Source organism: Gymnogyps californianus, chromosome Z, assembly GCF_018139145.2.
Source record: "Gymnogyps californianus isolate 813 chromosome Z, ASM1813914v2, whole genome shotgun sequence".
Lineage (NCBI taxonomy): Eukaryota > Metazoa > Chordata > Aves > Accipitriformes > Cathartidae > Gymnogyps > Gymnogyps californianus.
In genome coordinates, this window is record NC_059500.1 from 84,620,899 (window position 1) to 84,765,077 (window position 144,179).

The window sequence follows — 144,179 nt, forward strand, 5'->3', positions numbered from 1 at the left end:
TAAAAGTGATTTACACTATTGTTGCTTCTGCAGGAAGCATCACTCTTCTGCTTTTGTTCAGTTTAGCAGAGGTGTGGTTTCCAGACTGTACAGAGCTCTGACGTTTTACTGGGCGAGTTCTGATTTAAAGGATGTATTGGTAAAAAAGTGTCACTACAAGATGCTAAATGAACACTACTATGCCCTAACACAGACCACAGTTACAGACATGCTATGGGCTTCCTAACAGCACAGCTCAACTCGCTTACTGAAATCAGAAGTCAGATGTTTTAAATACACCAATGTAATTAAAATGTCAAAACCTTAGGAAAGACAAGGCTGTCTTCATTCTGCCATACAAAAGGAAACGCATTGCTTAAGCAGTTTACACATTCCAGGAAATTTTATTTACCTAAACTTTCAAACATAATTGGGCTGCAATTCTGCGTGCCAGCACTGAGATATTCTGCTCTGCAGGGATCAGCTTCAAACAGGAAAAGGCCCTGCACCTTATAGACATTAGCTGCCTGTAAGGCATTTCAAGAAAACCAGGTAATTTTATCCCTTTCATGCTCCAGGTGCCAATAGAGAAGTCATCAAAACAGGATGCCTTCAGCGCATGAAGGATTCATATGCCTTTGCTGGATCAGGCCCTCAGTCCCAGCACCGCAGGGGCGTTCAGGCAGAATTCCCAGGCACCAACCATTTGCTCCACATGCCCTGCCTTCCTTGCCCTCTAACTCCTATTTCAGCTTCAGCAAACACCTGGCTCCCTGGTATTTCCCTCACCTACTCTACCTTTTCCTTCATCATATTATGCAGATGTGTTTCTATTTCACTTCTTTCCAATTCCTTGCCTCCAGTTAACCACACTAAAAAACAAAGCTAAAAATAGGACAAGGTGGAACCATTGTTTGATGCAGCTGCTCTGGTCACCATCCTCATGAGAGAAGATACCTTCCCCCACCCTGGTAAGTCTGCTCCATTTGCACATAAACCCCCAAGGACCGGGACTGTTGTGTGAGCAGGAGATCAGTGATACTGAATAAGGGACACATGTTTGTTCATTCTGGTTTCTGGGTGTTTTTCATAGAAATCTTCATGCCTTTAAACACTTTATTTTGGAGGCAATATTATTCTCTCCAAGGACAACATTTTAGGTTCTTCCATCTTCTGTCTCTAACCTTTTGGGTATTGGCTTTGAGGTTTGGGGAGTACGGTTTGGTTAGGGGGAGGGAGGAAAGGGAGGTTTGCTGGTTTGTTTTTTTAAGTAGAGGACAGAGGTTCTTAGGAGAACAAATGCAAAGTTTCTTTTTCAGCGTTTCTGGGTCACTAGCTCTGAAATAACATTTAAAAGGTTTCTGAAGGAAGCAGATGTCCCGTGCTTGGTCTCCACTCCATACATTTATGCAGGATTCAGAAAACAGGTTTAGTCAGCCCCAGTTCTCTGCAGGAAGCAAGAGAGCTCCCAGCTGGGAGCAGCAGCAAATAATGACCCAACTTCAGGAGCCCCGGGAGCCAGTAACCTCATTAGCATTTTTAAATGGCATTAAAAACAAAAGTCTGACTAACCAGAGCAAAGACAGTAGGAGTTTAACCTGGGAAAGGACATACTGGGAAAACACATGGCCAACCTGGAAACTTCTTGCAATACTCTCACAGTATACTGGATCACAGGCAGCAAAGGAGAGATTTTCACGTCTATATACATATTAATTTTGTTGTTAGTCACAACTACTGGAAATAGAGTGACATCTCCTTCCACGAAGAGCTGCCAATCTAAAGAAACAACATGGCCCCCTCATCCTGTGAGCTTTCATTCTGCTGACAAGGGAATCTCAGCTAAAATACAGCTTGTAAGAAATACTAAAAACCGTTATAATTAAAAACAATAAAAAAAGCAAGATGTGCCTTCTTAAAATATAATTACCATTGCAAGACATCAGCCTATTTGATGCCAGCACTAAAAAAAAAAAACCCAACCATAGAAATGGATTTTCCTATCACCATGTTTGTGTGATTTATTCTTACAGACTACTGAGCCTACTCAACCCCACTCATTCAGAAAGGACAAACTCTTGTTCATTTTCAGACAGCTGCCTGTAACAATAAAGCTTCATTTTAAAATTATATTGTTCCCAGATGACATGGGTGAGGCTGTTCATTCACTACTTTATATTAGTCCCATTGCCAAAGTGTAACATGTCAAATGCACAGTACAAGTCAGTAAATCAGTAGATTGATTAATTTACACAGGAGGGAATTTCACAGGTGGTTATCAATACTGTCTAACATGAGCTCTTCACCAACTGCAAATACACAGCAACTATAAACTATGCCCCAAAAGTCCAGATCAAGGTAAAACGAGTAGACAAAGTATTTCTTTGCCATGTGTTTCAAGTCTTATCACCACAACCTGCGAGTTACTCATTAACAGGGCTCAGCACTCCCAAAGTGCCACCTGTGAGCACACAGTATTCCTAAACGCGTAGCTCAGTCTGGAAGCACATCCAACTGTTTCAAGCTATTCTGAAGCAACACAGTACTCTGTATTGCTGCAAGGTTACTTCAAATGCTTAAGGAAATGGTTAGCACTCAATTCAATTGTTAGCAATGGTTAGCATGTTCAATTTTTAAAACCGCACCTACTGTTAGGTAAAAAAGGAGGTCTCTAAATGACTTATCAAGTGTAAGAACTGCACAGAGGCAGGCTTGACTTCACAGAAAGCGGTCACCAAACAAAAGCAAGCGGGAGTGGTACACTGAGAAAAGCAGATAAACTTTCTAAGCTTTATCTTCAGAACCTGTTGCAAGTCTGACCCTTCAGGGGCTACTGCTGCTAAAAACACTACTGCCTTGGATGCCACAGCAGGGTGCGGTTTCGGCTTCTGGCTTTGACTATACTTGCAGGGTCCACAGCTGGAATTAAGCTAGAGAGTAGCATCTGTAGAAAAAAGGATCAAACATCACCTGAATGAAGGTACCAGTGACACGTTATATGCTGAACGAATGAAATAAATTTGGTTCTAGCCTTCCAAGAGCGTCACTTTTCACCTTCCAGACCCTTTTACCAGTCTTCTACCTCTAGCCCTTTTCTACCCAAGGCTGAAGCAGGTGCCACAAAGAACTACAAAATAGCTAGGAATCAAATAACGTAATCCTCCAAACATGGAGGAGGATCCCCTGACACACCAGCACCACACCAGCAAAGGTCACGGAAACTGAAGGGAGAAGGCGGCTTGCAGCACCACACATTGTAAAGCTGCTGAGCTGAAGAGAATGGAGAGCTCTCCTCCTTGGCTTCTCTTACTCCAGCAGTTTTTCTATTAAAAATGTTTAGTGTTCCTGTTGGAGTGGCAGGATGAGAAGTATTATCTGTAGCTAACACATCGGTGAGGAATTCAGCAGGCAGCTTAGTGGTCTCATTAATTCCTTCTACTCACAAAGATAGTCTGCTGCTTCAAGAACAAAAAGCATAATGCAGAGAAACACCTTATCGGAACAAAGGTGACCCCCAGACAGGTCATTTCAGACAGACCAACCATCACGTTACTGTTTCTCCTGGCTTCTGCCAAAGCAGTGGTGATTCACTGTCTTTTTCTGTCTGTCCCATGAGAGGCAAGACACAGAAGACGGCCATCACCCTTGAACTGCTACGTGAATGCGGAAGTTTAACTTCTAGTGCTGCCACTCACATTTATTAACGCCATGGTTTTAATGTCACAGAGCAAGAAACTGTAGTATAAAAGCAACTGTAAGCAAATGACCTATAACCTTCAGCAAGCAGCAGAAGAGAAACAGACTTCTAGTTCATCATAGCTGCTAACTGAGCAACAATACAAGCTGAAGTCAAATTCAACTAACAACGAATTTGAAAGCAGTTTAGCTAAACTGGTGCAAATTCCACCAGGAATGCACTTAACCTGGGTGAAAAATGACTCGTGTATCAATTTGGTTGGAGGCTTTAAGAGAGAGATTGAACATGGCTGAACCACAGCAAATTAACATTATGCACATGACCGCAGTTGTCTGCATTTGCACACCTAGCCCACTGCAATTGCACGGTAAAACGTGTTAGCTGAAGCCCTTAGTACAAGGACATTCACAGAAGCGTCTGCACCCGTTTCCCATCACACTAGTGCTACCAGGTAGCTTGGCACAGGGTAATCCATACAAGTCACAGCTCCTTGCTGTGAGGGAGCAAGGTTCAGAGAGATTCTGTGATCCGGAGAGAGGGGAGGGAGGTTGTATTCACCTTCCAAGTTGTCTTATCATCAAGGAAGAACGGGCAAAGACAGTATCTACTTCCACCCAAGTCAAACCGTTAGGCCTTATCTCTTGCTCATGTCCTCGGGCGGGGCTCACTGCTATCACTTAACCAAGCCCTGCAATGTTCATCTACGAAACCTTGTCTTTTCTTCCAACCGACCTCCTCTTCAGTCCTGAAATCAGGCCCATTTGGTGTATATTCTTTTATCCATTATTCATAGTTACAGATTCAGACAAAGTTTCAAAAGCTCTGGATACATCCAAGCAATTGCAGAGGGACATTTCAGAGGAACGAACGACACCTGCGGCTTTGGAGAACGGTCAGACTCCCGACACCCTCCCGTGCAGTCACCTATTCTTTAGGCTCAGGCTGGCATAACAAAGATAAATACACAAGGCTCTGGCCTCAGAGCTGTTCTACATCAGACAGTCCCTGCACAGCGTCCCAGCCGAGCTGGCCCTGAACAGAGAAGGGCACTTGCAGGAAGCAGCAGGAGCAGGGAATGCTGCACTGTCCTCTGAGCCCTAACTGCTGGCTGCTGCGAGTGTGCCGCAGCCATGAGATGCTGGCTGTGCGTTTTACAGCAGGACATCCCACCCCGCTGTGAAACTCAATAGCACCAGTGGGCAGAACATGAACGACCAGGAAACCCTCGATCGACGGGCGTTTTTTTACTCTGTGTGTGCACGCACACGCACAGCCTACAAGGATCATCGTTCTCCCACTCCACCTCTTCATAAGAGAGTTACATGAGATTATACTGCCGCTGCCAATGGTCGCAAATCTCCACCTCATTTATGCTAGAGAGAACGCCACTCTGAACACCCTTCTCCCCTGCCTGCCTTATTTGTTCACATGAAATACATTCCCCTTTCTTATCACCTAAGGCTCAACCACCTGTCTTCAACGTAGATTTCTTGAAGCTCAAGCAGGGCTTACAGGGCAAGGTATGACACCTTGCAGTCGTACACGCCAACAGACACTCCTGTCACCTAGCTTTAGCCATCTGAAAATAAGACACTTTGTCTATCAGTCATCTAGATTTCTTCCCATAATCAAAGGAGAGACATAAGTGTATCTTTAGAGGGTGAGCCCGCCCTTTGATAATGACCTTAGGATGAACTGAATCACTTTCTCTCCAAGCCCTACTCTCTCTCGATGAAAGAGGGAACAGAGACCACCAGCTTAGGCCAGATGCCCAACTTCCTGATGGCCGACATGCCAAAAGCATCTAAGGGTGGACTTACCCAGGGCAGCTTTTAAGGTAGTTACCTTGGGCACAGACAGAGGTGGCAGCTGGACCACAGCACATACTGGATCCAGCCTGAGAAAGTGGGTAAATGTTTGGTTGTTGGCTTTTGGTGCTACACTGTGTTACTGGAGGTTGAATGGGTACTGACAGTACCCTCCAAAATCAAAGCCATTCTGCAATGCAGACCACCGCACAAAAATGTATTTGCATGTGTGGGAACCCCATGCTTTTGCATATGCTGAGTTTTTAACGAATAAGAACTTCTGCGATATCTTTGTCATGATTTCCTAGCAGGACTGAGAACACTGTTCACACTCACAATAAAAATCAAGAAGCAAAAGCTGCTTTACAAGCATATACTTTCAACACATGAAGCAAAAGCAACTTTTAACAAGCACAGTAAAGAAGTACCAGTGCGAGGAGACATGCTGTCCAGCAATTTCACCATGCCTTCTCCCTGCACCGCCGTCCACTTCTTGATTGGTGATCCGCCTCCAATCCTGCTGTACTGCTCCCGGATTTTTGGTGTGCGGCGTTTGGCAATGAATGGTGCTAATTTACTAAAGCATTCAAAAGGTACACATATTAATATCATAACCCAAATCACCACCCCTTTCCCCAAATCTCTCCGCTGCAGTGGGTCTTCCATGGCAATCTCCCCAAATTATAGCAAACCAGCATTGCATGGCTTGTTTAATGTTATATTCCATCACCCTTCCCAAACTTATTAGGTGACAGGAAACCACAATTTGCAATTGGAAGAGAACAATTGTGGCACGCCTATTTCCAGAGAATTATAACACCGTTTCTTACACTGACCGGTCCCAAGATGAAAGTGTCTTAAGAAACGCTGATATACACAGAAGTTAAATGTTCGAGCCTACAGCTAAGACAGCAACACCCAACTGACTGTAACACAGGAGTTCACAGTGTCTCTCACTTTTGAGCTGGAAGCGTCATTAGATCTCTGTCCAGGAAGAGACGAAGTAAGAAATCATGCACATCATCCAGTCGTTCTGGACCTCCCATGTTTAGCATCAAGATTCCTGTTTTAGGTTTCCTATGGAAGCAAGAGATATTTCAAATCCTAGTGACCTACTGCTTTTTTTTTATTATTATTACAAAACAATCAGCTTATCCTTCTGCATTTGTCTTTTGCAAAAGCAGCATCCTATTTAGAAGCTCATCCTGCTTATGTAAAAATACGAAATACGAGCATGAAAGAGAACAAGTATTTACATGATCTTTACTTTTTTTAAAAAAGTAATCACTTTGCAACACAGAGTTTAACTGGAAATATACTGAGAACATTATCTCGCAGCTGAAGGCTGTAAGGGAGGTTACAAAACAGGGTCTAAGGACTATCTCAGCTGAACACCAGCTGTAGATTCCAACCAAACCAAGCAGCAGCTTCCACAGAAAACAGATGAGCTACCCACACAGGTCTTTGTCTTCATTACGTTGGAGACACATCTCATTTCCCAAAGCAGTGAAAGCAGCAAAGAGCCATTCTACACATAAAATAAGCGCAGGGCTGCTTTTGTTTGGGTTGTTGGTTGGGTTTTTTTCCACAATGGGTTTTCTATCCAGGTGCAGGCCCGGCACACTGTTCTAAGGATAACATCCCTCCCAGCACAGCAGAGCGGAGCAGATGGTGGTATCAGCTTTTACAGAAACGGCTGCTGATCACAGCTCCCACCCAAGAGGTAGATTTCCCCACAGAATCGTTTCCCCTGCCCGAGGGAGCCCAGTGATCAGGACCTCTCGCCTCCTGAGTGGACAGAGCCGAGGCTGCACAGGGAGCTCTGCACTCCTCTTGTTAAAGCCAAAGTCTTACAAAGGCGCACTGAGAGGAGCCTCGGCCTGCCCCGATGGGTCGGGACCTCAGTTTCCATTCCCTTCCTCCTGGAGTGTCTGTCAGGAGGTTGCTGAATAAAACCCAGGAAGCAGGAACCAGAACCTCAAATAATAATATCCTACTGTTTGTTCTTCTGTTGCCTCTGCACTGCCTCAGGCCTTACCGTGGGCCACTGCCTCGCTGCATTCTGCGGAGAACAAGGCAAGCATCCTTGCCCCACAGAATCGTGAAAACAAGAGGCTCGGTGAATGCAGCCAGCCAGATACAAGCAATCCCACATGCACAAAAAAACTAGATCAAGCCCTATGACTGCCAAGTTTTACTACATAACCAGCTTTGCTATGCAAGTAAAGCAGCATAGCATATCAGAGAGAGACAGAGGGCAACGAGAGCAGGTCACACCCACTCAGACCTCATTGCAAACTTACCGCACTTCTGGCTGAATTTGAGGTTTTGTGCTTTCTGTCACTGCGGCTGCAGTTGCCTGACCTCTCCATCGTACCGGGACCCTCAGCTGACTGCTGCTTTTTACAACTGGAAGAAAGATAACAGCACACTGATAACCCTGCACCAGGCTGAAGGGCCTCTTCACCAGATAGGCACTAATCCCTCAACAGCTACATAAACACACTTGGCAGTATTGCGCTGCTTGGCATTTTCTCCCTTAAGCTCCAGGTCCTGGAATCAAAGAAAGTCATGAAATTGCAAGCTTCTGCCTTTCTTTAAACACTCTGTATACTAACAGCTTTTCAGATACCAGGCAGTAACCTAAAACCAAACAAAAGCCTCACTAATCTTTAAGCTCCAATCATAAGTCCAAAATAACTGGTGACAACACAAGAGAAACTACGCAGGGCTGACACACTAAGGAAGTAAGTATGTCAAGCTACGTAACTCCTCATGGTGCAGACATACCTGGGCTAACTCTAGACAAGCAAAGTATTTCTACACCACCTCTACAATGTCAGTTAGACGTTTGTTAATTTAGGGTCCCCAGCAAACTTCAGCAACGTAGGTCAGTACCTGCGAGCCATAAGCACACAGCTCCTTAGCTTGACCCTGTGCCGGGTATACTGAGCAGCAATTTCAGAATCCATTTACCCAGGGACGTGGGCAGCCTTCTTTCTCAGTACCCAGCTAGACGACTTCTATTATTCCCGGATTTCAGCATCAGCCAAAAACCAGGATACTTTACTTCCCACATGCTGGTTACAGTCTGCTTTTTCAAAAGCACACTTTGTTTTCCTCAGGAGTTCATAGTCATTACATGATATTTTTTAGTGCAACAATAGCATGAATTGCCCAAGATGAAAAAAATTGTTAAATTCTGCATCCCCAGCTCTCCAGCAATCGTTTGGTGTGACACTTCCCTCATCAGACTGCAGGAGTTCAGTAGCAATTGAGCCCCAATAGCACAGACCTCCTCAGCAGCCGATCCACCCGCTGAGAAGAGCATCTTACGGTTCACAGGTCCCTAATAACATCCTGAACAGATGCTGAATGCCCTCAAAACCTGCTGAAATCAATGACAGTGAAAAGCATCTTGCAAATCCAGCTTCTTACTTGGGATTAAGAGGGTGTAGCTGTGGATGCCTGTGTCTGCAGTGATATAACAGGCTGCAAACTAAAGAACTTCAATTCAAGCATCACTGATGCCTGAAAGACTCTTTTCAAATATTTATATTCTTCTTCCAGTTCTTAGGTTATTACTTTTTGAAGCACTGACACTGTACGTTAATTATATAGAACAATAAAGAAAGACATTTCAATGGCTGTATTGCTCCTTCTGCGCTGTAAATAAATACTGGAAGGCATTTGTTTTACTTAAGGTGAGGTCTGGGCATGTTTCTATCCGCGCCATAAAGCACATGATGCAGAACGCACAGGATGTGCGACGACAATGATCCCAGCTTGATGGAACATTGGTAAAAGTGTTCTTTTATAAGTTTTAGAAACAGCATTATCGTATGAGCCTCTGGAGCCAAGGCCCGACAAAACTGGTCCCCGGTGCATGCCCGCACTTCCACTGGCCTCAGGGTAAGCACACCGGTGCCCCTCGGGAGGTATGTGAAGTTACTCCATTGTCACAGCAGTGACCGGGTAAAGCGTTATATTCACAACTAAGGAAAAGAGCTCCTGCTGAAGCAGCACACAAAACTGACGGCATGTTGTAAAAACTGCAGTGCACACGTATACATAGGTAGCATATAGAACACACGTTTGCAGCACTAGGACAGCCGTGAACTTGACTTGCAACTGTATTTATTATTCACACCGCCTCACCACACCTGGCCTTATGTTGAAAATGCAACCTGTGAACTGTTAAACAAGGATGACTTTTACACAAACGCTTTCTAAAAAAGAAAGTAAATCTTTAAATAAAATTCAGCTCCTGAGAGGGGAAAAAAAAAAACAAAAACAAAACCAAAAACAAACCACCCCAAACAATGAAAAACCGAGCCGGACAGCAGCAAACGACAGAGTTCTCTCAGACGAAAAAACCCCAAGCCTCACAGCCCTCAGTTCATTTCGAGGAAAAAAATCATCATTAGCCTGTCCGGCACTACCCACCCGCTCCGGTAATTAAACCGGACTTAAAAAAAAAAGCAAGGTCTCTGCAGCGCAGTTACCACAGCACGGCGACGCGACCCCGGGGGGCAGAGCCCAACCCCTCAGCACCGCCGGAGCCCCACCGCGCCCGGTCTCCGCTCCCCCGACCCCCCTCCCGCTAACCCGCAGGCTTCCAGCCCGCCTCACAGCGCGGGAATCGGAGGCCCCGGCTCTTACCGGCAGCGTTACGCAAAGGTACAAGGGCGGGCGTTGTGTAACGCGGTCCACGCTGCCCTCACAGCCCACCGCGGCGGCCCTCAGCTTCCCGCCTCCCTCCCTCCCTCCCTCCCCGTTCCCGCCGATTAGACGGACGGCGCCCACACACTCACGGTGACTCGCCACCCGTCCGGCGGCGGCCATCTTGGCGGCGGCCGCCTGCATTCCCTCAGACGGTCCCGTACCGCCGCCCCCCAGCCTCCACCGCCCCGTCGCCGCCGCCGCCGCCGCCTCCCGGCACCGCCCCCGCTGCCGTACGGCAGCGGGGGCGGTGCCGGGAGACGACGGCGGCAAAGGACGGACCCGGGAGTCTCTCCGGTTCCTCCCCTCCAGCTATCCTCCACAGTCCCTATGCGACCGTTAGTTACCACAGGACCGAGGGCTCGGACAGGAGAGGTCGGGCACCCCGCGATCGAAACAAACAGGGGACCCCAACATGGAATTTTTTTTGAAGCCAAACTAATAACGGCATCCCTTGCCTCATGCTGGGGTTACGTTTTGAAGGTTTTCTTTGCAAACGCGCATGCTAAATAAAAGCTGCGCTTGGGCGTCTCTTAGGTTTGCGCAGTTAGGCTCTAAGGAAGCCGCAGATCCTTTAAAAAACATGATTTAAGATCTGTTTTTAAATCCTGGGGGGGCTTTCTCAGCAGAGAAGCTCATCCACCGCCTCAGATCTCGGTCAGCCTTCATGGTTTAACCCAGGGTCCCCACCTACAACAATCCTCGTCTCTCCTTCCCTGCTTCGTGAAGAGCCTGGCGCGATCCCAGCCTGCCTCTTCCAGCGGACATTAATTGATGGCCTCTTTCTACCATCCCACCCCTTATTTCGCCTCTAGTAATTCTCCGCTCCTCCAAGGCCTGTCCCCGTTCCCTGTCCCCCGGCTTAGTCCCCTCTCTCTGAACACTCCTGAAGCTTCAGGGCTGGAAAGGGAATGACATGGCCCTTGTCGGTAGCACGGGACATGGACGTACAGTTTGAACACAGCAATCCCACTCTGTAAGCCTGCATCAACACCCAGGTGCTGTGCACAGGGTGCGACAGCCCAAAGTTCATCTCTGTGTGCGACTGGGGGGTGTTCTCACCCGAGGTTTTACTGGAAGACACGTGTGAGGGTGGCCGGCGTGTCTGGCTGAAGCCGGGGCAGGACGCCCCGCGGGGCCACGCCAGCTAAGGAACCGGTCCTGAGCGCTTGAACAGGTCCTGAGCGCTCGGTGCGGCAGTGGGTGCCGGCAGTGGGTGCCAGCAGTACCCGGCACACCTTTACGATGACCACAGGAAAATTGTTACCCAGAACGTGGCACTCGCTTTAAAAAAAGCTGATAAAATTACAGTGACAAAACCAGCACAGGGGAAGCGCAGTCCCTCGCACTCGGAGGCTGCGGCGACTCCCGCACGGTGAGCAGGGCCCAGGGGCTGAGCCGGGAGCCGGCGCTCTGCCTGTGCTCCCAAGTGAAATGCATGTGTCGGTCTCAGCCCAGCGCACCAGGAAAAAAAAAACCCGCCTAAATCATTATTTACTGCGATGGGCATGTTTTTGCTCTGCAGACTGAAAATCTTCCCTAAGTGACAGAAAGAATAGGCTTTTCAAGGCTCACATGGGAAAGCTTTGCAATAGGGCTGCACCTCGCACCCAGGGACACGCACCGTGTTTACGGCGTGCATCATTTATGAGGAGATTTCCTTCGCATGCTGGGAGGAACAGCGTTTCTCGGCTGGAGGCAGATATCCGCAGACCTGGATTTATGACCAGCAGCACCTCTGCATACCGTTACGGCGCGAGTTGTGATTCTCCGTCCCAGTCACAGCCTGGCGCGGTTTGTGGATGCTAGGAATCAAAGGCGGCTGTTTGGTGGGCAGGAGGGGTCGGACAGGGAGGTACTGCTGGCCCTGCTGCTGACTTGCTCCATGCGCCCTGGGGCTCTCGCTGCTGGCCCTAACACCATAGTCCTTGCTGCTCTTTTCCACGTCATAAATTTAGACAGCAGCGCTGCAGGACTTGTGCCCAAGGAGCAGGACAGCCGGGAAGAGCTCCAGCTCAGGTGGAACAAGGACTAAGGGCAGCGCACAGAACGGGCTGCGGTGGTACAGCCCTGCACCAGGGCAGGGCCCGACTTCTGCATCGGGGCTCCTGGCTCGTCAGACGCACTGGTGCAGGAGTGCGGAGCTTGCCTGGTAACCTCCATTCCCAGTAGAAACACAAAGAAACAAATACCAGAACAGTTACCCTGCGCACAAACGTTTGATTTGCATCCCACATCTTCTCAGCAGCAGTTTCAGTCGCTCCGTGGGCAGCTTATGGAAGCTGGGAAGGGCAAAGGCAGACCAGCTCTCGCCGCCCAAGGCCTGGCAGCACCACGCTTCTCCTTGCCCCTCCAGCAAGCAGTGGCTGTTTCGGCCCCGGCTGCCCGGTGGGGAAGTGAGCGAAGAGGAGAAACCCCACGTTTGTGAAGGATGCTGGGCTCTCTGGGATAGTCAGTGCCACACCACTGGCAAGGAACTTCAAAAGGTCCTTACAAAGGGTGGCCAGATGAGTTTCAACATAAATATGAAATAATACATGTAAGGAGATGTAATCTAAACAAAGCTACACGATAGTGATCTCAAAGCTGCCAGTTACGAGGCTGAAAGGGCCTTTGAGCCAGTGCTGGCAGTCCGGTTTACCAAATACCAGTCCAATTACCAATCCGACTGTGTGGAGATACCCTGAGGGAAGATGAAAGGGAGGATGAGGAGAAATCCAAGTTCTGATTGCACATTTTCTCCTCTTTTGCAGATTTGTTTAGCCTTTCTAATAAAAATAAAACCAAGTGTTCCTGTATTCCAAGCAGCCGCAGTGCCTTCCTGAGCGCTGTTATTAACGATCACAATTTGCGAGGGATGTAAGCTGCACAGGAACTTATGGAGCCCGGAGGAAAGTGCTGTTCCCTCTAGTCCCTGGAGTCCTAACAGCCGGTGAGACCAACGAGCTGCTTCGCTTCCCCCAGTATCTGACCAGTATTGCCCACACATACAAAGTACTTGTATTAGTAAGGAGGACTTAAACATCGAACTCGGATGGGAAGGACCTGGGAACACTGCTAGCCCAAAGAACACGTGAAGCAGCAAACGTAATTAAATCAGCCCTGAATAAGAACTTACAATCAAAAAAGCTTTACTGCCGGAGAGCTTGGAAACTAGCTTTCTGGATAGCTGGCAGAAACACTCAGGATCATCATCAGTTTTAAATTACTGGAGACATAATTGAACTCAGCAAATTTTGTAAGAACACAAAAAAAGAAGAAAGACACCATGCAAAACCACAACTGATGGGACACAGAAATAAAACCAAGATACATTTATCATTTTTCAATCTCTAAAAGTAATTTTTTTTCTTAACGATCAAAAACGTGAATCGAGCCTCGACGATAAATCAGGAACTACACCAATCCTATTTAACATAGCCAAGGTTTGTTTTGTAGCAGCATTTCAACATTAACCACATTCCTGTCAGCGAGGTTTCAGTGGCTGCCTAAGGAATTACTCCTTATTACTCCACCGGTAGATTTGCACAGGCTTTCACTTAATTCAAGGATCTTTCCTGCGCAGGTGGTTTGCCCAGCACCACCTCCGCTCCACGAGCAGATTATGGAACTGCACAGCGGTCTCCGTTAATTTCGACTCGACAGAATCTTTCATCCCAGTCACCTTTTAAGCTCCTTATCTGATCTGCCTCTTCCACGAGCACCTCTTAAGTCCTCAGACCTTCCTCTAGTAGCTCCCCTGATACGGAGGCTTTTAACCTTTACAAAGCAGCTCAGCCCTGCCAGTTTTAAGGACAGAAAACTGATTGCCAATAAGTGATGTTTTTTCTAGTAGTATCTTTTCCTAACCCTGCTCCTCCCTTCCCATCAGTTCAGGCACTTGAAGGAAATTTTTTTCTAAAAAGTCTTTATATGCTCAAAAATTCCTAAATATTCTGAATTACAGAAGCCTCTTGAGCTCCCCTCCGCCCAAAAAAACCCTACCACCCCCCCAAAACACTAACAACAAAAAAAATCCCACAAAAACAAAACCCCAAGGGCTGTGATTACTATTTGCTAGCGTGTTCAACTTTTGGACTGGGGTGACTTTTCCTGTAGCTCACTAAGTCATCAAGTATGCAAGTTTAGAAGTAAGAAATTGCTAGCATTTTGTTGCAGTCAAGCTTGTTAATTTTTCTCCTCTTCCTCTAGTTTATGTACTTAACACATATGCAACAATCCCCCGAACCACAGGAAATTCACAGTTCACTATCCTTTTGCAGGTATTTAAAAGAATCTTTTAAGTTGTACGTTCAAAGAACAACCCATCAAAAACGGAGTAAGGCAAGTGTGAGAGCAAGCTGGGGCACGTTACTGTACAAGATTTTCTTCCATTGCAGCTACAAAAGGACTGGGAAAATAGGTGAAAAGGGTGAATTCAAAGAGGTGGATAAGAAAGAAAACCATCCTAGCAATGCTCATTTCTTAGAGCATCTTTCATTCATCCTCACGCAGCCTCTACTCCCCTCCCCTGCTTCAAAGGGCAGCCCTCAGGTCACACAGCAGTGCCACAGCACTCCCCAGCAAACCCCAAGACATTAAATCCAGATGTTTAAGAGCTCTGGAAATAACCTCACTTCTTCCACCTGTATCAGGTGGCGAGGCAGATGTTAACTCCGTGTACAAACCTGGCCTCACTTTGGGCAGCCACAGCCCCAAGCCGCCAGAAGCCAGGGCCCGCTCCCCCTGGAGCTGCTGCCTCGGCAACCGATTACTCAGCACCACATTTATTCCCCTTTATTCTCTCTAGGATGTTTCAAACTGGGTAGCTGAGGTGGTCTATCCAAATTATAAAAATTCATGCCTTTAAGTTAATTAATGGGGATTTAGTTTAAAAAGAAAAAAGCTAGTTCCATTTTTTGGAATACGTGTTTACTGCACTTGGAAATTCACTTTCCCTGTGCTTTTGCCCACATAGGTACTGCCTATGCCAGGACAGACTGTATTAAGCAAGTAAGCTGTAAAGGCTAAGTGAAAGGAAAGGAACAAACCTTACAGGTCAAGAACTACTGTCATGCACACCAACTTATGTTGCCATAATTTATTGGTTGCTGATTTAGACCAATTTATATATGTAACATGCAAGATGAAGAAACCCAGTCATTTATTACAAAAATGTGGATATCGCACAGCGCAACAATTCTATGAATGGCAAATCCAGATCACATTTCAGTGCAGGTAGCAAATGATGCACCTACCAATTTTTTTTCTCTCTAGTAAAAGGAATTGCTTTATTTATGACTAAAAAGCATACAGATGACTCAACACATTAAAATATTTAATTAATCCTATTTGATAACTGGATTACAGCCACAGAATCTGCTCAGATGCAGTAGCACAAGAGAACACGGAGCCAGCTAGGAAACACAGAACTGCTCTACTATGAAAACATACTTAGCATGACATGGGAAAGCACTGCTTGAACTACAACTCATCTAGAGAGGATAGCAATTCAGTCAGCATACAATGCTGAAATCCAATTGTATTTCAAAGTTACCAGTTTCTTTGGGTCTTCAATGAGTCATTTCTGGTTTGAAACAGGCAGCAGAATCTTAATTTGGAAGGCACCACAAACATCCCGGTGTCTGCGAGCTGATGGACAGTGCTCTGACAACACATCCCCTCCTTCTGTAATTCAGCACAGGCTGGGTGTGCATGGACCCGCTACAGCACTTCATCCACAGGCAGCAGGAAGTAGCAGCAAAGCCTCCCTCACCATCAGCCTCATCATTTCTAACCAATAATCGGGGGGGGGGACCAAAAAACAACAAAACCACCCACGCCTCTCAGTGGAATTTTGTGCTTAATACTATGTACCTTGTGACTGAATAAACTCAAACAGAACTTCCATTTAAAATAGTAGCAGCTACAAAAGTGCAGCACTTAATATAATTATTCCCATTTTTATACTTTGTTGAGCTCTTTTGATGATGTCTCTTCATACCATTCTCAGAGGTCAGTATTGGGGAATTTAAAGAGCTTGAACTCCTGATTTCTCCAGCAAGAAACCACAAGAGAAAACAGATTAAAATTAAAGCAAATTTAAAAAAAAAAAAATCAAATGCCAAGCATATTTTCTTTTAAGTCACAGAGATTAAAACCAGATGATCATCTTAAATGACTTTTAAATGACAGCTTATCAGGATCTTTGTTTTATGTTGATTTGAGAGCATAAATGCACCTAACAATTTTTTCTAAGGCTTCTTCCAGTTAATTAGTGGCATTTTACTTTAAAAAAGGGTTTTGTTTATTTTCCTTTTCACGCCCTAAATTAGTATTTGTATCAGACAGGCTGTAGTATAGCAGAGTGTATCGTTCTTTTCCAAGCATCAGTTGCTCGATTTTCTAGGAGTTTGTCACAAGGATGGCTAAGGTTTGCAGCGCTGGACAAAGCGTGGATAGAGACAGACATCTCTGATATGGTGCCTATTCAGAATCCAGGTTAGGAACCGTTCTAATCCCAAACCATATCCACCATGAGGGCACGTACCATATTTTCTCTGTGAAATTAAAATCAGAGAGTAGATATTAAACATTTTCTTGTTATTTATAATTGCAGTAATACCACCAGGAAAAAAAAAAACAAACAAAAAAACCACAAAACAAACCCTTCCAAGATTATTTTCTGAACGATGGGGAAAATGGACTATACTCTTTTCAGGCAAGATATTTGTGGTTAGTTGTCCCGAGTCTCCTGGGGCAGTGTAAGGACTAGAAGAGGAAGAAGGAAGGTGAAAAAGAAGTCTTAACGATTCTTTTTCAACCACCTCCTTTTCTCCTCCCCTTTTGCTAGCTAGAGCTTAGCCATTCAAGTCTGTGAAGACTAACCTCTCTTTATCTAACAACAAACATTGCAGAAGACATTACAAGAGGAATACACCCACACAGACCAGTCTAACGAAGGTGATCTGGTAAGGGCAGCATGCAACTGCAGCAAACAGCAGCAATTTTAATAGAATGGAAACTGTCACCCATTGCACTTTGCCAATGGTTAAATGATTATCTACTTTGGCCCACCAAAAATATGTTTCCAATTTAGACTGCATCATCTTAAGACCAGTTTAAAAAAAAAAAATCTAATCTGTTTTACAAACCTGATCAGTGTACCAGTAGTACGGTGTGGGATCAATGTTCTCTCTCTCATAGCCTCTGAGTAGCTCCTCACCATCCCAGATACGCATAGAGCCTCCAACAATTTCACCAACATTAGGCATCAACACATCAACCTACAACACACAACCCAAGATCAAACTATTACAATTAAGCTGCTTGCAGGAGGGGGAGGAAAAATAGCCCAAACTTAAAACTGTATTTCCATAACACATTTTACCACGTAATTTTAATTCTCCATCACAGGAAGGTAGGCAATTCCTTCCAGACCTAATTTATAGATGGAATAAACTGACTAGGTTCTCTAACTTAATCTCTAATACTCTTGGCCACACTGAACTGTTAAAAAAAAAAACCAAACCAAAAAAACCCAAAAAACCCACCCCAAACCAAACAAACAAAAAAACCAAAAAAACAAAGAAACCCACCACAAAACCACAAACCCAGCAGCATTCCTAACCACCACCACTCTTCCCAGCAGCCAGACAGCTAGCATTTAGACAACAGTCTCCAAGAAGTGACAGAAGTACTGTCATTAGACTAGCACTTACCTGAGGTCAGTGAAGAGCATGCTCACTGTGATCTACTGACATTTTATTAGCACTTCAGAGTTGCTTCGTTTATTTCTATAGCATCAAAAAGCCATGCCAAGAGACACCCAAAACAAAACCTGGTAAGAATTCTCCAAGATTTTCCTGTAGTACTTATTCATTTTATGCTCACTCACACTGACATTCCCCACTCTATTCAGAAGCCTGCAACCCTACGTAAAATACCAACTTACAGATTCAGTAAGTCGGGAATCGTCGTGACAGCGCTGCATATAGAAAGACTTTATCTCTGCAGGAAATCGGCACAACAAGATCGGCTCATTAATGGTGTCTGTCATCAATCTCTCAGGAGCTTCAGGAATATCCTAAGGTTAAAGAAGGCTTTATTAATATTTAAAACCAAAACCACTCCAATACCTTGAGTCCCACATGTATCAGGCATGGAACAAACACAGCTTCAGACCACACGTATCCGCACATTCATCCTAATGTACCTAAATTTTTAAAACAAACTTATCTTAGAAGAAACTATATTTATATATAAAAACATATATGCCAGGGGGAAAAACAACTGTTCAGTTACAATCCAAGTCTTCCCAATATTTCACACAGAAAACTGAGGAAAACCTAACCTGAAACGTAGACTTTCCAAACAACCAGTAAACACTGAAGAGCCTAATCTCCTTCCTTCCCAATACTGTTTTCCACAAACCTTAAGACTAAGAAGTTTAAGTGTTTCCTTGTTAGGTACATGGGCTATTTTTTAAAAACCTCAACTGATCAGTTACATAGGCAAGGTTATTTGGTTTTTATCGAAGTTTTCTGACTGAAATTTGATAAACTGTGAAACACCTAGCAGAAGCTTCATTTTGATCAACTCAGCAGTTTTACTGTTTAAAAACTGGTGAGAAGTGAAGGATGACACCACAGTTACACTGACAGACAGCTGTTAAACGAACACACTTTGTTTAGTCAAAAAACTCTGTCTATCCCTAAAAGGTTTAGTTTGATCTTTTCTTCAACCAATGGTATCACACTTTTCTTAAATTCTGAGTTAAAGTCAGAAGATTAGATTTTTCTTTAATAGGAAAAAACAGCCACACCCCTTACTTGTTTTGATCCAACCGAACACTGCATTACAGCACTGACTGCTGGGGCAGAAGGACCAAGTACAGCATGTGCAGCAAGGAAAGTGCAAGGAGCATAGGCCTTGTGCAAGGGCAGCGCACAAAGCAAGTGTCAGCCCGCAACGGGGGAGAGGAGGCAAGAATCCTTATTTCCCTCTGGAACCTTAAGTTTAGCGCAGTTTGAAGGCCTTTCTCTCCCTTCGTCTCCATCATCTTTGATACAGATGGGAAAAACAGTAGCAGCAAAAAACCCAACACATCTGATTTTGAACTGCCAAGGTTCCCTCAGAATATGCTGGGTAGACTTCAAAGTTAAACAACTACATGATCTACTCCTAAAAATCTCACTTCTCTTAAATCCTTTGATGACTGGCTACACCATCAAGTCCTCTTGAGCTCCTTCAAATAATTTTGTCTTACACGTTGGAGGAGAGCGAGACAGGGAACAGATGGACAGACGACAACACAGAATTTGATTCCAGTGTTCAAAGACATTACATGAAAACCCAACCCACGCTTGCATTCCCCAGCACAGTCCAGACAAAAACCCAGGCCTCACTGAAGTTTATAGCAAAACTCCCTTTAACTTCAACGGGACTAGGATTTCACTCCTTATCGATATCATTCCAAACAAAACACAACAGATGCACGCAGCAACAGTAAGCCCAACACCATCATGGTCCAAACACACCGTTCTTCAAGGCACTTACACACCCTGAGTGCAGGGCAGTGGGATTTTGTTTATTTTTAATTCCTAAAGAGGCTCAGAAAGACTTACTTCCCCAAACTCATAATAAGTGCCATCTTCCTTCTTCACATCATGTTCCTTTAACCACTCAATGGCTTCAGTATAGTTCATTCGTCGGAAAGGACGTTTAGGGGGCTTGAAGCCCTGTAAATAAGAGTAGACATAAAGACAGTTGGAAGAGTACCATTTTTAAAGAATACTACTTTTCTAGTTCATCAGCAAGTCCACTTCCAGACTTGAAGCATACACACTACTCTTTCCAGCTCATACATCAACACATTATTACTTAATAAACAAATCAAGCTCAGTACTGCAAAGCTAAATCCAACACAACCATCTTCCAAGCCCAGTAAAGCTCACAGAACGGATTCTGAAAAAGATGGCAGGAGAGAGAAGAGAGGAAGTATTTTCAAAGCTGTTTCCTTTTCTGTACGAATTCACAGCACATGTAGGTGTTTCAAACTGAGCCATTAGCAGAGGTTCCATGGGCAAGGAAGAACAAAAGAACATTTTTGCTTCCCTGCGCACAGAACGGCTTCAGAACCCACCTTTGTGAGGTGGGCTGTGCTTCTGCTATTTCCTACCTCCTGACCCCTGTCTCAGCCCAAATTTAAAACTGAACCTCCCAGTGTTTATCAGGAAAACAGGTCAAAATAACAGGGATGACTGAGTTTGTATACGCTCTGAGAGAAAAGCTAGTGATGGAGATAAAGTTAGCAGTCTCTTAAAGCCATCTTCTTTGCAAAGGCAATAGAAGACAAAGGGTGTCTAATAAATGAAAATAGCTTCAGAGCTCCACGTTCCAGGGTGGAAAGTAAAACACCAGTTGTTTCATTGCTCCCTTGTGCTCAATCCGCAAGTACCAGCCGATCAATATTACGAGCTCTGGGATAGAGGTTTTTATTCCACTGGTACAGTACACATTGCAATAAATCCCAGCGTATTGCTGGCTCCTGGAACTTGCTAGCAGGGAACTTCTTCCCCCACAGTCCCCTGCTTCTGGCAGAGTCATTACCAGCCTTGCAGCATTTTCATTCTTTTGATGTTATTTAATATTCTTATTATTATTAACAGCAGTAAACAAGCAGAGCTCACTGCCATGCCCTGCTTTCCCCAAATGAACATGCTGATCAGGAAAGGCTAAAGATCATATTTTCTTGGCTATTCATGACTGTTCCACATTGCTGCCTACCGGGTTTAGCTCATACAGTAAGCTTGATGCAGGTGACTTCAAGACTCTGTCTACCACATCACAAACCAAGCTCTCCAGACGGTCCAACAAATCCTCAAAACTTATAAAAGGACATTCAGCTTCAATGTGAGTGTATCTGAAACACAAAGTCACACCATTACCAAACCACACACAAGCAGCAGATCTTTAGCTATGAAAAAAATTCTCATGAAAAAACCAACCCACAACCCAAAACCACACAATTCTGTCCCCTTTTTCATTTCTCCCACTTCTACACTGTAAAGGAAATAAAGCCATTTAAAAAAAAAAAAAAAAAGGAAGACAACAATATGAACTGTATTTTCTACAAAGACAAAGCTTCCTAAAAATGTATCAGCTCTGTTTCACCCAGATCTTCCTTCACTAAATGTCAACGTATTATGACCAGCTGGACATTCACCAAGACAAGGTATTACCCCCAAACAGACTTTTGCTCAGTCCTTCCGCATTGCCATTATGCTGTCTGCTCACTGTACATTATGTCATCCAACTGCCTGGTACTCCCCTGCTTTATAAATTCACTTATACATAAACAGCAAAGAAGTATACTCTCTCCATACTCTGCCAAGTGTCTGCGAGTCCTGGATTGCTCAGCTCTGTATGACTGAGCAATACAGAAGACATCTCCTAGCGCTGGAATGCAGGTCTCCAGATAGAGCTGGGACGATTGTGTTAAGTATGCCTCTTCACCAAAATAATCCAGTTTGAATAGGGTTGAGCCTCCTTCCACCTGCGTCTGGACTAAAGTTGGTGGTGTGACCTGTTAAAGAACAGGACTGTCATTACTTGAGTGAAGAATTAAGGACAAAGATGACAACATATAAGAGCAGTGATGTAAGGCACACTCTTCCAGAACACCATCTACAAAGCTTTTGTATGCACGCACACAAGTACTTCAGTCTGATATCCTTCAGCACGTTAAAGAGGTATGCAGGCTGTTTGTGAATCACGCTGTAACACGCCTCAGGAGTGCCTACACACCTTTGAGATCTATGTCTATGACAGCGATCAAATAATAGTTTCCTAAGAAACAGCTTTTCTTTTGCCCCTTTCAGGTCAATTAGAAAGCCTACACAGTTTTTCCAGGAAAAAGATAGCCTTGAAGTCAGGACATTAAAGTAGTCACTTGCTGACAAGGGAAACCATACTTACTTCATAATATCCATTGGCAAAAAAATGATCCCTGAAGGCCTGTACTACCATGGAGCGCACCTTGAAGATTTTGGACATATTCTCGCCTCGAATCATCATATGCCTGTTGTTAAGTTGCACATCAACCTCCGAATCCTCATTGAGTAGATTGTCAGCCCCTCCTGCTGGGGCCAGACCAATAAGCTCCCAGTAATCACAGTTCAGCTCGTGGCCTCCTGGAGCCTGTCAATTTGAAGAGAAAAATTTCAGAAGTCCACTTTTTGCCCCTTGGATGTCACCACCTGGCATTGTGGCAGAGATGTTAATCCAGTTTAAACAAAAGATGCTAAAATCCTAATTGCAGTATTTTCAAAGTGATTGCTTTGTAACTCAGTCATACTACACTTGGAAGTGCCATTTGTAACCCACCATGAGTCTCTCAGACTTAACGTGAGTGGGATTGAGTACTACAGTCAGATACTTAGAAGCTTCCAGATGCATTCAGTTTAAGTATAATATATCACAGACAGCTCGGTTTATTCAGCTGGAAGAACAGAAAGCTAAGCAGCAGGAAACTACTTACTACCTTCAGCTATTTAATGGGTGGTTACAAAGAAGATGGAGCCAGACTCTCTTTGGATGTGTCCAGCGAAAGGACAAATGTCTCAAGTTGCAGCAAGGGAGATTTCAACTGGCTATAAAGAAAAAAATTCTTCACAGGGTGGTGAAATGCTAGAGCATAAACCAAGCCAGACTGCAGTCTCCATCCTTGGAGATGTTCAGAAACACATCTGGACAAGACCCTTGGCAGCCTGACCTCACATTAGATCTTCAAGAAGAGGGTGGACCAGATGACCTTCAGAGGTTCCTCCCAACCAAAACCATTCTGTGGTAACTTACACTGCGTACTAGTTTTGGCTGGGATAGAGATAATTTTCTTCATAGTAGTTTGTATGGTGCTACAACACAACGCACTGGCACAAAGAACCTTCCTGTATGCCTTAAGAACACTACACACACACACACACACAGAGTGAAGAGTCCTCCCATCTATTAGAAGAAAATGCAGACCCAAGACTGCAGAACGACATTCAAGGTATTTTGTTCTTTGTACTATTTGAGCCACACTCTCCTACTGGTTGGCAAACTTCAAAAAAGTTGAAAAAACTTGCTTAGACCATGACAGAGGAAGAACTAGCTCACCATGGGTACTTTTGAGTTTGTCTGTCAGAGACACCTGAGCAATCTTTCTGCACTAGGCAGCATCTCACCACAATGTGAAAGTAGCGAGTTTCATGCTGGCTAATCTCCCGTCCTATTTGCTGCCATACGGCAAGCAGAGGTCCCCGCGCCAGGGCTCAGCCCTGACCGGCTGCCCAGGCTACAGAACAGGCCTCTTCATTTCTGGTCTCACCGGCTCCCCCGTGTGGGTCACAGTAGGCTTCTGGCCCCTAAAGTGGTATTTTTTTCATTCACAGTATTTTCAGGGCATAAATGCAGATTTTCAAAGTCTCATCAACAGATTTTTACAGATCTGGTGGTTTTGTTCACTACAAGAACTGTATTGTTGTGATGAGACCTGAAAACATGAAGTGTGTTCAATGTCCGAAACGTTATGAGCAGTAACATGCTATGAGTTACTTATGATTACCAAACTGCATAAAATTCTTCAAAAAAAGTGGTTCCTGTTTGGCTGCATTTGTTTTTAGAAGTCCCAGCAGCGTAAGCTATGAAGGAAAGGAAATCTTGCTAACTTCCGATCTGCAAACACAATAGGGAGTGGACTCACACGTAACTGAGCTTGGCTCTCTAACCTTAGGTCAATCTCTTGGGGATAGGACCCGAGTGGCAGGAACAACTAGAACAATTAAGCCTATCCAAATTTCATTTGCAAAACGTGCCAGTAATGGCCAACAGTACATGGCTTACAAGAACATCGAATTATCTACAAAGCACCCCAAAAGGTTAACACTTTGACCTTATTTTACATACTACAGGCAGCCACAGCGAGGGACTACTTTGCTCAAATATTGTCTAATACATCTTGGAAACATTGTTTGAAGCAATAACACTCCAAAATGTGGGGGTTTTTTTTTCCCCAGACATGTTTCTTCTCCCTGTTATCTTACTAGAGTTAGTACACTTACTCAAGAGACCAGACAGGAGAATACAGATTGGCAATCCACACAAAAGAACAACTCTCACTGCAAGAGTTGATGACAATTTTGAATACATATCTAAAGGAAGAGGTCAGCTTACAGACTAGCAAGATTAAACATAAATCTATCATCTAAATCTCAACATTACTGCTTTGCTTTCTCCTTCAGAAAAAAAGGACATTACTATAAGCAGCTATTAAGAGCTCATGTTTTAAAAAGGACTACTTAAGATTTAAATAGAAAAAACGTGGCCTGAGTTTGCTTGCTGTTTCTGCATCACAAGTTAAGTTTTACAACACAGACACAACGTACTTTTGTCTTTCAGTGACCTCTTAATAACTAAAACAGAAGTCTTATAATAATTTTCAATAAATATCCTGATATAGGCCTGCCCGTCCTGATGAGTGCGTTGAGTTGCTGTCACAGCAAATAGTTCCTAAAAGCTTCTCTCCTGCCTTTAGTTTGAATCCTTTTTATGGGCCATCCTTCTTGCATAGCTGCTTAACATGGCTTTAGCCCTACTCCAAATTCAAACCATTTTCCAAACAGTGTGTAAATCTAGACTGGAATGAGAGAGGCACAAGGCATAAGCAGCATCATATTTTGAGACGTAAAAATCACACCTGCCCAGTCATTAATCTGAGACCACCATTATAAACAAAGTTTTACAAAACAAGTTATAGTAAACTGCCTAGTTCATACACCTGCCAAGTGCTGGAGGACAAATACAACATGGTGAAGAGCCTATAAACCCATCTCAGTAAAGGAAGAGAGCTAATCCCAAATTCGTAGCCTCACAAAATAAAAACCGAATAAACCTCTTGTTAGGGAAAATAAAGCTGTGTCGTTTATTTAACATAATTTTCCACTGTTATATTCTAGGAAATGTCTATGGGACATATCAGTGGAAAATTGTTTCAGGCAAAAGCAGAACAGACACATAGTTCACCTGTCACACACTGAACTGCGAGTGACAGCAGCAGCTTTGGGAGGTTTGTTCTTTTCTCTAAACCAGATTCCCACCGAAATCATCTAACAATTATTTCCACCTCTGCTTCTCCTTCCATCAGGAAAACGATAAACTGTTAAAGAGGAGAACCCAAACACACTAACTCCCGTACCTGCTTGCCTTCAAGAACAAGGTTCAGCGTACCGTACACTGCAACGCTGCTCTCCGTAGAGAGAATCAGCCCGTTGTAACACTGACACTACAGGGAGAAAAAGAGACAAAGGCATAATTAAGGTAATTTTTTATTTTTAGTTTTCCTACGACATCTATTGGAGTCACAGACAAGATTAACTCATAGTCACTTCTAAATAGTTCTCACATTGACAAAAAACCTCTAGTGGTAGGAGATACAGTTTAACAATAATACAACTTAATCAGTAGGTTTAGGAGAACTTCCAATCATCTATATAAAAGAAAAACAGATGAGGTATGAACACTTCAGTTAATGACAAAACAGAATTAAATCACCACAACTTACCAGTTCATCTGAAAGGACACACTGAAGAAAACCTGTGCCATCTCTCAAAACAATGAACATCAAATTTTTTCCTAGTTAAAAAGAGAAGAAAAAAAACCCAGAGAGCCTCAGCTTTATTCACCAATCCATTTGAACTGATGTGCAGACTATTACAGAAGGACTGTGATCATATTCTTCCATTTTAAAAACCAAAGATGTTCCAGGTAAGCACTGAAGCATTAGCACACTTATAGAAGCCTTTCAGAGAGCTGTATTTTGTGTAACAAGTTAAAGTAAGTTTGAACAGACATCAAGAGCAAAGCCTGCTCCAACCTCAACAGGGTTGGGATTGCACCGCCATGCCATAACCTCAGAAGTCCCTCTGGTCCTCAGGGACTACAAGTCTGTTTGCAGAAATGCTGAATGCACAGGCCCAAGTGACACCTAACACGGATAAAGCGATGTCACCCTGGTCACCCACCTCTCCACAAAAGCATATAATTACAAAAATAATTTGCTAGAAACTGCTCACGATATCCAGATCCACAACCGCTTTGTCAAGTTCTTCAGTGATAATTTGAACAAATACCTGTAGCAAGTATTACTTGCGAAACTTATTTTAAAAGAAGTTATGCTACTTTACATAACTTTAAAATTCCAATTTTGCTGATTTCACTATGAGCAGATGCTAGTTAGCTCCTCAGTTTGCAGGATTTGTTTAAAACACAAAACAAGTCTTCTGAAGAAATTCTGCAGGACTGGCCTCCAAACTGAAAAACCCGTAAGATTTCAACTAAGAAATGTCTATATGCTCATACATCACGCAGAATTTTCAGTGTTGTAGTGACCACTGGGATAAACCAAAGAGGACATCTAACTGATGGTTTAAAAATTTAAGAATAGGTGCTGTCTGATTCATTGTAAGTGTCCAAATTTTGAAGGCTACTGTGTTTGTTCCATCTCTCTGCACAGGTTCAATAACTTCTAGACGCTTGTGGTTTACCTTGCCTCCGTAATCTGTGAATCCAGCCAAAAACCTTCACTCTCTGGCCTCTGTAAGCCTCCAGAGCATCAATCTTTACCTGTAAAGCAGGGAATAAAAGCAATCAGAGAAATGATTCACCATTTAGATGGTGTTTTCCACATAATTACTTAGAATACAAGTGTATATGACACCTCCCTCCCCAAAATGGCTCCTCCCAGCAGCACTTGAAGCCAAGTTCCATCCAGGGGATAAGCACAGCTGTTTAGTAAGGAAAGAGTATCTTAGCCAGGACAGGTAGTACGTTGGGATAGCATTTCCAGACTTCATATTGAGTCCTTTCTAGTCAGCAGGCTTACTTTGCCATGCAGAAACTAAGGACTGTAAGAGCTTTTAAAGCAGCTCGCTTTGCATTTGACCAAAAGGAGAAGTGAAAACACGTAACAGCTCACATCTTAAGACTAGATTACTCGGGTACTACTGGAAATCCAAGGTGCATTAAATCACCAAAAGACTTGGAAAGGATGCCTCAGACACATTTCTGGCACTCTGAATTACTTTCTAAAGACATTCAATGGATGAGTTGGGTTAGCAGTCAAAGAAGCCCCTTTCTCAAAGGGCAGCCACATGAGTGCAGGGCTCCAGTCAAAACCAGCTTCTACACACGTACGTAGAAACCTTCTACACAGGGTCTATCCAAAAACCCATCACAGAGCAGCACACGTAGTATCTGCTTACTAAGCTAAGGACTGCACCAAATCACCAAATCCAGCAGGACTCTACAAACAGCCAAATAAGAACTCCATGCCATGTCTCAGTAACTTAAATTACATCCTCTAACCAGCACTGTTTCTTCACTCTCCACCACTACAATAATCAAAGCAAAACTAATGAACTTTTTCAAATAGAAACATGGTCTCTACCAGTAGACAGACACAGAGAAGTCTGATGCGTGAACTAAGAAGGTTCAGATACCCACCAAGTGCATGAGAAAGACCAAAGTCTATATACTAGAGGACACAGATAATCAGAAAAACAAAGTTACATTTATGGACAGTAACAAGACAGTGGCCTTCAACGGCTGCCAGAGGCAGAAAGCAGAGACAGACTCCATTGTTGTGCAGACAGGACGCTGTAACACAGGCCATGTATCAAGCACACTGGATCTTACTCACACATTTTGGCTCTGGAAGACTAGGATCATTCTTAATAACAACCTTCTTAGCTTCCTCCAAGTTCTTCTCTCTTCTCAAGAGATCATCTGCCTGGTTTAAAAAAAAAAAAAAAAGTATTAAATAGCTGTAACCAGGCTTTGTAAGATTCTTACAATTCTTTACAATTACTGGAGACTATAATGTACACTTACAGACACAGATGTCATACAAAGCCTTGATGTTATCCTGCTGGGGCCTAAACCTGCCCTAGTTCAAGACCAGGATGAGAAACAATGCACAGATGCATTTCTCATTTTTTCCAGAAAGTCTAAAGGCAATAGATTGCAATTATTCAAAACTCACCCAGTTTCAGCCATTTGCTTGTCCTAATCTAAACAAAGGCGAGTTGTAACGTATGTGTAAAACAATGACACAGATGAAGAACAAACTGAAGCTTTTTTGGAGGGGCGGGAATGATAACGCTCTTTAATGTTTTTGGAAACAGAAGGCGGTATGCTTCCTCCAACTTGGCATCACCTGCAACCTACCTCCTTCTTCTCCTTGGCTTCATTCTTCATTTGCTCCCTGTGCCACAGTTTTTTGACATTTTTCATCTGTGACTTTGAAATAATGGTCCATCTCTAAATCAATCCAAGGAGAGAGCAGAAGATAAAAGATTACATTTGTGTCCCTTCACACAAAGGAGCATTAAAATAATTTCTACTAGGAAGCTCTAATGCTACAGCACCTCATTTTCTTTTTGCGAATCCACATAAATAGCAGGAAATGGCTCCTTTCCTGCTGTCATCAAAGCCTAAAAAGGGGGAGAAAATAACAGAATCAACAGCACTGCAAGTGAACTAAAGTCATCCTTAAAGAGACTGAGCAGACATCTACCTCTGACCCTTCTGGTCAGAGCTGCAAAAATAGGTATAAAATTTACATTCAGAAATACAAGGCCAATCACTCGACCTGGAGCGGAGTTCACGCTCTTCAAAACAAACAGCAGGTATTTTCCACAGTTACCTTTAGAACAGTCTTGAATGGTTTCTTTTGTGTCCCATTGCCAGTGGAATCATTGCCCTCTCGTTCAGAAACATACAGCTCTTCTGTAATACATGACAAATACAGACAATTAGTAAAAAAAAAAAAAAATTATCAGCTATGGAAACGGACAGGAAGAAGCTAGACACACACAAGGATATAAAACCTTCACGGTTATCAGCAGTGACAAACCTCCAAAAACAACCGGTTGGTCAGACAGGATAAGAATTATTTAATATTTTCCAATCTAAAAATCAATCCACGCAGTAAATGTGTCATGCCAAAGCCTTAAGGACTCCCAAGACACCGAACTCTTGAAAAGTCACTGGCTGTGCCTCAGGAACCAAAAAGGAAGCAGCCTTTTACAGAAATGACTTTTTTTAGGGAAGCAGGAAGACAGTAAGCTGCGAAAGTTCAGAGCGTTCACGTCAACGTTCAGCTCGCTCACAGCCAAGCAACGAATCGCGAGCTCAAACCGCAGAAAGCATTTCCTCCTTCTGCCCGCGCCTGGACCGAGGCCAGCGCCCGAGCACACCGTCCCTGTGCGCCGGAGCCCTCCAAGCGCTGCCGCCATTACCTGCCCAGCTACTCCCAGCCCACTGACTCACCGCTAAACCGCGCACCTTGTCGCTCCCGTGGACGTGTCCGGCTCCAGCTGCCCGGGACCAGAGCGGGCGAAGCCCGGGTCTGACCGCCCGGCCATCACTAGACCCCCGTTTCCCACGCCCGCGTTCCCGTACCTTCCGCCTTCCCCACTGCCCGCAACCGAGCCACCTCCCGGGTCTCGCTGAGGCACGCCGCCCACCGTTCCCAAACCTTCCCTCCTTCCCACCCCAGAGCCGGAGCCCCCGGGACGAGCACGCTCCCCTCCGGCCGCCACCGGGACCAGCAACCGCCCGCCGCTGCCGCCATCTTCTCCCCGCGGCGAGGGGCGCCGGCCGCCGCCGGCCCAACCGCACCGCACCGCACCGCACCGCACCACACCGCACCGCAAATCGCCGCCCCGCCGGAGCACGGCCGAGGCAGGGCGCCGCAGAGTCCGCCCGCCCGCCCGCGGGGCCTCACCCAGGACGAGCGCCTCCGTCCTGCCCAGAACCTCGCCCTCCATAGCCGCAACCCGCGCTGCCGCTGCCGCACCCGCCCGCCGGAAGTGCCGCCACCGCGCTTCCGCCGACCCCGAGCCAATTCGCCGCCGCCGCCTTACGTCACCCGCCCCGCCCCGCCCCGCGGCAGCCACCGCCCCTGCCCGAGTCCTCAGGGAGGATCCGACGGAGCGGAAGGGACGGAGCGTGGTGACGCGGCGGCGCACGTACGTGACGTCCCGCTGTGACGGGATCCCAGCCGCCGGCCAGGCTGGCGGTGGCGTTCGCGCGTGGCGCAGCCCCTCCCGTCTGGCGGCGCAGGCCGCGCCGCCGGACACGCACCGGGACCGGTCTTTCTCTCCGGTAACGCCCTCGCCTGGCGTTGGGCGGTGCAGGGGAGTACATATGTTGAGTGTTAACGCCCAGGACCGTACAGCTCACCGTTCCCAGAGCGTTACGGGCTCCGTTAACGCCCCCCGCCGCAGCTGTACGAGGGCAGCCCTTCCGCCAGCAGCGGGGCGAGGAAGGCAGCGTGCCAGCGGCAGCCGCAGGGGCGAGGAACGGGAGGACGGAGCGCCGGCTTAGACACCTGGCTGAAGTCGTGCAGTGGGAGGCGATAAGAAAAGCTGTTTTGAGGAATACCGGGTTTTACCTAGAAACTTGAAATCTTCCTTCCAGCTTCTCCTAGTTGCAGACTTCGGAGAGCCTGGTTCAAGATGAAGTTGGCGTTCACGGTTCTGTATTGGATACCGTCCTCTTGTCCAAGTAATAAAACTGCATTGATAGCTAACACAACAGAGTGAACTCCGCGCTTGCCTACCTTGGCAGGAACGTGTTCTCAGCGGGGAAGAACACTTCAGCAGGCTCAAAGCCCGCGAGCTTCCGAGCTCCCTTCTCGTCTACTTTTTCTTAACTTTTTGGTCACCCTTCAAACAATCAAACCTTAGCTAAAGCAGCTTTGCTTGTCGTGACCAGTCAAAGCCAAACTATCATTATCCATGACAAATGTTTGTCTTTAGTAAGTCTCATTAGAAAGAAAAGGAATATACCCACCCTAATTTACATATTTAATATTTTAATAGTACACCCGGGTTTAGAGTCCAACACGTGGTGGGGTTGGGGTTTTGTCCTTTTTTTAAGACCAACCTCTTCTGTCTCAACGAGAGATTAGTTATCTCCATTTCCTACTTAAACTCCTCTCACACTTCTATTCTTACCCATATAATGCCTATTAGAAGAGAAGCTGTAAACTTTAGGATATTTATTTGCATTGAATTTTTGAAATGTACATTCCATTATACAAGAGCTGTATATCATGATTTTTACTATAAAACCATCTCAGTAATCAACATTAGTCTGGGAGTCGGAAGTAGATAGAAGTGAAACATTCATACATCTCAACTTGAAAAGTATGTGCAAATGTGAAGAGACTCATCAAAACACTTTTCACACTGTAAGAATTGACTCGCTAGCAAGTGAAATGTTCCATGTAAAAGCAACAGTTTTCTAGTGATCCATTATTGACTGCCGCATCTAAAACTGAAATGAACAAACCTTTGCCAGCTCAAAGGGCAGCTTTCCAGAGATCAGATACATCTGTTCATAAATATACTGTATAAATAGACACAAACATATTCTAGAGTTGGAGAGAGACAGGCAGAGAAACAAGGAGCAAGTGAGGAAAAAAAAACTCTGTTAACTATTGACTCGGATCTCTTTATTCCGGGGGAAATCAAGGAATTGGCTACGAAAGGAATAATGGCATATCACTCATACTAACAAGATGCAAAGAACAATCTCTCTCGATTTAGTGCAGCAAGCTGTAGTCAACTGTTGAAGAAAGAGAAAGGAACAGAAATCACACCTATGTGTCAGAATTCGTAATAAACTCTGACACTGACTAAAGTTTATCACCAGGTATATCTTAACCTCAGCTGTACAAGCTCAGATGCGAATATCTAGGGGCCTCTCAAAAGACTGATCGTCTGATTTGCCATTATGACTGTGCAATTTAATGAAATGGTGCACACAAGGTAACTGCTACTTAGCAGTTTGCTTTCAAAGACAAAATATGAAATGTAGCTGCAGTTTTATACCAACATATTATTAAAATGTGAAAAAGTTTGCAATTCCAGGCATCGCTTAAAAAAAAAAAAAAATTACAATGCTGGGTTTTCATACCCTAGCACACATATCCTTCACTTTCACATTAAACAGAAACCAGTTGCACAAGGATTAGTAGCTCTGTAGAGAACTCTTGGCCTTTCTGTTTCCAGTAGTCCAAAACCAGGAAGTTCTGTGATAAAACATAAAAATCTTCACATCCTTATGCCATTTAGTTAAAAAAAATATCCTGAGTTTGTTTAAAATAATTTTTTTTTGTGCAATCGTTGGGATAAAAAGCTTCTCCCCAAAACGCAGTAAATCAGCTCGTTTCACAAGCGTGTCTGACTTCTGTCACGCTGTCGCCTAGGACTGCATCTAAAGGAGCCCGTTTTTTCCGTATGCTGCGCCCGGAAGCAATAAGATCAGCGTATCCCCGCTGATGGGAGAAGGCGTAAGCAGAACGACGGCCAGAGATCCCTCGGCGAAAAGCACTCTGCCTTCGCTTCCACTGTTGTTCTTCTGCCATGTATTTCTTACGGTTCTTCTGAATCTTCATGCATGCAAAGACAGATTAGTTTATGGATTACAAGGGAAAACACCTTGTTTGCATTCACTGTCTGGGGAAATAACCTGATACTTTTTTACATCCTTAAACTGCTTAACAGGAGGGTTCTCTTGTTTAAATTTGATTTTGTTAGAAACAAGAATATATGCAGTAACACATCACCGTTTCAGGAAGACTTAGTGTATTATTTTGAACTTCATTATTTTCATTTATCTTTAAATGTCTTTCATTGAAGTGGATTGAAGATACGTAACTGAAAGTTATTCCTGCGTTTGCATGCTGACACTTCTTTAATATCTTTTTAAACAACACTACCGCAATTTTAACTATTTTCATAGCCATATGCTATTTGCCAGCTCAAGGCAGAACAGAAGCAAACAAAAACTGTCCACTATACTCTGACACATAACAATGGAACTCCAACACAGCCCAAATAAAAACAGAAGTCAGGCCATCAGTAGCTTCAAAGTGGGTTTCTGTGGTTTTACAAAGTCAAGTGCTCAGCCAAGACAAGCGGTGAATTAGCCCACACTGAACTGCGTGCTGAGCTTGTACACGTACCTCTGCATCCCACAGAAGCACACAAGGAAGACACTGGGAAATAAGAACACATCAAAGTGACACTCTGCTTTGGATGGCAAACGTCATAGCACCAGTCGTCACCCAGCTAGACGGCAGGCTCGGTCTGGCCTTTGGAAAGGCCTGCTGCCACCCTCCCTGGCCGCGGGACCTGAGCTCCAGTCTCGTGTAGTTCTCCCTAGGGCACGATCGCTTATTTGTCTCCAATATTAGCACCAATACTGACTCCTGTAAGTAAATACATGCCAAATTAACCGAAATAATGTAGGACTTTACTCACTCTGTCACTTTCCAAAGGCCAAATTGTCATTGATAAGAAACGCTGTGCGACTACAGGAAGTAAGCAAATAGCAATTGATAAAATCATGGTCAGCCAGAGATACGGTTGTCTCAGAGCATTTGGAGCAGTTCCTAGGAATAAAAAGAGCAAAGATTAGTTTATGACACAATCAAGTAAACTAGTAACAAAGCACAAATAAGATACTAAAAGCCACAGCTTCTTTCTTTAGGACCTAGCATTCAGGTATTCCGTTGTGTATCACAACATCAAGCTTTTATTCAGAGACTCTACTACAAAGAGAGCATAATAGGAAAGAATTTTATAAAGCCCTTCTATAACAATGTATCCATATTAACGTCAAAGCCCTTTTAAGAGTTATGGGAGGCTGCAAGACAAACACTTGGCTGAGATGCATGGCTTTTGTCCTGCTTTAAAGCATGCCAAGCAAGAAAAAGTCCTCCTGGTATCATTGGTATGTATGTGGTCTAGAAAGCAAGCGATATTTAGTAGCCAAACGCCCAATCTCATGGAACTTTCTGTCAAACTAAGTGGCAGTCATATCTTTATAAAACTTCTGAAATGCATAAAGTATTCAGGTAGAAGGAAGTTATAAAAGAAGTCTAAAACATTACTAAAGGTCAAAGAAAAACATTATATTGGAGGCAACTACCTTTTTTCAATTAGGTTCAGCTTAAAAATAAGAACATAAAATTGAGGGGGTTTGTTACTTTTGGTGGGGATATTTAGATCCAAGGCAACATATGAAAGATTTGTCACTAGGAAAATTAGGAAGCACAGTTTTCCTCAGAAAAAAATTTCCAGCTGGCTGCTACTTACACCTCCCTGGACTTCCAGCAAAATCCCAAGGAGCTGCTAACAGCATTTGGCTCTGTCTTTGGGGTTTTACCTTCCACTGATCAGTTAGAGCAACTTGGCGAAGACGTACCCCGTCAGATCATCGCATTCCCTTTACTTTAAGCTGCCCCACCAATTCTAACTTAGTTTTCATTTGCAGACTTGTACTGCTGGGTGTCAAGTTCCAGCTCATTTTCATTGAAAGAAAAGTACTCCAATAAAGCAACCTAGCCCCAAACATAAACAAACCCCTTCCTTGGAAGTGAATTAGTATTTAACATCACTTCCTTTCACAGGCACCAGGTTCATGCCATGACATTTTGACCACAGTTCTGCACAAGTTACAAAGCTGCGTGAGACAGGAACAAGAAGCACAAAACACAAGGACTGACCTGTGAACTGAAAGGCAGAAGGAAAGAGAACGTGGATTCCAGCACTGTGGAAGTCAAATGTGATACCAAAGTAAAGTGCAATACTCCCAAATACTGAAAAAGCATTAACAAAAGTCCAGTAAGATGTATCCAAGCCAATCTGAAAGCAAACAAAAGCTCCAAATGAGTTTATTAATTCAAAATAATGTCAACTACTCTGAAGACTGACAGCGTTTTGGTCATCTCTCATCCAATTACACATCAGTCAGACAGAGAGCACCATCAGAGAAGAGAGAAGGCAAAAATGGGAAGCTTTTTGCATATTGTTATGTTTTTAGTGGACAAGTTTAGAAACATGACTGGAAAGTATTTTCAGAGCAACAGAAATCAGGAAGCTAAGCTTACTTGCCTGAAAATTGACGACAAATATAAGAGAAGATGCTGCTGTGACAGCAAACGACTGATAATCTGAAGGTGCTTCTCCATCTTGTCCCATAGTTTTAAGGTAAGCTCCATATGGTATGAAGAAGATTATCAATGAAGTTATAGCTCCATGAAGCAAACTTAAAAAGAATTTCTTGTAGTTAAAAAGTAAATCTTTCTGTCCCAAAACATACAGTCTAGGGAACCGAAGACTCATTTTGTCGCTCACATCCTTAATAAAGGGGGAAAAGAAAAAAAAGTTGCTGCAATTTCTTGTTCTCAGTGTGAGCTTTGAAGAGTAAGAAGCTCAACCATATAATGTCCCAAAGGCAATGGCAGATTTCTTTTCCTTTTCAAATAGCAGTGTGGGCAGCAGGACTTTGCACAGAGTAACGCATGCAACTAGGAAGAACCAAGTCTGGAGGACATCTTTCACAAAGCTATCACATATCCCATTTCCAGGTTCCTACATTTTTAGCCCATTATTTGCCAAGACAACAATGCCCACGGTTGCACAGCTCTTTACAGCTATGTTTTGTGTTGGAGTCCTTTCCCTACACGGTGAATAAGCAGAAGATGGGGGCTATCATTGCATGTCCTAACTTTAAGTCTCTAACAAATACTCAAGTGAGATCTTAATTTGGTACTGAATTTATTTCTTAGGTTTTATCACAAAAGAAAGCAGAAACATTGAGTTGCCTAATCAGCAGGTAAGCCTTGTATGGAAAAACAAGTGGAGAAGGCCAAGAGCACTTGTCCCGCTGAATTAAAACAAATGCTACACACCAAGACTTCCTGTCAAATACGGTCATTCAAAATTGTTCAGTCCCTATATCTTCAGCTCAGAAGGATAAGCGAGGAATATCTTTTCCATTAACAAAGCCACCCATCGCTGTGCTGTGTGAATGATGTCATGGAATAGCAGGCACTTAGAAATATTTTTAACAAACATTATGAGCACTGAAGACCTCTGACCCGAATAACTTTGGTTATTTCAGTAACCCTCTGCTTATTGTCTCTTGTTACCTCACACACTGGGAAGAGGAATACGTTTTTAAAATCCAAAAAACCAAACAAAACCCCCAAAATGCCTTGTACATAAAACAAAGCAACCAGTTTCAGTGTAATTAAAGACTTGATGTCAGATGCCTGTGGATTCCTCTGTTGTTAACAACATGGAGAATACCTGGTCAAGCAAGCCAACTAGCAGAACCGGGAGACTAGAATACAATACGTTGTACAGCGTGATGAACCAGTCTTCATATGCTGTCTGCAAGAAGAGGAGGAATTTCAGTAGTTAATGATTTCTTTTTGATCACACCTTTTCCTTCCAATTCCTGAGAAAATCCACATGTGCTCTACTATAGCATTAAATTACCTGTCTCAGTGTTTACCCAAAAGGCAAGCAGCACCTTCGCTCAAAGCTCTGTTGAAACTATTTTTAGCCTGTATTAAGCTGCCCCACTCCTTACAAACCATCGGTGTTACCTGACCTGGAACACTATCAAAACTGAACACCTCACACTAAGTGTCAGTCTGGTTTACAGCTGCACTTGTGACTGACGAGCACTTGGCATCTCACATGCAAGTCTGGGAACCCTGGTTTCTTTTTATGTTCTTTTTTTGCTCTGTCCTAGGCATCCATAGTTTCTATCACAGCAAACAGCATTCACCTCAGGCAGGGCTGCTGCGCTGTGACGATGGCCCTGACCCTCCATGCTGGTCCATGCAATGACATCTGCCCATATAGATGCATCTCAACTCTTAAAAGTCCTTTCAACACAACGTTTCAACACTATATGAATTTCAAATGCTGCCAGTTACAAGCAGCACATTTCAAGCCATTCTAGCCAGCAATTCAAGATAAAAAGTTTCGGGTTTGGTTTCCTGCTGATATATACATGCACCATCTCACTTCACCTAGGAGTATCTTAAGTAGGAGGGTTGGGAAAGGTTTCCCAAACCGCTATATAACAATTTCTTCCTCCGTGTACAATCACGACACTGACTTTAGTGTTCTGAAATCATAGTTACAAGCTAAGCAGTTGGTTAACTAGCTTAGTAGTTATCACCTATTCTCCTGCAGAAATTATTGATGATAACTTCAGGTTCCCATCACTTCCCAGGTTAAGCCTTTGCTATTCTGCACTGACAAAAAGGAAGATCTGCTAGTTAATATTACACACTTCTTACCTGGGCAGAAAAGCCATTAAAGAATGAATACCAGATGTGGACTAGTGTAAAAGCAAAGTTTTTGTAGAAAAAATATCTTAAAAACTTGCACATCCTAATGTAAGACCATCGTCCGTGGACCAGCAGCAGTCTTTGGAGGTAGCGGAATTGCGCAAAAGAGTAGTCACTTGACATGACGGCTTGCATCCCTTCTTGGCCACTGATTCCTACTCCAATGTGGGCAGCTGAGTTAATGAAACAAACACCACACACTATGTTGAACAAAGGGAGAGGAACAACACGACCGAGGGTAAATCTTCTACCGGTTCCTATTCTCTGCTTCCAGTTCTGCCCCATTTTATTTCTGTATTCAGCACAAAGGCTGCACTGAAGACTAACACAACAGTGCATAAGCCCTTCCTTGCCCTCTTATTTACTGCTCACGTCTCCACCATCGCTTGGATTCTCTCTCAGTGCTTGTTCCATCAGAACAGACGCTGGGAAATTTGACCAAGGGAGAACTAAGCAATGAGACAGAGCAAGCAAACCCCTGAACGAACTGGCCAAGCAGTTTACAAACACACTCGTAACATAAACCATACCCCAGAAGTTTCTTTCTCAGTGGGATTTCTCAGGAAGCAGTTCAAAGAGCACCAGTTGCAATACAGGATGGCTAATGCCTCCAAGCAAGGGGCAGCTAAGCTATTGCTTTGTTCTTTATATTTTTGTACTAGTGTTGTACACTAGTGTGTTGTACAAAACACTAGTGTGTTGTACAAAACTAGTTTGTACACTTTTGCAACCCACAACATAACAACAGATGCAATTCAAGTCCCTTCTCAGGGAATGTCTACAGAAAAAGCTAAAATACATCAGGAAAAACCACTAACCGTTTCATAAAGGGCTTCCTCAAAAAGGGAAAGCACAGGCATAGAAGCTAACAAAACCCAAGTGATGTTAACGTGGGTAATGAAATAGATGGTAGAGTCTTCTGAACAAAGAGTAATAGTGAAGAGACTGCAGAAGAACGCCCAGAAGAGATCTTTCCTACCGAGAGAAGTTTTACAGCTGCCTTACTTTTAATCATGTTTACATCATTGGCACCGTCCCCAATAGCCAGAGTAATAGCTTTCTTGTATTTCTTCACAAGCTCGACCACCATGGCTTTCTGCTTCGGAGTCACTCGACAGCAGATCACAGCCCTGCATTCGCAGGCCAAATCAACAAAATTCTGCTGCTGCTGTTCTTTGTAAGCTTCAGCCCTTCTTCGCTTCTCAGTTTGCTTTTTTTCCTCTTCTGCTGTTCTAGGGAATTTCAGTTTAAGTTTCTTTTTCTTCTTTTTCTTCTCTAGCAGGATTTCATTCTGTGTAACAGACATATATTATGTTCCCTTCTACACTATTTTAAATTGCACTCCAAGTACTGCCTATACAACACACTTAAGTTCATTATGCTCCCATCACCCATTTATAGCATTTTAATAAAATGTTCGTGCAGAGGAGTGAACAAAGAGCTACAGAAACAATGAAAAGAATGTACTTGGTGGGATTAACAAAAGCAAAATGCTTCTATTTAGTGTCACAGCACTTCTTGCAGAGTTCAAAGGACTATTTTTTTCTGATGGGAACGACTTCACTTTTGAAAACATTCTGGTATTTAAACTTTCCTCTTTCCTATTCCCCCATCTCCTAAACGAAGCACGACCATGCCCAACACATGTGGAAGCGTCCTATAAATACCCAGGTTAGCTCTGGGGCAGTTCAGCTGGAATAGGGTGTAACAGAGACCTGCCATTTTATCTGATGCTCCTGCTAGATTACCTTTAGGCATCCCCAGCCTGCTTCCTATGCCTTATACACAGATGTACATTTCTTTATACACAATAAAGGTTTAGGGCTGGAATGCTGAAACGTGGCAGACGGTCCTTAGCTGTTCACTGGACTTTCTCCTTTACAGGTGTCTGTAAGAGCAGCCTGCCAACAGGGTCGGTAATAGTCACTGAATTACTGCTAGCCACCTCTCTGCTAAAAGCTCTTTTCTGCTTTCTAAGCTCCTGAGAGAGCACTATATTGCAGGACTGAGCAGGAAACTTGTCTTTTGTTTCTACCCTTTCACTCCCATCTCTCATTTCAAGCGCGATTTCTGTGCCTATACTGAAGCCATGCACCCTGTAATGCTGGCAGTCATCTCTCTCTCTTTTTTTTTTTTCCATTAGACCAGCATTCCCATGAAGAATAAATACTCTGAAAATCAGACTGTGCTTTTGCAGGGGCTTGGCTTTACTTTGATGGCAGCTACCAGGGTGATCTGGAAAGCCCAAGACATTCCTTATTTTATCGAGTGCTATTTTCAACCTTCAAACCCAAAAATATTTCTGAACATAAATATCAAACAGATGTGTTCAACTGGCAGCACAATGGCCAAAGAATTTTCATTGATTGGTTTAGCAAAGCAGACAAATGAACAGAGTCCTCAGTGAAGGACACTGTGACTTGGTGGTACCCCCAAAATCTCAAAGGCACAGGAGAACATCTTTTGTACATACCAACCAGGAGCCAGTGATTATTAAAGCACGATCTCGACTACCCTGGAAGAAAGGCTCGTTCATTCTTAGAGAGGAATGCGTACTTGATCCAGCTCTGTTCCTCTGGTTTTCCAACCTAGTTTGAAGAAGAGCACTGGAAAGAGAGGTGAATACTATTACAGAAAAATCAAGGATCAACTTTAAGCTAGATCAGTCCCAGGCTGAAAATCTGCAAGAAAGAAATGCAATATATGCTGCAAGGACTTTTTTTTGCCATATATTAGGTGATGTTCTAAGCAGTGCTAGAGCAACAGTGAAAAGAGGATCACACTGGTTTGCAAATAAGGAAGAATCTGGAAAAGTGAGTCAGGAATAGTTGTGACACTGTTACAAGGCCCTAGTTCTTCTCCCAGTCCCATGTTGTTTTTCCTTGGGTCTAACCATTTTGACAAATTCTGTATGACTAAGCGCTGAATACCTTGCGATCCACTGTGTTTTGATAGCATAGGTCTGTACTGCATACAGGAGCATGGGATAAGGTGAAAGACCAGCTGGGGTAATGCTGGAATTCAGGGACAGGTAGCAAGAGCAGACCTGGCAACTACTCAAGATTTGGACTCGGGAGAGACCTGCTTAGCCCACTCCAGGTGGGCTCCAGACTCGTCTGAACTACAAGACAAATTTAATGTCAGCAGTTGTTGACCTAGAACGTTTAACCTCCTGCAAATAGGGTATCACCACCTTTACCCACAATTAAGAGGTTGCTTTGTAAAATTACAATTCTGTAACAAGGAAAGAAACAGACAATGTACAGCTGAACAACTGCCAAGAAATACTGTTCGGTCATTGAAGAGTCACTATGGGATAAACCAATGTTACTGCTGGGTTAATTTTAAAAATGGAACATTTTTAATTCCCACAAAAGAAATCCTTTGTGCTTTTCACTTGCCTGGTATCTTCTCCATAGCAGATTGTTGTTTCATCTGTTAAGAGTTCACAAGAAAATCCAATATTTTCAGCAGTTTCTACAATGAAAAAATAAGAGAGGAAAGTATTTACTTACAGTTCTGTCATGACTAACTGTTGGGAGCAGCCAGCAGCACCTGAAGTCCTCTTAAGTAATTTTTGAAGTTATGTTTCAGTATGACAAGTTCCCTTTCATTACCACAGTGTGGATGAACAGGAAAAAAAAAAAATCATACATAGCACAGAGAAGCTGAGGGAACGCTTGTTAACTATTTGTCATACAACAACTGTGCGGCAACGAAGGCGCAGTGGGCGATGCATTTAAAGTCAACAACAGGGAATTGTACTTCCTATGCAACATTTCCTATGAAATGTACGTTACTGTGGTGGAATGCATTGTCACAAGATGTTTTGAGTGCAAAAACTGTTAGTGACCCGGAAAAGTCTATCAGCCAATTCACGGAAGAAAGATCTACCAGGGCCTACGTAACTTGATGGTGGAGATGCTGTCTCCATGTCAGAGAGCTCTTACATCAAAGGCATTGCAAGAATCAACCACAGGGTATGCCACGCTATCTTGCCCTGTCCTTACTCTGGATTCCTTGAACCAAGGCTGTTGCCAGCGTCAGAGAGAAGCTGGTCGGGCTGCACCTCCAGCCAAGGCTGTAATACAGCCATTCTTACTTACAAACTTAATGCCATTTTGTGAACTGACTTCACAAAACATGTTGCCGGACTGCAGACTAGCAACTACCAAAAGAAAAGCAAATCAGTCTCTGTCAGCAGCACTTGTGATTATTTGAAAAGTAAATTTTCACTGTAAAAAAAGACAAGTTTTGGTACCTGCCCTCAGAGCCAAGCAAGCCTGGTGTTATAAAAGCAAGTTGTCCTGCGTTTGCTTTGTATTGGGAAAAGCAGTAGCTGGATATTTCCCTATAGAAGACAGTCACAAATCAGTCATCTAGGCTAATCTGTTGGAGGAAGAGAAGTTACACAGAAGCCCATCCAGTAACTCTGGACTGGGAACAGCTGCAATGAAATTCTGCATGTTGTAGAAATTCCTCCAGTTTTGATTTAAATGGATTTTCATACTAAGCTTTTCTAGGAACATATGCTTTATTTCTAGTCTGCATTTGTCCCAGTTTATCTTCTAGCCCTTATCCTGTTTTTACTAGCTCTTTGGCTGTAAGTAAACCCACCTTTTTTGTCACCAGTAAGCACCCAGATTTTAATGTCTGCTTTTGAAAGTCTGGAAATAGTTTCTGGAACTCCATCCTGTAGTTTGTCTTCAATAGCTGTTGCACCAAGCAGCTGGAAGATATTTGAAATACAGGTATTTAGTAGGATAAACATGTATAGAAAACTGATTCATTTTCAGTAGAGAATGAAACTGTTCTGGATATGTCTTCAAGCCAAGGTACAGCTCAAGCTAAGAATTCAGTAAAGACAAACTCTTGCATATGGAAATGACCACACTGAAATACATGTACTAAAATACATGTCCCTTCATTCTGTTAAACGCTAAAATTTGGCGGGGCTCTAAAGCCCATAAAATACTGGAAAGATCTAAATCAAAGTGTCCTAATAAACAAGAATAATTTATTTTCAAAAAGATCTGTTTCTTCTTATATAAGAATAAAAGTACACTAAAAATTTAAAGCTTGACTTACAATCAAGTTTTTTTCTATTTCCTCATATACTTTGTCCAGAGCTTCATCACGATTAGTTGTAGCTACACTGGCCTCCACAAACTTTTTATTCCATGCTTCAAATTCATCATGACTAATGTCTCTATAGCACAGGCAGAGTGTCCTAAGAGTTTCATTTGCAAAAATCTGAAAAATAATTAAAAAAACCCAAACATATCCACAAAACAAAACTCTTCATTTGTAATCCAAACATAAGAGTTAAGATCATAAGCATTTGTTAAGTCTGATAAAACAAATCTGACTGTGCAATTAGTCTTGGGTATTTCAGAAACGCCAAAAATTAAATTACAGCTGACAAGGCAGTCTGAACTGAAAGACTGAAGAGGTGACAAACAGAACAGAGTGTAGTGGTCTGGAATACTGATAACTATGGAAAAAAAAGCATGTAGACAAAATTTAAGTTCGCTTCTCATGAAAAGAAAATGAATGCATTTTTAAGAACATGCATGAAAACTTATATTGCTTTGATTATTTCTCAGGTTTGGGATGACTTGTAGAACCAATTATAGGTCTGCATTTGTTTTAATAGCTTAGGAAAAGGAAATTAATAAAATTGGATTGTAGTCAGAAATAAAAAATTAATTTAAAAACAGCATATAAAATACAAACGTACATCTAGTGCTTCTTCTGTAGCTTCTCTCTTTAGATTCCTTGGGTGCAACCGTTCATAAATTACTGTATCAGCCCCTTTACAATATAGCCTGATATTTCCACCTGATTCTCTTACTGTGGAGTAAAATATGAGATGGGACAAAATGTTAGAGCACATTTAAATAAAGCAATAGTTTCAGATTAGATTTTTCAGTGTACTGCTGTTAAGTACCAAAACTACAAGATCATGTTTCTTCTTCATCATCTCTAGTATTGTTCAATTAAGTAACTTGGTTGACAAGTGCATTTCCTCTTCTCTTTCATGACAGGAGAGGATATTTAAACTCTCAAGGATTATGTTTTTTATAATGGTTCATACAGTATTAACATCTCACTTGCCCATAGGAGCTGGGCAGAGACATACGCTAGAGATACAATGCACCATAACTATAGCCTTAAAAACAACGGATTTCTAACTGATTCAAGACTGACTTCTTTAAAGATAGTTAAAATCAAAACTGAAGAGCTATTTATACCTCAACCTGCATACCTAGTATGCCAATAGCTAGAGGAACATACAACTTGTTTGTTTTCTGGGGAAAAGGGGGAATAAATCATCTTTGCAGCATTTCTTCAAGCTTCTACTAAAGGGACCTGAGATTGTCTTCAGTAGAAGCCATGTCTGAACACCAGGACTGTCTAGTGGACATATTTGCACCTAATTACAAAGCCTCTCTTTTGCTATCCAGAGCTATGTGGCTTAAAAATCTATCATAGGACTGTGTGTTACACAGCCGTAATTCTTGACTTCAACTTCCCTTGCACATACTTTTTCACCTATGAAATACAAGTGACTGTTTCTATAAAGGTTGGTTGTAACCAGCTTACCAATGACAGACATCCGTTTTCTATCGCTGTTGAAATCCAAGATAGCAAGGACATCGTAAGTTCTTTCAATCCCCATTTCACTTATAGTGATAGTATTTTGTGTTCGTGAAAGAAAAACATAGCCAAAATTTCTGGCTGCCGTAACCAGGGCCCCTTCGTCTGGGGAAGCTGCTTGGTAATTGAGCTGACCTGTATCATTGAAACAGTGAAAAGAAGAGAAAGCCAGGATATACCTGAGCATTACGGGGGCACTTGGACACCACAGCTAAAAAATTCACACCCATTCTTTAGAGTGATTGAGAGCTGGACATGCAAAGTCCTTTCCCTTTCTGAAGTGGGGTCTAAGACACTGCTGCAGCACCCGACAGCAGTGCACACAGAGAAGAGGGACTAGGGACCCCCCCTGCTTTGTATTACATGTGCTTTCCAAACAGGATAAGTCACTGAACCCTCTTCCCTCCAGGTATAAAAGCAAAAACTAACTTCTCTGTCTCAAAACAAATATAACTTAAATATCTTAATTTCTCAATCCATTCATTTAAGCATTTCCAAAGAAAGCTCCAAAAGACAAATCCTTGGCCACCAACACCAATACAATGTAGTGGAAACAACCCCAAAAACATTAACAGGAAGAGCAGGAAAGGACAGGAGACTGCTGGTTTCAGAGAGATCTTGCAAAGACGGGAGTAAAGCAGTATTACTCTATAATGTTTTAATTGAATCTTCCAACCTTATTTTTCACATTCAAGAATTCTTCAGTAGCTGTTCACCTCTAAATTTAGTTTCTGTCACATTTTTGTTATTCGTTTTGCTTATTTGCTTAGGACAGACATACATGATTTGTATACGTCTATGGGGCTGTGAGTCAAGGAGTAAAAGCATGAAAGCCTCATGCTGAAAACACTTGTTTTTCCACACTGAAAACAAGCTTCCAAATGTGTTTGTACTTTCACAGATGTATGTGGAGCCAAAGACTATGCTAGTGTCATTATAATTTTATCGGAGGTTTATGCTTTTGAGATTTTAAAGATGTATTTGAACAGAGAGAAGACCCATAACATGAAAACACAAGATCTCTGTATAAACTGTTCCCCTACCTTTCTAAACCTGCTGTTAAGATGCACATTTGCCACAACTGTAAATGTCATAAAGACAGTCCTCCTTCCATAAAGGGTCAGATAAATTCAGCACAGGGAATAGCATCGGCTCTTGCTTTTGTTTAATTTAAAAGAGCAGCCTAACCCTCCTTCTCACTTATGGGACTGACGTTAGTTTTGGACCTCTCCCTTGTGCAACTGGATTTGAATTACTGTTTCCCCTTACACAAGAAAAAAAAAACACAACCAAAAAACATACTCACCATCAGAAGTGTCAACCATGACTGTGTGACAAATGGAAAGCAGAAAAAAGAACTTTTGAATTTCTGGCTCCTTTCCAGATTTTATTTGCTCTATCAGATAGTGATCATAGAATGAGAACTTCCCATCTGCGTACATGTTCCAGCTGAAATCCACTTGCTGCTTAGAAAACAGAAGAAGAGAGAGTTTGAGTTATCTCCTGTGCAATTGCTTTGTGCCTACCTGCATCTCTTTGTACTTTGGCAAGGGAACGTTCCCTGTTCTACAGGCTGTAGGGACTTCAGCGCCAGATCGGACCGACCTACCTCTGGTTGGCTCTGAAGCTGCCCTGCTCCATCCCGGCAGTCTCCTGCAATGCAAGCACCATCAGTTAGAAGGCACAGGACAGAACAACGAAGTTTTTACAACTCATTCAACAAGTGAAAAATACATAGAATATCTACTGCACTAGAATAGCTCAGATTTTAAAAAACGCAAATTCATTCACAGCCGCAGTACCTTTGTATACTAGTGACACTAAAACAAATATAGGAAAAAAAAATACACAGTGGAATTGTCATAAAACATCCATGTTGGCTTAACACAGCTTTCACTGTCAGAAATTCCTCATCTCTCTTCAGAGGTAGGATGTTTAAAAAGCATGTGGCGTTAGCACACTGTGTTCTTCGTTACTTGAGCTGACCAAACAATACTTTTGGAGCACATATGCTGCATATTCTATATACTGAAATCCAGACAAGATTGGAAATGGAAGTAACTAACACTAAAATGAAAAACTGCTGCTCTTACTAAATTTTCTTATTTGTTTCTAGATTGATTTTGTCCCTGAAGCGTTTCTACCAAAAGTAAAGCACTCTGTAAATTACTCATTTCTGACTTTTCTGCTGGGAAGTTTCCACTCAAGTCCATCAGTTTGCACTTTTTAAAGGGGAAAACGGTGGGAAAACCCCAACAATTCAATTTGACTGGAGCTTTACTCAATGCCAGGGCTAAATTGTGGAAGTTCAGTTCAAACTAAAAAGACTCGTATGCACTTGATTTCAAACAAGCATTAAAATTCCTACTCATTTGTATAGACTGGTGAGAGGCTGCCAGCCGTGCCACACAGGGACTTGCAGGGTCTTCCCTCTGTGCTCCTGCCACGAATCAGAGCCCCTGTGCTAGCCATGGTTTTCACTACAGGGTGCGGCAGCGTGGCACAGACTTACCGTATCTTTGGCCATTTATGCAACATTTTTTAAACGTCATGATGTTCTGTGTAAGCGTTCCCGTCTTATCAGAGAAGATGTAGTGGATCTGCCCCAGCTGCTCATTCAGCGTGGTGGTTCTGGCCTTCGCAGCCGTGTCCTTCTCAGGGTAATACATTTGCAGGTCCCAGTTTATAAAATAGCTTTGGCCCAAACGAATCACTTCGACGCTAAATGAAATAAAATTAATTTTCTCACTCCCAGCTGCATCTCATATTTCAAAATAATGACATATTATCAGATCCAGGGGACTCATCCTCCAGGACTCAAATTGCTTATATAGCCCAGGAGCTTAAGACAAAACAATTACATTTACCAGCACATTACAGAGCACCATCACCCCTACACAGGCCACTCAAACTGATGTCGGACCACACAGCTCACACCGCAGTAACTGGGGAAAAGCCTCTACAGCCTTAGCAAGCCAAAAGTATCGATGGTGCTGCTCCCATAACAAATAGAAATCCCACTTGGGAATAGCGTTTTAAGTACAATTTGGAGAAGAGCAGGTAGGAGGCTGGAAGACTTCAAATGTGTTACAGACAGGTTTGTCAAAGGCAAAATTATTTATACTTCATGGAGCAGTAAGGCCTCTCTTTGGAGAATAAATCTAGAAAATATTATTTTTCCATTTTAATTTTTTTTCCAAGTAGTTTCCTTCATGCACTGTGACTGCAGAATTAGACTGAGAAGTTAAATACTAGCAGGATCAAGTCTCCAATTTTGTCAGACACCATTGCTTGGGAGAATTTTTTTCCTTAGTTGAAGTATAGAGCAGATATGCTTAATACTGTAAGAAAAGCTTGGTATCTTTAAATTCTGAGTCAAAGATCCTTGAGTGATGATTTTATATGAAAGCAATACAGATCACTTTCTTGTAAAATCTCAGTGAAGAGGGTGAGTGTATGCAATGTCTTTTCAGTAAGGCAGAGAATTAATATGCTTTCCCATCCAACATGAAGCTGCATTTGTTACCACCAATAGGAAATTAAGTCCATTCACCATTAATCCGTAAGTTAAGTAATTCAACCCTATCACCAGTTCAGCTACTAAAGGCCAAGGTATTTACCTACCTCACGTAGAGAGAAATGGGAACCATGGTGTTCAGAACAATGATATATCCCCAAAAGTTAAGGAAGCCACGATATGGAGGACTGAAGTCTTGTGCATCGTAGAGGTACCAAGACGAGTTGCCAATCTGCTGCTCCCAGTAAGTGTGTCCAATGGCAAGGCCAGCCGACAGCAGGATGAGGACGACAAAAATCTACGGCGTACACAGAGAGGCCTGTGATGCTTCAGGAACATTTGCTCAATGTAAATCCCAAATCTCCATGTTCAAAATGGAACATTGCATGTATTTGTAAGTAAGGAGAAGGGGAGCAAACCTTTCCCACAAAACAGTCTCTTCAAATAATCTGGGCTGTAATTTTAGTCTATTCCCCAAGCATAACTTTCATGGTTTTATGTTTATTTAAGCAGGCAGCGAAGAGGGTACACGAACGTGCTCGAAGCAGGGGCAGAACCGCAGTTGTGATGAGTTAAGGGCCTCCGCCTGCCAAAAGGCCAGCTCTTCTCTCCTCTTTCCCTGTCCCAGGGAACCACACTCAGTAGAGTGCGGGTTGTAGGACAGCGAGTATTCCTCATACACACGCCCCAGGGGTGCTGACGAAGGACAAAAACCATGGGTGTTGAACCTTTCAGGCTGAATAGACCTCTGGACCAGGACCTGGGCCTTCAGGTCTCTGTCCAACAATTTAGTGCAACAAGCAGAAGCACCTGCAAAACTGGTTTTGAAGCACTTTTCTGCCTCACGTAGGCTGCGCTACACATGCGGTTTAGGGTCGCAGAGTCCGCCAACAGCGAGGCACCTTTTTTAGATTCCCTCCTACTTCATCCCAACTCATCAGGTTAAAACAAAGTGGAAACATACTTATTACACCAAAAGGAAAAAAAAAAAAGTTTCCTAAATTTGCATTCACTCTATTCACTTAAAAATGAACTCAAACATCTGAATTTTAAACAAAAAGGCTTACAGTATAAACCATGTAATTCATAAGGGAGTCAATTTTTGTCCTTTTAAATCTTGTCTTTCCACTATTTTTCATTATTTTTGTATCAGCACCTAAAAACAAAGGAAAAAAAGGAAAGATACAATACGCAAACAAGTGCTAGTATTACTATTTTACAAAACTGGGACATAAAATACAGTCGACCTTTGTAAGATAAAGATGTCATTTCACTCTATAGGGCATGCTTTTAGTCGGTAAATATTACACATGTTCAATTCATAAATACCTGCAAATATGACCATTCCATGGCAGAAGTCTGTATTCCTGATTTTACATCCACGTAATAAAATCTTATCAGCATCCAGTGAATAACTCATGTTTCTCCAGAATAATGTTCCTGCAAACTTATCCAGTCGGTTATTAGGTTCTTCACATTCAATCAGACCTAAAAAATTTGGAGGAGAATATGTTTAATATACAACAGTTAAATAAAAATGCATTGATCTGTACCTACCATAGAAGTAGTTTTACTTCATGAGGTTGGTTTTTTGAGAAAACAAGTGTTCTGAATAAGAAATTTCTTTGAAATTTAGGGTGTACAAATATTCAGTGCTGTATTGCTGATATTTTAAATACGGTATCTTAGGGTGGTATTTTGCTTTCCAGATTCAAATAGCAGAAAGAATTCATTTCTGCACCAAGACCAGTACACACAGCATTTACTGCCAAATAGGGCACTTTTTGTTCACTTTTTCTTTTAATATTTCTCAAGTTTTAACAAAGGCCTGCCTACAAGAGCAAGCGTCTCTCTGGATCTTACACACTAGCATGAATGCAGTGTTCAGTTCATTTTGCCCTTGAAGACTTACTAGCCATGATCCCACAAGCAGAAGACAACCCTCACGCAATACATTGCTACACATACATATTGCCACTGTGCATCGCTACACTGTGCGGATACCTGAATATTATGGCTGAAAAAGTGACATTTTACTTTGCCTCGTAGGACTTGCCCTGTTCCCACTGCCTCCTTTATGATTCGTCACTTGATCGTATATATTTGCATTTCCATCCCCAAAACTGACCTCATCCTAAAACTTTGGTTCATGCTGCACTTACCATTATGAAACTCTGCTTCAGAAATAAACAAACAAACTTAAATGTCAGCATAGCTGCCGACTGCTACAGAGGAGCACAGAGCAGCAGTTTCAGGCCAAAACACTGCTGTCTGCAGCCCTCAGCCCTGTCTCTCACCAAGTCCGGTGGATGTGCAAGGAGAAGTAAAACTACAGGCGCAGGCCACTGAAACGCTTTCACAGTCTCACAGCACGTTGCAGCCAGCAGATCTCCTGAACCCGAGCTGATGTCTGTGGGCAGCCTCCCCTTCCATATAAATTTGCTCAAGAGACATTCTTTGAAAGCGCAAGCTTTTTACATCCACAAAATCCTTTGGCAAACTGTGAATTTTAGCTTAACTACGTATTGTGTGCAAAAGCATCTCCCTTCTGTTTATTTTGAATACGTCAGTTGCTCATTTCACTTCGTGTTCCTCAGTTCTCATACTGGAGCAAACCAGGAACTTGCTTACTTCTCCATCTCACTCTGTTGTCAGTCTTTTGTCTTTTTTTTTTTTTAAAGCATTTGCAACTTTAGGATTGCTAAAAAATTCAGCTTGAGATGAAACTCTGTGTCATATCTCAGTAAGAGAAGGGATTCCTGCCCTTCAAGTTCCACAACATGCACAGAAAGCGGCTAGATCATAATGATAAATGTGAAAAGGACAATAGAAGATATTTTCCAGATCCAATCCCAACAGCAAACATACTTTTTTCCAAAGAAAACAGGCAGGCAAACACTAATAAAGGGCCCCATCCTCTCTACTCAGTGTGCCATAGCTCATTCATGGCAAAGGTCTCATCTTCAGACAGACTATATTTTGCTCAGCAGCACGACTTCCTCATGCAACTTGCTTACGCTGCCTTGTGACAAAACCCAGGAAGCCACTAACTCCAGAATCACAGGCACCATTGGCAATCCTTCTGTCCCCACATATGTCTTATCTACTTGTACTGTAAACTGTTTGAGCAACATTTGAATAGTTGTAAGAATGTAACTATACAAACCATTAAAGTCTGCCATTGCACTTTCTTCTTGAAGATATCTGTGCGTTACCTCAAGTGCCATTTTGAATTTTAAGTTAGTCTCACTAAGAAGAAAGGATAAAAAGGTCATTTTATTAAAAACATGGATACAGGAAAGAAGTTTGAACAAAATTAAATTAAGCAAATCAATACGCCATAGGTGCCAACCTCCTGCTTTGAAGCAATGGCAAAGCCATGCATTTGCATGGATATGAAGCATTCATGAACCATGTGACTAGTTCTTACACTGGTTGCTTTTCTTCACGAGTGAAATCTTACCCCTTTACCTCTGCTCACAGTGAAGCTTCTCACAATCATTGTTTTACTAATGCAATAATTAAGTTTGAAGTAATGGTTATTTGAAAGCAATATTTAATAACTGATACTGTTAAAAGCTCCAGTAGAGAACAAATCTTTCGCAACACAAACAGATCCTTGTTTTGCATTATAAGTTATCATTTTTAAGATTACTAAAGGTTGAGTGAGGACTACACTGCTCATTCAGAAAAACTAACATTTCACCTCATTATGTGAAGCCTGTATCATTACAGACTTTTCTAAAAGAATTCAGCACTAGCTTTCCTGACAACATGAACTAAAACAACATTTACAAAGCAACGTGACAGAGACAGTAAGATTTATGCTATCTAAACAGTTTCTATCAAAAACTTCCACAGAAAAATATGTATTTTTGTTTTCCCACCCTGACAGGGAATAAGAAAAGTTTAAAATAATAGAAAAGTCCAGGTTGGAAGAGACCTCTGGTAATCAACAGTCCAACCTCCTGTTGGAAAGAGGACCTTAGATGAGGTTATCCAGGGCTCTGTCAAGCCAAGCCTTGACTGTTTCCAGTGAGAGAAATTCCACCACTTCTCTGGGCAACCTATTCCAACGGTAAAAATTATCCACCATGAGAACAATTACTCTTGAACGCAGACAGAATTTCCTCTGAAGCAACTTGTATCCATTGCTTCTTGTCCTGTCAATGTGCATCCTTGTGAAGAGAGTATCTTCTCTGCAACTATCTTTGAGATACCGGAAGACTGATTGTATTACCCTTCTCTTCTCCAGGCTAAATAAATCCAAGTCCTTCACCCTTTCTTCACAGGTCATGTTCTCCAACGCTTCAGACATCTTTGTGGCACTCCAGTGGACCCTCACCAATTTTTAATGATCCTTGAATTGTGGGAATCAAAAACTGGACACAGTTTTCCAGGTATGGCTTAACAAGTGACAAGTGAGTCTGAAATACACACTTCTTGCTCTTTTACCAGTAAGCCAAAATTAAATCCAAGAAATCCTTAAAAAGAGCCTTACCCATCTAGTTCAGCTGTCTCTACATAGCAGAGACTGTTTGGTTCTGAGCTGGATAGTAGCAAAATGTCAGCCTAGAAAAACAAATAAATAAGCATCAAATAAATCCAAGTCAAGATTTGTACAGAACTCTGTAGAAACAGAAAACAAATATATCTAAAGCACTTACAGGAACGAAAGTATTTTTCTTCAGACGAATGATATCACCAACTTTAATATCTTTCCATTTTGTGTTTTTGAACCTAATATCAAGATAGTTTAATAATTATTACTATTTAATCTAGAACACTATGCACTCTACAAATCTTGAAATATTGAACCTTCCTTAGTATAAAAACATTACATCTTGGTAAGGTGTGTTTTTTCTTTTTGGAAACTGCAATTTAGTTGAGGGTCTATAACTTAGAAGTCAACCTACCTCTTCTCTTCCCTCTTCACCTATATATGAATTTCTGTCGTTCTCTCCAAAGAAGTTGCTCTTAGCACAGATTTAGTGCCACAGAATTAAGTTTAAATTGCTCCTTTGGGCAATTCTCTTCCATTTTCAATTAGGTTTTCATGCAGACGGTAGAGAACAAAAAGCTGAACTTTCCCTATCATCTATGGTTTAAGATCTGTGATGAAACTTAGTAACAAGGCAACAAACATTACTTAGGAAGTTAAGAAGGGAACAGTACAAACCTTCCATCCCTGATGACTTCGCATGTCCTATTATTAACCTCGTTGTCCATCCTGTGACGAGCCTGAAAACCAGGAGTAGAGAATGTACTCCCTACTGTGCATCACAATTAAAGAAATGAACGACGCTGGGGTTTTTTTGCTTTTAATATTAACAAAACATGTTTCTTACAATATCATCCACTAGGTCTTTGACTGCAGTTATTCCCAGCACCAAGAGTAAGGGCACCAGTGTTGTATACCATGACAGGGTAGTTATTTGGGGAATCGACTACAAAAGACAAATAAAATCAGTTCAATACAGGATTATCAATCAAGCTCACGTCAGAGACATTTAATAGTGATCTGACTATAATATAAGAAAACCAACACAGAGAGAGAATTTTAAGTCAGGTTGTGAAGATGAACAAAACTCTCGGGAGAAGAGTTTGACCGTGCTGCCCTACTTCAGCATCAGCTTCTCTTTAACAATTTTAGTTGCTCATATTTTCTGTTGGCACTTCCGATTCATGAGTGGAACTTAAAGCCATCAGGTTTTACAGAGTAAAAGAAACATCTTTTCCCCATGAAATTCACAAACTCTGCAACTAGCTCATCCTAGCTAATACAAAGCTAGGGTAGGTTGTTCCAGATTTCTGTTAAGATGGGCTTAGTTTCTGTAGTAGTTCAGATACAGGCCCTTACAAAGTACCCTGCAATTTCCTGACAGGATAGCACTGAATTGTGTCATAAGTATTATTCAGCTCAGTAGATTAGCACCTCAAATTCACTTCACAGTTAGTATTCTCTCTGTCTCTCTTACCTGCAAAATGAGAAGAACAAGGAAATAGAAGTTGGCTGCTCTTTTAAACTGTTCAAACAGATTCAGTGGTAAAAAAGTGATAGGGTTGTACTTGTATGTCTTAATTGCATTTCCCTGTTGAAGAAAACCAAATGTAAGAAGAATCTGCTGTTGTGAATGACATTACAAATGTACAATGCATACTTTTAAGTAAAGCATTTTACTAGTGAAATCTTTCCTATGAACTTTGTTAGAGTTGTACCTTTCCTCAACATTTTAACATGTCTTAATGAAACAAGGCAAAAGAGGTCTGTTTCACTGACATTAACATATCCCAAAAGGCATCTCAGACTGAAGCTTTATCTACACCAAGGACTACAGGGCATTGAGCAGTCACAGTGTGGAAAGGCTACAGCCTCTCCCCAGGTAAATGACAGTGCACATGGCACTGCCAGATGAGCACAGAGAAGGGGAGGAATCTTCAGTGCTCTCCTCCTCCTAGGGAATCTTCTCTGTAATGCCTTTCGACATTATTTGCTAAATACATGACATCACTATTAGGGACATAATTGGTCTCAGGCATCAAACTACAAATAATGAATCCAGACACGAAGGACTGTTAATTAGACTTATTCAGGAGGGACAACATCAGATCCAGCAAAGGTTAACTCTCGTGAGTGCCAGTCCCTACCTAGTTCAAGCATGAAGGATTTCCATTTGAATAGCTCCAGTTGTAGAAATTTTACTATTAAATGTCCATACTCATGCATAAGATAATCCAAACTGCCTCGAGTCTGCAATGCAGGTATCTCAGTAGGTACAAGGGAACCACATGACCCAATGCATCACAGATAAAGCTGGACAGTCCATGTGTAACCCCGCAGTCCAGGCCTCTGTCACTCGCAACCAGCACCACATACAAGCACCACAGCTTTATTACTTTCAAAAGTTAAAAAATTAGGAACAGGAAAAAAAATTTCAACCTTTTGTCTTGATAAATGAGATAAAAACATCTCCTTTATCACAATTAGGTGGATTTAGAATGACACTTTAAATGACTAGACATTCCCAAATGTCTATTTTTAGGACTGTCCCAGTCTAGCTTAATCAGGATATTGCTTAATACTACACTGAGACTTCTTATATGAAAGATGACAGCTATGTGGACCTTTGCAACAGCCGTAGTTGAGCAGATAAAACTTGGAATTTGGACTGAGGACACCTGGCTTCTAATTCTCCATCTCATCTTAAACAAGTCTCTTGATACCTTGATTTTCCATTCACAAACCCAAAACCAGTTATACTTCCCCACCTTTGTTGGAAATTGTAAGGAAGTGTTAATTGTGGCTTTTACACTAATCACCAGTGGTTCAAAAGATCTTACTGAGATTAAGAAAGTATTCACCCTGACAAGTACTATTAGCACATAATTGAGATAAAGAAAACTTACTGCATATTTGCTTTTTTTGAAGCACAGAAATATTGTTCTCTTAAACTGGGGCTGTTCGTAGAAGTGTTGATCATTTGCTTTAACTTGCCAGCTGCAGTCTGGAAGAGACAAGGCAAAATGGGTCAACACCTGATTGTTACAAACATGAGGGAACAAATCTGCCAGTTTCAGGTTTTCTCTCAAATGCCATCTTTTAAAGGTACTTTCAATTGAAACAAGACTGGTACCTGCTTTTTAGTACATAGTCTAAAAAAAGGTTTTCAAGAAGTTTCCAGGCTATTTGTCTTTATTAACAATTAAAATCTAATCTGAGGTAGGAAGAAGTGTTGATTAACAATTTGGAAGTTCTATGAGAAACTGAAAACCTATCAGAGTAACATTTATTCATGCTAAATTCCCTTCTTTCCTCTCTTTTGGTTTGCTTTTGTTACACCTATGAAGCACTAAGCACCCTAAACAGGGTTTCTCAGTCTTTCTAGAAATGAGAAGGTCCACTCAACTTTTGAAAACAATTATTTCATATAACCATACTGTGCAATGGTTTTCATTTACAACCATAAAAAAAAAAGTAAAAATCTGAAGAGCTCATTTTATTTCTTCAGCCATCAATTTTGTTTGGTTGCTTGAAAACTCAGCAATATGAATTGCATTTTGTGGTAAAATTTAACAAAACTAAACAAGCGACGTCTGCAACAGCGTTCTGAAGTTTTGGACCATAAGCTGATAAAATTGCTTACAAAGCAGCTGAGCAATCTTGCCTCCTTCTGTCACCTTCAGTATTTAGCATTTAAAACCTGACTTGACATACAGCCTCTCTAAGGAAAAAGCTTCTAGAGGACTTGGTAACAAACCATCCATGTCCCTATCGTTAATCTAAGTCCTATGAAGTCCACCTTTAAATGGGGCTCATCTTGGACATAAGTAGCTTTTGGCTGACCACTATTTACTGCCAGAATGACTCCTGCCGTCAAGTTATTTTCCACGCCCCCTCTTTCACAGGCTACCTCTTTCCCTCCAAGTTCCTTCAGATCCCTTTCCAGCTCTCAAGCCTGCATCACTGATAAGCCCTATTAATCCTGCTACCCACACCCACAAGTTCAGGCTCTGCCCACATCAAAGAAACTCCCCGCTGAACTCATTCGGCAAGTTTTTAAGCCGACTCACAGGAGCGCTTTGCCTGCCTGGGAAGGATGACGCAAGACAGTATTTTGAAATTCAGCTTTCCTGACTCATCAGCCAAGTATCTCCCCCTTTTCTCCAAACCACAGTAATTGTCCTTAATGGGTGCTCTTTTTGGTTTCATGGGATTCTTGTGACCTAAGCGCATCCAGCACTGCAGAGCATGGATGGGGTGAAACTCCCAGAGGCAGAGGCGTGGGGTGCGGACTGGCACCCACTGCCAGGGACCCGCGGGGAAGCACGCGTGAAGGCGCTCCTGGGCTGCTGTAAGGGCCACTGTAAGGTAGTCATGTCTGATAAGGCTGACTCAGACTTAAAAACTCAAATCCAAACACAAAGCCTTTTTTTTTCCCATCCAACACATAAAGCAAGTTCTCATTCGACGTATCCGGGATCTTTACTGTGACTATACAAATTTCATTTCCAGCATATCGATTGCAAGCTGAGAAGATAGTAGAGAAATATTTATCTTGCTGTAGCACTTGTATTTAAGATTGCATAAATGAAAACATACAGCAGATGGTGAAGATACATTGTGCATCCTGGTCAGGGCTTACATAGAAGTGCTGCGAGTCACAGGGTTTTAGCTGCCTTACATAAAATTTACAAAAAAATACTGGAGGACCAGGTTTTGGTTTAAAAGAAGATAAGCATTACTGAAGTGCATGAATTGAGGAAGTTATTAATGACAGGACTAAAGAAAACTGTAACCATGTCTACAAGAACATTTCTTCACCACGTTCACAAAAACATTGCAGTGTTGATAAAACCTTAGCACCCCAGCTGGAAAACTGGCAAATTAGGTCTTAAATAAAACCTGCAGGAAGGAAGCTCCCCAAAATTACTTTAAATTGCTTAAAAGTGGTATTAATACCTAATATTTGGGAAGCTGCATCAGTAATTCATCATCTTTAAAGGAAGAGAAAAGGGAAAACCATCTTTGTTGAGAGGAAAAAATAAGAAGTAAAAAGGATGATGTTCTTGTAGCACTACCTGAATATAATTAGCTACTGAACCAGGCAGCAGATTCTACAAATTCTGCAACTTATGCCAGAAGATTATCTATTAACCAGAAAAAGCAGGCAAAGAGGAGTTAAACAGACAAACAAAAAACCCCAAAAGGTCTAAAGAGGAAAAAAAAAAAACAAAACAAACTGACAAAGTTTGTCAACTGCTTACAAGCTCTATGACTAGAGTACTGGCCTACCAAGCCTGCATAGTAACATCTCTTACCTCCTTAAAGCTTTTGCCCTAGCTCAGAGTTCAAAGGAACTCTGCCATATCCATAGCTCTAGTCCATATTTTGGATAATAATTTGGGTGACATTAACTATATAGACAGCAGAGACTTGTGGTTACACTGAACTAGCAGGAGCTACAAGTCCTTTGGAGGGCAGAATCAAAACTCATCTCCCTGCTTTCAGATTCTCTCCAATTCACCAGCATAAAGGAAAAGGCATGGTACACTTCCAAAAAGAAAGTGAAGGTGTAGGAGGTCCTGGTTTAGTTTTGTTTCTCTCTTTTTTCCTTTTTCTTCTGCTTATACTAGGCCACAAAGCAAACTTGTGGTTGCTGGTGTGCTGTGTCAACGAAATAAAATATCTGGATAAAATAAGAGGGGGGAGCAGGGGGAGAGAGCAACAGTCATGAGAACTCAAGAAAATATGACGGATAACGAGAGGCTAAGAAAACTGTGTTTGTTCTATAGACTATGTTACCTCAGTCATCATAAAAAACCCCCAAAACTAAACACGTAATAGGTGGTTATAAAATGAAAACGCGTAATAGGTGGTTATAAAATGAGAGGTGATCAACTGTTCCCTATTGCCACACAAACAGGAAGAAATCTATATATATTAAACAGGCGGTGGTTAAATAAGAAGTATTCACATTACAACACTGGGGGGGGGGGAGGTATTTAGGGGAGTTGCAGACTTCCCCCGGACAGAGGTTAAGAACAGGTATGTCTAAAACATGCCAGAGAGGTTCCTCCCATTTATGTTCCTACACTGGCAGCAGCACACAGACTGCACTTGACAGGTTTCTTTGAACTCCTACTCACCTTACCTTTCTGTGATTCTGAAACTACTGCAAATAAAGAAAATCATGAGGCTACAAAATTAGCATCGAAGCTGAAATCTCATCTGCGCAAGACACAGAAAGCAGAAATACATGTAAACCAACTGACTAAACACAGCAAACTGGCTTACACTGGTTCAAGTTTCCAGATGATGGGCAAGACAAGTATCTGAAGTTCTGTTCAAGCAGTTCTCAGACCACAGGCTATGTACACCTAGGGCCTGCCTTAATTAAGACGAGGTCACTGTGCAGATCATTAGCTTTACACAACAAGCAGTGGCACAGAACTCTGGTTGCAGATTGGAATGAAGCAGATTTTCGTTCTGACATTTGTTGAACTGAATTGCCATCAATTACTCCTCCACAGATTCAGATAAGCCATTCTAAATCCTCCCTAATGAATAAGCACAAAAATCAAATTGATCCATACATGGCTCAGCCTCTGTATTCAGGATCATTTGCTACCCAAATCAAGTTTCTGTCATAACGTTACCTTTTTTCAATGGCTCTCGGCTCTCCTCTGCATCTCTGTTGATTCGGTTTTGTCCTCGTTCAACTGCAGGCTGCCGACTGTCCAACTCATCCTCTGTTTCATCGTCACTGTATGGCATCACCTCATCATTAGGCTGGGAATCCTCATCGAAGGTGGTCTCTGAATCCTTTTCTGATATCATGCTGCTAGCACCCTGCGAGCATTTTATAAAAGTTAGGGAAAGGAGTTAACGTAGCAAGTGCTGGAAACCACGTCTCCGTAATTTTACTCTGTTGATGCTGGTCACCAAAAACCACGTTTGAAATCAGTTTCCCTGGAACAACGTAGAGCACGGGCTCGGTTTTCAAGCACAAACCAAAGTCATGAGGCAGTTATTTTCAGAGCAGGTCCTTCATTACTGTTCTGCTATATGTAATTACACATGCTCACACGACAGACTAAGGAACGCCCTGCGCTCGTGACGCAGCACACCTTGAGTGGGATGTAGGAATTAGGGAGCCCACAAACACCTGACTCCCAGTGGCCATTACATCGTTCCCTGCGGAGCCGCAGGAGCCAGAGCCCAGCTTGGCCACGGCGGGGCTAGACACTGGGCACCGAGCACCGGGCCAGCATGAGTCGCGCCATCGAGGGTTCGGGTCACGCAGCTGCTCCTCCATCCCGGTCTGCCCAGTCTCACCCAAACCAGCCCTCGCTTCCTCTCCCCTCCCCACAGGCTGAACGTCAGCAATTTCTCATTGCAAGATCCCACACCTTGGTGTCCGAATACCCGAGGAAGTTTATAACTAATTTGTGGTTCAACACACAAGACCAGTCAGTTGAAGCTGTGATGTGTGTGTGCACACCTCTGCCTGAAGCTTTTCAGAAAGCACACGTGCTCCCTAACCCTTGAGCACTGGCACATTATCTCCCAAACTGGGATCTCCACTTTCCATACAGTTTATTTAAATTATAGCTCTTGAAAAACTCCCAACGTTGTTGTGACTTGGGCTGCTGCAGTTGGCTGTGATCTCAGACAGGAGCAAGACACGCAATAGGGGATCCCAGCCTCCTCCAGCATTTTTAGATCACCGAGGCAGTTTCTACAGCTTAAGCCATCTGCTGTAACAGACAGCGTCCGATTTAACTGCTTGTAAACAAAATCTAGAAACCATCTACTCGTGTGTAACTCCCCTCCAACCAACGCCTACAAATAACCACCTGCACGACTCCTAGGTGGTCTTAATCTACACTTGGCCAGTTAGTCGCCTTGCTGGTTGTCCTGGCATTTTAATAACTGATCTGGCACAAGGGTTCAGGCTGTTCTGACGAGCGCGTCCTATTCATTTCTAACCATGCAAGACCCAAATTTGTTGTACTGAAGCTTAAGTTACTTGCACTTGTCTCTGCAGATCAACACTTCTAAACAGGTTCTGTCCTATCTGTGCTAGGCACCACAACAACTGTAAGAAAATTAAAAACCCTGAGGAGAGGAGGGGGCTCCATCACCTCAGCCATTTCTGCCAGGGCCTTGAGGGCACCAATAAGCCTCTCTGGCTCGGACCAGCCTTGCCCCGGCCCCCCCACACCCGTGGGACCAGGAGCCACATTTTGGCTTAGCCCATGGGCCCTGTCTGAGCTGCATCGGAGGAGGGCTGGTCTCCAGCTGAGCTATGGCCATGTCCATGCCCCCTTCAGCTCTGTCTTGACACTGTGGACCTCTCCGGCCATCGCTGGGCCTGATCCTAACCCTGAACTACACATCAACTTCCCAGCTTGACCCTGGACCTGCCTCATCACTGTCACATTGCCTTATGGCCTGGACTCCGCTTGGACCTGGCCACCATCTCAGGGTCTATCCTGCTTGCCTCCTGAGCCCTGGGACCCCGTCCGCTTGCTTTACCATGGGGAGCAGCCCTGCTCTTGCTGCTCCCTGGCAACTTCAAAATAAAACCAAGTTAAAGAATCGCTGAAGCCAAGTAACAATGTGCACAGCAGCTAGCTACCAAGTACCCATCTGTTGACCCATCTCACAAAAAGAGCCTGGTGTTGTGAAGGAAGGCCAGTGCCACCCTATACCCCGCGTGCTGTTGCTAACGAAACCAGCGATCATTGGGGCTGACACCAAACCCTGTCGACATCCACATTAGTCTCCATTTTTACAAAGCTGAATTGTCTCCTGTCCTTAATATCTCTTATAAGAGAGATATAAATATTACATGAGCACTTAATATGCTACTCAAATGACACGACTGTTGGCTGGGAGCCCAAAGCACACAACACGCATGAGCCACAGCACTGCAGTGCTCACCCAGCACACAGGCTAATGTTTCAAGACCACCAGTTTACAAAATAAACCAAAACTACCAGGTATCATACGAAGGCACAGTTTGATTTAATATGAATTAATACAACTTCTCCCAAGACCCACTCAAGCTGTTAGAGGCTGCTCACTGACGCGATTAGCCAAGAAGATGACAGCTAGTCACTAACACAGTTGTGGAACCTGAAACTTTTGTGGAAAGATCATTTGTTTTCCTAAATAGCCTTGGAGTTACAGAATTCACCTCAAGATGCAGGAGATTCAAGCTCAAACTCAGGCACTTTAATACCTCACACTGATATTTTTGTTTATTTCTCCTCTTTTTACTCCTTTTGTTCTCTCTCGACTACCATCCCATCCCCATAAAATCTCATATTTCACCTGATATAGAAAGAAAGAAAAGTATTAACCAGAAACCTGAACCAAAAATTTATCTCCAGAGCAACCTACTCATTAACAACTTAGTACACGGGGCCAGGACAGCTTGCACAGACATCATTACAGGAACCGGTCCGTGATGCAATCCACGCAGTTTCTCGCGCGCGGTGGTCCATGAGCAGCTGGCTACACAGCCCTTGCTGAGCGCGGTGCCTCGCCGCGGCGTAGACGTGCTGCGGTGGCTGCAGGCAGGCGGTTGCCCGACCCATGTCAGGGCTCAGGGGGACCCAGGTTACATCGAGGTTTCATTCCCTCGGCAAGCCAGGCAGACGCTGCGGAATCGGGTATTAGTCTTGCCTCTTAACAATCCTACAAACTCTGGCTTGCTGAGCAATACTTATAGCCAACAAACGCTGACTTTTTCCTATTTTTTCCTATCTGAACAGGGATATGGACAATCCTGCCCTTAGCCATCAAAGCCTTTGCTTTGCAAGCAAGCCAGGATCAGACTCTTCACCCACATGTCTGTTTCGGGGTTTACAGACACTTAGATTTTCTTTGCACTGAATGTCTGTTCAGGCAGAAGAAATTCCTTATGTTTTCAATCCCAAATTGGGAATGTTAGACAAAATCCTTTTAGAGCAGGACGTAACGCTCAATTCCTCTTTGAAACATATATAAAATATACATGACTGCAAGAAGCCATGCAGTAGTCAAGGATTCTGCCCTGCTAATACCTTACATGGGGATTGCTGGAAGGGAAGAGTTGAAGATCCTTACATGCACAGTCCTTAAAACAAAAAATACCACCAGATCTTTGAATCGCTCTCACTGTAAGACAAACAAAATAAGCTCATACCCCCGGCACACAGAGATTCAGCCTTTAGTCTATTAATCTTTACTGATTAACTGATTAATGATTAATGAATTAATTAATCATGCAAAGAGTTAGATGAGAAGTAAAAAAACATTGCATTTCTTTTCTATTATAGATGCATAGCTAAATGGAAATACCTAAAATACAAACAGAAGCAGCCTGTCATGCTAGCTGGGAACGCCAGTGCAATGGTTTGTTGGGGGGAAGTTCAAATTAATAGTATTCGTTTTACCTCCTCAAAGAACTAAACTGCCAACTGGAAAGCCTGGCTAATAGAGGAGATATCATTAACTGTTACCCTGCAGGCAGCACAACTCTGTCCGCTGAGCTGCTCTGTGCTGCAGGCAGCACCGTTATCATTTCTGCAGAAGGCAACGAAATCGCACACACGTCGGTGACTTCAGGCAGCATTTACTAACCCTGATACCACAAAATGCAGAGGGCACCATCTCTGCACCCAAAGACCTCATCACTAACAGCCCCAGTGGCTGGCAGAGCCTCCTGGGAAGCATCGCTGCCTGCCTGCCCTGTACATACCCTGCCCTTGGGGACCAACAGCGGCTGAGGGGATGGTGGTCCGACGGATGGGGAGCACAGGCAGGGCTGTCAGCAAGCGCGTGGCAGCGGAGGAGCCCGGGGCTGGCTAGGAGACTGCAGAAAGGCACCCGCAGTCGGAAGACAGCAGAGAGGTGGTGTGGGACCGAGGGCGAAAGAGTCCTCCAGTGACAGGGTGACAAATTGGTTTAGAGTTAAGTTTCTTGACACCTAGTCTGCATGAAAAGGGATAGATGGGACGTCAAAGCAATGTCAGAAGTTCAGAGGAAGGTGGACAGCGATCACGAGGTGAAAGAGTAGACGGAGGAACCGACAGCACGGAGCAGCAGAGATGCCAAGTAATACTGAGCCATCACGGGATGGAAAGAGAGGAGAGCGTGCATCCACTGGCACCTGGATGCAGGATGGACACAATGGAAACCAAAGGTGAATTAAACACGGCAGGAAGAGAGACGGCTGCTGCTGATTTTTGCAGCTGTCACTATTCTGAGATGAAAAAAGGCACCACAATTTAAAAAAAAAAAAAAAAATCTAGAAAGGCTACACCATGCAGGAGAAAAACTATTTATGAACAATGTTGAAATAAAATAAAAGCAATGGTCCATTCTTAAAAGGATCTACTCTCAGAAGAGAGAGAGACAATTTCCTATGTCTGTGTGCACCGCTTATGTTCAGACTTGAGCTGAAATAACAGTCGCTTACAAAACAGTCTTTCAAGTAAGGCAAAACAATGGTTTGGTTTGCTGGAGCTAGGGGTAAAACTGTTTCAAACAAGATCCTGCCTGCTTTTCCCATTTCACAATAATATAACCTGAAATGAACACTGCTTTTACAGATCTTGCATTGAATGGACTAATAAAAAAAGCTACAAATAAATAGGCTTTAGAAATTTCTGTGATGGCATCATCTCTCACATCAAGCTTAGACTGAACCAATAATTAGTAATGTTTGAACATGTGCAGTGGGAAAGAAAAATAATTAGCAGAACAAAATTCCAACACAAGAAAAGCTGCACAATTCCTCTCAGAGACAGGATGAACATTTCATAAAATGAGATCTACTTGACTACATGTAATGCAAGCTACACGTTTAAGCCCCAAAGGATCCTGCTGCCCGGGGATCGAGCTATGCATTTTCAAGGGCAGCAAACTCCATCCCACCAGCAGTGTTACACACAAGTAACTTTCTTAAATTCTGAATTAACTTCTAATGCTGCCAAACTTTGCAAAGAGAGTTTTTGGTGCCTGTGTAAACAGTTCTTGGAGCGCCTGAGATGGAACAACACAGTTGTTATATGCTGCTTGATGAAATACTCACAGAACACTTTAAGAAGTTGGTTCTTTGTTGTATGGTCCTCATTTTCTAGATCCTGACTTGAAGACAGGGGCTTTCACTCCATTTCAGATAAGTCACAAAAGCAGAAACCCTTACATTAAGCAAAACTTCAGTCTAGAGAAAGCATTAGAAGAAATCAAGAGGTTTCCTCAACAGCTCAGTAGCCACTAACTCTGCAACCACCCATCAGTATCAGCCAGCCCTGAGAACAGGCATGCAGAGCACCGACAACTTGAACTGCAGCTGCTTTACCCTCGCTGCAGTGAGACGGCCAGTGCGGCAACAAAGACCGTCTCCCTCGGCGAGGCCGGGGTTGGCTCTGAGCCCAGGTGGGCACCCACCGGGGTGGCCACGCTTCCCGGGCTGGCGGGAAGCAATGGTTAGCTCCCGGTTCTGGCATAGCAGGCATAAAGGAGGCTAACAGTCTCCTTATCTTAGAAATTTAAGCGGATCCAACAGCAGGGTTGATGTATGGGGAGGTAAAGGACAGGATAATAGTATTAAACACAAGTTTAATTATACCTGCCTGAGTTTATTTACTAAAAGGGCAGAAAACTCAGGTGCGAATTCCACAGTGCTTTGGTCACTCAGGTTTTGTGTCTGCTCATGCCTCAGGGCAAGTACCAGCTAATTGGGAATAACTTAAACCTTGTAAAAAAGCATTTATTGCATTTGTTTGAAGGCTATAAACAACAACAAAAGTAATCTTACTCTAAATTCTCCTCTGGAGAGCCACTGCATATGACAACGTTGCAAGAACTTGGGGTCACAAGGAGCATAACCTTAATGCCGCAAATCAGATAGTCACTCAAAGTGGCCCTAAAACAAAGTTACAGATCCATATTGAACAAGACATGTGTATAGTAAAAGAATTAAAATGCTACTAAATTTGTTGTTGTTATTTATTGTGGATATAGAAACCTACGATGAAGTAGAACAAGCCTAACAATTACATACCTGTCAGTCATCAGTCCCTTCACAACATGTGCACAGCCTACAACCTGCCATAGTCTCCTTAGCATGTTGTTCTGGACAACAATCTCACACGTTCATGCAGTGCCTAGTACAACAATTTCTCAAACCTTGCCACAGACTGTTGTTTTAGAACATAACAACATCAATATTTTAAGCAAGAGTCATAAAACAAACTCAAATAGTACAAAAAGCAAGCTCAGAGAGACCTTTCTGAGCTACTTTAGGTCTCTGGAGTTACAATAGGACAAAAAAAGCTACATCAAGATGTTTCACTGGTCTTTAACTTTGTATTTAAAAAAGTAAATAAATTAAAAGCCTGATCCTCAGATATTTCAGTTTTGTCCCGTATTTCTTCACTCTAGAAAGATTACAAGTGCCATCGCTACATATTTAAAGAAAAAAAAAACCACCCCACACCAAAACAAACCAAAGCAAAACACAGGTAAATGCAAAGAAGCTTCCTGCCTCAGTATGCCCCTGAACGAAGTCTTTCTTGGGCACCTGTCGAGAGGATCCCAAGAGGAAATCTAAGCAGCAGCTGACTAATCACTGCCTTGGCAGGCAGAAGGCAAACACTGAAACTTCCATAGCTGCATCAACTCAGCATTTATTGAATTGTGATCATCTGCCGAGCCCTTAACAATGTAATCCAAATATAAAGCTGTCAGGCTTCATATTGTTGTGAAACAAGGAAATGCATTTTGCCAAACCAATAGGGAAATAGTCTTCTCCAATGAAACAGCAAAACCATAGTTGTAAGACACAGTAACACCAATGTCCTGTTCAATAAAATGAGAACATATTTCAATCTCACTTGGGAAACTCCATCAAACATTTTAAAGCCAGTACTCTACTTGGAGCTCCAGCAATGAACTAGTCAAATGCTACTTGTTTTCCTTGTCAGCAGGAATAGTGTTGCAATAGAGTAACAGTAAAAAAAAAAAAAAACAAACATTTTGAAATTTCTCCACCCAGGTAGAATTTCCATGTTCACCAATTTGCATGTTTTTAAAAGCTTTCCTATACTTATTAGATTTATTTCTTTACTATGTGTTACTGGAGAAAGAAACACTGAAAAACAAAACCTACTCACAGGAGGACTGAATACGCACTTCCAAAACTGCAGCTAGAATACCATGTCAACATTAATCTCTGGGGTGGGGGTTTCCCCCCCGAGGACTTTCTAGCAGATGCACAATTACTCCAATTACATTTCCTCCTAAAAAGATAGAAGCAATTATTCTGCCATCTTCAGCTGTAACACATTGCTCATCTTGCCAATAACTGAGATTTTAAGCTAAAAAGGGAGCATGAAACAAAGCCTGTTAGATAAATAGAGCAACTGAACCGACACTTGCAGGACTGCAATCCAAACAACCAAGAAAGAAATCAGAGCCCACAGAGTACTTCGATGGCTCTATCAAAGCAGACACCTGTATTTAAGAGACTCAAGTCCATACCCCAGCTCATAGCCCGACAGGTTTAAGAATGATTTTTCATCCATGGGCACACGTTTAAAGAATGGCTCTAACAATGTTTGAGAACTGAAGTTTGCAATTAAAAGACAGCTCATGAGCCACTCTTGGGTAAGGCTGCAGTTTTGTTTCTTTTGAAATAACCTGGTCACCAACATCAAGTCTTGGGCAAGCAAAACAAAACAACTACTTCCTAAGGATCAATTTATCCATCCTTTCTGACAATGCAGATATAAAGCAAAGTGTTTAATCCAGACGACCATTTGGTAAACCTGACGGTGGCAAATGGGCTCTGAAACAGCTAGGTAGGGCACACCAAGACATGACTGGGGTAATCCCCACCTCTTCACACTACTAACAAAACCAGCAAATTCAGCAGAACTCCAAGGAACAGAGACTGCTTCAGAAAAAGGAAGCTCTGCTTTACATAGCAAAGCAGGAGGTATACAGAGGTGCATGCATTTTGTCTTAAGCTAGCATTCTCGATCTAAAAAGACAGCAGTGGGCTTCCAACAGAAGGAAAAAAATCAGCTTAAAACAGAACAGAAGCAGTGAGCAGCACAATTCAAAGCATATGGATGGTTCATCCAGTCAACATGCAAAGATTATTTTTTTTTCATCTGGTGGCAGCAATTCATATGGCTATTATTAGCTATTGCTATTTTTAAGGCATAAGAAAAGAAGGGGGATTCCCGTGAGTTATGGGACGAATACATCCAATGCAGTCGCTTAAATGCAAGATGTTTTTATACTATGAAACACAGAGGAAGAGGTAGTAAACCACACCAGGGGCCCAACTTCTCACCACACAAATCCTCAGAGGGTTCTGTAAGTATCAGAGAGAAAACAAAATACTATTTGTTTTATTTGTAAAGTGAAATTCCTACAGCCAACGAAGTAGTTGCCACCTAACTTTCCACCAGCTAGTACAAACAACAAATGAGGTAATGCTGCAGGCGAGCATTACAGGATCTCCAAAAGAACCATTACCTTGGGACACTGCACAGCAGTCCATCTCCCAGCCTGAAAATCATCAAATTGGTAACATGGGTTCAGTTAATGCTTCTACAGTTCTTGCTCGCTATTTAATCCTCACAAAGCAGCAGTCAGAACCGAAGTCCTTCGATGGCAGAATATTGCATTTCTATTCTCACTTCAGTGATCCCAGCCAAATGCTTTAACAGAGTATCGTCCTTCATTAAAAATATATTAATCAACTAGTCTACCTGTAACAAGAGCTTCTACAAGGAACCAGGCAAATAATAAAACTAGATTTGCCTCCAAAACATAAGAGAGAGATCACATATTACTTGAAACAGATATGAAATTTTACTGGTAACAAGTGCTTGGACAGGCAGACAGAAGCATCTTCTGCACAACTCAAACGCTCTAGCTAATCTTTATGATGTTTTAAGAAAAAAAAAAAGTAGTTACTCAAAATAGCATGAATCAGCACAAATGGGCCAAGGAAATAACCTTCGTTCCAAACACTACTAAGCTTTGGTTAGATTGCCATGCAAATTACATGCTTCAAGCTCATCAATTTATATAGCTACTTCATATCAGTTACATTTACTTCATTGAATGACTACTTTAAAATAATTGAGTACCCCCAAAATTACATCTTCAAGGGGATCGATTTCTATCAGTCATTTGTTCTGCAACACGCTGACTTTTGTATGCATCCTTACAGTATGCCATGACCATGGTAAAGCCCAGCTCTTGAAATGCCTTGGAGAAAGGCAGCCTCAAGAGTTTAGATAACTATTTTACGTCAGCTGTGACTGGAGGCATGCTCTTGCTCATCTGAGGCAGTCTCCATCAAGTACCATCAATGTAGTACATTAGAAGTGGGGCAAACTGAATCCCGAAGCTGAAGCCTCAACTCCTCTAGGCCAACCAAGTACACTTTGCATTACGCAGAAAACATAGCTTATAATTCAGAACATATCATATACGGTGTGTGCCCTTTAGTATCATCCTAAGTGCTCCCAATGACTATCGGAAATGACACAGCTTGGTGCTTGGTACAGCTGACAAGCAGACTCTGCCCAGACATCATGGACAATTAGGTTCCTGGCAGCTGATGTAGAGGCACACCCCAGTTCCCAGTGCTGCTTCAGGAAAACAGAACTGCTGAATGCTTACACCATGCACTGCAAATGGGTCAGCTTACAGCCAAACCGCTCCAATGGAAATACATCGGAGCTGAGGAAATAAGCAGAGGTTTGCTTGTCTGTCAGAGCTCCCACAGCTCAACAATTCCATGTACAGTAAAGACATGCTGGGTCAGGCATGCTTTTCTGAAATAAGTATGCTCAAGCCACACTTGAGAGCGTAAGCTAATCAAAACCGAGGTAGTAAGGAAACAAACTCCTCACCCTACACACCTTCTTCATTGCACTGTGACCTGAGAGAAAGTTCCCACTTTGAAACTGCCAGCACATGCCTAACATGAGGTAACTCAGAATTCCCACCAAAAAAGGTTAAAATTCAAGTGGTTAAAATATGGCTATGGATAAAATGCTCATGGTGAAGTAGAGCACCTACAAATTCCAGGACACCAGAACAAACGTCATATCTGACAAGCCCGAGATCTTCACCGCACAACAGAACCACAAAAGATTCAAACAGTGCTTTCAGAGACTCAGGCTATCACTGCAACATGAGAAATCCTTGGGGAACCTGTTTTGTAAGCAACAGGTCTCATACAAGTCAGCTTGGCCGTATTGTTGTCTTGGCTGTAGACAGCATCTACTGCTGTCGTTCACCCAGCCCCAAGTTTTATACGCATATGCGTGTATAAATACACACACACACACAATTTTTAAATATAAAGTAGATATATTTTGATTCACAATAGTACCTCATCTCACAGTAAACATTTATAAAAAACTCACCCATGTTTGAAGTGGGCAAAGAGAAGTGCCATAATTGTGCAGAATAAGGATGCTGGAGAAATAAAGACATAAGCAAAGTTGCACTGTTATTTCCCACTACATAAACAAACTGCTTTGGCAAAACGCACGTACTGGAATGAGGCTATTCCGCCACGAAGAAATGCCTTGGCACAGTACCGGGAGACAGCTACGGCGTCTCTTTCAGCTTATACTGCAATCGGAAACACATATGCAGCCTCATACAACATACCGAGGGCAACCACTCATTAAAAAAGGTGTTTCCAAAAAGGTGTTTCAGCTATACCTTTTTAACTGTGAGGATCAAGGACTTACCGAACTGGACTACTTCCAGCTCCAAGAGATTTTTTTTACTGGCATCATACACAGCCAACCTTGTAATATCCACAGATCTTTCTTTTACAAGGAATCAACTCCAGTCCCTCCTCGGATGCCATGACGACCCTAATTACCTGCACCATCAGGGAGTAAACACCAGTGTAAAATTGTAACACTTTGGTACCACCAAGCTCTGTGAAGTCTTACTTTCTCCAAAAGCTATTCTTTCCAAACTTGGTTGAAGGGAAGTGACAGTTTCTCCAATGAACATACTGAAGACCCAGCCAAACAAGCTGAGGCACCAAAATCCTGAAACCCCCTGCAGAGAGGCGACTGGGAAGAGGGAGTACAGTTTTGTACTGTTGACAGATGTCCAAGACCAATCGGGGGGCGGGGGGGGGAAGGAAAAAACCCCACAGTATCAGCAGAAGAAAATGAAAATATGGGGGACACCAGCTTCCAAATGCCTCCACTCCTAATGCTTCCCATCTCAGTTCTGCACGATCGCACCAACTGGAGAAAAGCACCGCATTTAAAAAACAAAACAACACACCTTCCTCATAGAGGAAGCACTGGAATTAAACTAGTGGCCATTGTGTACTCAGTAACATAGCTACCTACTAAAATTTTAAGATTGCTATATATGAAAATGAACATGAAGGACATTCCAATATAAGTGAATCAATCACTATGAGCCAACAGGACTCTACACAAGGAAGAGATTAACTAGTCACCAACAATTTAACAGAAAATAATAACAAAGAGAGACCCATTGCCTACAGTCCAAGTTGCCTGAAGCTAAGCAGGGATGGTTGAAGATGGGCCACTTGCAGAAACAAAGTAATAATTTTACCCACTATCTGCACTAGGATTTTTCATTAACAGATATGCAGACTTTCCATCATTTAAAGTCCCAAGTCAAGACAAGTTATCTTTGCAGAAGATAATATTGGTAACCTTTGTTCAAGCTGTAGGTTCGAGCGTACTCTGAAGGGGTTTCAACCTGCCTTTTACAGAGATGGTTACATTGCCTCTCAAGGTTCATGTTATAAAACAGCATATCTTTGTTTTAATAAAGGAAAAAATAATTATTTTTGTGCGCACATAAACCGTATTGTTTGGTGTAGAAGATTTTTGGAACTTTAAATAGAGTTATTTTCCTAGATATTACCCTCCCCCATCAAAACCAGCAGGTATTTTTAACTGTAAAAAATAAAGGTTACTTCCTGCTAACAAGGTTGGAGATTACACAGTAGTACACCTTTTCTGTCAGCATCTAAAATTGACACCAAAGATACTTTCCTAAACCGACCTTTATTCAACGCAGTTTGTGACTGAACCAAGAGACTGCATTACAGACATAGCTTGAAACGCTTGTACCATCAGCACACAGAGACCACCAGCCACTCAAGAAGAATCCCCTGTATCAGACTTTAAATTAGGCTCCATCTGTAACGAAACAATGTTAGAAAATGGTTTCTTGGCTGACTTCCACCTCAGGAGACCATGTGCATGCAATAACAAAAGAAGATTTCTTTTAGGCAAATAGTGAAATTAACTTATCTTGCAAAGCTTTCTTAACAAAAACAGAGATTTCCGGTTAGTTCTCCAAACCCTTTCATGCTACCTCCTCTCAGACAGAAAGTCACTTTGGCAAATGACCTGGTTCTTCCCTTGATTTGTTTCCTGTTTTCTCTACACTGCTTATTCTCCCCTCTCCCCCTTTTTTTTTTCCCCCTTTTAGATGTTGCTTTTGTTTTGCATCTCCCTGTGCATAACTGTACACCATTTTGTAAACAAAAGCACCCATGAACTTGCTGAAATTGTCCATCTCTACTGTTAAATTAAAAATATATTTCTAATTTATATAAGAACATGTGCGGAAAAAACCCACACACCACTAAACACACCACTAAACGTTACAGAATAATTTTGTAAGCTTGCCAAAAAGCAAAGATGCAGCAGCAGTGCTCTGCCACAGAGCACAGCATCTTCAAAGCAGCCTTGAGAGCTCACGCACCCTCAGTCTCCTAGGGATATAATGAGAACCATGTTCTTCACCCCTGACAAGTACAGAAACACAGAGAGGTTAAGTGATTTGCCCAAGGCCATACGGTAAGTCACAGACAGAGCTAGGGTTAGGTTTCAGAAGCTCCTGGCTAATATCCTGCATTCAATTAGGTCTACACAAAGCATCTCATTTAACAGAGGCCAGATAAAGGAAACAGCCAAGGAAGAACATCAAACTCCCTCATAATTAAAACAAAATCAATCAAATCCCTCCCCATATTTAAATGCACGCAGCACGTTACACTCAGGCCCAATATGATTACCTATGTCATCAAAATAAAAGCCGCAACAACAAAAGGGCATGGAAAATAAGTTCTAGCTAATTTAAATAGAGGGCTTCAATGCAAAGTGAGAAAGTGGCTTTTTGAATTCTCCATCACAAACTGCAAAGCAAGGGACTAGAACTTCACAGGCTGTCTCACAAGGGAAAATTAAATGAAGAGAGCAGTTTAGAAGTTGCCAAAAATAATCTTTATGATACCTACAATTAACAAAGAGACAAATACAGGTCTGGGACAGATACAAAAGCAACCACGCTCTAACGTGAACATCAGTAACAGCAATGCAGAAGCTGACAAGGAAAAACACAGAATGACCAAATACCACTTGACACCTGAACCAGACTTCAAAGAGAGACAAATAAAAAACCAGAACCAAACAGAAAATTGTGAGCAAATCTGAGCCAGTAAAGACTCTTACGCAGGGAGTTAAACCCAAGGACTCTAGCAGCAGTTACAGAGGTAGGGACTGTACAAAAACCGGGTTAGCTGTAAGTCCCACTGACTCGCCCAAGGCACTCTTCAGCCATTTACATTCAGACCCCCCACCACACACACAAGATAAAAGACACCGCACTGTTACTCATTACCAGAAACTATTTATTGCCAGAAGCTCCCTGTACAGTATGCCTTCTTCAGTTTCAAAACGTTTCTGCTGACATTCAAGCCAGCGGTGAAATGCTTCATTAGCTGCTCCATTTAACACAGTTCCATTCAGACTCTAAGAGAAGGGATGCTATTTAAGCTATAGACACAAAGCAGTAGGAAACATGACTGAGATACTGATTTTTTGGGGGGTCAAAAAACACTTTTCATCTCCCAAGGGAGTGACCGACTCCCTTGAGTCGGTGAAAAATACTTTTCCAGTATGTTCTGTTGCAGATTTATGACGGTTGCTTAATATGGACACCTATTACTGTTCTAAAGGCTGTATAAACATTGACTAACGAGTAATCACCCCACAACCATGAAAGCTGGTTTCCTCATTTATGGGGGGGGGGCGGGGGGGGGGGGAAGCCAGAAGGACAGCAACTAGCCCAAGGCCACAAAAGCAAGTCAGTAAAACGGCGGTACCTGCCAGAGCTCAGGGAGAAAGCTAAGCTGCATTTGTTCCCCCATGCCTTACCTCCCAGCAAATACTTATTCTTTCCTTAACGCAAAGTTTCAGACTGGGGAGACTCTGTGGTAAGTCTGACGATCAACTGATGCACATCTTTTTGGGTGGAAGAGAGAGAGACTCAAATCACCGCGAGGGCTTAGATCGACACTGCCGAAACGTGCCGTCCCGTCAGGCACAGAGGTGAGAAGAGCCCCTCGCACGTGCAGGAGGTGCCGGCAGCCCGGTCGGTACCCGCCGGCAGCCCGGTCGGTACCCGCCGGACGCCCCACTCTACCGGCCCACCATGCCGGACAGGCAGGGCGCAAGCAAAGGCCTCACCCGGCAGAAGGGCCCTCGCACAGACCGCCTCAGCGCCAGCCGCCTCACGGTCCCCTGATGAAGCCACTCTTCTCTGAATGAATATTTAATTGTTTAAACATTCATTGCGCGGCTGGACCTCCCCAGTCCAATGGAAAGAGAGCTCCCCTGGGGCCCAGCCCCGCCCGAGCAAACAGCGTCTGCACCGTGAGGCAGAGCCATCGCCGCCTTCACACCCCGAGCCCGAACCAGCAGATCGAGGCGTTTCAGCTTTTAAACCTCCCAACAAAAACCCATCCGGCTTCAGATTAAGGAGGTGATATTTTGAGAAAGAAAATCGTTTCAGGTCCGCCCTGGTGTCAGCTCTGACCTCTCCTGGTGCAGCGGGTGTGGGTGCAGGCGGCGGGGGCGGTTCGTGACAGAGCTCTGCCCTGGAGCCCCCGTCCCGCCACCGAGCGCTTCTCGGGGGCAGCAGGGCTGCCCGACGGGGCTGACATACCTGCTGGACGACGCCCCGGTGTGCGCCCCAAGCCCGCGCAGCCGCTGCAGAGGCTTCCCCCGGCTCCCTCAGCGCCCCGGCACGGCAGCCCGCCTCGCCAGACTTCACTACCGGCGCGGCCGCAAACCCGCGCGGGGGCGAGAAGAGCCGGGGCTGCCCTGCGGGCGCGGCTGGGGACCGGCCCCGCTCCCCTGGCACCGAAGCGCCCGAGTTTCGGCGGGAGCCGCGGGCGACACCGCCCGCGCCGCCCCTCAGCGGGTGCAGCCGGCGGAGGCAGCGCCCCGCTCCCGGCAGCGGCGCGGCCCCAGCCCGCCCGCCGGCAGCACCTGTGGGCGCGGGTCCCGGCGCCGCTCGCTCGCTCAGGGCTCTCTCATGCCTCCGACGGCTCCGCTCCCGCCCGGCCTCCCCGCGGTAACCGCCGTCAGACCGGACAAACGGGTTCCCCCAGTTCGCCGGACCGGCCCCGCAGCAGGAGGGGAGGGGCGGCCCCGGCCCTGTCCCCGTCCCGGCACGGCCGCTTCCCTCCACCCGCCTACCCCGGCCCACGAGAGGGGAGGCGGCGGCGAGACCCTCCTGGGCCGGGGCCGCGGCTCCGGTTACACGGCGGGGCGGCACCGCCCCCGCCTCTCCCCGCCTGGCCGAGCAGCACGGGCTGATGCCGCCCCCGCCCCGGCAGGTGAGGGGTGGGAACGCGGCGTCCGCCGGGCCGCCGTCCGCGGGTAGCGGAGCGGGGCCGGGCCGGGCCGGGCCGCGGGCAGGCCCCCCACACACACGCAGCGCCCCTGCTCCCGCCGAGGTCCTGCAAAACCCCCTTCTCCTTTGCCGAGGGTCCCCCCCTCGCCTTTCCGGCGTCGGGGAAGGTGGGACAGGCGCCGGTTCACACACAGGGGCTCAGAAAGGAGCAGGATGGGCTCCCGGGCCTGAAAGGCAGAAAGCTGAATCGTGAGGGGAAAACGTTGTTAGCGGTAGCAAAGAACAAACAGAAATCATTACCCTAGACAAAGAGACTTCGTCTCGCCCCTTTCTCACCATACGCCGTGTAGCAAGGCTGCCCCCGGCTCTGCCCCGCTGCCAACTATCCGCACTGCCATTACGTGGTGCTGGTGGCTGTTCCGTCACCCGGAGGAGATGCCGCGAGTGCTTCAACAGCGGCGCCTTTCTCTTGGCTGACGCGGCGCTTGTGGTGCGGGACGGCTCGCGTGGTGTTTTGGGCCACGTCACCCTGAAGGCTGGGGAGCAAGCGGCTCCCGAACCGTTGTGGGAGGAAGAGGATGCAGCCCCAGGCCTCGTCCCCGTCGACAAAGGCCAGGCACTGGTTGAGCAGAGCGCGCGGTTCTGCGTCGCTTCAGGCCTGCGCTGGGGCAGCCTGGCCCCGGCTCCATCGCTCACCGCTCCGGTGATGACTGACAGAAACTAACACCATGCCAATGGGGGCTGGGGTGACGGCTGCGGCCGTCGCTTCGTCAGCCCGCTGCCTGCGGGAGAAGTGGTCTGTCTGGCACAAGGACAGTGTTCAGCGCGAAGCAGGGCACTGGGCCCTCCGGGGTGCTCCGGAGGTCCCTGCTCCCAGCCCAGGCGGCGGCCTGGGGGAACGGATGCCAGCACGGAGGAGGCACAGCTCTTGTGATAGGTGGGACCTCCCTCCTGGTGTTGTTTTAAGTGACAGCATTACTTTATCCCGTCTTAATTAGTAGGACTGTACAGTGTTACAGAGAAAACTTTGTAAGGGGTACAGGACTTGAACATTTTGGCCTTTATAAAAGGTCAAAAGCGGACTCCGGGTTCCCACATCCTTTCAAGGAAGGATTGGAGAGTTGGAGGATGCTCCATCATGATATTGTTAACACTTGAGACCAGTAGTTTTGCTTATTAATTAAATAACGAATAAAGCGGTTACGTTTAGGGTTGACAGTAGTGCAATTCTGCTTCATGCTGAATCTATTTGCAATCCTCTTCATCATATTTTTCTTCTTTCAGGCTGCAGCAAAATACATGTAAACATCTCGGGAGCCTAGTGGGAACTCGTCAAAGGAATGTGACAAGCTCCGACTGTAAGTTTTAATTCAGTGAGTTTTTATAAGCCTTAGTGTGTGATCCTGGATGCTGCTGTGCTTGGCTACTAGTTCCCCTGACTTGAAATCTGGAGATTGAGGGGTTTTGCTAGTTTGTTTGTATCCTGGGTTTGTTGATTGGGTCACCCTGTCTCAAAGGCCTTCACGCTATTGTTTTGCTGCCCCACGCACAGGCGCACACAGACACACACCCGCCCTGTATCTGCATTCGTGTGGCAGCCCTGGCAGCCATCCTGGTTGCAGGAGGTGTCCGGGAGCAAACAGCACCAACAGCCTCATCCTGCTGGTGCTTTGACCTCCATGTACACTGGTGCACACAGAATAGAGAGTCCCTCACCCAGGAAAGTATTTAGAAATGGAGTTTAAGGAGAATTCAGGACAGACTGTGCCGATCGGGCAGTTCTTCCCCAGACCCTCCCTTCTCCACCCGTGGTTCCTCCCCTGACCATCCCACCCCATGCTATCCCCAAAGGCTCTTCCCTGCACCCCGCAATGTGTCTTGTGCCCCCTCGGCAGTAGCCCCGATCAGTCTGTACAGTTATGGTGACTCGCTGTGATGGGTGTCACCCCCCAGACCTCGGGGCTGGTGGCTCTGCAGTGACAGCCCCGGCAGGGGCTGTGGCAGAGGCTCTGTTTCTCTGGCTGGGTCATTTGGGTGCCCCCCTCCCCAACCCCCTGGGCTCCTTTTTGTGTGGGGCGATGAGTTTTTTAGGGCATAACCTAAGAGGAGGAACTAACCCCCACCCCACAAATCTCCTGGGCATACCAGGGCCCAAGCGCAATTTTGAAGTAGTGAAGATATGAGCCAAGAAATTAACATTTGCACCAGGTATCAGGAATGGTGGCGTTAGGAGGGGCAGTTTGTGAAGCTGCTGATGGTAGCCCGCACCAGTCTGTGTAGCAGGAAGAATTGGCTAGGCTCTTGTTATTGTTTTCCAGAAATCTGTTTCCTGCGGTGCCATTATAAAGATTTTAAAAGTTTATTATATAGCCTAGCTTAGAGCAAAATGGTCACTAAATGTTCCTAAAGAATAAAGAGATATTTTTTAAATTATTATGAAATTTTTGCATGCACTTTTATTCACAAATAATGCAGTTTATGGCAAGTGAAATGCAGATATGTTTACTGATCTGATTAAATAGAAAAAATTGAAAATATTAGCTATCTCTTAACGTGATAATGGGAACTGTAACATAAGCCAAATGCTCTAGTGTTTAATATGCTCTTTCTGCAATAATGCTTTCCATTTTTTGCTCAGTGGCTGGCCACTGTAAGTTAAACACGTGCTTCTGTCGTGTTTTCTTTCTAAACCAGCCTAGCTTCTTTATTTTCTTTTAAATGAAACTTTATTTAGTTTTTATTTGACCTTATTTGTCAAATAAAAACTGGGGAGGTTCGGGTGTGTACGCAGGCTGAGGCTGCTGCCACACAAAGTAGTTGTCTCCGCTCTCGCATCCTAGCTATGCAGTACCATCTCCTTGCAGCGCCTTGCTCGTCAGCAGCAAAAGTCTTGTGCTGTCACAGTGAACTGCATCAAGGGGATTAATGAGGCTGAAAAAATCACTGCTGTTTTTTTGCTGGGTAAAATTTCACCAGGGCTGGTTCCGTCGTCCAGGTTGTTCCGATTATCTGTAAACTCAAATGTTTGCATTGCGTGGAGCGGGGATTGGTACAGTGGTGGAGGAAAACAGTTGGGGAAGGGGCTCAAAATTGGAAAGAAGTGTCATTTGGGCAGCAATACTGGTTTAAATGCACACCAAGTATGGCTTTGGGGTCTTTGCTCTGTTGTCAGTTTGCATGGTTTGGGTTAATTTCTCTTCAAGAATCAGCTGCTGTTTCCCAGCTCCACTTCTTACCCACAGAAGGTAGCATCAAAGCGGCGACTAGTGTTTGCAGGAATATTTCCAACATTGTCATCCATTTTAAAACCAGTGTCCACCTGCCTTTTGGGCTGAAACTTTCCATATTGATCAAACCTAAGTGGAATGAAAAGCTTCTTCATACACCAGAATATTTTAGTAATGCAAAATTCCCTTGTCTTTCAACCGGTAAGGAGGAAGCAATTCCCTGGAAAGCATCTGGTTTGCTCCCCTTTATGCAGACCCCCTCCTGAAGAGGACATTATCCATGTTTAGACATGGTGGGGTTCAGGTGACTGTGTCCAGGAAATAGTTTCCGTGTGGCTGTAGCAATACCAGCATCTCATCTGTTGCACTTTTGTTACTCGAGTCATATTACGAAAATGAGTGAGAAAGACTACAGTAGAATTTCTTCTATTCTTGAAACGAGAAATGTAGTTTCTACCTTAACATACGTTCTTAGTTTGGCATAACACTAGTCTTATTATTGAACAGGTATACAAGTGGGGGTGGGGGGCAAGAAGAAGCTTGGTATCTTGCAGTTTTTAATCAATACACCATCAAACTATCATATCTTTTGATCCCTTGCTGCAGGCTTAGCTAATAAAAGTGTGTTTGATGATTATATATGTGGGAGAACCTGTCTGAGGTTAACACTGTTTAGCTATTCATTTATGAGTAGCTGTTGCAGAAATAAAATCTCCCCACTTGTGGATGCTGCTCTATAATAAAAGTGATCTTTGTTTGGGACGGACAGATATGTAAGAGATTGCTTGGTTTATTTTTCAGCAGCAACAATACTCAGTTTTCCTGTGCCAGAAAAAGTCTTGTTCAAATAGGCTTTTTTTCCCTAGACCTAAAATGTGATGCTGGATTGCGAAGTTGTGTCTTTCAGCACCTTTCTCTTTTACTACCTGCCTCAAATTCCTCACACAGGAATAAAAACAAAGTTAATTAAAAATCAGTAACATTTTGACTTAAACAAAGCAGCAGAGGTTTACTCATGCCTTTGACAATTCCATTTCTGTCCAGGAAGTTAATTCATGTCCAGGGCTGAATATTTGGTTTCTACATCAGTTTTCATTAGGTAGCTGTACGCACAGCTAGGTTTGCATGACGCCCTTTCAGGAAGAAGATTATTAGAGATAAAAAGGCCCCTTAACAGTGATTAGTTGCTATAGCAGTGATTAATGGCCCTGTCCAAATATTGTTTTTTACACGTGACAAAGTACTGGTCCGTGCTTGAGGGAAATGCAGCAGCCGTTCTGTAAATAGCAGGCATGATGAAGGAACTTCTGCTGCTGCTGCTCACAGACCCTGATCTTCGTTGGTCCCAGCAAATATCTCCAATTCTGTTTCTGGATTTTTCTCCTATATACGTCCTTCCTCTCCCTTGTTCCTCAAGCCTCTCATCTTTCACTCAGGCCCCTTTGCCCTAAAATAGCAACATGCTCTAGTCAAAAATACACACTCATTTCCACACCGTTGCTCCTTCTCTCTTTCCCTCCCTCTTCTCCTATTTGTCCCATTTTGTCAGTGTTTGGGACTCACCACGTCAGATCTGAGATTTTCTGGGAAGACAGGAGGACTTCAGCAGAAATGGTTCTCGCTTAGCCTCTCCTTGCTGCCAGTCCAGTGGAAACACAAGCCCCGTCACTGTGTCCACGAGTTGATGCCTGTTTCAGCACCCGGCGTGTCCCTGGCCCTGCTGTACTCCTGCTTGCTGATCAGCCTCCTGCTCTGCTCTCCGCTGGAGTTTTTAGGAAAGGGAGCACAGGGGACGAGGGGGCACCCTGCGAAAGGATGTAACCCTCCGTAACGAACCAGTGTGTCCTTTGTCCTGCTGCACAAAGCCTTGCAAAAGGAGGTACTGTTGTCTGAAGAAGTTAACCCTGGCATCTGTTAATTCCTGGTGGAGGGAAAGCAAATTTGTTTTTAATAAACATAATCACATAGAGATAAGCAAACTGAAAACAAGCACAGCTATGGTAATGTTTTGAATCTGCCAGGCAGGCTATTATTTTTCCCATAAGTCTCCTACAGATTTCTGTACAACCCCCAAGGTGAATATAAAGCTGCATGACCTGAGTTTGTTTGGTTTCATTGTGTTCCTCATCACCAGAATGTTTTAGAACTTCAGACATTATTTCTGTTTTGAGAAGTGGGAATTTTAGCCACATTTTGCGGGGGGGGGGGGGGGGGGGACACACAACACACAAACACTGACTTTTTCTTCAAATCATATGAGCAGTTTGTGGCTAAACTTGAAATCGCACCCAAAACTTTCTGAGTATTGGTCTAATCTCTCAAAACCAAAAGCTATCTTTTATTTTGACCATCAATACAGTCCTTTTCAAAATAAGCTGTATAAAATAAGTATATAGTATTATAATAGCAACCCTTCGTTGTCAATGGGGTTTTTTTAAAGTAATGGGCAGATCTTGATTTAAATAACTGAGCACAGTGTCAAGGCAGGGTTCACTCTTGCTGATAACTAATTGTTCAAAAATATTGATGGGCACTTGATTTGAACCTAAGACTAATAGTTGTTCCTGTGTAGCAAGGGTTATACATATCAGTCATTATATATTTAAGCAGTTCTGTAACACATATTTATTCCCATTCTTATTTGAATCATTTCCTAATATGCAGAAAACAGGGAATGATGTGGCTTTTCTTTCTATTAATGTTTTATATATAACTCCATTTTTGAAACCTGCCATTCAACTAGAAAAGCTCTTTTGGGGGGCTGAGAATGGCATTACCATCAGGGTATTAAACATGTAACAAAGTTATGTTATCCCAGTATGTTCTCAGTTTACTTTGACTGGGTTTATTAAACAAAGACCAACTGTAAGTTTGTGAAATGACCAATTATTTCTGTGCCAGACTTCATCTTTGGAGACAGATTTCTTGCCATCAGCTAGTAGCACTCCTTCTTGCAGTGTTCCGGGAAGGATGAGGTCCCCAAGCCTTGTAGACGTCCTGTGGGGCCCCGAGCAGGATGGTATCTACACACAGCTATACACACTCTGACAGCGTGGCTCAAAGCCTTTTGAATTTGCAGTTTGAAGCCTCTCTGATTCACAGGCTGTGCTATAAAAACAATCTTCTTCTTCGTCTTTCCATTGGTTTCTCTACCAATTAACGCAAATGGGGAAAAAAGTTCTCTATATCTTTTAGCTAATCTGGAAGCAAAAGTAATTTAGACGGTAATTTTGAAAATTATTAATTTGAGGAAAGGGTGGACGCTAGAACTTGTATAGTTTGTAAAGAGAAAATAAATTGTGACAACACTGTATGCTAAAATAATTGTGTGTTTCTATGTTGATTAAAACGTGTGAAAGGTGCACTGGTCTGCCTGTTTTGAAAATGTATAATTATAGGATTTCTAGATTCAGGGTTAACTTTATGTTGTAATTTCACAGGCAGCTTTGGACAGGTTGGATTTTTTTTCAGTGTTCACAAAGGTTAATCTAAATTGATTTAAAATATCCTGATTTAAAGTATTCCTGACATAGATGAAGAGTTGGCTGTAGTATTTTTTCAAAGATGTGAATTTTTGTTCACTGTGACCATTCTTCATAAAAGCTTAATGGAAATACAAGTTTTTATGTAAGCAACAATTACATGCAAAATGCATGGGTTTGGGTCTGTATGGTTTTTTTTTTACTCAGGCCTGCTCTGATAACTTGACTAAGAAATTTCTACGCTTGGGTTGTATTTTCCAAATGGCTTACATCCAGCATGGCAGAGATTCAAGCTGAATCACAAGGCACACTTTGCAATGCCACAAGTGAGCACCAGACCCTCCTAAGTGATGCAGTCATAAATATAAAAATATAATTTTATCCGTCCTGTAATAATGATAACTTTATGGCTTTAATAGGTAAGGCTATAAGGAAAAAGAAGGCTGGTACAGAGAGGTAATACCTTCTTTTGATAGCAACTTTTGTATCTGAAGAACGGTCAACTTTTGGGGTACATAAGCCCTTCCTCAGTTCTGAAACAGAAACAGAAGACTGCAGGCTACGTGCAGCTTGGGGACAATTTACGGGGCTTAACTGAACTATGTAAATCATAAATTAGACTGAGAGTGAGTGTTCCTAACCTGTACTTAGTTTGGTGTTTGCTGGTTCTCTTTCAGATCTGAAGACAGGTTTGAGAACCCCAAAGTAGTCTGTCTCCTTACACTATATGTTTTTTACATATAACTATTTTTCTCCTCCTCCTCACTGCAGGTTGCATTAGTTAATAGCTTGGTGGATTGAAGCGGAAGATAGGCAGTGTTTAACCATTTGTTACTTCGAGCTAAAATTGGAGGCGAGGCATTTGTAATATTTATGATTTTTTCCCTCTTTTTGCTTTTTTCCACCATTTAAATTAAAAGCTTTCAGACAAAATTGATAGATTAGAGGTCTTCCTAGGTTAAAGCCCTGTTTCAGTGTCAAAGAGGCTGAGTCCAGATCTTTTACTGCTTCAGCTTTGGAAGATTCAATATCCTAAAGTCAATATTTAAAAGTGAAGGAACCAATAAATCAGTGGTAGGCAGAACTCTAGAGGTAATTCTCAGGGCATAAGAATACCCATGCTTTCATGTCTCTTCACATAGTAATGTGATTTCAGATGGTGTATTAGTCATTAAAATCAAGAAAAGGGGTGGTTTCGTTTTGTGCCAGAACCTTAAAAATTCTTCTAATAACAGAATAGTCTTAAGTTTTGCAACATTTTTTGGTCGTGTCCATCGTGTGTCCCCCCAGCTTAATACTGTGAAAATGAAAGTGTCATTAACAGGATGAGCAAAAGAGACTTTTCTACAGTAACTTATAATGCAGCGACTTGGTAATCTAGCAAAATACAGAAGCGGGTATTCCTAACCTTTGCTTGCTCACACGTGACTTGTGTGTTTGTAATACAGGTTTCTTCCTGAAGGTCATCTCTGCGTAGATACATTTTCCTGCCTGATGTTTTGCACTTGCTAGAGATAGCTCTGCTTTAGATGAGGTATCCTTTCCAATTTGATTGTTAATTAGCGGTGTTGGGGTTAGTGCAGCTCAGCAGGGAATTCCACAAAGATGGAGTGCCTGCTAAACTGCACTTAGAGCATGCCTCATTATTCCCTGTTTTAAGGGATGTTCTCTTATATCACGCTTATACACATAAAGAAACCCTGATGCAATTTTCATGGCGTAGTCACAGAGATGTGGAGGAAGTTTGGTCCCTGCATTCTACAGAAATAGAAGGATCATGCTTCATTAATAGACTGGTAGCTGTTGCTTATTTGTTAATTGAAATTAATTTTGTTATCAATTCATTAATTGATTTATTAATTTACTAATTGAATGTATTAATTGTATTTATTAATTGAAATACTTGTGGGATATTTGATAATGATATCAGAACGCATTTTCCCACTCTGCCTGCAGGAACTGGACACCTGAAGGTTTCAATTAGATGATTTACAGATCTCGGTTTCCTTTGTGCAGATGTTGTAGTGCGGCTGTAAACTGCTTCACAGCTGGAACCCTGCGCAGGGTGGAGTCCTCCGCGGTGTGGAGTTCACATTTTACTCATCTGTGTTACGTGCTGTAGTAGGTTAGGAGACACCCAAATACAAGGCTTTTTTCCTGGTAAGCACTGTTAACGGAGCTGTGTGAGACCCCACTGCCTCCTTGGTTTTGCCTTACCTGTACCTGTGAATGCCTTCATTTCTTACTCGAGCATTTGTGTAGTTCTGCTGGTGGTGCCAGCGGGAGGTCACCCATCGCGATTCCAGCTTGTACTAGTAACATACGTGAGCATTGGTAACATGTGAAGACTCAGTGGTAAGAGGCTGTAGTATAAACTATAGTATAGCAGCTTTGCAAGAGAGCTTAAAATAACAGTGGGCTCAATTTATAACTGTATCCATTGCAGAGAATAAGATTAATTTCCAATTCCAACTATTCAAAAAATTGTTTCCTACACGTTCCCTTTTCTGACTGTGATCCATCAAATATATACACATGGATTTTATAGAAGTCCCTGCTTCTATAAAGAAAACCTCTTCACAGTCAAGCAAGCTAGTGATGTTTCACGTGAGGAGAGCAACTTTTTTCCCCAAGTGATCTAGTTGCAAAATCAGGGCTTAATGTTTCTAACAGATACAGAAGGAACCCTTGACTCCATCTGTTTTCTAAATCTATGATGATATTGTTGGCTTTTAAAGCAAATAATGTTTAATCTTACCTCCAGAAACTGTACAAAATATTTGAGATTTATTTTCATTAACCACAAATACAAAGACTAAATCAGTAGGTGATTTTTACCCAGAGAAAGAAATGTATCATTCAAAACCACTTGTTTCTGTGCATTTTATGTACTAATGCTTTTCCTAAAATGAAGGGGGTTTTTAGCAAAAAAAAAAAAAAAGACTCAGCATATTATAAATACATATTCGTCTATCCAAGTAAAGCATTTTACAACAAAATGGTGAGATGTCAGCCCTGGAAAGCATAGCGCGTCGTCTTCCATTTTCGTGAGCATCAGCTCCCTCCCGTATCAGGACCGGTGTTATTCCTTCCTCTGGCCAATAGATGGGGAACCACACCAGTGAAATACCTGCCATTTGCTCTGTGGAGCAACGTTCGAGCTTTGACATGTTTGTTGATTCTAAGGTTGCTGCAGTTTGTCACGGAGCACGTTTTGCTCTAAAGGCAAGGTTACAGAATCGTTTCAACGGACCGTAAATCTGCAGCTGCCTCATACAGGAGGCCGCGCTGTCTTTCCCACCAGGGTCTGCTAGTTCTTGCCATTTCCTTTATCACGGCGGTAGCGTTTGTGCATCTGTGCGATGAGCTGGATCCGCAAAATGACCAGGCTGAAAACAAATTTGATCTCTCCACCCCAAGAAAAAAGCTTCATCTTCAGCTGGATCAGTTGCCTAATACGGCTTATCGCAGGGCTGCCTGAAGGGTGGCCCCATCGTAAAGAAGTGGTAGGAAGGAGCAGAGACAAGAAGAGGGAAGGTGGGACCACCCGTTTTAGCAGCAGCTTGGATTTATGCAGAATAAAATTGATTTCTTTTGAATGAGTGGGATGACTGAGAGATGATGTGTCAAAATTTGGTCCTCTGGAACTGGATTTGCGGTATGACCCTATTGTCGTGCTACGTAGCTTTGGAAAATAATTGTTATTTGCCTTGAAGGTTTTTATGAACTCAATTTTAAGACACTTAGAAGAAGCCAGGCTTTTCAGGGGACACGTACTGAACTGCCTGGAGATTCAGTCTCACTAAGTACAGGCTCAAGCAAAATATCTAAAACTCAAGACGGCTACCTTTGTTGCACACTTTTGAGAATCCTGACTGTGAAGTTTTAAAATAATGCTTTTAAAGCATTAGATATATTTACTGTCACTTAAGATTAGTTCAGGAAGCAGAAGGGAATGGAAATCTTGCGCAGTTTGGATAAATTTCAGACATATGTTCAGCTGTTGCAGTGCTTTGTGAGTTACTGAAGTCTGTGAAATTACAAATGATGTTGGTTTCAATGATAAATTCAGAATAGTAGCATATACTCATGCTCTCAGAAATATTTGGAAATGAAGGACTCTTGGAAAGGAACTGAAAAGCAAGTGACCTGCTTTCTGTGCCTGTTTTCATCGTATTTCCTTTCTGAACTGGGGAATTTGCCAGTGACCACCGTTCGGATTTGACTCTGTGACTGCATGCCAGGCGAGAGGATTTTGCAAAGAGAAGGAGAAGCAAAGTAGGGGCTTCTCCGTGTGCCAGCCACCATTAAACCGCTCCGGAGATAGGCAGACATTTGTTACTCCTGCACCTTGATGGGAGCCAGTTTGGACCTTTGTGGTTTTTGTCATGCAGGTTCATAATTCAGTACCTAATATAGTTTTCATGGAAGGTAATTTCTTTTTCTCCCTGCCCCCGAAGAGCTGAAGTGATTTAGTCCTGGAGCCATGCAAGTGTTTAGGCACTTCATTCCTACTCAGGTCCCCGTTTGGTATTTCAGTGGGAAACTGATTTTTCCTTACAGATCCGCCAGCATTCACCATCTGTGTAAAGTAGCGTAAGGACCATTCCACACGCATGGTCGGCGTGGTTCCTGCCTTGTGTGAGTGCTGCTGTTTGTTGAGCTGGGTTAAAAAAGGAAAAGATGTGAATACGGTAGTCTTGTGTTACGGACCCAGGTTTTACCTTAGGCCTTGGATTTTCTCACAGAACTGGTCTCTGGACCCTTTTGAAGTTTTACCATCAGAGTACACTTAGGAAGTCTGCCTTTTTTTGTTTTTTTTACTGTAGAAGGATTTTTTCTATTTTTCCCCCCCGTGAGTCTGTGTTACCACAAATCGAAATTCGGTATTGTCTGACTGTCACTTTTCTTTTCTGCAATCTGTACAGCAAGCTGTCTTTTGTGATTTTGATGCGTCTTTCCTGAAGGGAGCATTATTCTTGTTTAGCTTATGCGTAATGTATTTCATTGTTCATCTCTGAGCAATTGTCTTTGTACATTATTGATTTTGTGATCTGCATTGTTGGATGCACAAAACTGTGCACATTTTGGGTAATTCGCTGCTTTCATACTTTCTGAGCGAAGGTAATGTATGTTGGCTTGACTGAAGCAGCAACAAAAACCTGCTATTATTTTATGTAGCTTACCAAGGGAATCTGTCTTGTGCTTCCCTGCAGCTACTATTGGAGGCACTTCTATGATCAGAAATTACTGTAACATTATTCATAGAGTCCTTTGTGCAGGGTTTACTTTGGACTGTTATCCCAGATAGTATACATTGGTTATTAGTGTACACCTGACTTGGTGGCTTGCTAGAAAGATGGGAGAAACTAGTCTGCCAGGCAATTCTAACAATAATTCTATGAAAATTCACTGTAACAATGGAATCCCCCAGGAGAAAGGAAGGTAACAAAGCAATAATATTACTTACAAATTCAAAGTATTGTACAAACATTAAATAATCCTTAAAGCAATTCCAAGAGGTATGTTCTAGTAAAGTAATTTCAGTGACTTAAATGCTGCTGCACACTCTGGCAGGCATTGAATATGATTACAAAGAAGAAAATAGAATACCAAGGACAGATCATTGTGGCTGCTGGCTATGTATCCAGATGGTCTTAATGGATTATTATGTCATGGACTCGTACCCTACAACTGCTCTCTTGCCACACGGTCTGGCATGTCTGGACAGGCTACCACACTTTTAAGACATGAAAGTAATAATAGGTTATGTGGATTTTTTTTTTTTTTTTCCTATTTCAAAAATAGTTTGTAAGGAGGACATCCAGCACTGTGTGATTAATCATATCTTCACAGAGATTTCTAGCAAGGGCTCCCTGGACATGTAGGCCTTGGGCAACAGGTAAGGAACCACTGCTGTACTCGTGACCAGCCTGTGTTGGTGCTGCAGTTGTACCCACACAGTTCAGCTCTGGGACTGGGTCCGCAGCTGTCTCTAGGATTCACAGTATTTATCCATCACGTAGCAGCATCTCTTTGTTTTACCAGAGACAGCCATGTGAAAGTGAGTCAGTTTGTTTGTTTTTAAGGGAAGTTACTGCTTTTAGCAACCTCTCAAGAGTCATTTTATGTAACATTTTCATGAGTGGGCTTATATCAACAACCATGGCTATATATATTTTAGAGGCATTACAATGAAGTGGCCACATACAGTCTTTCTAAAAAACTTCTCACGGCATCCTTCTTCTTTTCCTGTCTCATAGCTTCTGTGGTTCTCTTGCAGGCTGCATATCATTTTTTGTGGGTACTGTGCTTTGTGCCTGACTTTAACACATGTACATACAAGGAGAGTTGGCAGGGCAGTGGGCACTTCACTGCTGGGGGTTTTGTGCTGTTTAGCAATTAGCCAGTGGAGCGCATGTGTTCAGATGAAGAAGGATTTCAAGTAGTAATGGCAAGTTTGCATCCATTTAACTGTAGTCAAAGAATCTGTTCAGTCTTTGCTAAAATATAACAAGACAGGAAGTACTGATGTGATTGACTAAACTTCATACACAGTGAAAATAAATTATTTTGGTCTTTTTCCTCTTTCTGTGTACCACATCTCTACAGAAAGGTGCTTTATGGAAGTTAAAATGCTGTTCCCTATAGACATGGCTTGAAGCCTGAAACTAAGGGGGAAGTATTCCATAAAAGAAATCACACAGCAGAGCTCACGTTAAGTTCCCTGAGCTGTGGGAAAGATTGGTTTAAAACAGAATGAGAAGAGGGAGAGGTTGTACTTGCCAGCCAGCTGCGCTAATAATAGTTGGGACCTTGGGGTGCTCTACTCACCATTGTAACTCTTAGCCCATCCTTTTAGAACTAGAAGAACTTGGACTACATCGTCTGGGCTCGTCACCATTTTCCTATGGGTTGAAGGTGTTGTTGGAGCCTTTGTACACAGTGCTGCAGCATGGCATCTTCTACAACTGGCTCACTTTTATGTTCTCTCTGAACACTGGAATTTTTCAGGGTGCTCTTAAACTGCAAAGCAGAGAGAATCACATATTTAGTGCTGTAATAAATGACAATTCGTTATTATTGGACATCTACACCGTAAAAACGTATCCCCCTTTGGGTTTGTTTTTTTTTTGATAGGCATTTGGAGTAAATTCAAGACTTAAAATTAATATGCAGAGAAGCATGAGCTAACTAGAAATTCATTCACTCATACTACTTTAAGCCCCCATTACTTCTTAAAATGGCTGATTTATGATGTTAGAGGTTGATAGCATTCATTTGATTAAACTCCCAAAGTAAGCAAAGTAGAAATGCCTAAGCACTGGATTGCTGGTTAATGTGATTTATGCTTTATGTGTGGTGTTCTATAAAAATGTCAGCAATTTTAATGTAGACACATCTGCATTAAATTTTTGCAGCTTCTCCAAAAGTGCTGCTATTTGGACCAAAAAATATTCCATAATATATTTATATTATATGTGTGCACCCACGTAAACATGCATTCTCTTTTTTTCTTTGTGGATTTGCTTAAATACAGTGTCTTAGAAATAGACCCTTTTATTCCAAGTTTCACAGGAGGAAGCATATAATTATTAGATTTGGTGAGTTAGCATCTATTGACTTAGCTTGCTTCAAAGGCAGATTTATTTTAATTATTTCAGCTATTGCTGCTGCTTAGCTAAACCAGACTGTCTCTGGTATACAGCCCATCATCTGGGCTGCTTGCTGGGGGATGGTATTTAGAAGTAACATGTTTAAGTCTATCTTGAGTATACTGCGGCTTTCAAACTGTAAAGATATGTCCATCAAAGCATAAAAATATGATTGAGGAAAATAATTTAAGGAGATAGGGAGCCTAGAAGAGAGAGAGAGAAGTGGAAGAAGAACTGGGGAGATCTGGTGGGAAGGAGAAATGAGGGGATGACTCAAGTGGAAAAGAGAAAACAGAAGGGAGAGAAGTGGAGGAGGAGAAGGCAGTTAGTTCTTACTCTGGGACCAGTGGTCTGGGGACAAAGGGGATCTGTGTGTTTGGGGAAGGCCGACAAGGATCAGAGGCAGGACGAGGGCTAAGTAAGGCTATGGGGAGGGCCGGGGAATACAGAGGTGGTGGAGGGAATACCAGCTGCAGGCGTTCTCACCGGGCGCAGATCTGCAGGCGGGCGGGTGGAACGGAGCCTGTCCCACCATCGCCCGCCGCCGCTGCGGCACCTGTGCCCTCGCGGCTGCTCGGCCATCTGCCGCAGCCCCGCTCGCCCGGCTGAGTGCAAGACCTTTTGTCCTGTTTTGCACAGATTTGCTGTAAAAAGCGGGAAGCACACAGAGTAGCTAGGGCCAGCTGGCACGTCTGGGTTTTCCTAGCAGGTCTGAGATGGATGGTATCTCTGCACCGGTGAAATGTGTGGTGGTCCTGGAGGGAGAAAGCTACCTTACCATTGCCTTGGCGGAAGATGATGTCAAGAAAACTTAATTTTATTCCAGAGTTTTTATTCATTTACAATTTTAAAGAAGGATGAGGGTTTCTGGAAAACAGGGGAGGGTCGGTTTGTTTGCTTTGAAGCCGAAGAGCTTTTGCTGAGGTGCTTGTAATGGGTGGGTAAAACCACAGGTTTTTTAATCTTTTAATTTAAAAAAAACAATATTTTTATTTAAGATAATTAAAAAAACAGTTGATCTGACTGATCAGCTTTATGTGACAGAAAATCATAGGTATACAATAAAGCTATGGCTGATGAAAAATCAGGCGGAACCACGCAGAAATCTGTGTTGACTATGTAAAGATGTATAGCCATCTACAGAGTTACACATACTTAAGTTTTTGACAACACAGAAGACTCAATACCTTAACTAATGTCTTTTTTCTCTCTCTACTAATCCTCCTCCCACTCAGCAAGAAAATTAACTGCAAAAGCTTACACAAATGTCACATTATAAGACTTATTCTAGAATAATTTAACACATCTCTGGAGAATTATTCCTGACTCTTGCTTGGGTAGGTTGAGAATCGGGTTCCCCATTGTGTTCAACCTGTATCCTCAGATAAACAAAAAGTTTATGTTCTGGTTGACACTGGCTGATTCACGCTGCCTGCAGATAGTGTTTTGCCTAACAGAGTCCTTCCAGGTTGTGTGTTTCTTTCCCAGAAACTGAAATTCTCGGTTAAGGCTCCACTTCCGTAGCGATGCTGGCCAGCTGGCGACCCTGTTATGCCACAGGTCACTGGAAATAAACAGTAAAGAAATAACGGCATAAACATTTCACATATATCTTACTATTTTCTGTTCTTTTGGCGGCATGCAAATGGCAACCACCTTGCTCTCAGAATTAGTGCAGATTATTGTCTTGGCAGAGAAGCTCTGAAGAGCCTGACTTCAGTGGATTGAGATGTCTTGTCCCCAGCTTCCCTCTGCCAGATGTTACCATCCCCGTAAGTGTCAGCAGAAAAGGCTGTGTTCAGAATTTAAAAAACAGACAAGCAAAAAATGTTTCTCTGGTACAGAAATGCAAACCTGCTGAACCTTAGGTAGCTGAAGACTTAGTATTTCTAATGGATTTGTAGGTCTTCCTTGCTGATGAAGATTTATCTACAGATCTTTCAGTGTCAGAGAAGGAGTTTGCTCTTCTGAGGGTTGTTTGAGTCAACGAAATATGTGATCCCCTCCCTGAAGAGCATGTCCTGCCATTGGCATTATCTGCTACCTGGAGGGTCTTCTGGCAAGAAGAGGTATCACTCACTGCATTCTTCTGGCTCTTCTTCCAAGCACACCAGATGGAGATGAATACAGAAATGCCAGGAGAACAGTCTCCACATGATGTTTAGCCAGTCAGGACTGAATTTCATCCGGGAAGATCAACATCCCGAGTCATGAACTCCTTTTCAAACAGAGCTGACACCCTGTCTCTCCTGCAGCACACAATGTTTCATCTTTGAAAATACCAGAGGAGTTTTAGTTCTCCTGGGTTTATGGTTTGAGTGCATTAACATTTGTACCACAGGGACTGCTGACAAGACTCAATAATAGGAATTAAATAGCTAATTCTAATACTTAAGTCTTATATCAGAAGAACTGCTAAGTTTGTTGTCCCCGCTGTGCTCAGCTTTTGCTTTTTCCTGTGCCCTTGGTGGTGAAAGGAAATAAAGGCTTTATCTCAGATGTTAGCTGTGGTGGAGTTCAGAACAGACACCGATACTCTGAACCCAGGCACTGAATCAGTTCCTGCATATTTTGCATTACGTCTTACCAGCGCCCTGGCTGGGGTGTCTGTGGATCCCAAGTGGCTGCACAAGTAAGCTAAAGTTCGGCTCCTCCTAGCAAAGCAATGAAAGCTGGGCTAAGCTTGTTTATCATTCTCCACAGCTTACAATTTCATAGTTAAGCTTCCTGCTTATGTCACTAAACTCACATAGGTGATAATCCCATATACTGATCAAGACCTTGCTCATTGGTAGATCCTTAGTTAGTGTTCCACTGTCCTGCACAGATATTTTGGTGTGCTGAATGTAGTATCTTTATGTATCCACTCACCTCTGCACACGTGTCTTCCCACACATGCACATCCGAGTGTTCTCTGTATGTGTGGACATTTCCTAGGGAGACCAGCTTGGGTTGTGTGGAAGTAAAGCTGCAGTCTGAAAAGCAGACCTTACATTTCTGGTGAAATACACTGACTCCGCAAATTCTAAAGAATTGGAGGGGAGCGCTTCCTTTTATAATCATCCTTTACTATACCTCACTTTCCTGTACTTATTAATTGAATCTGTGGAGGAGAAAAGGCCATTCAAATCCAGTCTGAAAATATTTACATAAAATCCTGCAAGGCTTTCAGGGTAGTTCTGAGCTGCAGAAACATCTCCCCCAGTTTTCCACTGAAAATGTTATGTCCCAAGCTAGCAACGTGAGTACCTAGAGCAGCATGAATAAGTAAAAATGACTGGAGATGTTTTATCTGTCAAAGATACCTTCTAGTTCTGTTTTGGTTTGTTTCTGAACTAGTAAAAAAAGCTCGTAGAGGGAGCCCCAGTTACTGTTCCGTGTTTGGAAGCGGAGAGCTGGGCGGCACAGTCCTTGAACGAAATACCTTGCTGCTCTGCCAAGAACTGATCGGGCAGAAAGTCCTGACTTGTTTCAAAGCCATTCCCAAATGTTTATGAAGAGAAGGACAAGGAGAGGGATTAGCCTTTGCAACAGCTTCTCGGCAAGGTGTGATGGAGGTCATTTGGTTTAGCCAAGCGGCCTGTTTGAAATTGCCCCTCGTGAGCTGTGCTTCTGCCACCTCTGCTCTCTTTCCTGGGAGCCACATCAAAGGTGTTTGGCTTTGCAGCCTGTTCTTGTACTTGCTCAGGCACAGACCTGTCCTTTAGCTCTGCTCCTACCCTCCCCAGCCTTTCCCCCAGTCCTTACTGGTGTTGGGCCGGCAGCATCACCCTGCCTCTCATTCCAGCTGCAGCTTTCGGACGCTGCATTTCCCCAGTGCTGCTGCGGACAGCACTGCTTGTGCTACGACAGGTTTTGTGACTGCCAAACGCTCGACCTTCTCATGACACCCTTGCAGATACTGTATTTCTTTAAACTTACATAGCTTATTATTTTAGTAGGTTTGATTATAATCTCAGTCTTATTTTTAGGTAAAATAATGTCTGTGCTCCAGTAACACTGAAGGAATACTTGCCAGAAGATACTGGCAAGAATTTGCAGCATTTCCACTCTTGTCTTTGCAGGATGGATAAAATGTTTCCCCTGCTGCATACAGGCAGTCCAGAGTCAGCAGGGACACCACCTCCAGTGAATGAGGACTGAGCAGAAGTTAGCTGAGAGGCGTACAGTCTCAATCGATACGGCTAATGCTGCTGCAACAGATGCTGCCGCTTCTGCTGCCAGGAAGAAGCTACTGCTTTAATGTTGCGCATTGTCAGGTCAAGGATCGAGTGGCCAACACAAGAGGCTTACAGGTTAGGAAAATTAATTCCAGTTTCAAAAGTCTTTCAGTCAGAGAAAGTGCTTAGTTATTAATGAGTCCTCCATGGCTCTGCACCTCTGAAGAAGGATATTGGGAAAATATAAATATGGAATGAAATCCTGAATTACTTTAATTTCTATGGAGGCAGTATTCTGAAATGAGAAGTGAAATACCCACTAAAGCCCCTAACAAAGGAAGTCAAATTTCTCTCAACCAAAACCTGTATTTGTCTAAAAATTCAGTGATTTTCTTAGCAGCATAGAGGATGAGCAGCTTAGGAATGCTGGACTAGTCCTACACTGTCTTTAATACAGGATTGCATTTTGAAATGCTCTGGTTTGCAGAGCAGTGGTGGTCTGTGAGACCGGGTTAGTTACAGGCAAATAGCCCACATAAACATGAAACATAAAAAGGGTAATTACAGATACGAGTATTTGGTGGTCTAGGAAGAAAATTGAGTTGACTGCTGTCCATGAGGCCAAGAAGTTTAGGAGATGCTATAAAGAAGCGTGAACTTACAGAAATAAATAGTAAGTGTAGATAAGGTTTTAAGTCAAGAGAAAACATCACGGGTTTCACATAATGTGGTTTTGGCCATTTTTTGTTTGCGAGGTTAAGTGTCTTAACTCCCTGTATGGTTCATTAAGAAAGAAATGTCCATGAGTGTAATTCAGAGGTTGGGTGGATTGAACTGATTCCTCTTCAGAGCCTAAATTTGCTCCGTTTGTTGTGAAGAGCTTGTTTTATAGTGGGCTGACATCCCAGCCTGGTCTTGGTCCACCCCATCCTCCTCGCCCTGCCTGGACATCCCAGGCTGTGTCTGTACACGTGGCCTTCATTTTAAAAGAAAGATCATTTCTATTATTCCCTATTTTGCAGGCATGTTTAGGAGAAAGACATCCCTGCTCCAAGGTACACAAATACCAGACTACTGAGGAGGCAAAAACAAGTCCGGAGGAAAGTAATTCTGTATTCTGGAGAGTTGATTTCAGTGAAGTGTTAGACCTGTGGGACAGTGGCGAGATCCTGAAAAAGTGGACCTATCTATCTGGCACGTAAGCATGACCCATGCAAATTCCTCCTTTTTCAGCGTAAGACTTTTCAAAATAATTGCGATTTTTATGTTTTGCACAGTATTTAATCCCACTCTTTTCCTTTATTGTATTTTGTGCACATTTTGAACCTATGTAACCACTCAGACTCACATACATGCATCAGCTATGTGACTCACTCTTTAAACATTACTTAACCCACAAAGATGAATATTGCTTTGTGTAACATATCTCTGGCAGAGTGTGTTATTTGCAGAAGTTTTTGTATGAATTAGAAGAATCTGGGATACCCTTTGTAGACTTGTTTCATGCTTCAGTGTTTGACTCACGACTCTGTAATCTGGTATCATCTTCATTGCTTTATGTACCTCTCACCCGCCTACATCTCAGATTTATTTTCCTCCTACTCACCCTTTTGCTCACTACACTCCTCCCAGTTCTCCTCTAGCTAATCCCTTAATCTCATTTTCCTCTTCTCTATTTTGTTCATTCCATCTTCTTCTTCGCTCGTCTCTGGTGCTTGGAGTGTCTAGCTGGTAGGATGCTTGGCCAAGGTCTGATGTGGACTTTACAACCAAGCATGAAGTGCCTTTCTGAGCTCCTTGAAAGACTTACACTGAGTACTTCCATGAGTATTTTGGCATATGGATTTTCTTAACTGTTATTCCTTATCCCACGCCAGAACTCTCTTGTAATGTTAATCCTAAGTAGCAAGACATCTAGATGGCTTTTGTCAGCCTTATGGATATACTTACAGAACTGTGTAGGTAATAGTGGTTGTTTTGACAGCTATCACCAGATATCCCTGTGATACGTACTCTTAAAGTGCTTATTTCTCATGTGCACAAAATGATTGGGGTTGAGAAGACCTGCTGTTACGTGAGGTTGTTTAGAGATGGTAGCTCTTGGAAAAGGAGCTTGTGAGTCATCAGTGAGGTCCATTTCCAATTAAGGCTCCTAAAGTACAGTTGCTCTCTTGGAACAAGGAATTGGTGCAATTGCCTTCTGCTTATGGTACATAAAAAGTCTATTTAGAGTATACCCCATGTCTGTATCTCACGTTTCTTCTTTATTGAGAAACCAGCCTACAAACCCTGGAATTCAACTACCGAGCAAAAGTATCATACTGGTGTCAGAATATGATCCTTGTGAAAGATGAAGCTAAAGTAAAACAATTTTCAGGCAGATACATCCAAATAAGCAATGTATCAAAACTGGTTGTACCTTATAGTCAAAATGTGGAAAAGCTGAAGAAAATAACAAATCATTTTGATTTTTAAAATGCATTCCATAATTAAATTCCAAATGTAATCTAATATTAAAAAGGGTGTGTAATCTTGTAGCAACATGCATACTATTAGTTTAAATATGGAATCAAATGTCTTTGTGGCAGGTCTTTATAAAGGATACAAAAAAAAGGTATTTTTAAGTAATTATTAGAAGGTTCTGAACCTGTGTTTTGAAGAGAGACCCTGCTTCTCACAAATCATCTTCATCTCCAGTCTCTGGGGAAAGATATTTTTTCGTAACAGATTTGTGACCAGAGCAGTGTTGATAACATGGGGATGTGTCAGCTATTGCTGAGCAGCGCTTGCACAGCGTCGAGGTCTTCTCTGCTCCTCACCCTGCCCCACCAGCGAGCAGGCTGGGGGGCAGAGGGGCTGGGAGGGGACACAGCCCGGAGAGCTGACCCCACTGACCAAGGGGTGTCCCAGACCGCAGGGCATCGCGCCCAGCAATAAAAGCTGGGGAAGGAGGAGGACGGGGACGGTCGGAGTGATGGCGTTTGTCCTCCCCAGTCGCCGTTAGGCGTGCTGGAGCCCTGCTGTCCTGGCGATGGCTGAACGCCTGCCTGACGATAGGAAGGAGTGAAGGAATTCCTCCTTTTGCTTTGCCTGCGCGCACAGCTTGTGCTTTACCTGTGAAACTGCCTTTATCTCAACCCACCAGTTTTCTCCCTTTTATCCTTCTGATTCTCCCCCATCCCGCTGGGGGGAGTGAGCGAGCGGCTGGGGGGGCTGCGCTGCCCACCGGGGTTAACCCACAACACATACCTCCCACTGCAGCACATACATAGTACTGTATGCTGGCCCAGCTCCACATTCATTCATGTATATTTTTGCGGTAATCTCATTAACAGGCAGACATACAGACTGCATTTATGGCTAGTATTATTGATAATACACAAATGCATTTGCAGCTTGAGTTTTAGTTAGACAAACAGCGTGAGAAAACAGACGGAAAATATTTCAGATCTATTTTACACATCATTGATTTCATGGTATGCATCCCAGTTTCCTCAGCCTGCAAATGAACTATTTATAAAGATAGTTCAACTAACATACAGATGACTGATTAATTTTCATACTGCAATCACACTAATGAAAATTCTGTCGAAATACTTACAAGTTTCTTTAACATTCTAAAATATTATTGCTGCAGTATTCATTGCTTCAGCATTCCCGTGTATTAAGATTCTTTGAGAAGTTAGTTTAATAAATTGTGCTATTACAGTTTTCTTTGGTTGAATGCACAGAAATTCTTAAAAGCAATATGAAACTAAATGGAACCAAACAGCTCATTAAACACTAATATCTAAATGCCTCTGCTTGAGCTGATGGGATTTATGCCATATCCTGACAATCACTTCGTCGGGCTGGAGCCTAATCTTCCGTCCCTTTCAGAGTGATGCTGTTATTTTCCGTGCCTGAGGATTTTCCAGGGTCTTCAGGCTAGCTTTCTGCAGCTGGACAATAGAGAAGGCAGGTGACTTGCTCCTTACAAAACTGCTTTGCTATAGCTAGGAGACGACTAAACCCTTTGGTTTCACAAAAAACAAACAAACAAACATAAGAATAATTGTGCTTCTTTTAATGTAGCATGTTTTATTCAAGAACAGGTGTTTTCTGAAAGATTTTATTTGGGGACATTACCTGGAGGAAACCACAAAAGGTCACTTTTTTCCAAATCTTCATAGCCCTGTATTAATATGCTTGAAACGTTGTTTAGGAACAAGGTGTTTCCAGCAGAGCACACCTGCCCAATGTGAGTTTGTCAGTGTTGTTGCTGCTTTTGCTGGAAATGAGGTGAAGGATGTTGGCTTCCATGTGATTTCCTGGGCTGCTCCGAGCCTTAGCACCACTGGAAGGCAGGGCAGATAACGGCTTTGAGGGAAGAAACAACTATATGAGTCCTTTGTTTAAAAAAAGTAATCCTTTTACTGTTTTCTTGGACTTCAGTAAAATTAGCTCCTGTTTACACCAGTGTGAAATCTGAATGAAGTCCTCAGGCTTTCTCAGATCATTGGCTTCTCTACAGGCAGGAGCTAAACGTACAAATCCAAGAGCTACTGTAAGAGGTGTGTCAGTTGGTCTTAGATGGCAGAGATAGATAGAAAACAGAGAAAAGGCTGGTTTCTCCATGATGGAGAAAACCAAACATTAGAAGCTGTAGGGAACACTAATAAATATTTGCATTTCTATCTCAGGCTTTTCACCTGAAGACCTCCATGTGCCTTGGAAATGCTCCAGAGCCTCTTAGTATTGTCTTAATTTACATACACAAAATGGAGGCACAGAAATGGTAAAGCTCATTGCTATTGTTGAGAGAGGGAGATCAAACCTCTCTGACAGGAAAAAAGATGGTGGGGCTGAAATTTCTTGACATACCCCCTTGAAGTAGTTTGCCTGTTATTAATTGTATGTTTGCTACATTTTAAAGGGTCTAAAAGGTCATGTTTTGGGGATCACTGCTGCTCCTCCTGAAACTTCAGGCATGATCAGGTGGGGCTGTGACACTGCCATCAGAATACAAAAGATTGTGGAAAAGATCCATTTTGACTGACCTGCCTTGAATTCTACTAGAAGCAAATGCCTGAGGTCGTCTGAATTTGAGGTAAGCAAACGAATTCTCCTTTATAAAGATGACATTAAAAAACTAGGGATAGCCCTAATAATGTACCTCATTATTAACAGAAACTGATATACACTAGGAGGAGGCTTGGATAATCTAATTAGCCTTTCCTAGCTTCAACTTTAATGATTTTCCCCATCAATCTCTATACATTTCTCACAGAAGAAGTACCAATATATTCTACATTCCTTAGTAGACTGCCTGCACTAACGAAGTGGGAAACAGCATTTCTAATAGGTTAATGTAATGGTCTTACAATGGGGAGTGTGCATGTGTGTGTGCACGTGCGTGCAAAATTTCAGTTTGGTCAGAGGCAATCGTAAACAGTTCATCAAAACAGTGGATGGAAATGGCTGTAATATTTCTGATTACTGAATCTGTAGCAGCTACTACATAAGATGAAAATTCAGATAAGGGTACACAAGACTTGTAGAAAATCCCATCAGATAAATCAAGATATACATGACTCCCTGAATATTTACGTTGACCTAACCTGGACTTTTCACAGAAATAGTGGAGCTCAGTATGAGTGAGAACAAAACCTGGTACCACATGAGTGAACAATACAGTCACTAGTATTTGTAAATGATAGTTGCTTTGCCCTTCAGGCAGTGATTAGGTACAAATCCTTTCAGCAAGTCCCTGTTTCACCACGAGGCTGTTTGCCTCATGGCTGTTGACCAGGACTTTCCTTCTGTTGCTGTTCGCAGCAGTTTGGTTGCAGCTCCTGTCTGGCTTCATCATCGTGATGCAGATCATGTCACTTTCTTGGCAGAGCATATGTAGTTGGCCTTTATTAACATGTGGAGTGTTGAATACGCATGCACGTGCTCTGTAATTACCGAACACCGCTTTGTACCACTTTGTATAAATGAGCTGGCATGCTGCTACAGGCCACTACTATCGTAAGCACCCTTATTCTTTGAGTATCTGTATGCACGGATCCCTTACAACATCTCTTCATTTGGTGTTAGCAATAAACCTAACTACCTGGTAGTAACGGGCAGTTCTGCTATAAAAAAGCTCTTAAAATCAAGAATTTCAGTGGTTGTAAATAGGTTGTAAAAGCCAGTTGAATTGATTTTGATTAAGAAAAAAAATCAGATACTAAAATATATATAAATCTCCTGAGTTATGTCAATAGGTTCTCATGTAACAGTACATGAGTGATTGTGTTTAGCTTTCATGTTGGTGTAGTTGTAAAGTAGAATTTTTAAGCGTCCCTCTCCTTCGTGATTTGCTCTTAATGCTAGTTTATTTTAACAAAATGAAAGAAGAAAGAAAGACAAACCAGATACATATGTATGTAATGCCTGGAAGAGTTTAGGAGCCTTGGCTCAGCGCTGTAGGTCTGGTCTCCTTTAAGAGGAATACAGCCTGGGTGCAATGGTGAGGAGCAGGGGTGTGCTGGGTGTCTCCCACTACTGTGTGGCATCTTTTCACCTCTGTGTAATGGGCCTTTTTGAAATATATGCAATAATCATTACTGATGGAGACAAGATAAAGGACTTCAGGAATAAGGCAAAAGAGCAAAGGGTGTAGGATTAGCATAAATAACATTGCCTGACACCTTAGTTTTGTGTTTATCACAGAAGTGATTTAGAGTAGTGAAAATAAGATGCCAGAAGATCTGTGTGGGATGGAGCCAAATATGCTCTAAATCGAAAGCAGGCCCTCCTAATACAGAGCAGTTGAGAGGTATGATCTGTGAGCCAACGGCACAGCAGTGAATCACCACCCTCCCTCTGCTGCTATAGCCAAGGCCAATCCAAAATACCCCAGAGTTCAAAGCAAGTGCAGTTTGCACACAAAAACATAGCTGGAAGCCATATCGGGGAAAAGGTTACTAAAGGCAATGTATTTCTTAATAATTCAAAAGGTAATAAACAGAAGTTATTGACTTTTAGGATACTCTGTTCATGTTCTCTCGCTTGCTTCCAGCTTACCTTTTACTTAAACAAGAAGCAGTGCCATCTGCATAGGTGTACGCTAAACTCCCATTCTTCTTCACTCCCTTTTTGCTGTTTGTAATTCCTGTTATCATCTCCAGTCTGAATTTCTAGTGGGACTGTTATTACACCTCTCTGCTGTTTTGAAGAGTTCCTGTCCATGCTGACCAGTTACTACCATAATCATAGTTGGAGACTGAAAAGTAGTGAAAGTAAGGTGGAAGATATTAGCATATGTGATATGCTGAGGATAATGATTGCTCCTACAGCAGCTTCTGTGATTTCAAACAGTAATGCAGAACAGCGGACAAAAAGAAAAAAAAATTGTAATAGGTGTGTAACCCTCTGATATTCATATGGACACATACTATTCTACGGCGAACTCACTGTGAGTGTACATATGCAAAGCAGTGACACCATGGGCCAAATTAGTAACTGGTACAACCTACCATTGCTCTGTTTACTTTGGTGGAACTGTTATTCTTCTGCTCTAGTTGTGTGTTTGCCCTAGGCCTGGTGTACTGCAGGAAAACCCCTCTAGCACAGGCACCCTTACTGGTTAGACAAGCCTGAGGGACCTGGGTGTGCACCACAGCCTGTCTCCCAGCTCCCTGTCAAGACAAGACCTAAGCTCACACTGTTATTCGTGCTCAGGACCTGCATTAGGAAGGATGCCCAAGCCTGTGGGATGAAAAGTCACTGCAGCACATGTTGGCCTCGTCCCTTGATCTAGGTGGTGGTGGGAGCAAAAAACATGAGTACACTTGCTGTGCGATCTAGTTACCAAAGCCTAGAAGCCAGAGAATGAATTAGCCTAGAGAAAAAGCTGTCCTTCTGCTTCTAAAACCTCCCAGGAGTAGGAGAAGGACTTGTCATAACTTGGATAAACCTCTCCAAAGCTACTGTGCTGCCATTTTGCATTTAGAATGGGAGAAGCCATTCAGTACCCTACAGACACAGTAGGAGAAATAATTGTCATCTGCAACACAAACGCTGATGTTACGAAACCCAAAATACAGGGAGAGATCTCCACCCTAAAACACGTGATATGCATGCCTGATTTGGAATTCAAATGGGATGGGTGGGGTGGTTTTGCTGATTACTGTTTGGGGCAGGAATGATAGAGGAGAGGCGATTTAGATAGGTTGTGCTCCTTCCCAGAGCTTCCCAGTTGAACACAGTAATGTCTCCTTCAAGAAAGGTCTAGAGAGAGGGATCTTAGACAGTGCTTCCTAAAAGAGACCTGTGAACAGGGAAGCTGTATCTGGTGCCCAACGGTACAAGACTATGCATTTCTGAAAATAAGCAAATTAGCCTATCTTGACTTCTTCTCATAAGTGAAATAACCTACAATGCAACCTTTTACCATTGCTCAAATTCAAATAGTGCAAATTTCCTCATTGATAATCCTGCAGAGAATGAGCAATATAGGCAACGATCTGGAAACTTCCATGAGACCTAAATTCATGCGTCCCTCTTCCCGTGGGCAGGGCTCCAGAACTCGAGCTGACCCCTCTCTTCCATCCTTCCTCCTTCCAGTTGGCCAGACCCCAGAGCTGGTTGCGTTCAGCTGTATAAATGTTGTTTATTGTTGAAGTCTCAACAGTGAAAGGCAACCTTCACTGCAGATAGCTTGCATATATTGTCCCAAGTGTTGCAGACCAGCTCCAGCATAGCGGGGGAAAAGGACGATACTGCTCAGCTTTTCTGCATCAGCAGAAATATTGCTCAGGGGCATTGAGGTAAGCTGGAATTGCTGAAGTCTTGCTGTCTCTTAATCAGACATGAGATGCCTAAAATTGAGTGCTGGAGGTTAGTGAACATTGAAAACATTGGCTCGGGATTTTCACTGTGAATATGCCAGCCAAAAATATCATTGCAGTATCCTGGGCTTGGAATCCTACCCTCGGCAAACATATTTCAAGCTTATACAGAGTGTACCACCATGCCCATGTGTTAGAGTGGCATCATGCCAGTTCTCAAGGTGGTACACCAGCTTTAATAGGACATATGTGCTAAGAAAAGACATATTTAGTAGGGCAGCCTTCCTAATGCTGTAAGTACCAAATCTTCAGCCAAAAGTCGCTTTTATAGAAAGCTGCAGGCCTGTTCACACAGGATTGTGTTTGTCAGTGCTCTTATTCCCAAATAGCCAACCTGTAATGGGCTAGGAGGGGATAAAAGAGGTTGTGCTATAGCAGAAAAAAAAAGGGGGGGATTAAAAAGGCGGGTGGCCTACAAAATCTATTAATAACACAAGGGACAACAGAACATGGTTGCACAAAATCATAGCCTTGAGGCACAGCCTGTTAAGGCATGACAATGGCAAATAATGACTTTTGGGCAAGATTTATCACAGCAGCTGAATAACCATATCCCAATATACAAGTTATGCATTTGCCATAACATGCAGGACACCAGCAGAGTTTCTAAATAAATACTGGCTTGAGCATGGTGTATTTTCAGTCTTTAACCGTGTGCTTGCCCCCAGGGCTTTATCTAGATCCACACTGAACATAATGTTTGCCATCACTTGAGTATTTAAATTGGCAAAAGCAGGCTTGCCATTTCTCGGTGGTTGATCATAATGAATGGGTCACCTGCCTCCGTGCCGCACTCTGATGAAAAATAAAAGGAAATTGATAAGAAAAAAGCCTGCTGTTACTATGAAACTAGAAGCTGGATTGTTAGCAGGTGTATGGCAGTCATTCACAGAAATCCGGCATATTCTCTTTTAAAGGTTTTGGCCAGTGCTGTGCACCTGCCGGTGTAGCTGGGCAGAAATGATGCATATGGACATTAGCATGTCCTCTGTTCTCAGGTCCTCTCCTGCACGGGGGATAGATGCATCCTCCTGCCTGCAGCAGATACTGGAAGAGTGGGGGGCTTATCTGGTGAGTTGCTTCTTTCACCTGTTTTCTAAATCAGGCTATGGATCCTCTGCAGCTAAAAATGTAGAAACTAGCTGTCTGTTTTATGAGTAGAAAAGCCTTTCATGTGGAAATTCAAAAAGGGAGATAACTGAGCTTCAGGCTGACTACTAGAAGGGCAATAGCATCAAACAACATCTTCTGATATTTTTTCAGTCTTATAACGCATTCAGCATGGTAATTGAGTACACAATTGATGACATTGTCCATATCTTATACTTAACCTAAAAATCATACATGATACTTTACAGAGAAATAAAAATGTTCCAGGATCTAAAACACAAATCCTTCCATTGGCTGTATATGGGCAGACTGGAGAAGAGGAGCCTCTTCGTATTTTTAAGTCAAGACCCAAGCCAGCACTGCTTAGAACCAAAATGCTGAAATGGATTTTTTTAAAGGTCATACAATGACCCAACGTACTCAGACTGAATACCTTTATAGATGCAGAAAGAGATCCATTGTAGGACTTTCCGATTGAAGAACTACACAAAACTAAGAAAGCTGGTAGAAAAGGTAATTAAAAAGACGAGTCAGAAGGGCAGACTGCATGCAGGCAGGGTGGGTATTATTTAAAAAAAATGTATTAGAATTTAAGGGTATATTTCTGATTTGAAAGAACCTTTGAAAGGAGCAAAGAAGCCTGGATAAACAACAAACTTCCTTAAGTAAAAGGTTGTATCTCCCAAATTTTAGATTGTGTCCAATTGAGGAAAGGAGAGAAAAACATAATTTGTTAAGTTAAATATAAAATCATAATAAGACAATCAAGACAAGACTGTGAGGTATAAAAGCTCATACATGTTTCTCAAACACATCAGAAAGCAAGAGACCTTGCAGCATCACTTGATGACCGACACATAAAAGGAGTACTCCACGATAAGGTCCTGGCAGCAGAGCTGGCTGAAATCTTCGCCTCAGTGCTCGCTAGCAGAGAGCTCAAAGAGGTGCTCACGCTGGCAGCCTCCTCCGCAGGGAGAGCTCTGCGGGAAAGGTCTCGAAGGGGCAGGTATCTGCAGAACAGGCTCTGGAGCAAAGCCATGTCAGCAGACAGCAGCAAAGTGCTAGGAGTTCAGTGGTTGTAGAGACCCAAGTAAGGATTTGCTGCAGTGCTGAGTGTGGGAACAAATCGCTCTTTACGGGGAGGAGTGGCGGGTGGCAATGGTTTCACCAGTTTTGAAAGGGCTCCAGGGGGGAGCCTGGGAACCACCTTCCAACAGGTCCAACTTTGTAGACAAATTTGCAGAAATGGTAACATCAGTAAACACACGGGCAAATATAAAATAGCAGGAAAGAGTCAACAGCGTTTGGAGTGGGAAGTTGCCTTCATGTGTCTGCTACATCATTCTGAAAAAGTTACCGAGCATGTGGACAGGACCGATCTGCCTGACAGACTTGGGTGTCATAAAACTTTCAAGATGGTCATAGGTGAAAAAGGCAGCTCCTTCCACGGGCCAATAACTGATTCTAGAATAAGAGACAGGATGCTCAGTTTTCGCAATGCAGAAAGATGACAAGCAGAGTTTCTTAGGGATCTGTGCTGCAACCTAATATGAGGTATGCTCGTAAATAATTTGTTAAAGATCATGAAGTGAAAAGTTTTTCTGGTGATTATTAAATTATTAGAGATAGTTAAAAAAAAAGACAGCTGAGAAGAGTTGCACAATAATTTCATGCTACTGAATGAGTGGGCAGTAGTACAGCAAGATGACATTTAATATGGATAAATGCAAAGTAACACAGAGAGCCAACCCCAATACCAAAATTCAGTGATGTGTCCTGCCCTACTTATTCAGGTTCTTAACATTGCTGTGGGTAGGTTTATGGAAACATCAGCTAAATACCCTGTAGTTGTCAAACAAAAGCAAACCAGCCCCTCCCAAGCAGACTGGTTCAGAATAACTAGGAAGGAAATGGCAAACTGAACAGAATACACTAAAATGCTACAGTACAAATCCCTTTGCGCCCTCGCCGTGATTACATCCAGTCTTCAGCTCCCAAAATCCTAGAGACTAAAGCCTAGAAAAGATGTAACAGATTTAACAAAAGATGAGCAAAGATTAAGAAAAGCTTGTGTACTTGGAGAGACTGGGTGTGCTACAGGTCTACAGCCTAGAAAGGAACTGAAAGAGGGGGTTATGAGCCAGTAAAAGCATAAATCTCTGGAGAAGCTGAACAGCTGATAATTTTTCCCTATTAACCATAATATAAGAAACAGGAGAAATAAAATTAAATAGTTAAAATTATAGAGAAGCAAACAGAAAGAGGTAATTTTTCACACAATATGTTGGAATTTGTTATTCCAGGATAATGCCAAAAATTTACATAGGTTCAGAAAGGATTTTGACCAGTTCAGAGAATAAAAACATATAAAAGTCTACAAAATACAAAGATACAGACTCTGGTTCAGGAAGCCTTTGAGCTGCAAGCTACTGGAAGCTGGGAGGTTACGCAGTAGAAGTGTCACTGCATGCTTGCCGTGTTGTTTGCTACTGGCCACCGGCAAGAGACAAGATACCAAACCAGACAAGCCTGAACATTAATTACACCAGTCTTACGGGTTTGGGTTTTTTTCCCTGCAAGGGGTGAACAGTACTTAGAGCATTAGTAAGGACAGCTCACAGTGAGGGTAGTGAGGCTGGGGGTAGGATGTTAAACAGGCAGCATCCCTGACTGGTGGCCTGTGGTGTGGCACATGCCCTGGGTGGTGTAACAGGAGAGACGGCATTGCTCTGTAGATGCCACGGAGATGAGAGGCTATGGTCCTGAATCAGGCAGTGCTACAGCGAGTGTCGTGTATGACTCACTTGAAACAACTGTATTTCTCAGTGAATCTGTTAAAAGTTTCTGTGTCTCAGTCTATCATCAGATCTCATCTCTTGGTCTGTTGGATCCTCTCCCTCACCTACCACCTACCTACAGTGGTGAGTGTCACGTGGAGATTGGACTCACACATTGCTGAGTGAGCCTGACAGGACGTGTAAATTTGAGAAATTTTACTTTTCTCACTTTTCCATAAAAGTTTCAGGTTGGGTTTTTTTTTCCTTTCTTTTTTTTTTTTTCCTCCCCAGGGATGTCTGCCTGGGATTATCAGCACCACAGTCACCTGAACAAAACCAAGATTTATTAAACACAGACAGAATGTGAAATCCAAGTGAAAGAAACAGTTTGCATAACAAATCTCATGATATTTGCATTTCTCATAAACTAAGCAAGGTAAGACATTCTCAGCTTAATTACCGAGAAAGAAGAAAAGCCTCTGCACCGTGACAGCAGTACTCTGTCTCTCATCAGCTTGGGGCCTTCTGCCAGCATGACACTGCTCTCTGGGGACGTGTATCCTCCATTCACCCAACCTATCGAGTTACCCCACTGACTGGAAAACCGACACACCATGAAAGACAGTACACTGTAAGGATTTCCTGTATTGTCCAAAAAACAGGCCACTGACTACATCAAAGACTTTTAAGAATAATTAGCAGCTGCTTTTCAAAGCCTTTGTGATACCACACCTCACAGATCAGGTCATACAATTCTATTAAGACTCTTTTTAAAATATCCCAAAAATGTTTTTTTTTTTCCTTTCCTGTAAACTATGAATTACTGATGGAAACACAGACCTTCTGTCAACTTCTTTAATGTTAATTTTGCTTATTGTCTCAAATTTACAAAGAAATAGAGAATTTTGAAATTTGTCATGAAGGTGAAAAACCTGCTACTTCTGAGAAATACTGTTTCAGGAAACATTAGAGACATGCATTTTCAACCCATTCCTTTAGAAATAAATGCACAGAACTGTTAGCACAATAACCAAAATTAGATCATACATTATATTCCTTGCCATAAGAGGAAAGAACTATACGTGGTAGAGTGATCCTAAATACAAAATTGGTTTCAAGGACTTCAGTGTTTGTAAGTTCAGGTCCTAACTAGGAGCATTTAGATGTACCTAAAAATCATTCTTAAAAACAAAACAAAAAAGCCCCCTTTGATTGATGAAAATCAAGCAGATCAACTCACTTTTCCTGAATAATCCTACATTCCCTATAAGCAAAGTAGATTGACATGAATTTTACAAAGTTTCTTTGGCCATTGAAAAAAGTAGTTAATTAACAAGAGAAGAGACAACTTGAAAAATGAATGCTCTGTTGAAATGAGCTAAAAGTGAAAGGAAAAAAGATAAAATGTTTGATCTTAGGTGACTTATGGTAGATTTTATTTAATATTTATTTTAAATTTATATCATTTTCATAGCAGTCTCAATATGCCACAGTAGCATAAATATTAATTCAGAAGCAGAACAATTTTGTAAAGAAATGCCTGACAAAAATAATTGTCAATACTTATACTGATTTTCTCCTGGTAGATTTCTCAAGAAAACACATTTTTCCAGTAAATCCGAATGTTCTCTGCTTTGTTTTCCTTAAATCTGTGTTTAATCCATCTTCTTGCCACCCCTGAATAAGCTACTGATTACATGACAGTTCTCTTCTCCTATTAAGAGAAAAAACAGCCTGAGATGGAGGGATCCTCAAGTGCATTAGCCCAACACCAGGTCTATGCATGATTTAGCAGTGCAGTCTCAGTTGTACGTTGCAGCTAAGGTGATCACATGGCTTGCTGCTGCTGAAAATGTTGGTCCTTCTTTCTTTCCTTACAGCATCCCCAGCTACGTGCTTCTGCTGCATCTCCTTTGTTGACACTGGCACTCATCAACATTGTGCTGGATCTTGAGTCAAGAAAGAAAATGATTTGTCTTGCCGTTGAAATTGTTTTGATTATTTTGCATTACCGCCGACATTAGGTAGGAAGTTATGAAAGCAGATCTTTATGTATAATGCATCGGCACTTTCTGCCTGTGCCTGTTTGACATACATCCAAAATGTTCAAAACCACAGGGAGGTTACAACAGAGTAAAACCCTGTTAAAAGAGGGGCAAGCATCTTGCTCATGCCTGAAGTATTATATTGTTACAGGAAACTGAATAACAATTAACCTAGCCAAAAGTCAGGTCAGACCTTTCTACCATTGGAGACAGTTAGAAAAATTCCACTGACTTTAGAGACGGTAAAGCCTAGCACTAGCACAAAGGTAAGATTAATCCACCCTTTGCATTTAGTGGATAATGCTAATGAAATGGATTGACTTAAAAAGTGGCCACTCTGAAGCCTCAGCGTATATTGTCTAAAGCTATTTCATACATTATCTGCTGATGACATACAGCTAGAGGAAATTTCAGTGTGGGATTTTTAACTGCTTGACACACAATGTTACCGTAATTAGAGGACACTTGGTCCAATCCCACCAACAGAAAGGTTTCTATCTTTTGAGGTGTTTACCTGGGTGTTTTTACCACACTGTACCACAAACCTTTTAAAAAGGATATCTCGATATAGGCCAGGGGATTTACTGTTTCATCCTCATAAAGTAATGAAACCAGAAAAGAACAGAATTGAGAAAATAACTTACTAATAAAATATTAAAAGCTATTTATGTTTTGTGGAAGTTTGATTCAACTTGGTTTATAGCTTTGATGAGTTTTCTATGACGTTTTCAGTAATACATTACAAAATACTAACATGTTTTTAAATAGTTAATCTTCTACATTCAGCACCCATTTTCTGTGTTCAGAATCATATTCAGCCCCTAGACATTTTAATAATGCTTTAAGAAAGATATATACTGAAAATATAGATGCAATGTTGTCATTCAAACATAAACCTGATAAAATATTAAAATTTCTTATGAAAATTTTCCAGAAAAAAAGAGTAAAATTATCACCATTGACAAGCTTTACAGTGAGAAAAGCCTTTTTTTTGAGCAAAAGCTTGTTCAGTAACAACATTAAATATTGAACTATGTTGAAGTGTGTCTGTAAACAGCCTTCTTTCGGCTCAGTATGATGTAGAATTATTTTCTCCTCTGTGGAAATAATGAAATTCTATTTTAAACTAAGGACTGAAAAGACAGTAGGATAAAATCTGTAACTTTCCATTATTACTTTTACGATTTGTTAAGCTCAGTGGAACTAGCAATACATTGTGAATAGAACATTTTAAAAATCTCCTTTGAAATCACTCAAGTGCAATAATCATTTAAAAGACAAAGGGATTACAAATATCAACATGGAGCTAGTACCCCATCAAATGAAACGTAGTCTTGTCTGCGTGATTTTTAACTGCTGTTGTCGTACACAGCATCTAAAGACATTAAAGCCGCAAGAGAGAGAGAATGCAGCATGCCTTGTTTTCACGCCAGGCTGTTTGCGTTTTGCATCTAACGAGGCTGGGTAGTCAATCAGTTCCGCAGTTGTCGCTCAATACCTCAATCGTAACAACACTTGTTTAAAAATAGCCTGATCGCTCATGTCATTAACGAGGCGCCCTTCGTATGGGTGATGGCACTGTCGCCTCGGCACTCTGCGCGGGGCTGTTTCCATGACTCGAGGGAGAGCGGGAGCGGAGCACGCGGTGGGGCCGCAGGCTGGGCAGGGGCTCGGCCCCTCGGCCCCGCAAGAGAGGGAACGCTTTCCTGCCGGCTCTGGGCCCGCGACGGCCTCGGTGGGCCGGTGGCCGGCATGGTGCGGTACAGCCGGGACAGGCAGGGCGGGAAGAGTCCTCCACAGCCGTCGGCCGGCTTCGGCCTCTGCTCTGCTGCCAAACTGCACCCCCGTGTTGGGAGGAAAAGCAAAGGCTCAGCCGGGCCTGCGAACCCAGAGCCTCCACCAGCCCTGAGCCGCAGCCGGGGCGGCCAGCCCTGCCTCGCCGCTGCTCCTGTCTCCCATCACTGGGAGCCGTTGTCCGTCGTGGCTGCGTGCTCTCCCCGCAAGGCACAGAGAAGCGCTGACAAACAGCTGACTGGAAAGAAAAGCTTTGGTGCCCCGTGCCGGTTCCGGAGGTCCGCAGTCCCGCAACAGCCAGATGAGAAAGTGAAGAACTCCAGCAGTAACTGTTTCCTGCAGGAGAAGCAACTGGAGACTGCTAAACCCCGGGGCCTCCGGGCAGTCAGAGCAGCTCAGAGGTTTACAGCCAGGGAAGCCGTGGCCGGGGGTCTATGCACGGGGACGCGCGCTGACTCTCTTGCTGGGGACTTCTGCGCTATCGTTTCTTATTTCACCGCAGATTGTTTAGAAACTGTCGCTGTGAATTTACAACTCCCAGTAAACAGAATAGCATGTCATTTTGGACAGACTCTGGCAGCAGTTTATTGTCATAATGCTATTTGGTAAGCTGGTGAAGCATCCATCTGATTTCCTAAAGAGCATTTTCTGCTTAGGTTGTGGCTCTATTAATCTGTTCAAGCCAATTCTATAAAACCCAAACCATCTGTATTTGTGAAGATCATGGTTTATTTAGATTTTCTTTGTGTCTGCTGTCAGTGGATGATTAACAGTACTAGGGATTTACAGTGTAAAGTCTATCTATTGGCATGTTACAGTGACCTTCTAAGTAGCGTCTCCCAATATTTGAGTAACAGCTGGTACAGTTAAGTCCAGCAGGAAAACAAATAATGGCTACAAATAATGGAAATAGCTAAGCTTTTGCAGTGTATAATGGCTGCAAATAGTGGAAATACCAAAGCTTTTGCAGTGTTTCAGCCTATTCACTAGGCTTTTATTTTATTCTTAATTACTGAAGTTTTCTTGTTAAATACACAGCAATGTTTAGTTAACATTTTTCTATTGAGTAGGCATGGTATTTCTAGGTAAATGATGAAGCAGTCACTAAAGATCTGTCCCAGCAAGCTTGTTGAGGGCCCCAAAGAGGACTCCTGTAGGATTTGTATTAATATATTAAATTAGCTCCCTTGGCTAACGTTTCTCTTTTTCTCCCCCCCCGCCAATTTTCTCCTGCCTCTCTCCTGAAAGTAACACGAACTTGGATTCTGTTGCATGACTTGGCAAGGAGGCATTACTGAATGTTCTTTATTATGCCTACGTGCACAGGTACCGTACAACTCCAGGGAGCTCCTCTGTGACAGAGTCAGAATCGCGCAGGTGGGACAGGAGACTCTGCAGACCGCAAGTACAGCACTTGTAGCAGGTTGCCTGGGGCCTGGTCCAGTCAAATTTGGAATATCTCTAAGGACGGACCCCAGCCTGTCTGGGCAGCCTCTTCCAGGTTACCCACCTGCATGGTGAAAATGGTTTTCCACATGTAATCAATTTCCCGTGTTCCAACTTGCCCCTGTATCATCTCAGCCCCTCCACGTGCTCCAGCCCCGTACCATCTCAGCCCCGCCGTGTGCCCCAGCTCCGTATCACCTCAGCGGCCTCGGCTGGACTCACTTCAGTACGTCAGCTGGAGAGCCCAGCGTGGGCTGTACACAAACACACATCGCCTGCGAATCCAAGCCGTGATGCTTGGTTTTCCTTCCACGTGAGCTTACGAAAATGCTAAAAAGTGAAGGATGGGCTGAGGCAGGGGAAGATGGTATCACACAGGTGAGGTCACGGCAGGGCTGAGCGTAGTGGCTCCGTCCGGAGAGGAGCTGCTGCGTGAGAGCTGACACAAGGAGCAGGGCAGCCAAGAAATGCACAGAGACAAACTTTTCTGTCGTTACTGTTATTTCCCTACTCTGCTTTAAGTAGCGTGCTGCAGTGTTGGTAACTTGCCAACACAGTGTCACACATACTCTGGAAGCGCGAGCCAGAGGAAATGAGCTCTGCATTCACACTTGGGTTACTTCTGCTGAGAATGGCTTCAGGACGAGCTCTTACAGCAAAGTAGCCTCCTGAAATTTGGAAATTTAAGAATTTATTTTCCATATGACACTGATGGTGACATTAAGGATTTGCTCAGGTGCTAACACATTTTCTAGGTATACTGGCAGCACAAGACAACTGGCAGAGCTTGGAACATCTTTTTAGTTCTTTTTATGTTGTTCATTATAGTGAACCTGATTGGATTACTAATAGGGGATGTGTTGTTTTAACCTCTTTTAACATGCAATTGATACAGAATAGTTTGTGAAATATTTCAAAGTGAATGTAAAAAAATATAGGAGTTAATCTCAGGGGCCCTGGTGTAGTAAAGAAATACAGCAAGTGCTTCATCTTAAGCACACACTTAAATCCATTTCAGTTTAGCAAAGCACGTAAGTGTTTGGCTGAACTGTGGCCAAGCAGTTTTGGCAACTGCTTCGTTCTGAGGGAAAGGTTTTCTGTCAAGTGCATTTCCTTGGTGCCTGCTAATGTGACACAATCTGAATGACAAGAAATGAACGTTGTCCGGCAGGCACTGACAGTAGTAAAGGGGTTTACACTCTGCCTTTGTTTTTCTCTGCATGGACTGTTGTTCAGGTACTAGATGGGTTGCTGTTTTACTTGTTAAGAAATTGAGTTAAAATACTCAGTACTCCATACTCAAATTTCAACACGTTGAAGGGAAATGCGTTCTTAAACTATTGCATTTAGTTTTTAAAAATTATGAAAATTGGGTCAGGTGAACGTAGGCTGCCTGTGAATGACAGTCCCGTTCCCACCTGCAGCTGGACGCCTGTGACGCGGATGCCTTTATTGGAGCTCATTGCCTTGGGCTTTCTTACAGTCGATAGACAGAAAGGCACTTTCACAGTAACATTCATTTGACTTTTTTCAGATGTCTGCTTCAGGATGATGAGATGAATTGCACTTCAAAAGCTCCTGATTCTCTCTGTTGGGGATAAAAGGATCCCAGAGTGACTAGGTCAGATGAATTTGGTCCTTGTGTCCGTAAAAATGGAACTTTAGAAGCAAGCAGCAGCAAAACGCAGAGCTGAAGTGATTGAAAAGTAAAATCTGCTTACTTCATTAAATCTGATACAACTATTTGAAAATCGCAGAATATGTCATGAACCTCCCATAAATAATTCACTTCAAGCGCAACGGGGCTGTAAGCTTTCTCACACTGGAGGAGTTCATAGCTCATAGGCTGTGATATCAAGTATCATCGATTCATTGTGGGAAAAATAGAAAAATTACCTAGGAAGGCATAAGACCAATATTAGTGCAAAAGTTGGAGCACAGTATTGTATTTCAATCTATCTGAGCTAAAAATGAAACAAAAATATATATCTGATATAAACGAATGTTGATGGTGCAATGCAGAAAAAGAGAAAAGTATATTACAAAACTTATGTTCAGAGTATACAGAAAAAAGTAATTGAAAGCGACAGGGAGCAAGTGTGTTCCTTGGTAAATGAGCACTTCATTTCTGATCTCATTCCTCTTAATCTTTCACACTCATTCTGAGGAAGAGATTTAAAATATCTGCTTGAGATTTGGAAGAGGTCTAGTACATTGGGATAGAGCGAGCGCCGTGAGTAGGGTTTTAAGAATATATTGAACCCAAAGTGGGAAGTTTTCCTGTTTACCAGCTTATTGTTACCTTAATTTTCCTGTGATAAACATTGCTACCTGATAAAAACATAAAATGCTATTTACGTTTTTTGCCTGCTCAGCAGACCCTGTCTATCATCCAACAGTGGACTGCTGGATTGCAATAAAGTACCCCGCTAATTCAAGCTAGTCCAGAAGCTGATAGTTCTGATCCTTCCCACTAAAAGACATTTTTTTGTGAAATATAGTCTATCACTTGGCATTGAGAAGCAGAAAAAAAATCCCTGTTGTACTTGCAGGATGTTTGAGCAATTACACTGTAATACCAAGGGGAAAAAAGACACATTAACAATAACAATTTCCTGAGCAAATCTCCTCCAAAGAGAACTAATTGGAGGCTAAAAATGGGCACATGCTCAGGTATTTCTATGACTTTTATTTGCCATATGAGAGAACTAAAAGCCAATGGACTGTGGGTCCATGCAGGAAAGCACATAAATACATATTTTCCTTTTTTCTGCGGAGAAGTATGCATTGGAATTATTCGGCTGTTTAGTATGAGCAAAAGAACGGGCGGCAAGCGCATGCATACATTGAAGGGATGAAATTTTTTTATTAATCTGTATAGTCAGCCCAGGATACATTGCTGCCGGAAGGTATTGCTGAGGAAGCGGTCAGAGAGATTTAGAAAAGGCTTAGGTATTTATATGAATAGGAGTAGCGTCTGCTGTTACGCTGAGGAGGTTAAAGGAATTACGAGGGATATCGCCCGTCAGCCCCAGGCCGTAAGCTCATCACCAGCTGGACTCGGGCAGGAACCCCCTCTCCGCCTTTTTGGCACAGTGCTGCACATTTGGTTGGGGCCACTGCTGAAGGTTCAAAAGAATCATCAGTCTCACGTTGCTATCTGAGGCAAGATGCCTGTTCTGGTACAGGAACTCCTCCCTTTATACCCTTCAATATATACCTACCAGCGAGTGCTGCATCCTCATCACTCCCGACCGCATCCCGTCTTACGCAGTTGTATGAAGCTTAATCTTTAATTGAGAATTGCCATCCATAATATATATTTAATCTATTTTTTCTCTGAAAATTTTAAATAATTAATGGGCCTTTGTTATATAAAGAGGCCAGTTATAAATCATCTGAGCTGCACCTAGAGATTTTTGATGTCAGCATTCTCAAATGAATTACATCTCTCCGGGGCCATCTGTTATTCTAAATACAATTCTGAAGAGGAATTATGCATGTCATATTCACGAGCAAATAAACAAGTAATCTCCATCATGGATTTGATACTAAAGCTTTACAATCCAATAGGGTTGATGTGTTAGTGGCAGAGAGTACTAATTTTCTGCTCTGTCATAAGAGATCCTTTCATTCAGCTTATGTACATACATATTTTTCCCTTGGGGAGAACCTGTTGATGGGAGTGCTATCTGACTTTACAAAACCAACAGCGTAGATGCTTAGCGTGGAAGTAAAAAACCATTGCTGTGGTTTCAGAGGCCCATAGGTGGCCTGGCAGCGCACACGTCTAGAGCTCACCCTTTGTGATCACGTGTTGCAGAAAGGATCCAGATTCAGAGGTTTCCATCTATCACCAGCTTTACAGTGTTTGGATTACAGTCCAGTTACAGTCGTTGAATTACATTCACCTATTTCCTTTTCATTCCTTCAGAAATGTAAATGTTCATGATAGTCCATGCCAGGTTCCTAATAGTTTCCAGCTAATGGTCTCGGCTGCTGACATGAAGATACAGGCGTGCAAAGAACTGAGATGAGTTTATGAAACTGACTACAGAAAAAAATATTCTAAGGACTCCTGAAATCATACAGTTTGAGATAGCCAAGTATCACCTAATTTCCCCGAGCTAGCCCTTCAGATGTTGTGGACTCAGTTTACCTCTGCCTTGTGGTCAGATCCCCGGTGATGAGGCAGGGCTTCTATCATGGCAGACTGGCACAGAAGACTATTGAAGAAGCGGCCTTTTGAGAAAAAGGCTGAAGTGACTCGTGCTCCTGCTCAGAGCTCCAAAGCTGTAATACGAGGAGTTAAAGCAAGACAGAGGTAACTGAAGAGAAAGACCCTTGGGGAGGGAATGATTGGAGAATCCCGACTTTCCGTGGCATCCAGGGGATGAGAGGTGGTGGAGCTGCTTCTGTTAAGGCATCCAAGTAGGTGACTGAAAAGCATGGGAAAAAAGCTAGATCCAGATTTGAGAATGACCTGCTGAGCTGGGGAGAAAGAGTAATAAAACTGAATTTATCTTGACATGAGAACGGCTGAGTGCGCCTGGTGCCCAGGTGCTCCTTCGGACCTGACCATTCGAGGGGACGCCTTGACAGGTCCTCCGCGGCAGGGGAAACAGCAGCAGATTCAGAGTATGGTGCTGGGGAAGACCCTGCCTAGACGTGCCAGTTATTAACTACATCGTATGTCGTTTATGACCAGGAGACGTTCATGTGAGTACAAAGGCTAATGCCTTCATAAGCTGTAGTTTAACAGCTTGCCATGTTAGCTCTTGTGCACTGTTGTCGGGGCAGAGGTCAAATCCTTCCTTCCCCAGGAAGAGCTTTTGTGAAGGCTGGAAAAGAACTTGCTGGCTTAAGGACTGCTTGTGGAATCTCTCCAGAAAAAGGGATCTCCCATTTCCCTTTCCCCTCGGCTCTGTGGAGCCGAAAACAGGTGTAAGATGGTATCTGAACATACAGAGGTTGGTATGTCTGTCAAGCAGTTAGTTGAAAGCTCCTCTAGTGATGGTTTTTTGTCAGTGGCCAATTTACCCTTTGCTCTAAAAACACAGTAAGGGGAAAATAGTTACCGGGCCATCATGATGGTTTTCTGTTCATGACAGGCCAGTTTCAGGGGCTACTGTCCCCCGGTTATTTGCCATATTCCTCCTACTGGATGTCCCCAGTGCTTCGCTGGAGTTTGCTGGACGGGAGCCGAGCCGAGCTTCTGTGCTGCCACAGCTCTGGGCCTGAAGGCCTCACGCAAACTGCCGCTGGTTTCCAGACCGCACACCGAGCCCCGCCGAGTTCAGCCCTGCTCCAGGCCGGTGAAGCTAAAGCCAGCGAGGGCTGCTGCGCACCTCGTCTGAAGGGTCAAGGACAGCCTTGTTTTGGGGTGTGGTGACAGAAGATTTTTCCTGTGTCATTGGCTCCCATGGCTTTATTAATGCACTGCATACTTAAACGTAGTAGAAATCAATTGTTGCCCTGTAAAAGCATAAATGGGTCTGAGAACAGCTTTCACGTAAACTATAGCCGATTAGCCTCTACTTAAGTCCTATCATTTTGCCAAAAGATAACAGATAATAAATGAGAGATTAGCATCGGGTGGGGCATGGCGAGGGAGGGGACGAGAGCCAATTAAGGAAGGAGCAGGAATCAAATAATAATTTAGCACTGAAGTGTGACTTGATTTTGCCCCGAAGTAACCTCGCTCCAAATGCGCAGAATATTCCGCCTCCTTAAAAAGACACGACGCTAAGAAGCGATGAAAAAGCTAGGGTGAATAATCGTTGCTGCTGGAGAGATCTGCGGGCAGCTTTTGTTCTTCTCTTGCTGATCCCGTGGTGGCTGGCGTTTATCTTAAAAAACCAAACCAAACCAAACCAAACCCCAGACCTGTGACTGCGAGCGCTGCCCGCACGGCCTGGCACCGGCCCCCGCCGCCGCCGCCGCCCCGGGGTCCCTCACTGGAGCGGCGGGAAGGCGGCCCCGCCGGCTCGGCCCTGGGGGACGGGGTTGCGACACCGCCGGCGCGACCCGGTGTGCCCGGCGGGGTGATGGCGAACGGCAGAAGCTGCTGAAGCGCCAGTTTTGCTCGACCCCCTTTCTTTTCCGAGGACCTTCACCTCTTTAAAGCCGCTCTCGGTTGTTGGGTGTGCCGGTTACAGCGCCTGAGGCGGAACGGAGACCCGCCGAGCGCGGGGGGCTGCGCCCCAGCGGTGAGGGGCCTGGGAAGCGGGAAAACGGCCGCTTCCCAGAACGCTTTCGCTTGGGTTATTTACTTTTTCGTTACAAAACTTCCCCTCGGTTTTTTCCCCCCCCCTAACCAGCGGGAGGACTCGCTTCCAAGCAGTGACACAAACGGACGTGAGATGCCCGCTCCCCGGTAACGGCAGCATGGAGTAGGGCGCCCGGCCCCGGGGGCGCAGCGAGCGCGGAGCTGCCTCCTCCCCACAGCGCTGCGAGAGGCACAGCCCGGCCCCTCCTCGGGCTCCCGCCGCGCCCGGGCGCGGGCAGCTGCACACCGACAGGGGGAAGCTACGCCAACTCCGGCGACGCCCGCCGAGGCCGAGCAACGGCCCCTCCGCGCCATTCCCCGCGGCGCCGAGGCGCGGACCTCCCTCAGGGTACGGTCGCCCGGGGACCCCACCCCGCGCAGCCGCAGCTCCGCCGCCGCTCCCGGGGCAGCGCCTCTCCCGCCGCCGCCGCAGCCCCCTCCCCTCAGCACCGCCCGCGCTCCAGGGGCCGCGGGAGGGGCGCAGTCCCGCCTCACAGGCCCGGCGGCGGCGGCGGCACCGTTCCCGCCCGCCGGGGGGAGCCCGCTCCGCGCGCCCGCTCCCCGCCGTGGCTGCCCGCGCGGGGGCGGGGCGGGGCGGGGCGCGCCGCCCCCCGCGCTTTGTGCCGCTCCTCGCCCTTCCCTTCCTCCCCCTCCCGCGCGGCGGCCGGCGGGGGCAGGGCGGCAGCGAATCAGCCCGGCCCGGCGGGGCTTCCCGCCCCCGCCATTGGGCGCGCCCGGCCCTCTCCCCGCCCTCTCCCCGCCCCACTGGGCCGCCGCCGCCGGGGCTCCCCGCCGCGGGGAGGGCGCGTTCCTGCGGCCGCGGTGAGCCTCAGCCGGCGGCGGCGGCAGCGCGGGCGGGCCCCAGCGCCGCCCCCGAGTGGCGGCCCCGGGCAGCACCGCCCCCGGACCCTTCCCGCTGGCGCTCGGCTCCCGGCGGCCGCCTTCCGCCGCCCGCGGGCGAGGAGGAGCGGCGGCGGCGGGCGGCTCACCTGGGCCGGGCCGGCGGAGCCCACCGTGAAGCCCCCGGGCGGGAGCGGCGCCGAGCGGGACGCCCCTTGCAGCGGCTCCATGGCGACCGCGGCGGTGGAGCCGGTCTACGGGCTCTCGGAGGACGAGGTGGGTCGGGGCCGGGGGCGGCTCGGGAACCCCCCGCGGGTGGTCTCCGTGGGGGTGCGCGTGTGTGCCCGTGCCCGCGTGTGTGCCCGCGCACGTGTGCGCGCCCGTGCCCGAGTGTGCCGGGGTGCGGGGAGCCCCGCCCGCCGCGGGGTGACAGGCGCCCTTCGCCCGGCCGCCCCGTTGCCATTAGCCGCGGAGGGGGCGGCTGCGGGGAGCTGGCCCCGGCGGGCGGACAGCCCCCGCCGGCCGGGCGAAGGTCGAGGGTCGGTCCGGGAGGGCGCCCGGCGAGCCCGCCACGCCCCGCGGGGCTCCGCGCCCCCGCCCGGCAGCAGCCGCGGGCGGGCGGCCGGGGAGACGTGGCGGCGGGCCGAGCGGGGCGTCCTGTCCCGGTGGGTGCTGGTAGCCGCCGCCGGCCCGCCCGCGGCCCCGGCAGGTGTGTCCGCTCGGCCGGCCACCCGGCCCGCAGCCCCGCGGCCGCCGGCTGCAAGGGGCCGGGCGGCGCCTCCGCTGCGGGGGGCGGCTGGAACACCCCCCCCCCCCCCTCTCCGGCCGCCCCGTGTCCGCGGCCTGGCTGCCCGGGCGGGCCTGGGCGCTGTGCGGCGGGGTCAGGGAGCGGGCTCCGGAGGGGTCCCGGCGGCCGGTGTGCGGTCCCCGCCGCGGAGCGTTTCCCGGGCCGTGCCCGGTTCCCGTGGCCGGATCCCCCACCGCCGCCTCTCGCCCCAGCGTGCGCGGGGCGGCTCGGACGGGGGCTGGCGGCGAACAAAGAGCCGGGGCTGGCGATGGAGATGCCGTAGGTGGGAGGCAGCCGCCGCCTCGCCGCCTGGCCCGGTGAGCAGGCTCTGCCCGGCGCTGGTCGCGCAGCGCTGCCGGCATCCCCGGGAAACGGCCGGGGGCAGGCGGGGCCGCTGTGCTTGAAGAGAAGGAGCTGCCTTGGCCGACCCGCTGGTCCCCCCCACCCCGTGCTGTGCCGGGGAGCTGGTGTCAAACACAGCCTGGTGCCTAATGCAGATGGAGCTCGATAAGCTGGGTAGGACGCGTGATAACTAGTCGCCGTGTTCTGGCTTTATCAACTGATGCCTTCTGCAGAACCATATGCAGTGCTAACCGGTTAAATATGTGCGAGCAGAACAGTCCACTTCATCTTACGTGAATGTTAAAAATTGTAGTTAATGCCCTTTTTGTTTCATTGCCTTGGTGAGGTACTCCTTTTTCTCAGTAGGCAGTGTAATAAAGCATCAGAAAAGGGACAAGCTATGTCACTATTCTGTGATTTCAGTATATCAACTGTTAGTATCGGGCATATTGCTTGTCTGGGCTGTATTTTTACAGGAGTCAATAATAATAATCATAACAATATTACGTCTGGTTTTATGGGACTAAACATGAAGGGCTATTTGTCAGTCTCTTTGTGGTATAGAAGTAAGTGGCATAAAAAAAATCTTCTGACTGTAGAAGCTGCCAGGCAATTTTATTACCTATTATATTTGAACAGCACCAAATCTGGATGACTGTACCGTTAAATTCTGATTGGAAAGGAGGTTCTTTGGCCGGAGTGGGTGTTTTTATAAAGGGGGGGTGGTTAGTTCTGCTTTTGTTGATTTATAAAGCTACAAGCGCACTCTGATTTAAAATGCTCTGTATGTGTGTGAAGGTCGGGGAGAAGAGGGCACATTGCAAGAGCCTTGGGCGCTTAACATAGCAAGCACAGAATCGGAGGAGAATCTTTTCTTCCCTGGGTTGTTTTCGTAAGCCTTCATGCGAGGACAAGGCGAGCTGACAGCAGCCGAGGCTGCAGGACTCCCCCGAGCAGCTCGCTCCGGCCGGCTCCCCTGTGCAGGAACGCTTCTGTGTCGCCCGACCCTCCAGGTAACGCGGGCCCGCTGCGGTGCTCCTGCCTGCTCCCAGAGCGCTGGAGGGCCTGTACGGGCTGGAGGAACGGCTAGGCCAGCGGGGCTTGCTGTCCCAACGCGGGCACCCCAAAACACTTGGTTGGTGGCGGTTACGTGCTTTCATGGATTTGAGTATATTAGCAAGTGTGATCTGCGAGGAAAAGGGTAAACCTGTGAGCCATCCTGCTGCATCCCAAATAGGTGGCTGAGAACACAATGCTGGAGTCTGGCTGCTGCCTTTTTTTGTTGTGTATTCGCCGGTATCTTTTGTCCCTGCCTCCTTCCTCGACATATGCTGGTACTTGCACAGAATGTTAACGAGAAATGAATACGCGGAGAAATCCACTGGATGGAGAAGTGCAGCTGCTGGCTGTGCTGCTCAGCACCCCGCTCTCCACCTTGGCTCCGAGGTGGAAGGGCTCTCGCGAGAGCAAGGGCAGTTGCTGTAGCGGTGCTCACGTCCCCTGCTGATACTGGGGACCTGGCCTGCTGAAGGGTGGGCATGGCAGTCCAGGTAAGAAGAGGCGTCTGTCGCTCACCTCCCGAGGTAAAACCAAGCTGTTTGAAAAAGAACAACTTGGAAAAGCAAGCCTTTGGACTCTCCGCGATGACCCACGGCGGTCCCGCGTCATGGATGCAGTGATGACTGCAGCCACCCTACCTGTGAGGAACAATGGACCGGTTCTTTGTTTTCTGCATCGCTGTAGATCGTGACGGTGCTGGACGCTTCGCAGAACAGAGCAGTGATCATCTGAAAATACGACAGGAGACCGCAAATGGAAATAGGGTGGAAGAAAGAGGAAAAAGGGAACAGGGTGAGGAGGGGCATGGAGAAGAACGCAGGCGGTATCACACAGCCCGATGGGCTGTAGTTTCAATACGCCAACAGCCTAAACCGTTGTCGAGTCTGTGGTAAACGTATGGGCAAAGGAAACCACTGAAGGAGGAAAATCTCCCTCGGGAAGGCGGCTGTAAGTAGGCTCCATTAAAGGTAAATCTAAAGAGTGGTTGAGAAAGGCAGGTGTGTTTACAGTTTCATTGCACACTGGCTTTTGTGGATAATGCCTTCCCATTAGCATTGGCTTGGACTTTCTCTTTGCTAGTCTTGAGAGGCCAAATCGTGTATGCGGGCATATTTGGGCTATTCATTTTTCTTTGTTCCTACCTCAGTTTGAAATAGTGGTTGCAGTTATATACTGTTTTATGTAGGGTTTTAAGTAGGCCTTATGTAGGACTACCTGTCCTAGCACACTTGTGGATTGGAAAAAGTAGTTATTTAAATGTAAGCTAGACTTGCTTAGTGGCTTCCCATAAAAATAGCAATATTTCTTACAAATAATTAAGCATAGGCTTAACTTGTACTTGCACAGTAGATGTATCTGTCAGTAGGCCTACTCCATGTCTTAAATTTTGCAGAGTTTGTGCCTACATTAATCTCTGTAAATAGCTATAATTCTCAGTGGATACCTTCAATATGGACATCTGTTCTTATTTTGTTCAAATACTCTGATAGGCGTTAAGACACTCAGTAGTTTAGGGACTTACTGAGTCACAGATGACAAGCCAACCATTGCGTTTAGCCACTGTCAGACTGCGTTTTTCTTCAAATGTTGTTTTCATAAGCCTGCCTCTTTGTAAATATGAACTATAAACATTTTTAGATTAATCTGTTAGTTAAAATTAGCTGTAAATCAAATTGGCTTCCTACGAATTTTTCACTGTGAGGGTGACTTTAGCACTGGCACAGGTTGCACAGGGAGGTGGTGGAGTCTTCATCCTTGGAGCTGTTCAGAAGCCATCCGGACATGTCCTGGGCAGCCGGCTTTAGCTCGAGCCGGGGGGCAGGCCAGATGACCTCCAGAGGTCCCTGCCAACCTCAACCAGTCTGCAGTTCTGTGAAATAATATTTACACAGGCTACCGGAAGCTTTGGTGCTCTCATGCAATCTTTAAATGCCAGTATATTTAACAACGTACACCCCTTAGTAGCTGAAAATGTTTTTGTTCCTGCGTAGAGCACTCCTCCTCCTCCTAACCGAAGCTGTGCATCCATTGCACACGCTTGGTTTGTGAGACTGCTGTTTGTTAAACGCTCCCGCTGTTAACAGCGACAGGTCTTCAGCGCTGGCCTGGGGAGCGGAGGGAAAGGGAGCGAAACCAGAAGCACCGGCCCAAGTGACGTGAGCGATTTCCCCCAGCTTCTAGTGTTTGTTTGTTTAGGGAGTTCCTGAACCATTGAATGCATCAGGACCGTTGATTTTTAGGAATTACTGGATTAATCTCATAAACTTAATTTACTTTTTAGTCGTCTTCTCCCCCCCCCCCCCCCCCCCCCCCCCCCCCCCCCCCCCCCCCCCCCCCCCCCCCCCCCCCCCCCCCCCCCCCCGAGAAGAAAGGAAAGAGTGTGTCCCTTAGAGAAGTACACCTCTCATTCATTTCAGTTTGGGTTTCTTGAGAGTCTTTGAATTGAATGTGGCCCAAACAAAATGGAAGTTTCCACAAGTATTCCCTTCCCCTTTCTCAGTGTGCTTGGGTGGAACAAAAACTTGCAGCTTCTTGTATCTCATTTGGTTGAATAAATAATGTGTCTTCAGAAAAAGATCCTTGAAGAAGGAGTATTTTTCTTTTTATATTTTAAAATATAGGCAAAAAAGAGGTTCATATGTGAAACTGCTCTCTCCAATTCCAGCATTCTTCTCTTTTCAAGTTCTATTCAACTTCCATGGCTTGTGATTGAATAAACTGAAATTACAAGCTTCCTACTGAGATGACATTTTGTCGTGCATTAGAAATTGTCAAAAAGGAGCTTATGTTCATGAAAGTGTCTTGATGCATGAGATATAATTGCGTATGCCTTAAAATAAATGGTTCTGGATATAGTCACTGCAGTTTAACTTCTTCTTCTCACCTTAGTTCTTGTGTACTGTACTGAGCAAAGCATTGTGTGTGAGAAATGAATCCTGAAGGATTTCAAGACCTCGGGAGCCTCTGTGGCACTCTGCTTTTAATAAGACACACTTTTGGTAAATACGAGCAAAACCAGTCTTCAGGTATGATGGAAATGGTACCTGCGGATGGGATGAATTTCTGTAAAGCATAGGCTTATTTATACGTTACCTAACATCAGGGTAAAGAATAAAAACAAGGTTTGCCTCAATGGTGTCATGGTGAAGTACAGCTTGGGCCATGAGGTGACAAGGAATATGGCTGCAATACAGTGGATAAACGGTCTCTTTCTGTGCAGACTGTTTCAAAATGAGGCCTGTGGGAAGTTGGCTTTTGTGTTGTGTGTTTACGTGTTCCCGATGGATTTGTTGCTCTGGAATGATCTCCCTTGAGGGTGTCTCTTTCCCCGTACTTGAATGTCATGTTAATGGCGTTGGTCTGTGTATGCTTTGGTGCTGTCCATCAGATGGGGCTGCGAAGGCTTCAAAAGGAATACGTTCTCGCACTGCTTACTGATTAACTGGGTTTATTACTGAGGAAAAAGGCTTCAATTTTTCCTCCCCCACTTGCCTCAATGACAAAGCAGTGACATAGTGTAGTTCAGTGTTGGATTTCTCTAGTTTGCCTTTCAAGCAAACCACAAGTTTTTGAAATAAGCCTGATGGTGAGTTGTTGGGGGGAAGTGTCTGTGTTCTAGATGGTTGTAATTAGATTTAAGGTAACGGCCAGAGGTTTTGTGAGCCCAGGCTGTCTCCACAGGGCCCCTGCCAGGACTGGCATCTGCGAAGGGGCTCTTCAGCTGTGTCCCCTCGTTGCACTGGTTCCCAGCTCGACTGGGAGCAGCGAGGACTGGGCGTTGTGGCACTGGAAGAGCGTTGGATGAATGGCCAGGGCACGGGGCATCGCTGCCGGTGACGTACCGGAGAAGCAGCTCGTAGGCAGTCGTGGTTTCTTGTCGAGCGCTGCCAGATCTCAGCTGTAAGGTGGAAAACGGGCAGAGCGGCGCGAGGGGGCCAGCCTGCCTGCCTCCGGGGCATCGTCCGGCTCCGCTAGCTCCAGCCCAGCCCGCGGCTTACATGAAGCAGGAGGCTTTTATGTGGGAAAAAAACGTGAGTTCCTGAGAAGATGCAGCTTTCGTGAACAAGGCTGTGAACACAGACTCTTTAAAAAGAGAGGTCTGTTGTCCTGCTCTGAATACTTTGGTTATGTAAAAGCATAACTCTTTTTCATCGGAGTGTGAGCAGCGGCCTCCCTTGGTCACAGCAGTGACACAGTGTCTTAGTAATAAGCAATTTAGAATAGTAACCTTTATTGACTTTTTAAATGGGAAAAAAAAAATTGGAATTCGTTTTATAGATTCTAAGTGCATTGGCTTCCCAGGGATAGCACGTAAAACTTTAAATGATGATTAAAAAGTCCAGATAAGGAAGCATTTCATAAGTGAAAGGGCTTGCATATCTACTTGTTGTGGCATAATAACAAAATTAATAGGCTGTGGTTCTCAGTAGGTCAATAGATTTTTATAAAAGCTTGCGTTTTAAACCTACTTTTAATGAGTTATCAGCGTATTTTGGCCACTGTTACTGACACTAAGTAAATTCTAGTTTTAATGTAAAATTAATGTAAAGACATTTAAGGTGGCTTGTATTAAAATGTGGGTCTGAGGGAGTGAAGAAATTTTAGTTTTATATATACGCCCATTCAGAGATGGCTCTGTCCCTCCTCCACCCCTGCTCTCTTGTGAGGCGAGTAGGTTATTTTAGTGTCTTGTGAGCGCAGGTGAGGGATGGTGCTGCGGGTGGTTCGGCCATTGCTGCCCACACACTGTTGTTGGGGAAGGGACGATAAGCATCTGGTTGGGTTTAGTCCCTTCAGGATCCGTGTTATGGGCTGGCCGTTGGAGGGCACTGTGTAATGGTAAATGTGAACTCAAGGTTATCATCTGTTGCTGCACAGATACCATTTTCCTGGGAAGTAAACATGGACTGTGAGCCCCACACCTGCAGAGCAAAACCTTTCTGCTGCCACAGCAGTCTTCTCGATCTCAGGGGCACAGCTTTCTCTGGGAGTTATGTTTAATGAATCTCTAATGGGTTTTTTTGTGTTTTGTTTTGACAATATAACCAGGCATGATATGAGTGCCAAGTGAGCTTACCTTTCAGAAAGGAATAAAATTTAATATCTTAGGATGTTATGCGAAGAAAGAGTGCACCACTTCAGCTTCTAGGTTGGAGTTGCATCTTCAGACAATGAGAGATTCAGTGGGTCGTAATATTTATCCTTTCTAAACCAAATACAGCTCATTATGCAAGATGGATTATCTCCACAGGTGCTGTGAGATCCAGAGGCCACATCAGAGATTGTGGGACTCGATGCTATTACCTTTATTCATGTCATGCTTGGGGTAATGCTGCATGAAGCCAAAACAAGGCATCTGCCGTGGGGGCTACGTGAAGCAGCTGTGTGCTTGTGTCGCAAGATCTGATGCAGATGCAGCCTGTTTGGCAGCTAACTGATTTCAGCTGAATCAGGCTAAATTGACAGCCTCTTAGTCCTGGAGGATTATATGGGGCCAAGACCTCTTGCTTAATTAAACTCTGTGGCATATAAACTGGGACTTTTCTGAGCGAGCTGGAAACCTCTAGGCCTTTTAATAGCAGTGAGGGATGGATTATCTAACAGCTTCAGTCAATAAAAAGTCACAGATGCAGTATCAGTGTGCAGAAGTAGCTTGATTTTGTTATAGTTTTATAAATTTTGGTGTCGGTGAACAGAGAAAATCTCACTAACTTTCATAAATTTCTTCGTCTTTTGCTTTCACTGCTACTTCCTCTTAAATGTTTGTTTTAATTATGTTGAGTAAGAGAGTTTTACTGTAGCAGTAAAAGAAATGCTACTAGGCAGCTCTGTCCCCTTCTAGAAAGAAATGAAGTGTAATCTTGTAAACACTCTGTTATTTTCGGTAAGCTGGGTAAGAATGCAGTGGCAGGTTGAGTGACTTCTCTGACTTGTGCACCGGGAGAAAGGAATGTGGTTTTACTGCTGGTGTGCTCAGCTCAGCTCGCTGCCATTTCATTATTAAAACCTGCCAGGGGTTTTACTTTCAGCTGGGACTAGAACTGTAGCTTTCAGAAGTACTTAACTCGCTGTCATGCCAGCTTTTTTCAGCATGGGGTTCTCAAGCTGCCGAGTTCCTAATGCTGGAGCTCTCCATTCCCCTGCTCCCTCCGTCTTTTCCTCTCCCCTCCCATAAAGAAGGAAGAAAAACAAAACCTTAGGAAAGGGATTGTTTTCTGCAAAGAAGCAGCAATTAACTAGTAATTCATTTTAAAATAAGAGATGTGGTTAAATTGCACAGGCCTGGAAGCTAACTGCAGTTAAAATAGTTTAAAAAAAAAAAAAACAGAACACCAACCCACTAAAACAACCCGAAGCCCCGATAATACAAATCCAAAAAACTTGATTCTTGAAATGTATTATGAAACGTCTGTCTTCCAGATGATGTCTTGACTGGGCAACAAACTCAATGTGTATATTTGTAATTGTTCATTTTTTCCTTCCTCCATTCTTTTAACCTTAATTCCTGTGCACTGGCAGGATGTAGATATTTGTCAGAATCCTGATTTCTAGGAAGTAGGAACCTTGCCTGTAATCAAAAGAAATATCTACAATTCTGAGAACACTGCAGGATGTGAGAAATAACTCCATGAATGAGTTGTGCTTTGCAGTTAAGCTATAGTACCTTATTTTTGTGCCTGACTGCATGGATTAGTGTTGTTTTATTGGTGTCATGCCAACTCAAGACAGGTTTTCTTTTTTAATGCACTTTTATCTGCTGGAGAAGAGCAGAATTGGTTGGAACGGTGCACAATCACGCTGTCCTCTCTCCTTTGGCAGTTCCTAGTTTTGAATAATCCTGGCCTGAGGATGGAAGTATGTTCATATAATCTGTACTTTTCTGTGTTTGTTTTTAATTGAAAGCAGTTCAAAGTCTTACTCTTTTTAAGCATCTTTATGTAGAAGATCACACTGCGTTCATGGCAGGATTTTGGAGAGATGAGAGTGATGAGCAGCTCTCAGTAGAAGGTGTCCTGGGATGACTTCCTCATCAACTGTCTATCTGGTAAGTGGTGTGGTGGCGAAAAACTCCGCTTCTGGCTTCTTGCCGGTGAGACTGGACGTGAGGTCTTGAGCTCGCTGCTCCGTAAGCCTTGGCCGGTGTCCGTGTGCACGTAAGGTGGTCATTGCAGCTCAAACCATGCTTTGCTCTTCTGTTCCCCTGCGCCTAAGGGGTGGGTTGTGGTTGTGTTTAAGGTCTTTGGAGGATGAAGAAGCATTTTATCTTCCAAGAATGAAGTGATCTGGAAGATAAACTAACAGCAAGGAAGAAGGTTTTTGGGATGCATTGGAGGGAGGAGAGCCAAAGGAATTTTTTTGGTTTTGTGCTCTGCTTGCAGTCCTCCTCTATCTATTTATCCAGTTCCTCTAAGGAGAGAGAGAATATCAGGTCTCCTTCATGCCATGGAGTAACTTATGTAAACTGTCATCAACTTTTGAAATAAGTCAACAAAAGTATTTAACTTTTAATCATTGAGAAATTACAATAGAGACATTGCTTCACATTCTCAGTATTTTATTTTTTAGTGCTGAACACCAGCCAGGCTTCTCTTCTTCCTAGCTTTTGGTGTGTTTATATGAAATCTTGCTTCATTTCTTTTGCTAAATGGAAGCAGAGACATTTCACTCAAACTTTTTTGTCTGTTTGTTTGGACAAACTTAATAAATGACCATTTATTTTTTAAAAAACTTCTTGGCTGATTTTACAAGTTTTTGCCACCCCTCCTTATGGCCAGCTAGTGATAAGGTATTCTAGCCAGCATGTAATGGAAACCATAGTCTTGCAGTCATCAGATCCTGAGTCTGCTGTGTCCAAAAAGAAATAATAGTAATAAAAAAAACCTGAATGAAAATGAATGACTGACCTTCTACTATAAACAGATTGCCTCACTTTCTTGGTTCTGAATTCAGAGATACAGATTCGGTCTCTGAAAGGTCCTTGAGCCTCAAGTCCCTGGAAGCGAGGAGGTAATACCATTTTGATGTTGCCAGGTGTTTGCTTATATCTTACTCTCTATAGTGTTTGCTTTTAGTCAGTATAGGAAGCCATTTGCTGGCCCAGTTGTACCTGTGGCTGGTATATCTACACCTATGAGTTACAGGATGTCTTTTTTGTCCTTCCAGTTTTTCATATTTATATGCATACTTATGTAATATAGATCTTAAGAATTTAAGTCAGAAAGGGCCAGTAGATCTTCTGGCTCTGTAATAGCCAACTTCTGCCCCTAAAACCACAAAAGCTGCAGGCTGTTCTAGACTACCTCCCAGACGTGAGCAGCGTTGCGATGGGTCTTGCTGGGTGAACTAGGTCCGCTCTGGAGCGAGGTGAGCGGACGGGTTCCCCGGGTGCTGCCGCCCAGTCGTCCACGAAGCAGAGCTGGATCCGTTTGGCAGTTTTACGTGGGGATCGCTGGAAAGCTGCTGTCATTGCCCAGCTGGTCAGAAAGCCTCGAAGCTCTGAGGTGTGTGGTGCACCTCCTGCAAAGGTGTCGATGTGTGGCCTTGTAGGGTCACGGAGATCGTCATCTCGCATCTCACTGACATTGCGTGTCTAGAAGATCGCGGAGTGTCACTTGGATATGCTACTAAATTCAAAACTGTTTTTAAAGCTTTTCAGTCCTCACACAACTGTCAAATGGCAAAGTCTGAAGGTGTTAGAAAAGCCTAATTCCCAGTCGTGGTGAGGAATTGGTGGAGGGGAGGCGACCAGGCGGTCCCAGCATGCTGGCTCTGTGCTAAGTGGAGGAGGATAAAGTCTCCACAGGTTCTGGCATGGAAGAGAAGTGTCAGGTTTTGTGGTGGGAAGGAGGAGGCCAGGCTGAGGCCATCGGTGACGGAGACAGCCCAGGCATCTGGAAATGAAGCTGAATTGGCCGCTCCTGTAAGAGGTCCTTTAGCCCAATTTATTAAAATGAACTGAAATCTGGATTTACGGGTTCAGTGTAATGCGCTGGGCTGTATGCTGTGGCTCCCTCATTACCCTGGTTCCCTGCTGCTGGGGGGGCTGGGGCAGGCGCAGCTGGGTGTGATGTGGACCTTCAGCTGATGTTCATCTCGCTGCCACCTGTGAGTCGTTAGTGCTGAGAGTCGTTAGTGCCGTGAGTCGTTAGCACGAGCTGAGCGTCAGGGCAGTGCGTGTGCACCACCTCTGTTGAGCAGAGGGAGTCGAGGCTGCTGGTGTGAGGTGATGGCTGCTTGAGCAGCTGATACGAACGTTAGTGGATTTGCACTGCTGAAAGGGAGGGCCTGCTTTCTCTTGTGCACCTTGGGACCTTCTGTGAACCAGTACAAATCGCTAATTTGTGGACAGCTGCCCGTCTCGTTTGCTGGGCTGTTGAATTGCGGTAGCTGCCGGAGAGGTGATGAGAGTCAGAGGTATGTGGCAGGAGCTGCTGGGGTGGTGGTGGAGGGTGTGTGCAAAGAAGGGAGGGCAGGACTGTTTGGCCGTGAGCTATCGAGTTGGCTGTTTGGATCTCATGAATCCAAAGCTTTGGCTAGAATCCTGACCCTGATGAAATGTGTGGTAAGTTTGTCTAAAGACAGCTCATCTGTAGCCTTCTGGAAATGTTAAATGGACGAGCTCCCTCACAAACAAGTGGAGAAAATACAGATTTCTTGAATTTGCCTGTGATGACGATTGTGGTGACAGACACATGGCGTGTGAACAAAGCCATGCGTCCGCTTTCTGCTTATGCTGATTTAGCCTTATTAACAAAGCAACAGAATTGCTGCTTTTGAAAGAGCAAGCAGCAATGTACTTGCTTAACCTCTGTTCTTAGTAAGATGATGTTATATGTGTTATAAAATATTGGCTTAGCCATTGGTTATAACTATTGAGCCAAAAGAGCTTGAAAATACTCTGTTTTGGACGAGTCTTGCTTTAGCGAACTAAATGATAGCTGCAGATTGTATGGAATACGTAAATGGTGTATATGCAATTTCACTTTATAGCTGTGGTAATGTTGTAATTGTTTAAAGTCTCGGTATTACTGGGCTCTCCTCCCTGGCTCTGTTTATATGTGCTTTTTTCCCCCTCTCTTTTTAAAATGCAGTCTTAGTGCTAAAGTTAACGCACAAATGGATCAGTAGATAGATACTTGAGGAGATGGTAAACTTCCCTGCACTCACCGAGAAAGCTGAGTCAGGAGGATGGGCAGTGGCAAGTTGAGAAGCTGAGCACCTGAGAAGGTGTGTGCCATAGTGGGGGAGCTGCTTCACTGCTTCAGTTACATATCCTCAGGCATAACTCTTCATCGGTGCCTGTAGTGGCATGTGGTGAACTTTGGAACACTCAGGGTACTGCGTATCTGGAGCTTTTGGGGTGGTTTTCCAATTATTTGTGATTTTTTTTCTGACTGGAATGCCAAAAATTAAGTATAGTGTTTGTATTTTTTTAGTAGTACGTCAGTACTATACATTGCATTGTACTGAGTAGAGAATTTTACCATTTTTAATGGCTATGAATATATTTAAACTGGGCACAAACAGTGTAGGCGTTGTGGAGGTACAGTTATTTATCTAAACTTGTGGAAACTTCTTGAATCTCATCAAGTTACTGACTGAATAGCAGCATTTTCCTTATGGTTAGGAGACGTTCACCAACTATGACAAAAATGGTTGCTCTCAAGATGTGATTTATTTTTTGTACATGAAAGGAGCTAAATTAACGTCTTGTTGCAGCTTAAGTGGGGAGGATGGATGACTTTGCTTTCCCCTTACCCTTCCTTAGCTCCAGCTGTGATCCTTTGCTGCTGTTTGTGCTGGCACGCTTCTGATATCAAGGTAAATTGATACAGTTTAGCCAAAAAGGGTTAAAAATAAATCACAGGTTAGGACAGGTTAGCTTTCTGCTGTTCCTGTGAGTTAAATTTGCCTGCTATGCAGTCATACAGTCCTGCCGTTGTCTCAGATAAGCGGTGGAGGCATGTGGTTGGAGGGGCGGGAGGAAGACCTTCATTTTCATCCTTGCTGTCTGTTTTGTTTTGGTTCCACCTGGTCCAGTCTTGTCACTTAATATTTTATTCCTCACTTCCAGCGTCTATACAAAAAAGTTAACTCCTGGAGGTCAGGTAGGAAATAACAAACAGCACGCTGAAAATTCACGTGCAGGTTCAGCCAGGGTTGTGGGCGAATAACGCCTGCTCCCGCAGCCTCGGCCTGCGGAGGCACTTCTCGTTTCAGTTTCTTGCGCGAAGGAGCTTTGCGGTTTTGTTTTCCCTTGCAGGGTAGGCTGGTCTCAACAATACTGTGACAAACCTGTGTCCTGACAGTGTCCTTCACGGTGCCTCACTGGTACTCGCTGTTTGAGCAGAGGCTTATTAGACAGCACAGTAAGTAGGATGAGTCCTGTTTCTTGTCTCCTCCACTGATAGTACCTCCCTGCCTCTGAACCTCATGGTCTTACCCAGCAGGAGGGCTTTCTTCTGCTGTATTGTCATCTCCTTAGCTAGATCTTCTGCAAGTTCTCGCCCATAGTTCTGGTACTAATCCTCTTTAACGGTAATGGTTGATAAGAGGCTTGTAGGAGACAAGTCCAAGAGCATTCTCATTAAAAACTAGCTATTCCTAGGGTATGAGCAGCCTGAGGGTACCACAGGTGTTTCTCCCTCCTCACAAGCTTCTTTCTGGTTGTGACCATCACTGGCTGTTTAACTAACAGTAGACTTAGCTGTGCCGTGTCATTGTTGCTTCACTGAAGTCTTGATGAGTAAGGGTGACAACATACACTTTGTGCAGCATTTTTTTTTTTTCAACTCATCAAAGAAATATGCTCTGTTAACTTCATGCGGTGCTATCTTTAGTAAGCCCAGAATGTTTTACCTGCCCTGTATCTCTTTGTGCGTCTGTTCCTCAGTCTGTAGTACTGTTCAGCACTGGGCAGGGAGGTTGAGGAGTCGCTTTTGAAGACCCAACTGGATGGAGCCCCGAGCCAGCTGGTCTGGTCAGTGTTGACCCTGTGGGAGCAGGAGCTCTGACTGGAGACGTCCCTTCCAGTCCAAACTATTCGATGACGCTGAAGTCTCCAGGGCTGCTGAAGTACTGGAACAGATGTATAGTTTCTCAGAGCATGGTTTTTCCACTTTTCAGGGATTATTGTATTCTAGATTCGTGTTGTGTGCCTCGGTTTATCTTACTGATTAGGAGGCAGCTTTGGGCTGACTAACCAACTGATTATTTTTTTGAGTGCTTTTCTGACAGTAATAGCTATCAAAGCCAAGTTTAAAAAGGCATCTCCTTTGCCCGGTGACCATTTGCTCAAGGAATCAGTGGAGGCTTTTGTTTGATTTGTTAGGCTTCCTCGTCTCGCTGGCTGTGTGCCTGCGCTAGTGAGCTGCTGCAGCACCAGTGGGGTGTCAGGACTCCAGGTCGTGCTGCGTGGATGCTCGCTAGTGCCACAGCAACTTGAGAGCTGGGCAGAAACAGAAATGGGCATAAGCTGGCCACCAGTAAGGCTGGGCTAAAGGTCTGAAAACCAGACATAAATGTGGGGGCCAGTAGCATTTCAAAACAGCCTTTAATAGAAATAATGGGCAGTTAACTTGAATGGATCTTTCTTTTTTTTTGAGGTAACACTACGTATATTTCCCCCCCCCCTTTTTTTTTTTAACAAAGTGAACTGTCCTGATGGTGCTGTCCTGTTGCCTCTTTTATCCAGAAGGTACCTTCTCATTCTGTGGTCTAATTATCACGACAAAGAAGCTCTTGCGTTTTCCTCCCCTGATTTCAGGATGTGATTTCGTTTGTACTGACTTCAGTTTAAGGCCCGGCTGCACCCACAAGGGTGGTGGCGGTGCTCTTCTTGAACCCCAGGTAGAGGGAGAGATGGGTGCAGCGAGGACCGTCCAGCAGACCTCCTTGTCCTGCAGGTGCTGGGCTCGCCAGATCTGGCCGGGGCTGGGGGACGAGGTTAGAGCTGTGCTTTCCAGGGACATCCTGCGGTTGTACCAGAGGTCGCGCGAAGTGAAGCCGCACAGTCAGGTTTTGTTTTTGTCGTACTAGTTTCTGTTGTAGTTTAAAAGTCAAATGTTGTAAAACAGACTACTGCAAGGTGGTTACAAGCTGGGCGTGGATTACCTGTGAGGTTGTTTGTCACCATATGCCTGTGTGCTCTTAATGCAAGATCCAGGGAGAACCCCTTTTGGAAGCTCTCAAAGCCACAGGTCCTTCATAACTGTTAACGAGCAGCCTCAAAGTCCTCAGAGTTAAGACTGTGAAGTTTGTAGCTAATGGGTTTTCAAGTCTTGTGGAGATCTTCTGATATCATGTGCCTAATTGTGTCACTTTTTTCCTTAGAATGTTGTCCAAAATTTGGGTTGGAACTGGTGCATATTTTAAAGCATTTCAGTCATGACTTCAGTCACTGTGTTTTGATTGACATGGTTATTAAAGAAATGCCTCTGACACTTGCTTGAATTGATTTAGCAGAAACTTGTGTTGTTCTCTCATCCTGCTGACACTATGAAAATTTACCTTTAATCCGTTGTGCTACTGTCATGGAGTCTGATTTTATGTCTGGTCAGTTCAGTTCTGAACAACTTGTAACTGCATTTATTTTCTTCATTTCACTCCAGTGAGAGACGATTAGATATAATTCAGCACAGGTAACTGTAACCTGTGCGAGTGTGTTCTGTGCTGCACAGCTACCAGCGAGCTGGCTCGGCTGCCGTGTGCTGCTCGCCCTCACTTGTCTGTGCCCTACAAGGGATGGAGTTTCTGTTTCAAATTCCTAAAACCTGCACAAGAAGCAAAGCCATTAACCTGTGCGGCAAACCCATGTGAGAGGGAGTTCAAAGGTGAGTGGTGAAATGACTGTTGCAGCCTGTAACTGGTAAGGGACGTCATTAAGCACTGTGACCACCTTTGGTTTTTTGGCAGCTTAGGCTATGTGCTTCAAACGCCAGGACTGCAGCATTTGGAAAATGAAATTAGGGTCCTCAAACCAGTGTAACTCTGCAAGCTGGAATACACATGCCGATAGTGTTTGATAACGCAGGAATGCACTACAGAAGCACTGTGTGTCAGTGCTAGCATTGCTGTGGAAACCTGAATTTTAGCACCGGCTGGTTTTGGTGTGTTTAACACTCGGCATCCTGATGTTTATCGGAGAGGTGAGGCAGCGTTGCAGCTGACGTCCACCAGCCTGGAATCGCGCGCCGGGGCTGGTGGACGTCGGGGCTGTCACGCCGCTGCCGCCCGGCGCCACGCCGGCACTGCTGGATGCCTGACCCGAGGTAGCTCCCGTCAGGAGGTCGAACGGTCTTCAGATGTGTCCTGGGGCTGGCTTTGCTTTCCAAGGCGCCTTCTGCTAGCTTATCTCCCGGGGTTGTCGGGGAGCCGGCTGGAACCGTCGTGGGGCGTGCTGTCCCCCGCGGGCTGGGACCCTCTCCATCGCCCTGTCCCTGTGGGCAGGCCGGGGCTGCAGCGGAGGGCAGAGCTCATGGCGAGCTCCTTACCTCGCCAGAGCACCCTTCTGCGGCGACAGCCGTGGCTGCCTTTGGTAAGGTCAGATCGTGTGGGGGAGAGCCAATTATAAGGAAGGCGTGTTGTGTGTGTTTTGTTATGTTCCCTGCAAGTGTGATATCTCTGAAAATCCAGGACCTCTGTGTGGAAAAAGCCGTCCGCAGCTCTTATCTGGACTTCCTGAATTTTTCTTGCTCTGGCATTCAGTAAGTCGTTTGTTTGCCTAGCAACGGCTTTTTTCATTTTGAGACATTTTCTGTTTTTCTTCCTGCCGGATATCATGATCTCGTTTCTGCTACCTGTGAAACCAGACGGTTGTACTCTTCCGCTCCACGTCACTGGGGATCGGTGTTAAATACCGAGTTATGAACAAAGGCTTGAATGAAGTAAGCGTATCTGGCCTTTGCTGTTAAGGACTGGTGCATGAGGATGGGTGCAGTTCTTGACCTTTGGATTTCATGTCTGGTCTCTGGTTGCAATCTGTGTTTTTTATGTTGTCTTAGATAAAGGTGGTATTCACCGTGCTTTTCAGAAGAGGTTTAAGCCCTTCTCCATTGTTAAACTGGCCATTAGTGTTGTGTGAGTCCTTAGTCTTACATAGCTTAGACTGAAACATACTTGCTGTTTTACTGATGCTGAAGAGATTTTTCTCTTTGAACAATCAAGAGTCTTCCAGTCAAATGGAAAGACACGGTTGTTGGTAAATGGAAGCAGAGAATGACCTGCACTGTGCGATCACCTTAGAAAAGCTTTTTCATGGAGAGATTCCCCCACCAATATTCCATAAATGCTTTCAATACCTGAAAGGTGCATTAAAGGCAGGAGGTGTATGAGAGCACAGGACAGGGGGTATATTGATTTACGATTATCTTTTACAATTTTCTGACCTCACTTGTAGGTTTTAGGGAAGGCTGGATGAGGAAAGAATAGGATGGCTGTATCACTATTTGAGAGCTAAAAATGTTGTGAGGAGATAGCACTTTACTGCTAATGGATGCAGAAATATTTAGGTATTCCCATCAGAAGATAGTAGCAAATTAAGTAGTAGGCTTTGCATGCCAGTGAAACAGCCTACTAGGTTGGCCAGCACTCTTAAAGAATAGTAAATAAAAATTACCCTTTTGCATTCAAGCAATGACTTGGGAAAGACTACCTGTGAGATTCTTCCATTTGTTTCAGTTGACTTACAATTTAGTGGTAGTTCTTCTGGCCGTGCTGCTGCTGGGTTGGAGTATGGTCTAGTTGGAAAATTACTGTGCTGAAAAGCTGCTGTGCTTCTTCCTCTGAGATAATCAAAATGAAACAAGACAAAGTTGTTGCAAAAGGTTGTAGGCTTAGTGATCAATGTTAATTTCTCGCTGTCATTATTGCCTTACATCTTTGGCAACCTACCTATTGTGCTGTGACTTTTTTCTGTTTTAGTCATCTTACCATCCCTTGGCGGTTACTCGTTACATGGGAGGAACTTGTACTTTTCCTCTAACGCTGTTTTCTCCAGCCTGCTCGTTCTGTCATTCCCTACAGCATCACTCTGAGTTCACCAGTTTGACTAGGTATCGAAGTTTTGTGGGTTTTTTGTTGGGTTCCCGCCCCCCCCCCCTTGCTATGAAAATGCTTAAGAATAGAGAATAAATACCTCTGAATGATACCTGCTTCATGGAGCTGTTATTTGGCAGTCTGTTTCTCTAGGCCAGTGACTTTCAGATTTCCCCTGATAGTGAAGCCTCCCTTTATGAAATGGGCTATGATTTGTGCCACACAAGCTACTGTCTTTTCCCTGCCCAGGGCTGGGACTGTTCCTGTTATTTCTGCAGCCAGTGTTGGAAAGTAAGCTCAGATTCAGCTGATATTACATAGTCCTGGACACCGGGCTGATTCCTTGGGTTAGGAATTACTGCTGTGGACCTGCAGACCACCACTGGAGAAGATGGCTCTGCTGTAGCTGCGACCTCTTCCTTCCCCCTAGGTCCCTGATGCGACACTGGATTGAGGGCTGCAGGTTTTTGAACAACTGGAGCTCAGCTATTCACAAAACACTTGTTTATTTTGTATTCAGCAAATGTTTCAAACCATTTTCTTCCCCTTCTGTGTACGGTAAGAAGGTGTATACTACAGCTTCCTACCAAGAAGCGGAAGGATAAAGTTACAGCAGCGCAGGGTCACGTTGAATTGATTAATCTGCCTTGACCCTTTCCATCAGACGTAGCGACCAAGAGCAGCAAACCTGGTCAGGTCGGTGAATTGAACTGGCAGAAAATGAATCTCTTTGGGTTAGTTTTCTGTCAAATCAACCTGCTGACCAGACGTACTCTGTGTCTGAGTGGTGGATCAGATGCAGGGAAGGTCTTGAGAGTGCATGGTGGTGGAGGGGATGGGTGCCCTTTGGGGGTAATTGCAGTTAGGCTTAATCCAATATATATGACGAGTTTGGTCACTCGGAGTCCACTGTGTCTGAGTTGTTTTGGGGTTTTTTTCTGTTTTTGAAGTGTTAAAGCTTCCTTTTTGCTTGTAGATTGTTGATACCTGTGTAGGTTAGCTTAGGGGTCTGAAAGTCTATTTGATCTCTTGGGAAAAGTATATTGTGCTTAAGTCGCTTTCGTTTGAGAAGATGTTTCTTCACCAGTTCCTCTATATTGCTTTAGCAAATTCATCTATGGAACTCTTTCGTGAGTGAACACACAGGGTAAAATGCCGTGTCTTTTCTTGTTCTCAGTGTTCAAAGTTAATTTGTCTTTTGAAATGTTGCCTGCAAAATACGACTTCAACTAAATTTCTTCATGATGCTTTGTGGGGGTTTGAAAAAGCCAAAAGTTTGACAGAATGTTCAGGTACTTTCCTTAACTGAACTTTCTTGGAGATTGCTTGTGAGTTGTCCATTTTGTTTACTGGAGATCTTACATGCAGAGAGAATGTGTTTTTAAGTGAGTACTCAGCACTCACTAATGTTCCCTGCGGAACTTGGGAGGAGAGGAGAGCCCAGAAGACTTTGTAAACAGACTTTGGCTCAGTAGTGCAGTTCGTGTAGGCTGGGCTGGTTCTCTCCCCTGAGTCCTCTGTTTGAACCTGTGAGAATGCTATTGCTTTGGAGGCGATTTTTGTTGCCTGGGTGGTATTCAGCTGGGAACGGGAAGTTACCTGGATTGTATAGCAATTCTGGGAAGTCTGGGTTTTTTCTCTTTTTGCACCAACCTTTCTGCTTGCCAAATAAATCTCAGCACAGCCACCCTCATTCTTATTTTGTGTTCGGTGATTTAACACAGTCTGTCTGAAGTCTTCACAAACAAAATAGCTTACCCCGGTATTGCACACTAGCACTGCCTGAGTTTTGGGGTTCCTTGGGGCAGCAACTTAAAGCTGCTTTTAGTTAGCTTTGAACAAGTGTGGCGGGGGGGAGAGAAGAGATAAAGGAAGGATAGTTTTATGTTGTTTGCCTCGTGGCACTGCTGGTGCCTGTCAACTTCACTTTTTTTGCAGACTGATTTAGCACTTTTCTTAGTGTCATAAGTTCCTTACCAGCAGTTGCATTTTCTGGAGCTGTTACCTGATCTTCTGAGCAGATTTAGCTATCTTCAATATAAGCAACTGCAATATGAAATTGTGTATAGGCCAAATAACATCACACAAAATGTCTAAGGCTGTACATTGGTTTGAAACTCCAACATATACAAAAGGGGTAGCCTGTTAAAGGAGGCAATTCTGTGTGCAGTTGGATTTTGTTGTGCAGCAACTCCTAGCTGTTTTTCTGCCTTTGCTTTGTGCAGCCACAGTAATCATTTAGAAGCAAAATTGGACTTTATGTAGATCGTCTTGTTATTTCTGAAAGGGGACATAACTTCATTTAAACCTGCCTGGAGGAAATTGAGTTTGTTTTTCAGACTTCTGTTAATTTGCATTATCCTGAGAGCTTTTTGCTGTCTTGGAAAAAAAAATCCCATCCTTGATTCTCGATGTTGTTGACTGAGCTCTCTAAAAGTAAAAGACTTCATGGTGTTAGAAGCACATCCTTCGCAAACAGCTCTGTGTGTTAGATCCCCGTGCTGCTTCACTGGTGGGCTTCTGCTGTTCTAGGGAGAGATGTTGTCTTATGCTTCAGGACTAGGCTCAAAATTAATCTAAAACTCTTACATCTAAAACGATGAGCTAAGATGTTAATAGTTATGAAAATGGCTTATATTTGTAATCAGAGACTGCTGAGCTAGATACAGCTAAGGAAACTAATATGAAACTCCGAATCTTGAAAACTTTATACTGGCTGTGTAATTTTTGGGACTGCAGTCAGTTGTGGTGAAGAAATTACTGCTTCTACCAGCTTGTTACTGACCCTGTATCACATTGCTAACACCACAGAAGATGAGGTAGAAACTCTTCAATTGCCTTGTAACTTGGCTAAGGAATTCTGCACTGCTGTGCCCTCTGCTCCCTTCTTTTTCTGCTTTTTCCAAGAACACACATCTGTGCTTCTCTGGGACGAGGTCCTGCTCTGAGATGATGAATGACTGACCTTATTGCAGATCTTCTGCAATACATTGATTCTGAATGTGGCTTTTGTTTGGTGCATTGAGCCACATTTTGCGTCCAGAATGCCTGGCAGAACACAAAGTCCATCCTTTGTTTTCGATAATCAGTGTTGAATATTTTAATGAGTGTTTCTTAGTCTAGTCAGTGTCAAGTACCATTTTGGGAACAAGTGACTGAGCTAACCTCTGAGCTTTGTCCAGCAACAATCCATTTATTTATAGGATTTCACAAATTCTTAAGGAGCTCCCTATGAGCAATTAATACAATTAAAAAAAACCCCACAAAACCCAACCCAAAGCAAACAACACACCAACCCCCCCAAAACAAACAAACAAACAAAACCAACCCAAGCCTTCCACCCTCAGTATGTGTGCAGAAATTACTTATATAAAACAAAGTTCTCAATATCACTGTATTTTTTGCCTTTTCTTTGTATGAGTTTCTTCTTTTACAATGTGAATAAGATGAGCATATTTCATTAAAGGAAAAAAAATGCCTTGGCTATTAGCAGCATTTCCATGGTACAAATACAGCTACCAGTGCGTTCTGGCTGCTTCCAAACTGAGTGCATTGCTCACTGGTCTGCACACTGTGAAAATAAGACGTGGATCTAAATGCTGCTAACCCAGACTAAAGATTATATGGACATATGAATGCTGACTCAGTTCTGTAGTTGGATAACTTAATCTTAGAAAACCACAGTAAACAATTTAACTGTTTAACAAGTATTTTTCCTCCAAGCAGAAGTAATGTATTTTTTACCCAATCCCCTTGATTTGCTAGTGATGAACTTGCTGAAATTGATTATTTGGACAGTGTATATTAACTCAAGTGTGCCTTTGGCACTGTGGGACAGTGATCATGTGTTCTTTAATTAAAAGAAAGATAGTAACTACTTTTCTTCCTCCCGAAAAACATCTTAAATGCATGTATGCATAGGAAATAAGTTCTGTAGCTAAATTACTTAGTCTCCTGCGTTGGTCATGTTCTTGTTAATTTTTTTTTTTAAACTACAGCTGTTTTTCACAATACCTTAAGTTTTGTCCGCATCTTTGGCTGTTCGTAACATTTCCTCGTATGTCATTGGACACACTGGAGAAGGAAACCATTGACTGCCATTGTGGGATTTGCTGTCCTTCCAGCCAGGAGGGTCTGTGCTCACTGCTTAACTTCCCAAATCTAATCAGTCTAAGCCTGAATTAGAAACTGAACAGTTTTCTCATTCTTTTATGAGACACCATAGTTTTCAGCTGTAAGAGCTTGCTAGCTGTAGACTATAGGTGTAAATGACAAATACTCTTCATGAACAAAAAAGCCAAATCTTTGTCAAAGGGTGTCTGTGTTTTTAAAGCGAGTAGGAAAGAAAGGGGGGAGAAAGAGGTGGAACACAGAGTGCAAGTATGTTGGCAACAGCAAGAATACAACCAGGATACAAAAGCCTGAGCACTAGATGTTTATGGTGAGAGTGGATCCCTTCCCCATCAGCTTGGCTTAGGCACTGGTTTGAGTAGCTGGTTTTTCCTCCCCTAAGCTGGGCGGAGACTATAATGGGAGTGATTCATCCCCCAAAACTAGAAATCCTTGGGGAGCAGAGCTTACGGTTGAGTTTGCCTTAAGGGAAAAGAGGTACTGCTGGAGGATATGACTTGATTTTTTTTTTTTTTTTTTTAAAAAGAAACTTGATCAAGATGGAGAAGAGAGGCCAAAGGAGTGAACTGCTGGATTGACTGACAGCAGCACTCATTGAAATGTTAATGTGTTTGAAAGAGTTTCTTCACCAGGGAAGACTGGAAACTCATACAGTAATATTAATTATTAACTGCAGTTGAGAGCTGGAAGATCTAATTTAACTTCTGGTTGGATAATAGGATGATTCATGCAACAAAACAAATTGTGTCAGAAAATGGAGTCTTTCTGTGAAAACTGACATTCCTGACTTCTGCTCTGAGCTGAAGTCTACTGCAGTTGAGCTATTACAATAGTTAAAAAAGTAACAGCTAATGAATAGGTGAAAAGTACAGGCTGAATTCTCTTCAGACATCAGGCTTTCAGTGTCTCTGAAGGTCTGGGGTCTGTCTTTGGCCTCTGGCTCTGTATCTCCGTGTTTCACACCGTCTGCTGGCTTGCTCCCCAGCCTGGGTAGACCGATGAGCTGTGCATCGCTCCTGCATCTCACTGCATCACCAGGGAGACCGAGGCACAAAGTGGGAAAGTAACCTGCCAGCATCACCTGGCTGCGCAGGGGACAGAGCTGGGGTTGTAATACTGCTGTCCTGAATCTGTTGGGCACGTGTCTCTCGTGAGGACAGATAGATGCTGATCAGTGATCAACCTTAGCTGAGGGGCTCTGCAGCTTGCAGTGTCACCGTGCAGCAGCTCCTGGCTCTCCAAGAGGCCTTGCAGAGAGCAGAAACGTCTGTCCTGGTCCACCTTCCTCTCTGCATGCATGTATTTAGTAGGAATTAAGAGTTCATGCTGCTGCATACAATCTTGAAGCAATCTGTTATAACATCTCCTGGTCTCGGACGCTGTGGGCTGTGCCACAGACCCTCTGCAGGAGTTGCTGCCACGTTCAGTCAGTGGAGAGCACCGAGCCCTACACCAGCGCTGGAAGGGATGCCTCGAGACCCTGTGGTCCAGCCCCGACTCTAAGCTGGGCAACATCGGAGCCGGTGGCATGGGGCTGTCTCCAGTCCAGTGTTGCCAGCCTCCACTGGTGAGGGCTCCACAGCCTCTGAGCCCCATCCCAGTCCTTAACCACCTGGTGATGTGGAAAAAGTGTCCTTTTATTTTGCTGGGATTTCCCTTGTTTCAGCTTGTGATGGTTACTTCTTGGCCTTTTGCCGCAGGCCTGCGGAGGGGGGACTGGGTTGTCCCTGTGGAGGGCTGTGGGGTGGGCAGCACTTGCAGCCCATTTGCCTTCTCTTCTCCAGGCTGAACAAACCTGCCTCCCTCAGCCTCTCCTGCTGCTTTTACCTCCAGCACCCTTTGCCCGTCAGGGCAGCCTCCGACAGGAGTAAATACATTTTTTTTCCCCAGTCTTTCTAAAACAGTAAGGAAAGCACTGGCTCACATCAGACATTCAGTGGGCCATTAAGATAGGTGACATGTGGTTTCTGATATCCCAAAGTAATTGTAACGTAACCAGCTCTTCCCTCTGGCAAACACTTCTCTGCCACGTGTCATCATGCTGTGCGGTGTGTCACAGACCTGTGTTTGAAAGACTGGGACCAACAGTTGCTGGCTGAGCATGTGGAAGGGCTGTGCTGGAGAAGGGCTGCATCCTTCACCAAAGTAAGGTACCCAGGACCCTGGTATGCTGTGCTTTATACAGACATTGAGTGTCTTCGTCACCAGTCTTCACCGTTTTGTGTCACCCATGCAATACATTTCCAGACTGTTTTCTAGACAGATGTTCTGGTTGCTCTGGCTTTTCTTCTGCCACAGCTAATGCTCTGGATTTCATACAATGTGTGCAATTCCTGTTTGCGGTGTAGATGGCGTGTGATTGCTGGATGTCTTCCCAGTCTCCTGTATTGCAAAACAGACCTCTTTTTTGCAAATCTCTTATTCTTGTTACAGTTCTTGTAGTATTTTATTTTATGAATGTTTTATTTGACTATGTTAGTTATGGGGCTCCTGCAGACTTTCTTCTCTCGACCCAAAAAACCAATTATTTCCTTTCTATTTTGGTAAAATATACAGTAATTGAAATAATTTTTGTTTACGCAACACACACGTGTGTGTATATATATGAAAATACAGATGTTTTGCATTCACCTGATTTAGTATAATGTTTTCATTTAGCCAGGTAAATCTGGAGAATATCTGATATACTACAGTTGTAGAACACCAAAGAAATTGGTGAAGCTCTCCAAAATGCATGAATCCAGCTCCCGGTTGAGTTCTGGGATTACAGCCTACATTTCATCCTTTTTGCTTTTACGGTTTGTCAGGCTTGCTATGAACCAAGTTTCAAACAAGGTCTTTTTGTAGTAAATTAATACACTGAGCACTGAAATTGTAGAATAAGGTTTAGTGCCAGCAATGTTCACGAATCTTTCTAAAATTGCTTTCAGGTATGTATTTTGGATTTGTTAGCACTGCATATTGCTTTTTAACATCTTGGCTTATTTTTCCTCCATAGCTCAAACGAGGATGAATAGGAATACATCACATTATACCTAACAATTTACCATATTGTTAGTTAAGCAATAATCTTCTATGGTACTGTTCTCTTAGTATGCTTAAAGTTACTACTGCTGAATGTATTGGGATGAATTACTGTAAATTTAATAATCCAGCATTAATACTTCATGATTGGAAGGCGTGATCATTGGCATTACAATCATACTTGATCTCTGGTTTGAACGGAAGAGAAAAATCAAACTATTTTTAAAAAAACTTGGAAATT

The 144,179-nt window shown here is 43.9% G+C and overlaps 4 protein-coding genes across 5 annotated transcripts in view; 1 reads left to right on the top strand and 3 right to left on the bottom strand.

The window, feature by feature from the left end:
* Window positions 1-10,343, bottom strand: part of FECH (ferrochelatase) — a 17,307-nt gene extending 6,964 nt beyond the window's left edge. The window contains exons 1-4 of one of the 2 annotated variants that reach the window (XM_050912917.1): window positions 10,299-10,343; window positions 7,788-7,893; window positions 6,442-6,561; window positions 5,913-6,061 (exon numbers count right to left, since the gene is read on the bottom strand). In XM_050912917.1, the coding sequence (XP_050768874.1) occupies window positions 5,913-6,061; window positions 6,442-6,561; window positions 7,788-7,893; window positions 10,299-10,329 (406 nt within the window). In that variant the 5' untranslated portion in view covers window positions 10,330-10,343. Of the gene's footprint in view, window positions 1-5,912; window positions 6,062-6,441; window positions 6,562-7,787; window positions 7,894-10,146; window positions 10,184-10,298 lie in introns of those variants that run through there. The other variant, XM_050912918.1, reaches the window with a different exon arrangement.
* Window positions 10,344-15,271: 4,928 nt separating this feature from the next.
* Window positions 15,272-30,058, bottom strand: NARS1 (asparaginyl-tRNA synthetase 1). The gene is made up of 15 exons (XM_050913007.1): window positions 30,014-30,058; window positions 28,931-29,013; window positions 28,653-28,718; window positions 28,453-28,545; window positions 27,926-28,015; window positions 26,772-26,850; window positions 25,790-25,860; window positions 25,424-25,510; window positions 22,165-22,386; window positions 21,573-21,772; window positions 20,974-21,109; window positions 19,812-19,925; window positions 18,140-18,271; window positions 17,340-17,471; window positions 15,272-16,745 (listed from the first exon to the last, which is right to left on the bottom strand). Exons 1-15 carry the CDS (start codon window positions 30,054-30,056, stop codon window positions 16,614-16,616), a joined length of 1,680 nt encoding a protein of 559 aa, XP_050768964.1. The 5' UTR covers window positions 30,057-30,058; the 3' UTR covers window positions 15,272-16,613.
* A 1,175-nt stretch (window positions 30,059-31,233) lies between these two features.
* ATP8B1 (ATPase phospholipid transporting 8B1) lies at window positions 31,234-74,543 on the bottom strand. Its single transcript, XM_050913010.1, has 28 exons — window positions 74,511-74,543; window positions 58,788-58,980; window positions 55,038-55,135; window positions 53,609-53,722; window positions 52,979-53,077; window positions 52,810-52,871; window positions 52,298-52,370; window positions 52,132-52,202; window positions 50,797-50,879; window positions 48,960-49,118; window positions 48,698-48,786; window positions 47,738-47,928; window positions 46,626-46,834; window positions 45,723-45,766; window positions 45,420-45,576; window positions 44,060-44,248; window positions 43,194-43,306; window positions 42,542-42,706; window positions 42,071-42,182; window positions 40,855-40,930; window positions 39,927-40,059; window positions 38,459-38,744; window positions 37,403-37,626; window positions 36,396-36,479; window positions 35,196-35,441; window positions 34,808-34,946; window positions 33,561-33,691; window positions 31,234-32,686 (listed from the first exon to the last, which is right to left on the bottom strand). Exons 2-28 carry the CDS (start codon window positions 58,966-58,968, stop codon window positions 32,456-32,458), a joined length of 3,759 nt encoding a protein of 1,252 aa, XP_050768967.1. The 5' UTR covers window positions 58,969-58,980; window positions 74,511-74,543; the 3' UTR covers window positions 31,234-32,455.
* Window positions 74,544-118,782: 44,239 nt separating this feature from the next.
* NEDD4L (NEDD4 like E3 ubiquitin protein ligase) overlaps window positions 118,783-144,179 on the top strand; it is a 223,099-nt gene continuing 197,702 nt past the window's right edge. Inside the window, exon 1 of the mRNA XM_050912459.1 lies at window positions 118,783-118,836. Coding sequence (XP_050768416.1) covers window positions 118,789-118,836 — 48 coding nt within the window. The 5' untranslated portion in view covers window positions 118,783-118,788. The remainder of the gene's footprint in view (window positions 118,837-144,179) is intronic.

Bases quoted from the DNA above. Each gene is read 5' to 3' on its own strand.
- NARS1 (XM_050913007.1), bottom strand. From the start codon at position 30,056: ATGGAGGGCGAGGTTCTGGGCAGGACGGAGGCGCTCGTCCTGG. The intron at 26,851-27,925 runs GTGAGTAAGATC...CCTGCTTTACAG, and splicing joins GTCTTCCAGAGCCAAAATGT to GTAAAGATTGATGCTCTGGA. The intron at 21,773-22,164 runs GTAAGTATGGTT...GTTCTTTAACAG, and splicing joins TTGCCAATGGATATTATGAA to GTCACACCACCAACTTTAGT.
- ATP8B1 (XM_050913010.1), bottom strand. From the start codon at position 58,968: ATGATATCAGAAAAGGATTCAGAGACCACCTTCGATGAGGATTCCCAG. The intron at 49,119-50,796 runs GTTTGTATAGTT...CAAATTTTTTAG, and splicing joins TGCAATGGCAGACTTTAATG to GTCTGATTGAATGTGAAGAA. The intron at 42,707-43,193 runs GTACGTTTGTAT...ATTATTTTTCAG, and splicing joins CTACAGAAGAAGCACTAGAT to ATTTTTGCAAATGAAACTCT.